The sequence below is a fragment of the Cygnus olor genome, chromosome 5 (genome assembly GCF_009769625.2).
Source record: "Cygnus olor isolate bCygOlo1 chromosome 5, bCygOlo1.pri.v2, whole genome shotgun sequence".
Taxonomy (NCBI): Eukaryota; Metazoa; Chordata; class Aves; order Anseriformes; family Anatidae; genus Cygnus; species Cygnus olor.
Genome location: NC_049173.1, coordinates 49,010,243 through 49,132,138, shown reverse-complemented (window position 1 = coordinate 49,132,138; position 121,896 = coordinate 49,010,243). Strand labels below are relative to the sequence as shown.

At 40.3% G+C, this 121,896-nt stretch overlaps 3 protein-coding genes across 6 annotated transcripts; 1 reads left to right on the top strand and 2 right to left on the bottom strand.

Annotated features, from left to right (window-relative positions):
- Nucleotides 1–1,448: 1,448 nt before the first annotated feature.
- Nucleotides 1,449–24,803, bottom strand: NAT10 (N-acetyltransferase 10). The gene is made up of 28 exons (XM_040560372.1): nucleotides 24,505–24,803; nucleotides 23,919–24,010; nucleotides 23,186–23,357; nucleotides 22,761–22,883; nucleotides 22,000–22,061; nucleotides 21,108–21,222; nucleotides 19,651–19,758; nucleotides 18,694–18,827; nucleotides 18,237–18,330; nucleotides 17,748–17,846; nucleotides 17,078–17,214; nucleotides 16,438–16,562; nucleotides 15,874–16,024; nucleotides 15,320–15,416; nucleotides 14,430–14,546; nucleotides 13,393–13,494; nucleotides 13,210–13,284; nucleotides 12,676–12,792; nucleotides 12,353–12,486; nucleotides 10,402–10,450; nucleotides 9,670–9,763; nucleotides 9,472–9,582; nucleotides 8,206–8,378; nucleotides 7,556–7,675; nucleotides 6,437–6,535; nucleotides 5,964–6,037; nucleotides 3,418–3,501; nucleotides 1,449–2,247 (listed from the first exon to the last, which is right to left on the bottom strand). Exons 1-28 carry the CDS (start codon nucleotides 24,610–24,612, stop codon nucleotides 2,154–2,156), a joined length of 3,060 nt encoding a protein of 1,019 aa, XP_040416306.1. The 5' UTR covers nucleotides 24,613–24,803; the 3' UTR covers nucleotides 1,449–2,153.
- Nucleotides 24,804–30,379: 5,576 nt separating this feature from the next.
- Nucleotides 30,380–64,724, bottom strand: CAPRIN1 (cell cycle associated protein 1). Of its 4 annotated transcripts, XM_040560516.1 has the most exons (19): nucleotides 64,449–64,724; nucleotides 63,970–64,166; nucleotides 54,424–54,486; nucleotides 52,265–52,351; nucleotides 49,599–49,837; nucleotides 49,407–49,489; nucleotides 47,325–47,462; nucleotides 45,948–46,000; nucleotides 45,775–45,861; nucleotides 41,423–41,578; nucleotides 40,385–40,493; nucleotides 39,861–39,922; nucleotides 38,083–38,193; nucleotides 37,419–37,568; nucleotides 37,066–37,216; nucleotides 34,944–35,138; nucleotides 33,626–33,726; nucleotides 32,678–32,741; nucleotides 30,380–31,623 (listed from the first exon to the last, which is right to left on the bottom strand). In XM_040560516.1, the coding sequence occupies exons 2-19, from the start codon at nucleotides 64,162–64,164 to the stop codon at nucleotides 31,559–31,561; spliced, it is 2,109 nt and encodes a 702-aa protein (XP_040416450.1). In that variant the 5' UTR covers nucleotides 64,165–64,166; nucleotides 64,449–64,724; the 3' UTR covers nucleotides 30,380–31,558. The 4 variants fall into 4 exon arrangements, with proteins under 4 accessions (XP_040416450.1, XP_040416453.1, XP_040416452.1 ...); XM_040560519.1 differs by lacking the exon at nucleotides 38,083–38,193 and having other exon boundaries at nucleotides 64,449–64,682; XM_040560518.1 differs by lacking the exon at nucleotides 45,775–45,861 and having other exon boundaries at nucleotides 64,449–64,669.
- Nucleotides 64,725–112,517: 47,793 nt separating this feature from the next.
- On the top strand, nucleotides 112,518–120,068 carry LMO2 (LIM domain only 2). The gene is made up of 4 exons (XM_040560515.1): nucleotides 112,518–112,730; nucleotides 112,837–113,005; nucleotides 116,348–116,563; nucleotides 119,047–120,068. Exons 1-4 carry the CDS (start codon nucleotides 112,724–112,726, stop codon nucleotides 119,264–119,266), a joined length of 612 nt encoding a protein of 203 aa, XP_040416449.1. The 5' UTR covers nucleotides 112,518–112,723; the 3' UTR covers nucleotides 119,267–120,068.
- The last annotated feature ends 1,828 nt before the right edge of the window (nucleotides 120,069–121,896 follow it).

The window sequence follows — 121,896 nt, the reverse complement described above, 5'->3', positions numbered from 1 at the left end:
CCTGAAAGAGCTAAAGGACATGACCAACTTGGGACAATCCTTAAAAAAAAAAAAAAATCTTTTATTACAATAATACCTCAGACAAATGTGAGCAACTCTGGAGGTTTCTTTATTGAGCTAAACAAGCCACTGGAAAACCACAGTCCTACAGGTAACCATAGGAAACATGTTTTTCTTACATGGGGCTTCCCCAGCCTCACTGAAGCAGCAGACCCCTGCTAGAAAAGAGCCTTCCAGCCAGCACCCCTCTGGGCTACCAGTGCTTGACAGAACTTCTTCCCTCTCAGCTGGCTGGGGAGTGTCCCCCAAAAGGACTCCAGCACTAGCTGCAGCCCCTCCTGCCCCAGCCCAGCCTAACAGCTTGCTTGTTTGTCTCTCCCAGGACCAAGTCAGGCAGACAGTAACTAGACAACAACATCCAGCAGACTCCCTAAAGCAAGGAGGCTCTTCACCCCTTACCAGTTGCCCCACTGTTAACAATAACAGCAAAAAGAGAGAATTCACACTCACCTTTTCTTCTTGATAACTTCCCAGGCAGCTGTGAAGAACCTCATACTTTGTGTCTTCCCTGTCTGCTCTTTTCACAACTTCTTTAGAGCCTGTTCAGTGCAGCTAGCCACCACATCATTGCTGCAGGGTGTCAGTGCCACTCTTTCAGCACAGCTGGGAGATAACGGGGCTCCTCATTAAGCCTTTACGAGCTGCAGCTGTAGATCTCAGGGCTCAACTGCCCCCAGCATGGGGGCCTGTATTGCTGCTGCTGACTCACAAAGTGGGCTGTTAACCAAAGGTATATATAAAGGCTGTGCTGTGCAAGGCCCATGTTTAACTTAGATGCTTCATAAAACAGCTTCCTAGAGAACAAATACTGTGTTTTAACTGAGAAGAAATTGGTTCTTCAAAGATTTACTGGAAATAGGAGCTCTGAAATCTACAAACAAATAGAAAGCAGCTATGTATCACTTGCAGGTAAGTCTTTCTTTTCCAAATCTTTATGCTGGAACATCAAGCTAATGCACCAGGGCAGTATGGTTTGGGGCAGGAATGGTTCCGTGTCAGAGTTTGCCATGGTTTTGACGCCTCTGGAGTCTGAGAGCCACCAAAACTAGAGCACTGCAGTCCCAGAAAGTCCTAACTCCAGACTCATACGTTTTTACTGCCAAGCAGGAACCATCAAAGAGCAGAGTTGAAGCTTACCTGCTTGACTGGCCCTAAGCTGGAAAAGCAGATCATTAGGACCAGGTGTAGTATGATAGTGCTGATTTCCTGGTGACCTTTACACAAAGCTTTCCAATAAAGTCAAGCAGTAGGTCTAGGTGAGCAGATAACAAGGGAGACACAACAGCCAGAGCCACTCTTCCAGCACCTGTTAATCATTCTATCCTGCTTGAGAACCAGGAAATGTAAATTATTGAGCTATGGAAATGCTGAGACCTTGTAAGCAAGTGTGAATGCAAAAGAGCCTTTTATTACAGCTGCTTGAGCAGCACAGTAAGTAGGAACTATACACCGCCTTCCAAAATAGAAGTGTTCATTGTATACCCTGAATTCTCGTGAGCAAGGACTGTATCATTGACAACATGGTTAGAGCTCGCTGGATAATCAGCTCCAAATGAAAAAAAGTGAGCTGTTGCCCACACTGAAAATCCCCTCGAGCTACAAAGGAATGGTAGTACTACTGAATCAGTAGCTGAATATATCAAGATGTACTGCAATGCTAAAATGTAGTCACATACCAAAGGCTAATGCATTTCTATCATTTGCCCACTCTTTTTTTAATAAAGACACCAACCGCTATGAAGCAAGGAAGTTTACAGACTGATCTCTCCTGTCTGAATGAAAACTTTGTAGTTGCTAAGGCACCCTCATAAGATCCCAGTGTGTTGCAGACTGCCTCACTCAAGCTCTGCAATCACACTTCATAAAAAATCTCCACAGACTGTCTCCTGGCAGTATCACTGCACTTCCCTTAATACAAACATTTTTAAAGTGCCTCTAAGGCTTTTCCTTTTCCCCAGCTCTCACCCCCTGTCCCATTCCCCACCCCCCCCCCCCCTCCCCCAAAAAAAAAGTCTTCTGATTTGAAAGGAGTATAGTACTTCTTGAGTACAGACCAGTCACTTGTTAATTCAAGTTCACTGATTGTCTTTAAGTCATTTCTTCCACTTCTGCTTTATATCTTTAGTCTTCTTAAATTTCTTCTGTTGCTTGGGTCCTCTTGCTGCTTCTAATTTTCTTTTCTTCTCACTGGGAAACAGGAACAAAATATCTGTTTAAAATACACTTGGAAGCCCATCCAGCTGCAAAATTCTTGCTGTAAAAAGCAGAAAGGGTCTATGTAGAAATGTTTGCTTCAAGGCCTCCCAGAGAAAGTGATTGAGAGAAAATATTTCCAATTTCTTGGGTCGTTTAGAATGCTAGAGAAAGCATGAATAAGAGTATGACCTAGATTTCCCACTGTCTTGAGATTCTTTAGCCTGATTTGAATCCTGTAAGAGATCTTGATTTTTAGCTACACTTTGTTGCTTTTCAAGACTGTAAGTAACGTTTCCTAAAGGCAATTCATATAAGGCATCTGGAAGTTAGAGTAACTAGAAAAAATATCACTGACAGTTGTAAATTTAAGTACACAATCTTTTTTCCTGCATTAGATTCTGACTACAGCAAACGTGACAAAGCTTCAATCTTTATAAGCACTGATGAAACTCTCTCATTTCTGTAAGGCTTCTAGAAACTCTCAGCTTCCAGCATTCATGAAAAGAACATGAATACACAAAAGCTAGAAAAGAGATGCAAAAAACATCACATAATTACTTCAGCTTTCAGACACCAAGGGAAGGAGCAAAAAGCAAGCAGGCCAAGTCCCAACTATAAATTCCCAAGGAAGAGGTGAGGAAACACTCCATGCTGGGCAAGGTAAAAGAAATAAGATGGATGAAAAGGAAGGAACTGCAGAAAGGCACACTCAACATTTTGCAGACTTAAACTCAAATTTGAAAGAATTCTCCTTAATTGAATTCCCATTTTCTCCAATGGGAATATCATAGGCTTCCATCCAGTGCTAGCCCCCAAGGCAACAGGACAGTAATGTGGAATGAGTTCGTTCTTTAAAAGTGACCCGAGGGAGAAATAGCACCAATTTGTGTGGCCAAGATCAAGACTTAACCGTGCCAATAGAAAGAGTTGCTATAAGCAATTGAGTTATAAGCAGACAGGACTCTAATCTAGAGCAACAACACACAAGCCACAGAAGCACTCTCCATGAGAGGAATGCTCACGCCCTGATTTCTCCAGGAAAATCGTGAATCTACCAAGGACATTATTCATTTTATCTTCGGCTTCACCCTTTTGGGGAAAAAATGCAGTAAAGCTAGCAGGACAAGAGAGACCACTGTAGAGTATTTCAACTTCCCTAACCTTTTCACACTGACGATAGAAGCGTTCTGTCCTGCTTTACTCAGCACCTCATTCCATTCTTCATCGTCCCCCCGGATAATATATCTAAGTGAAAAAGGTAAAGGAAAATTCAAGTAAAACTGCCAGCTCAAAGCAGGAAAAAAAAGTGATTATATTGTCAGATACACAGTACACTTCAAACAAAGCTACTGCATTAGCACCCAACAAAACCAGTAGTTGGAAATACATACAAAACTAGACTGGCAAAGAGATACAACAGTTCGTCACGACTTTATCAGCAGACTCAATCTGAACTAGGTCGATAGCAACCAACAATTGTCTTCATCCAAAGCTGGTCAATAGCAGATGAAGCTCTCTCAGGAGCCACTATTGTAAACATCACAAAACTGTTCTATGAAAGCCTCTCATCAGAAAAGCAGAATGCTTAACAGAGTATATCTTTTATAAATGCAAAAAATAAGCCACAAAGGTGTTAGTTTCCATAGCAGTGGTGTATACTTCTCTGCCCGCTAGATTTCTTAAAACATAAGCTTTCAAACATTACAGCTATAAGACCGACAAACACAATCAGAACTATATTCACTATATAGATTTTGTTTTTAAAAGGTTGTTTGCTTTCTTGTTTTCTTTCCTTCCTCCCCTACAAAGGAGAAGGATGATTGTGGTAGTAAAGGAAGAGGCTGCAAAAACCAATGGCTTATAACAGAAAGGTAAATTAGCAGCTGCTCTTAGCCAGCAGTAAGCTTGAATTGTAGTTTTTCTGCATCCATCCAGGAAAAACTGAAGACCTGCAGGTTTCTTTTGGAAAGAGAAACTAGAACAGCAATTGCTATTCAACTAAACTCATGTGCTGTGCTTCCTGTCATTATGTTCAAGTACCCTGAAAATAACACAAATTTAACTAGGCAAAGCAGTCATGTAGCAAAACTAAGTTGTTTTTCTCTATCTCAAGTTCTTAGAGATTCAGAATAGATTAGCCTTCCTTCATACAAGGCGAAACAACACTAGACAAAGACATATCAAACAGCTCTGTCTGTTCTGTTAGCTTTATATAACCTGTATTAAAAAGTGTTCAAAATAGATTTTTGGCCCTTTCCTTATAGAGAAGAACATGAATCTGTTTCTGGATGAAGGAGCATGGTCCAAAATGACAAACAAGTATGTTATACTATCAAATCTAGTAATTAGAATTAAAATTCTTTAAAAGTTCTAGTTATCTTGTTTTCCTAGTGTGATTGACTTACAAGTCACTTCAAATCACATCCATTTTTGTCCTACCCTCAAATGAGAGGACCAAAGATTCCTTTTCTCAGATCTAACAGATGAGAGAGAAAAGGAAGAGGATTAGAGTGGCATGTTTAACTCCTGTTGGCCCAGAAAGAGAGACATCTGCTGACATTTCAAGGAAGTTGCTGGTTTGGCAGTTCAGTATCCTACAAACTGTCCAGCCTATAACAGCTAAAAGCATCTGTGCATACTGCAGTTAGTAAAGGAAGCTCTCATTTGTTCTTTTATGTTGGTTTTGGGGGATTTTGTGTGTGTGGTTTCTTTTTCTTTCTTATTAAAGAAGAGAATACTAACATTAGCCAGGTACTAATTTTTAGTTGAGTTGAAGACATCTGAATACAGAAAAGCTGGACAGCAGACAACAGGACCCATGTATCCTGGTTTGAGGAAACTAATGACCATTCCTAGAAGCACAATAAACTGTCAAATTATAAACAGTCCAAAGCCAGGCAGCTTTTTTTCATTACTCCAAATTACAGAACTATAGAAGTTACACGTGTAACATACATACCATACACAGCCAGGATCAAGACTGCCCTATAGATACATAGCAAGAGTTCCTGCCACAGTAGGAGTAATTTACCATTTAAATAAAAGACAAAGGAAAACAGAAGTAAAATAAAGTGCTCAAGACCATGCCAGAGGTACTGAGAACTGAATTGGCATTTCCACATCTCCTGTGTGCAGTACCGTAATGATGAACCAGCCCCAACTTTAATAATTCAGTTCTACAGTTCCACAGACAGATCTCACTGTTGATCAGGTGTGGTCTGCTAATTCACAATCTTTTGCTTTTTGTTCAAAATACCAGTAGAAAAAGAGACATCGGTAACCTCATGCTTGGCAAAAAGTAAAATTCATGCCTGTGACACACTTTTCAGGAAAATAATTCATGTATTGAGTTAAGCAGGTAAATGACACTGAACAGATAAGTTCTGTTACTGAATTTAACTCCTCCTGGAAAGAATGGTGTGAGTATGAAACAAAGGAACTGCTAACAGAGCAGATCAAGACAATCACTGGCTATCAGGCACATAATATCTAAAGTTTCCATTAGAGTAGCAGTATATGCTTATCCCACATGGCCACCATTGAAGATACACACTGCTATTTCTCACTTATTGATGGTGTGACATCATCATATTGTGACTACAGCCTTGTGCACAAGGCTCAGCAAGATGTACTAGTGCTGGTGACCCAGCATTCAAATAGATACCAGAGGAAAATTGGATTTGAGACTCATACAGATGAATTCTTACTGTGTAAGGTCCATTTCTTTTAGCTTCCCCACTTCTTGCTTGTGTTTTTCTTGGAATTCCTTTGCGGCTTCTTCCTAAAAAAAAGGACAGCACAACAGATGCATAAAGTTCTGAGTGCAACAGTAATCATGTAATACAAGCAAAACTCATTTCCCCACTAAAGAGAAAAAACAAATACTAGATGATCCTACAAAGCTTTTATCTTTTCTATAACTGCATTTTTATGTAATCGGTATACATATAGTTGTAATGCATAACTCCAAAATCTTTGTGGGTTCTGTGAAAATCCGTATGGCAGATTAACAAAGCATGACTAAGAATGTAATGGCAAAAGCTGGTTTTATAACTATCACATAGCGACAGAGGTGACACAGACCTCTAATCCAAGAAAATTTAGATTACAAGGCTTCTACACTCAAGGGAGTTCCATGAAGAGTGCTTATATACGTATTAAGAAGAAAGTTCATAATTACCAAATCATCATTTAAAGATTTAATTGTTGGTTCCATTACAATATCCTTTGTTGCTACCATCTGTTCCTCCACAGCCTTTTCCTGGACAGTGTTGAACAACTGAAAATGAAATAAGCCAACACATGTAAGACTCAGTATTTCTTCTACGATTGTGCTTAAAAATAAGTAAAAAATGCTGGTTGTCCCCATGAAACTCTTGTAACCTTGCAAATATTTTCAGACAGTTTATTTCTGATGCATACATTCCATCATACTAAAATAAAAAGCTCAAAGCTTCTTCCTGAAGGCAGAATTACACATAGCTTTCATCAAAAGTATAAAAATAAGAACAGCACACAATGTCACTTGCATAAATGGAGAGAACTCACAATTAGCAACATTCTATATCAATACACTGATTTGATGAACGTTTGTAGCTAAAAGCTGCATATTATTTTCTTGTATATAACTGTCTGCAAGATAATTAGATGAGTGTTACGCAGAGCATAGCATCTCTCCAATGAACATCTTATGCCACACCACAGAAACTTCAGTAACATATTCTGTTCCTTGAGAACTAGAGGCACTAGGCTGCACAAGCAATTGCAAGCAGCTTGCAACTTTTATGTCTGCCTTTCTCCTTAAAAACTCATCACGCTACTCACTTTACTGCAGACACCAGGGGAAAAAATAGACCCAAAACTTTCCAGTAATTTCACTGGACTTACGTCCACCTCTAAATGACATCAGAGAAAGTTTTTTTGTTTGGTTGATTTAAAAAAAAAAAACAAGCAAACATAGGCTGAGATGCTACCAATACAGTGAACCATCATAAACAAATGTCTCAAGTTCAGCTGGCATCTCTGGCTGTATGTTCAGCATTTTGGTTTGGGACATTTCAACGTTTAGAAATGTAACATAAGCACTCGTATTTGGGAAAACACAATATAAATCAATGCCATAAATACCTGCTTTTTCCACTAGGATTTTCCCTTCTTACAAACTAAGTTTACAGTCAATTTTTGTGGACATGTTAAAGATACATAATTCCAATTCAGCTTTCTACTAGCACCAGGCTCAGTACTAGAATTACACTTTAGTCTGATACAACCAAGACAAAGCTTATCATGATGCAATTACCTGGACTACTTTGCGGATGATTCTGTTGAAGAGGCCCATCAACTGACTGCTGGGCAGTTCTACCTCCTTTTCCAGTTGATCCAGAGATTTATGTTGTAGACCAATCCCTAAAAGAAGGGCCTGCAGAAATGACATTTCAGTTAGAGAGGCTTTTAGAGCAAACACTTATATAAATAGTATCCTCTATGCCCCTGACATTTTACCAAGTCCTTGCTCTACTCAGCTAATACAAGGCTCCTCTGGTATGGGCTCAAGCTTTGCTCAGATGCACTGAACACCCCTAAGTTACTCTGTAGTCAGCTAGCAGCATTCCTTACTTAGTACAAATGAATACCTCTCTCCTGAGGTACAGCTGAAGAACCAAAGGATTTTGAGGTGTTTTTAAGCCATAGTTCACACAATATTATAAACACACAGAGTACTTCACTGAACATGCAACAGTATGATCTCTGCAGATTTTATTCAAAGCAAACACTAAAGTTAGAACACAAGCAGGAGAAATGATGAAGAGGACCACAGAGGAATAAATCATCTGAAGCAAAGGTTTCTTTTTAAAGATGACAAGAAATAGGAAACTAGTCCAAAATTAGGAGACAGTAGAAAAGTACAAAGAGAGATGAAGCATGGCTTGCTCTCACAGTGATACATACCGACTGTGCAGCTGAGAGAGAGAGATCACCCAACTGGTTGAGAAAAAACATCCTGGCAATGGTAGGTACCATATCCATGATGAGATGATAGTCCACCATGTTGCGAGAATACATCTCTAATCTCTTCAAGTCATATGGGATGAAAACAGATTCTAATTCAACACGGCTGATGGCTGAATGATAAAGAGACATCACTGTCAAGACTGTTCTTCACAGCTCTCCAGGATCTCATTATTTAACAAACTCCTTTTTCACATCATTGACTGAAGGCCAACTGCTATCCCTTAAGTTCACTTTCCAACACACTTCAGAATTCAACTCACTAAGTATAACACTGCTATTAGGGCTGGCTTGGTTATTCCAAGTCTTTTCAGACAGAAATATAACCATATGAAGAACATTGCAACTGTCAAAACAGATCGGCTTATCAACTCAAACATGCCAGAGAGACTAAAAACAGTGAGGGCTGAGAATCAGTTTGCTCAGACTTTCAATGTATTACACTGGTTTTGCTGATAAAAACTCTCTTTGTAGCACCAACCAAACCTCTTTCACCAAGACAGATACTAAAAACCCACAAAATGCAGGTTACCAAGTTCTCTCAAGAGGACTACCCTCTGTTAGGCTTACTGAGAAAACATAAATTTGCTTTTAAAGAGGACTTTTAAGCCACGAGGGACTGTTAGAGTTGCCTTATCTGGCCCTTTTTGTTATAGTACCTGTGTGTTCACCCTAGCAAATGCTGCACTAATCCCAAAGAACACACAGTTAACTAAAGCTTCTCTCTTATAAAGACATCTAATTCGAATTTCCAAATTTCTGATGACAACATTCTCCCTAAGATCCTAAATTAGCTGCTCTGCCTATTGACCTTTGATTCTCAAGGCTTCCCTTCTAACTCCATACTGGATTTAGTAGACTTCTTTATTCATTCACTGGATTTTGTTTTGTCATGCCTTTAGCTGCTACAGTCAGGAGCCCTCTAATTTTGGAGTACTTAAATCTCCGACTGAAATAAAAAAAGCACAGAAAAAAAAATCACCACCACCCCAAACCACTACCTGTTTTTAGTTGGCAGAAAATGTCCTGTTAGTTTTTACTCAAAAATACAAGCATTTTTTTTTGGATGATGGAAACAAAACACCAAGAACAATTCATGGCACCTCACAAGAGACATCATACCATGCATGTGCTTGAGAACTCTGATAAACCTACACAAAGACTTCAAATTGCATTCTAAATGAATATGTGAGCCAGGGTACTCACGGGGTTGTGACTGCTGTTTGATATTTTTGTTCTGTAGAATATTCAATGCCAACGAAGGAGAGAACGTGCTGAACTGGTAGGAAAGCAGAGAAAGGAAGCGCCTCCTAAAATCTACAGGACAAGATGAGAAAACAAATGACTCCTGTGGACCTCTAGAATAAATATTCCAGAATATTTTTCTAGTATTAGCTCAGTTACCTTTCCAGAAGGCTGTAAGCCAAGGCTCCTGTTCAGAGTCCTCTTCATTCAGCATCTTCAGCATGATGCATGAATGCTCACCAGTCAGGTCATTCTAATAACAAAGATACATTTCCCATCATCTCCATGAACTGTGTATACTCTATGCTAAACTGAATTAGGCAGGGGTCTTCTAAATCAACAACTCATGTATCAACTGCTACTGATCACCACCACCAAATATAAAGCTGATGAACTTCTATAATTTGGTAAATCCCAGTGGTGAGAGATTTTGGCTTCTTGAGATAACCACTATTCACCAGTGTCACAAATCACAGTTATAGCTCAAGAGCCAGAAAAACAAAAGGAAAGTGGGATGACAAGGGACAAATTATTCTCTCCAACAGTACTGTAACAGCTAGTGCTTTTTTTGGTAAACACCTAGGGAAAGCAATGGCAGTCAGTTCAAGGGCCAACTGCATATTTTACCAATAACCACAATAACAACATTGAACAGATTCACCTTTGTTATAATTTTTAAGTGCAAACTACTCAGAAGACTACATTCACAACCCTAAAACTTGAAACCCTTACTTAACTATTAGACCAACGAACAAAAATGAATACAAAACAAACCCCAAATGCAGTCTCAGAAAACTTTTTTGCCCAAATCACATCTCACAGAAGCTAATGGAAAGATCCCCAGTGATTTCAATAGGGCTAGATTTCATTCAGAAACAGTATGCTACTTACTGGTGTTTGCCTTAGATAAACTGGCACAAATCCAGCACGTTTCCAAAACCTAGGGAAAAGGATAAGAGAAAGTACACTGAGAATTATGGAGCTGTTGATTTTGTAGTAATACTTGTGGTTAAATAAAATCTATCTACTGTACCAGAACAACTGTTGAAAGGTAGACACTACCCCAGAAGCTAATAAAATTTAACACTGACAGAAAGTCCCAAGAGCAATCAACCTGGTTGAGATTCTACCTTTGAGGAGTGAAAAAATGACGACTGTGACAACAGAAAATGAATGAACTTTCAAAGACTAACTGATAAGACACAAGAACTCTTGAATTCAGCATGTTTCCAGGATCTTGTTTAAAAAAATGCAAACTGGTTTTGATCACAAATACCACAGACCCCTAAAGAATACCCTGGGGAAGGTCTGAAGGATTTACAGTTTACTTCAGACTTCAATGAATGCTGACTTTCCCTGGCAAATTCCAGGTTTCACACAATCACTGGTGGACCAGAGAGAATCCCAATCTGACCTGCAAAATCCTACTAACATCCCTTTCCATCCTCCTTTTCCTTCTTGCATCTTAGTTGTGAACTGATACTACAGTTCATTTTGCCCAGGAAAAGGAGGACTAGTAATAAAAAGACCTGCTGAGACAAAACATATGGCATCCCAGACAAAAGAAAGAAGCCAAGCCCCACAGCAACTGTCACTGGCAACCCACCTCTGCAGGCCACAGGATGACTACCCATCAGCTGTGCAGGATGATGCAGATTTTAGCAGGAAGCCCTATATGTGCATCCCAGCCTCTCCTTACCCCACTATTCTTCCTTATCTATCCCACCAAACCTAACAGTCAAATAATTTTAAAAATAGTACTCAAACACTTTATTCTCATCCTCTGCCCTGAGAGAGATTGTTCAATAAAGACATCTGAACCATTTGCTTTATAATTTGCAGAGATTAAGACTTTTTCCACAATTCACCATCACATTTTGGCATGAATTTTGCAGCATGCTTGCCATGGAATAAAACAGGCTGCAGTCTCTGTGTCTGAAATGCCAAATCACACACAGCTGTCTAACGTAGCTCTTATTGGGTAAGTCACAAACTGGCCTCCTTGGGTCTTACTTCTGCTGGACTCAATCTCATCTTTTGTGAGATGGTCCCCTGCAAACAAGGATAGGCCAGCAAGGAAGCAAAGTTTTAGGTGATAAACGACTGCTTTGCTGTTAGGCTAGCAACAGAAACAATTCTGCATTATTTTGAAACTGTCTCCCAAACTTACCACACTGAAAAAGTCTGAAAAACCTAGATATTTTACAGATTCTCATAATACTTAAAAACAGTTACCATTTATTATAAAATTGTAAGTTCTAATATAAAACTATAATTTGAAATGGAGAGAGAAGTGAAAAAAATTTAATAAATGATTTTTTGCTGCAGTAATTCACTTCCTCCTTGGTGGGAAAAAAATGAGAAGCAGATGCAGTTGCTACTGACAAGTGTTTACATCAGGCAGGAAACAAACAACTAACTTTGAAGTTAGGAGCAGCTCAAGTTTCTACAGGTCACAAGAAGGAGTATTTAACTTCTTCCATTAGAGATGTTCTTCTCTAGCCTAGAAAAACTTATCAATTAAAGCTAATTAACTCTTCGGAAGGGTCACAGAGACAATCAAGAAGGGAATGGGTTTTTCCTCAGAAGGAGTTTGAGGAAAATCTACCCTGAAGGATGCATTAAGTGCTTAGGTTCAGCTCTACTGCACAAGACAAGGTCTTGCAGGAGAAAAGGGCTTGGAGCTGCCCAGATTTAGAAACCAAGTGAAGCATGCAGAGAGGAGAAAGTCTATGGGGTAAAATATCTGCACCTGTATCTACATATCATTTACAAATTACAGATATTCTATTATTTGTATAGTTATATTTTTGCACTGGGTGTAAACAGAACAAGGTCTTACTTGAGTAATCTTGGTGTTAGGCCATAAGATACCCCTAGATAGTCTAGACTCTCAGCTTGTCTCTCACTTAGTTTGAGAAGTAAAGGTGGCAAGTCTTTCCGAGGCGTCACAACCTCTTCCAATAAACTAACGGTCTGAAAGAGAAAGTGGAAGTGGGTTAGTAACATTCCTCATGGCAATTTGCAAATTAAATTTCATATTTTGTACAAAGAATAAATACAAATATTTCCTCCTTACACAGAGAAATCAATATTGAGATTTACAGTGAGAAGGCAGACAGCTTAGCACAACAGGAAATACAAGAAATGTACTGAGTTCCATACCTCACTGCTTACAGTTGCAATTTCTTTTGGCTTCTGAATTGTTTTTTCTTCCAAACAAGGGAATCGGCCTTCATAGTACATCTGCAGTAAATTCAAAGCTCTGCTGCCATAGCCCATCTGTGAATTATGAACAATGCACTATAAGCAAAAAATTGTATCTATTTTTTAAAGCAGGACAATATTTTCTTCCCCTTAAAAATCCATTAACAATCATCAGTTTAGAAATTACTCAGCCACTGCAAAAATGCATTTTGTTTACTACACAGGAACTCCATGGGGAAGAAAACTACAGACCCTGCTGAGTGACCAAAAGCACAACAAGAGCTCTGTCAGTAGCTCAGGACAGTATAATAATTCTCATTGCTTATCTCTGGCACTCTGACAAAACCAAACACCAGTGTGAACATTTGGTAATCTCACAGTTAAGTGTCACTGGATCTTGATTGTACACGGGGCCAGGTAGAACTTTGCTCTGCCTGTACAGCCATTCTCGTGGTACCACTGACTACTTACAATAGGTTTCAAATACTTTACCCCCTGATAATCCGGATGAACTGCAATACGAACAACACGCCCACCAGAGAGGCCACCAAAGTCCGGGTCTTGGAACTGCGTAAGAGACAAGAGTCAATTTAAAAGTACACAGAAGGGTGCCCTGGAAATAAGCAGTAGTGTTGAAAGACATCTTGGGTGTGAGTACACAGCCAAATTATTCACCTGTTCTGAAATGGTCCAGGGAATAAGATCACCAGAAGCCTTCTTTCCCCTAGAAAGGCTGTTCATGATAGACTGGCGAGAAATCTCTCCTTCCATGCACACCTGCCAGAAAAGGCAGAAGACCGTGAATGGAGACAAAGTGCTTTATCCCACAGTCATTCCACTACAGCATAATTAAAATTTATCCTCAGTTGCTGAGATGACTATGCAGTATTGACATGTCACCTGACCCCTACTTTGCAACATGATAAACAAATGTGTATGTGCCAAACAACAGGCTCTATCCCTAAAAGCAGTCTCAAAAGGCACACCAGTGAGCCTGCCAGGTATATCTGGCACAGCAGGCATTACAGCATGGTGCAACAGAAGCCTGAAGAGATTAAAGCATACAATGTGCCCTATATGTTTTCTGTAGTCTGTCAGCAGCAAACATAAAACCTTGTTCCTCCCAGTATTTCTCTTTAAGAGTCAAATACTTACAGGTAAACGTAGCTTTTTTTTTTCATTTAAGAAATAGTCGACTTAACTAGTTGCACTGAACACAGATAATTAAGAATCTGTGTTCTTAAGGAAGGAAGCATATAGTCAGATATCTAACAGTCAAGGGCTGAAATATCTCTACACCTCTGAGGAATTTGTATTTTTGCAGTTCTGTTGCAAATAAAAGGAATTCTGGAGACACAGAATAAGCAGAATGAACAAGCGAATCAACTCTCCTTGGCAGGAAGTTGAAATGCGAGGAGAAAGTCATTTATTTAGCCAGTAAGTCAGCTCCTCAGAAGGCTTCTCGGCACAGACATATTTTAGAGATTGGAAGGTCTATACAAAGGGATTAGCTTCACAATATACTTATAGAGCAATTAGGTGGTGTTTTTTTTTTCCCACTTTCTTTCATTAAAACTGCCTTAATATGCTGCTGTGGCACATAAAAACACAGCCTGAAGATACCATCTAGTCATAGACAGTACAATGCCGTCTCACAGTGTACCACTGCTTCATTATTGAGTTCACTTCATAGATATATGATGCTCTCTCACCTGAACAACAGCGAGTACTTCTGGTAATGAGTTCTGGGTAGGTGGAACAGGAGGCAAAAGGCAAAAAAGGTGATGGGCAGGTGCATCAGATAGCATCTGGAGGTCATTGGGAGAGTTCTGGAGGGTAAATACACATCAGAAAGCTCAAGTATTATTCCATGAGAAGAGCTTCAAAGTCCTGTATAGTGTTAGTAGCTGACTTTTAAACATTCCTCCATTTTTCTCAATTTAGGGCTACTAAGGGACTTAGAACCAGTACAATACTGATGGATGAAGCTCCTCACTGGACAGCTCATGGCTGTTGTACTACCAGTCAATCTATTTTGTTCAAGTGAAATCTCTTGCTCTCCTATGTGTAGAACTGAAATTTCTATTTTTATATAGCTACCTATCTCTTAGACTACCAGATCTAAAATATTTTTTGAAGTGTCAGACTTTTAGTACTCATTACTTCACCATTTAATGACTTCACCAGCCAAACTTACTAGTCATCCATGGTCTTGAAACTCTGAGATGAATTATTACTTTTATCAATAATACAATGATACTACTCTTTTGGTTAATTTGAGGCTACTGAAATATTGTAAATAGGAGAACAGTAGAGGGTTCATCACTGATACCATTCCCAACAAACTTGCAGGCTCATCTAGAACGTAGTCTTCGGGATTTCCCAAGACAAAAATATTCTAGATATCTGTAAATGCAGTGTGCTCAGCTAAGGCTAAGGCAGAAATCTTCTCAGGAGAATACAGATCTGTATACAACAAAAAACACCTGAAGCTGTCTAGAAAATCTTAATTAGGCCAATTCAGTTAGACTGCCCTCAACAAGCAGTGCTCCCTCCACAAAATTCCAAGCTGGACTTTTGATAGAAGTAGCACGAGCTTTACCTTGTAGTGTGAAGCCACATAGAGGGCCATCAGTCTCTGTAGAAAAACTTCTGATGCTCTGTGGTAACAAAAAAGTGTGTCTCTATTTACATAATATCTAAACACAGGGTTAAGGAAACAACTTCCCTGGGGAAAAAAAAAAAAAAAAGAACTCCTTGTTGGTTTAGGGGTGTTACTTTCCATGCAGCCTTAGGCTACATGCTGGCTAAAGCTCTTATAGTCTACAGCTCTATCTACAAGTAAGAATGACTGCGTAGTGCTCATATCTTTCACATTTCATCTGTAAACCAAGATTTCCTTGCATTCAATCCATCTTTAGGATTGTCTCTGCAATAAAACGCATTGGTAATGTCATGGTAACACAAGCCACCAGTCTTACAGGCAGTGGTAAGAGCTCAGCTCCAGAAGTGTGTTCTTAATAAACTTTAGTCAAAAGATCATGCACTGTGGTAATCATGTTATAGCCTGAGAAGCCACTACTAATCAATTTGAAAAAGCATCCTTCACCTGAAAGCAATATATTTTATCAGAATACACCATTTGAGTAAGGATACAGGTCACAAGTCTCAGGCAGTGGGCAGCCAGAGATAATTCTGGTGATGTTGAGACAGTCCAAACACAGCAGATCATTTAGCCACTTTTCAACAGGGTCACCAGGGGCATATCTGATTGACTCATGGAGGGAGACTTCATGCAATGTACGAGCTGCAAACAGATTTCAGAGAACCTCTAATATCGGAAGTTACAGCTAGCAAAGAATCCAATAGGATCAGTGTCCTATGTACGGTTCCCAAGAGATTAGAAACACACCAAATCTGAACAGAACAGAAGACACTTGAGAAGTAACTGCTCTAACCAGAGACTTCACAGCCTTTTTCTTCATATAACATCAGGAGGAAGGTACAGCAATCATTACTTGCATAGCTGTTATCCTCTAAATGCTTTTACATCTGAAAATTATGAGGAAAAAACTTACAAGAGGAGTTCCTTCATTTTCCCATACCACTACATTCCTACAGCTGCAAAGCACATGGACACATGGGACATGCACAGGACTTGTCAGGCAGCAGCACCACGGATCAGGGTTGCACACTGCAGCCCCGAATGCAATCAAGTACCTGAGGTGAGTTTAGCTGTAGCTGTAGATTTGTTCTCTGCTGTCATGGAGACTTGGGCTTGTGCACTCTGCTGCCGGAGCTGCTGAATAAGCTTCAGAGACAGTGATCGACCAGTACCCTCATACCTGAAAAGCAGAAGACAAAAGTCTGAAGTAAATAACCAAAAGGCAATCCTGAGCCATGGGGAAGCTCCAACACAGAACTATGCTGCCATCCAGAGCTGTGTGCCACTCTGAGGCCTGTAATGGTCCCAGACATCTCTGAGAATTGCTGTCTCTTGATGTTCTTGCATGTGTAGGACAGAGCAGCCTCCTCTGACACTTTCTTACATTCACCATACTGGAAGTAAGATGGCACTCTTCCCTGTCTCCTAACAGACTACAGAATGTTTATCTGCATGCTCCCTGCAGCAGAACAGAAGAGGTGTGTATGCTCAATGAACCTGCAGTGGAACCAAAAGGAAAGCACCGACTGACTCTTACTCCTGGTTATTCTGAAGAGCAGTTCCATGTGATCAGGTTATAAGCATGACCTGATTACGATAGTGTGCAGTAAAAAGAGAAGCACCGTAGGTAAGAAGTAGTCCATGAGCACTCGCACAACTGCTTCTGCAGGTAGACAGCTGTTGCTCAAGCCTTACCCATTGATTGTAGAAGCCATGAAAACCAGGTAAGGGCCTAGCAGATTTTTCACCAGGGGGAGAGGAATGGCAGCAGCTTCATCAATCACAACAAGTTCAGCCTGACCCAGTTTCACAGAATCAGCAGGGTGTATGTACTGTAAGGAATGAGAGGATATCATCACTGTCAACAACAGCTCTGGGATGTAGGGAAAGGCCAGAACTGGCAGAGATGGAGCACTGAAAAGCTGTTTGTTTTCCCTGATCTTCATGAACAGAGAAGAGAACCCATGGCAGAGGGTTCATGTTCTCTAACAAGGGCTGGGTAACATATATTGTTTTAAACATTTCCACAGACACTTTTTTGGATAGACCACAAAAATATAGGAAACCTAATCACTGGAAACATATGCTCTTCCTTCACTGTTTCTTTCACCTTCCTTTTGTTTCAAGAAGGAACACACAATAACCATGGAGGCTTTGTAACCTACAAGTTATTCACAGAAAGAACTAAAATATTTTGTGAAACTCACAAGTCAAAAAGAGGGTCTGCCTTAAAGCAAAAGCAATCAGTATAGTTACATATTACATAAAATTAACATGTTTTAAATGCAAACAACTACAACAATCAATAATGTCAACAATTACAAACAAAAAGCAGAAAGGCAAGTGTGCAAACAAGGCTGGTTACCTGAATGGTCTGTCTGTGCTCCTTGAACACGTTCACTCTGATAACAGCCTTGTTAAACTCAGGATTTAAAGACTGAATAATCTCATAGTCTAGATGTTCCTGAAAGAAAACATTATTAAACAGTATGAACAGGCCAAGATGTAAGAAAAACATTGTTTACCATTATCATCAAAATAAATTCGCTACATGTGTCCTGATGTTTCAGATTATAGTTAAAAAATTGTGTAACAAAATCTTCGGAAGCAGAAGAACTGAGGAATTATTTATTCCTGTTAAAAACTATTTTCACATATAAAGAAACCAATTTTCCTGACTTATAAATACAGAAGTAAATATAAGTGTACTGTGAGCCACTTTCACAGGGCATTATTGAACAAACTAGTAGGGGAAAAAGTTGGTGGCTAATATATCTAAATCAGAGATGAGATTCAAAATCCCTCCTAAACAGGAACTCTGTGAAAGTATTGTAAAATGGTTTGCTCTCCTTACCTGATACTGCAGTGCATCAAAGCCTTTAAATATGAACTCAAAGAGAGTGTGAAGGTTATCAGGACTTGGAGATGTGACAAAGATATTGGAGTAACTGCATAAAAAAATAAAACGAGAGTTTAACTCTTTTTTTCTAAGAGATTTTTCATATACACGGAAAGGATATGCATATATTTTTAATATGTGAGGTTGATTTTACTTAATTACCAAAACACAGCAGGTTCCTTTAGACACTTGTTTCACTTTTGTATGAGTAATTGATTTTTAAAGACTGAGGAGTTCTGATTACTATAAAACAGAAAAACTTGAGTATCAGTTTATGTAGCAAGTGAAAGATATAAGAACAACAAAAGGGAAGGATGTAGGTCTGGAAATGATAAATATATTCAAATCTGGTCATCATTTTTTAAAAACTCATGGATGCAAATGAAACTTGGAGATGGGGGACATTACTCACCCAAAAGCTACTGCTCCAGCAATAGCCAGTCCCAAAGCAGCAGATTTACCACGTCCCCTGGCTGCTGTTAATGCCACAGTGCTCCTCAGAGTCTTCTCTGAAATGGCTTCAATAAATTTAAGAACTGCTTTTGCCTGATGATCAGAAAAATGTAGAAAACAAAAAGCAGCTGTGGTTAAACTGCTTTCAGCATTACTTAGACCTACCACTAATGCCAGGTGGTCTTTCCTTAGAACAGGAAGAAGGAGAAAAAGACAATGTGGGAAAGCTGAACATTAAATCCCAGATGAATAATGTGAAAGAAGTAGTTATCTTGACCCAGTGAGTTCTTGAAATTAGTAAGGTCAAAACACAGATCAACAATCAGTACAGCTCAGTTTCTGAACGCTCAATTACTATTTTCATGCCACTGACCCCAGAATATATTCAGCAAGACAGGAAGACGTACACACCTTGCGAGCTACCAGAGGAGGAGGACGAACATATCTGGGCCATGAGAAGGCCTACTATGAAAGGGTTTTAAAGCAGTGCACAGGTCTGGGAACCTCCACACCAACCTACAACTTCTCAGTGGATACTCTGAAGAAATTTCTATAGGGCCTTGATTTACACTAGTCAGTGATTCTCAAATGGCAGCAGGAAAAGTGTCAGAGACAGGAATGAGGGCACAACAAAACATAATATAGATTATGACGATCACAGACTAAATGTGGACTTCTCCAGATCAGCTTCCTGTCTCCATTCTAGTCCTTCCACTGTTCTCAACTTCATAAATGAAATCACTGATACTGTCTTTGTGCTACCCTGTCCAACCAATTTCAAGGAATCTTTCTCCCTAAAACAACTCCCATCCATGTTCATGCTCTCAGATTTGATTACGTGCAAAATGAGACAAACATCTGCACCCACATTGACTTGTCAAATGCACAGTATCTGCAGTTTAAGCAACACACCAACCTGATCCAAGGTTTTACAGCCATCCACCAAAACTCCTACAGGTTGTGTATCCTGCAAGCTCTCCTTCAGCTCTTTCAGCTCCAAGTCTTGTGGCCGGAGGCTATCTTCCTATAAACACAATATTTAAAAGATTAGTAAAGGACACCCCAGCACAATTATACCTTTGTGATGTCTTGTGATATCTTTTATCAGACAGGGAAAGATATTTGAAAGAAAAACTTACCACAAGTTGAATAAACACTCTAGAGACAGATAAGTTTAAATGGACAGACAGGCATTTAACACTGATTTTAATGCATTTTCAAGAGAAATACAGAAGAGGTATCCTGGCTTCCCCATGTTTGGAAGAAAAAAGGCAAGTATTTTTCTGTAGATGGTAACTGGATAATGGTAGTGCTAGGAAGAAGAGGCCATGGACAAGTTTTCTAAAGAATGTAATTAATTTTTCAGTCTTCAGGGTAAGCCAAAATGTTATGATCCTCGTTATTCCTGTTACATGGGGTGCATACTGTAATTTAGAGGGAAAAACTACTGTAGCAACAGATCAGTTTTCAAGCTAATGTCAGGATTTTGAAAGCCAATCAATGAACTTGGGCACAAAAGAATTCTATTTTAAGTAGAAATTGATTCTGAATTGCCCAGTTGTCACTGATTACCAAAAGCATCTGCCTATCCAACAGATGAACATTTGTGCTGCTGCCAATGTTGTTAGAACGTTAAGAGGTTGTTTTTTACATCAGTCTTCCGTTCAAATGTTTTTAACGTCTCTGACAGAATCAATGATGTTATTTCCTTGGATACACAAATCAGTTCAAAAGCTCAAATATTTCTGTCTAAATTGCATGCCACTTTACTTTCAGCTACAACTGAAAGTGATAAAGGGATGCATTTTAACAGTGCAAGCTGTACGTCCGGCCTGTATTCAGTGAATGCCTTCTTATATTTGACATGCATAACTCAGTCAGAAACTGAAGTAAGTACCACAGTTTTGAGGTACCAGGTGTCTCCTGAGCTTGTAAGGGGCTTTTTTCCCAGAGTGTTTTTCCACTCTCCAGTGGGAATGTGAAATGTGTTTTTATTTGTCTCCTCCCAGCTGTCCATCAGCTTATAATCTCTCTAAGCACTTCTGAAACAGCAACCACAGCAGTTAAGCTCCACCTCACTAGGCTAAACGGCAATGCAGCAAAATGAATAAATGCAGGCAAGTACAAAAAAAGGCTGAGAAAAAAAAAAGAGGAGGAAAGAAAAGACAACTTTCCATACTTCACCCATATGAGGTGTATTTTTTGCAAAACGTTCTTCATCTGCTCTGCAAGACCATTATTTGATATCAATCAGGGTGAAAAGAAAGGTTCCTCTTTTTAAGATCTTGTTCAACTCAACACTTGTTCAACTTCAACACTGTTCAACTCAGATCAGTTTCTACCACTGAAAATTAGCTGACATAGTCTACTGACCTGTGACCGTGGTGGAACGGGCGTGATATTTGCAACATGACTGGAGATGGGCAAGATATTCAGCTGATCATCAATCACAATGCAGTTCTTGCACGAGGCCAGAGACAGAATAAACCTGAGGAGTCAAGCAAGGGCAAATCAGTAAAAGCAGTACCAACACTGTTGCATTTTTGTAGTTAATTAACCCTAGTTTCTAACCCCAAACATGGTATTTAGAGCGACAGCTGCTTACAGCTGGGCTAAGACAAGTTCACACAACTGGCTGTGCCTCTTATCATAGAATCAGGATGACCTATGCAGAACAGACATCCACCTACGAGGATGCCTCCAATGAAGACCACTTATTTCAGACAATCTCCTAAGACAGCTAGAAAGTGACTCCCAGCATTTAAACGAGAGGTAGCTGTAAAAAAGCATAAGACTTGAATCCACAGCAATTGTGACAAATGCAGACCGCCAAAGATGTGGTCAGTTTAGGCTGCTTATCCATCCTTCTAGTTTCTAACACCACATGACCATCACCTGCATGCTAAAGAACAGATTTGGCATTTTTCCAATGGCTAGAGCTAGGTATAGCTCACTTAACAAGAGCTGCTTATTCAGTACAGCAAAAGGAGAGAAAAGGTCTTTACAAGAAATTTCTAAACCACAGAGAAGACCCCACAGTGAGCAGTTTTCTCTTTCATAATAACGTCATAGGTATCTGAATTTCTGGTCATGTGGAGCATACGTTGCTACAGAGCATTTCAAGAACAGGACTCAGAATACTTTACAAATTAAGGCCCCTTTGCACATCCCTTGTAACATCATGCCAAAATTTTGTATACAATTTCTCCAACAACAACTTATACTGGGCACACAGCCTACATGCTTTACACTCACAATACCATACCTTTCATTAAACCGTCCTACCACGTCCTGGTGCGCCTCTGTTCTGTATCGGGAGTGCACATCCTGAAACAAAATGAAAAAGTCAGTCTGGAGAAGGAACAGTGGTAACAGTGACATGTACAAGATTATTACTCATGGAACAATCCAACATCTTTTCCAATCTTGTGGACCACGCCCTCTCTCCCCGATTTTGTTTGCTGAGACATCTACTTTTTCCAAATACTGGTTTAAAATGTACCTTTCCCACCAATACTTTTCACAATGGTCTTACATGTTCTTCCAGACTTAAAGGTCAGTTCTGTCAGTTATAGTACACTTCAAACAACCTAGACATACTAACACAAAAGTCCATTACTTTAATTCCCCTGCTAGCATTGTTACTAACAGAAATTGTTCCTGCTTTAGTGGTACGTATACTCAGGGTGAACAGATCATATTTAGAAATACACAGGAACTGCGAAGCTGATCTTGCTTAGCACTCAGTCACAAAACAGCAAAACATGTTTGTCACTTAACTTTGTTGCACGGACCAACAGTATAAATACTTTTTCAAATTACTGCGAAACAAAAGAACAGTTACATTTGTTGGCAGAACATGGGTTGGCAGAACTGCCTGACCACAAGACTCCATCAACGATGAACGAATGAAAGCTGGAAAAATGACAGAAGGAAGACCACAGCCCATTAAGAAAGAAAAAAATAACCCCTTAAGTCACCAGCCGAACCTGCCTATGTAGAACAGACACATTACACTGAACATACCATGGTCATTGTATAGAGCTGCTTCAGCGAGTTCATAGTCCTGAGGAGAATTACCACAATTCCACCCCCTTCTACTGTTTCAACAGTTCTAGCTAGCAGGTTTGGAGTCAAGGCTTCAAAATCCTAGGAAATAAAAAAATAAAAACTCCAAAGTTGCCTAGAATTCACTAGTGCAACTAGCATCTGCTGAAAGGAATGGAAAATCTAAAAACATAATTTCCCAAAGTTTGATTCAAACTTAATATTTGCGTTAACCAATTTCCCATTAAAATTCTGCCAAACAAGGCTATCTCACCCTTGCAAAACTCGTAAAAGATACAAAAGAACATCATAAATTAAATAACAGGAGCAACAAACAGAATTCCTGCAGCTTTTAAACTGAAAGTAACTGATAATAGTGCTATGTCAAAAGTTTAATTCCTTACCTGAAGTACACACATGCCAAAAGTGTTACCAAGGATCTTATGAGTTTCATTGTAATAGCAGTAGCGAACATTTGTGGCTGCTATAAATAACTCAAAAGGATCATCATCTTTTATGTTCAAGGTTCCGCTTTTAATCCTCTTCTGTAGTTGTCTCATTCTCTTCTTACGGTGGCTGGAAAACAAAATTATACAGAAGTTTTCTTAGGAAGAGGTTTGCAAAGACTGCTCAAAATCCTTCTTCTAAGTCTAATTGGAATTCAGAGCTCAGCCTCCAAGGATCTTGGACCATACATGCTGCATTCATGACATGTTCCCATGTGCCTTTAGCCCAAAGCAGTGAAAATCACACAAGAACAGCTGTTTTTGCAAGAAACCATTTGGTTGTAATCACGTAGTTTCATATAACACTTCCCTTCTGACTTTGTGCCCAGACTGTAAGGATACATGCAAATCTAAGAATTAAAATCTTAAACCCTTTTTCAAATTAAAGTAATTCCAATGCCCAGTCTGTACCGACTCCTACATAGTACCTTATGCTGATGACAACTGTATTACTGAAGCCAAATTCTAATTCTGGAAAACTGAACTTCCTGTAGTTCCTTCAAGAATAGATCTTATTTCTCCTGACAACCGAATCGCTCAACCCACACTGAGCAGACCAGCCACAGAGCTTTTGCTTCAGACAGAGCACTTATAGCACTTACTGCAGCGTGAGATATGAGGGGCATCTTACCTGCTAAAGCCCAGCTCCTTTTTGTAACACCACAGGACAGAGGGTCTGGCCTTTACAGTTGCTTTAGACAACATATGGTGAAGTATAACGACCTGCCAAAGCACAAAAACACGGAGAGAACGGGGTTTAGTGGCGGACTGCTACCAGGTACCTCTAGTCCAAGCTGCGCTGCGGTGACATCTGCAAGATAACTCACTGGGTAAGGCACGGTTTGAGCGAGAACTGCGACAGGGCACCGCAAAACTGTACGGGTGAACATAGAAAGCTCCTGCTAGGCAGGCAATGAAACGTCTTTCTACTTCATTAAAAAATAAAAATAAATCCAATTTGTCTCTACTTGCTTTTATTTAACGTTCACAGGCTCCTCAGGCGGATGTTTAACAACCAATTCTCCTAAATAATTTCCAGCACTTTCGCGTTTCCGCAGCAGTCAGTAACCTAACGTACACCGCACCCTCACTCGCAACCCCGGTCCGCGTTATTCCCTGCGACTTGCAACGCCTGCCTTCCAGAGTAAGACGCGCCGCTGGGGCGAGCCCCGAACACGCGGCCCTGGCGGAGGGCTCCGGCACGGAGCGGGGCTCACCTGGTCTTTGCCGCGGTCGCCGACCACCACGAAGAGGGACCGCTGCCGCTCGGCCACGCCGTTCTCGATCAGCACCCGCAGGCGGTTGTCCACCTTGCGGCGCTGCATGGCGGCCCCTCACCGCCCCTCAGGCGGCCGCCAACGGCCCCTCAGGCCGCCGCTAACGGTCGCCCAACGGCCGCTCCCCAGGCACCAACGGCAGCCGCACGCGCCGCACCACGTGGGAGCCGCGCGGCCCAGGTCACGCGCGCCGCAGCGCGGCAAAGGACCCCGGGCGCCGGGGCTGCCTTGAGGAGCGCCTGCGCGCGCGACTCGGCCTCGCGCCTCCCTCAGCGCCTCAGCGGGAAGCGGCCCCGGCCTCAGGCCTCCAGCCCTCGCCCCTCCTTTGTCCGAAATAAAAACGCAACGCACGTGAAAATGGCAAAGCTTGAGGGCACAGTTGTCTATTTGTATTTATATGAATTGTGAAATCCCAATAAACCTGAAGGAGCTCGTAGCCTTAAAGCTCTGCTGTGCAGTAAAGCCACAGCTGGTTCAAGGTTTTCCATACAACATTGCAAGTTGCAACGTGAAAAAATATCAGTCTGACCTGTTTTCAATCCTTGTAAGATTGCAGAAACACTGTATTCATTCGCAAACTGACAGCACCACTATCCCTAACCTAAAAGCTGGAACATTAACCCTCCCATACCAAAGCTGAGCCAGGCTCTGGGCGTAGATACATTTATTCTTAACTTTTAGGACAGCCAGAAAAAAAAAGTTTTGATTAATGAAGTTTAATAATCAGGTAACATGATAGGAAAATGTGTTTAATACTAGGGGATGTATTTTGGGATATTTTAAGTTTTAAAGTATAGCAAAAGTATGATAAAACTATTGAATTAAAAATAATACAGGCTATGAAACAATTCCCAGTTACTGAGACAAAACCACCAGTGCAACAGAAGTGGAGCAAAACAAGTCCTTAAGGTATAGGTATGAAATATTTTCTTAAAAGGACATAAAACATTTAAATAATTTATTTTTCAAGTGTTTACATAAGCCATGGACCAATTTGTTTTAGATGGAGAGTTAAAGAACTGCAGACATATACAAGTATGTTTAAGGCCATCAGAAAATTTGAACCTGACAATTAACTAAAATGTAATTGTGAAAACTTACTTTATACGGTAGATGCATTACTAAAATTTATTCTAAAATTGAATAGCTTTAAAAATATATTTTTTTCATTTAATACACATGTAATGGATTATTAGTAAAATTTATCTCAATCCCCCAAAAAATCAGGTGTAATCTTGATCCATTATCAGGTATTCGAGCACATTTCATACAAAGGAGAAATAGGACACCATAGTTGGAACTGAACTAGTTACATCCATTTGATTATTTTTTGAACATTAAAAGAGTAGGTTTTATGAACATTAAAAGAGTAGGGGGGAAAGTAACCTAACTTCTAAAGTTAAAGGATGATAATTGCAGCAAGAGCTAACTGATAAACTTCACTCAGAACAAACTACTTACAATTGTTAAGTTAGACTTCAGTTTTGCTAACACAGTTCTCTTTAACACCACTCAAACTGGCTTTAGGATGTGAATTTTGGGAAAGAGTTTACTTTCCCTCCATTAAGGCTAGATCTACAGAGCCACAAATAACTTCAATTGCATTATATTCAAAAAGCCTAAGAAAATGTATAGAATAGCACCCCTTCCCTTAAATAAACCATTTAGAAAATTAGTTTATCATCAGAAATTCCTATTTATCAGAGGCTCTGTCAAACCACAGTAGAAATTCCATGTCCAGTTTCTGAAACTGTAGAAATAAGAGATAGAAACCCAAGATGCTGCTTTTAAGTTTTTGTAGAAGCACATGAGGGTCAGGGATTTCTTTCACACAGGAAAGGACATTAAGTTTAAAAGTCCACTAGAGCCTTCTCATCAGCTTAGATTTCTTCTTAAATGTTAGATCATTTAAATTCAGTATCAGTCCCTAAGCAGATGAGTGTAGTGCTTATAAAAAAGCATGAAATTCCTCGAAAAGGTACCGATTTGGAAGAAAACCCATCTGAATGCAAGAGAAAGCAGGAATTGCAAACTGGATATTTTGAAGAACCATCCCCCTTTCCCTCTGAAAGCACAAGTGTTTACCCTTCTTCACAAGTACAGGGTATGTCAACCTGACATTAAATAAACAAAGGAATTTTCCCAAAGTTAATGTCAAAGATCCTTATATTTGGTTTTGCCACTGAATATAAGAAACTCAAGACTAGTATGAGACTGATCACTCAGACGCTGATGTTGTGATGGCATAGTCAAAGAAGTTTTAACAAAGATATCGTAATCTACAAAAAGAACCACAAGGAAACCACACATTTTTGCAGTGCTCGAGTTTCCAGTAACGTTCTAGAGGACAATCATAACTGTATTTAAGCCCAGGGTTTAAAAAGAAAAAAATCACCTTTCCAATTTCAAGAGGAAAATTTTATTGTTTAGGATCATTTCCTGCTTGCTTTTCAGATGAAGCACTGATTTTTAGGTCAATCAGTGATGAAGAATAACTATCCGCCCCATCTGCAGAACTTCAATGGTGTTAGCTCAAATGATTGAAAACCTTTAAAATTCCATCCATGTTCAATGCAGATGCAGGGTACTGTATAAACAGGTGCACAGACCTGAAAGACTCAAGCAGACCTTCATATAGTTGCAAACCTCAACTCCATCTGTAAGCCTGTAACTTCATGTATCTGAGTTTGCGTTCAGTTCATTCAAGAACAGTTTTGCATGCATGACAGGAAGAATCTTTATTTTTCAAGATGCAACTCTCGCAGCCTCATTAATAGGGCTGGTTAATAAGCAACTTCCTCATGTCCCTTTCTGTCCACAGCAGACTTGGGATGGGAGAAATCTGAACAGCATAATTTTGTCCATCGACACTAAACACATGTATCTCAGATGAGCATTTATAATGGATAGTTCTTGCAAAGAAGTAAAAGTCAACTACTCAACTTAGCTAGTGCCACATCTTTCAAATAAAGAAAAGACTCCTATGATTAGTTACTTATGTACCTTATTCTACTGGATTGCAGAGTTTTTGCCCTATTTGCAGTAAATCACAGGAAGTAAAACCTAGAAAACAGTAATCCTATTTTCAACGTCTGTCTAGGGTTAAAGCCATTTAAACACTTTTCCCTCTCCAAAGAAATTTCTAAGTACCATTTGGTGAGAGAAGGAAGCTTGATCCATTCTACAAAGACAACATGTATGAAGGTAACCTGTAATCCAACCAAAAAATCTGCCTATCTAATAAAGTATGCAGAACATTTTGATATGACATACTTTAAAGGTCCTGAATTCTCTGAAAGTTAGAAAGTCCCAGGAGAATACATTACTAGCTATTAAAAGTCATCAACATTACTCTTGCAGCTACTCTGAATGATGCTTAGAGCCATCAGAACTCAATGCTTCAGAGATTGCTACACATGAAACAGTATCTTGGAAAGAAAATAGTGATTAAGTCTTGAACTAACTCTACAGCAAAATACAAAATTTATACTAGTGAACCCTTAAGAGAGCCCATACACACGGAGAACTCACACGGAGAACTAAGTAAAAAGTATGAAAAAAAGCGTCCTCGGGTATGAGAAGCAACTCATGACTTCTGAGTTAAAACTTATAGGATGTCTAGAAAGGATCCAAGATTGCCAGACACAGTAACATTAGGTAGAAACATCTGGAAACTCTGGAGCCATCTGTAAGTGATTTACTCAAGAATCCTTATATTACAGACACTGATGCTAGAAGTCAGCTCCCAAATGCATACCACTTCATATTATCACAACCTACCAATATTAAGGAAGCCCCAGCCAAAAATAAAAATCTGTATCTCTCTTCGCAGCTGCATGTAAGGCGGTCATTACTAGCCTGTTATGCTCTCAGGAGACTAATTCACAGAAGAATCAAGTAAAACCACAAAAAGAGGGCAATCCATGTGTTTACAGATTGGCTCAGAAGGAGTGTACTACACTCACTCAACTCTTTTCAACCACAGGCATCAAGGCCAGCTAAGCCTAAAGCAACCGCTCACTAAAATAAATGCCTTTTTCCCCCCTGGCATCCAGAAAGGACTCTGCAACACAACTGAGCCAGAACTGACCCCCTTTTGCCTCAGTATCATCACTTTTTATAATGGTCATTGTTCCAAAGATGATCTTTTTCAAATGAAAGTTATCTAGGAGTGCTTGTGATCTGAATGTGACTCAGATCTTGAACTAAGTTAGGTAGTGAAGATACCTAAAAGCTCTCTTAGTTCTCTAAATATAGTTCTTTAAAACGCATAGCGCCCTACTTGCACTGCAGTGGATCAAGCAGAGAAGAAAACAATCTGGACCCTTACAATCAACCATTAGGCTGACAAACAGAACCCCCTGAGCAGGCCAGAAAACCAGTTAGTGGATCTGTGCGCCATACTGTGACTCAAGGCAATTTTTCAGTATACTGTTTATTAGCTGCATGAATTGAGATTAAAGGAGTCAGTGCAAATTCCCAGATTAAACATGTATTAAGTACTTGTTTTGTAGTTATTACTAAAACACATCCCCATCTATCAGCATACAGCAGAGCAGCTATTCTAAAGACCATTATCATACATGGAAAAGCTTACAAGGTTGTGTACCTCAAATAAGAGGCCTCTCAGATACCCACATTTTATTAATAAATTTAAATTATGCTTAAAAAAAAAACTTAAGTGGAATGTTCTGATCCATTCAGTGGTCTTTAATTCAGTACGCTGCAAGTTTACTATCAAACTACAATTAGCTTTTGAATTCGCATTTGGTGTGCAATAGAAAAGGCTGAATAGCTTGTGTTCTACCAACCATTTAAAAGTAAGCTGATGCACAAAAGAAAAAAAAGAATTCACTATTTTCCTATGTCAGTTCAGCATTAAAAGGTTCACCTTTTATTTTTTTTTCCAGTTAAAAAAAAAACAGTTGGGACTATTATTTCAGTAATAGCTTCCTAAAAAAGACACAGAACAGCAATTTCTTACCGGACTGCAGGTTATATCGTTATACTGGTATGGAATGTTTCTAGGCCTTGACTAAAACTGCTGCGCTTCTAACCATCAGCATTGTTTCAAGATGTTTGCTGTGTAGTATTGTCTTCAAAAACTTTTCACTTCTCTCAGTAAAAACATTTCTCATTTGTGCTCTTCACACGCAACATGGAAAAGTGATGTTACCACCTATTTATATGGAGTTTCAGATTATTTCACAATGAAGTCAAAAAATCTGACTACAAGTTCAGAAAGTTCAGTTATGATACAAAGTAGAAATGACCCTCTGAGTGAACCTCTGAGCGAAAACAACCTTCAGTTTTGTATATAACAGTTATACAACAGGTAGCTGTTCCTTAATTTCACCTTTCCACACACACAAATTATTTGATGAGCACTACAGCACTTTTCTTCTTGCATGTGCTATAAATGCAACAGAACTACCAACACCTCTATGGAGGCAGCTATCAATATATTCTCCCCACTGCAGAGAGAGTGCATGTGCACAAAAGTTAGGCACAAGTGATTTTCCAAAGATTATACCACAAGTATGCAGTAAAACTTGAATAAGACTTGGTAATTTCCAGCTCCTAGTCTTATGCCATTTCTTCTATACATTGCTGCCTTGATGAAAAGGAAAGTCTCCATAAAAAGAAAAGTTTGCCAGAAGAAGTCACAAGAGATATTTGAATAAAATCAGAAAAACAGGAGGAGGGTTTACATCTATTCAGGAAAAAGAAAATCTCTTCAATGAAAAAACCTTATGAAATGTCAACCCATTACATTAAATTTGTTTCAGTCGCTGAAAACCAGTGTTCCAGGATACAATTTTTATAAACATGTTTTATTTGTCTTGCTTATACCATTAGAACTGTAACTGCTGGCTGTCATTTCCCTTAAAAGGGGAAATCAATTCAAACACATACTGGTGCTTTTCAAAAGATAGCAATTAAAAGGGCAGCAGCAGCGGGCATTTGAGATTTCTTAAAACCTTCAAGGCTGCAGGAAAGACAAAAAGGACATGTGACCAAAAGTGTTATGATTATCCATTAGAGATTTCCATCAGTACCGGCATCAGTTATTTAGGTGATAATACAGCAAGGTCAAGTATTAGTGACAGACAATGTGCAAGTTATAAGGAATGATAAAGAGTACCAATCCTTACAAAAGTCATTGCTATCAAAGAAACTTAAATGTGTTTCAAAGATATATCTAAATACTTCACATCAAATATACAGTGGCCATCCAGGTTATATCTCACATTTGTAGCAAAATTTTGTTGAAGTGCCAAATCAAAGCTTTTTTCCTTTTTTTAAAAAATTACACAATTACATTAGCAGTTATGCAAGCGATCTTAAATCCTTAGCCACAGTAAAAAGGGCCCTGGTGATGAGGAGTGCTGTAGCTAAGGGTGCTTCTTCTTTGTCAAAAACTGGCTATAAGCCTACTTAGGGAAATATGCATCACTACACGTCTTGAACTGTTCAGTGCTTCAATTTAATACGAAAAAGCTGAAATGCAGTTGCTCTATCAAGCCACACTTCACTTTTTCAATCCTTTCATGGGAACATTAGATTTTGTTAACTGCCACCATAGTAAATCTTTATGAATTTGCAGATTATATCCAAAATTTGTTGCATCACTTTAATGTCAGAAGTGAGTCTTTGCTTTTTCCTGCCACTTCAGTTAACCATGGAGACTGGATCACCCTGAAAATTGCCTTTTTTGCTTTACTCTTAGCAAGGGTGAGGAATCTGAATCTCATGTGCAAGGCTCAAGATGATGCTTAGGACAGAACATGCAGAGTAAACGTTGTTTCATTTCTTTCCATATCCAGGTAATATAAAGCTGGCAACTGTAGTCCTGTCATTATGGGTAATGAAAATAGTCCCTTTACAACAAACTTCCTGTAAGGGAGAACAAATAGATAATAACTCTTCTGGTAACATGTATAGTACACTGGCCAGTGTGGTTTTGGCGTTTCATGTAATCCTGTGAATTTGTTTAATTCACTTGCTGAGCATTCATTTGAGGCATCCCTCTGTTTGGTCTTGGGGGCCCTCCACGACCTAGAAAAAATACAAAAAAGCACTTGAATTATGCATGAAGTCAGGTTGTTAAAAAAAATCCTAAAAGCTCTGGTATAAACTGGGTAAGAATTCCCTGGTTTGTATCTAGGCTATACATGGTTCTAGAAGCTCCTTTAAATCAAGATTCAACATTATGTAACCTTTGTAGTTTGCAACTTTATCCTAATAACTTTTTTCCCAGAACCACAAAACTGTACTAACTTCAAAAAAAATGAAAAAAAATACGGCATGAAGATATGATAACTAAAACAAGAAACTTTGCCGTAATGTAAGGCAACAGTTGTATTTTTAGAGTTTGAATATAAATACTGCAAGCTAACTAATCACATTTTTACTTCCATTCATTCCGTCCCTCATTAAGAAAGGATTTGTTTGTAGCTTGCACTCTCAGTATATGAGAACTGTTTGTCACTTGGTGAACTCCTCTCATGTTTGCCTGCACATCTCTGACAAGGAACCTCATGACTTTTATTCATTTCTAGCTGTGCTTTCTGTAGTATGTTCTCAGCTTCACTACAGCCTGATACTAATGTTTAACTCCAGGCCACAGTTCCACGCTATGGGGCCCTCTGTACCAAGGGAGTCTAGAACAGAAATCTTCAAAATTCAACCTGAATTATCATAAAAATGTCTGCATGAGACAGAAGACAATCTTATCACCCAATATCTACTGAAAAAAATGTGGAAAACAGCATTGGAAAATAGAATGTATAAGTTCAATTACAGCCTTACGATATATGTTTTGTTTTCTCAGATGTACACATGGCAAACACTAACAAGAAGCTACAGGACAACACATTCCCATACCCCTACATAGTAAAACTCAAGTGAGAAAGGACCTCAGGATGTCCTCGTCAAGTACAAGCCCCTGTTCCAAAGCAGGGTCAACTACGAGGTCAGAGGAAAGCAGGCTTATCCTTCAATTGTGATCTGCTAAATAAGGATTGAGGTTGCTTTTTAAATACAGAAGTTCAGAATTTGGATCAAAAACTTCCATTTAGCCCAAATCAAGTATACACTACTCAGGAATTACCTCGAGGAGCTCCCCGAGGTCCACTTTGTCCAGAGCCACGTTTGAAATTCTGTTGATATCCATCCTGAAGTATAAAAATGGAAAAATATTATGACATAAAACAATTATTTCATTATGTTTCAGGATGTTATTAGTTATCAGTGAAATAAAGAGCTTTTAAAACAATCTGTACTGATGAAACACCTGTGACTTCAACATATAGCAATTTTACTAGCTTTAATTCATGTGAGAAAAATAAATTCTTACTCCTCCTAGTATCTAGCAACTGTAATAAAAATGTACAATGACAAATCCTCTCTCCAGTTACAGGATATTTTTTCAATGTAAGTAATAAATGCGAACAGGACTATTTAGTGTTTGATTTTTTCCAACTAAACACAAGTCGAACAGATGGGTTTCCTAAAGGACCATTCAAAAAATGAATTGACATTCTAATGGTAGGATCAAAATTAGTCTTCTCCTTTGTTGGTGAATATTTGTTTGGGGATATGCAGAGACAGACATTTTCCAGTCAAACTAAGCTTTGAGCAGACAGAGCATACTTCCTACAGAACAGTGGAATTTTATATCCATTTCAGAGTAACATATCAGTGTTGCAGAAGATAGACAGTCCCTTACATGTTTGAGAAGTTGACTTCAGTGGATTTAAGTTCTTCTTTAAGTATCATTCTTTCTCACAAAGCTGTGATAACTGTATTTAAAAGAGCTCTTTATAATTCACTCAACTTTGCTATAGCTACTTCAGAAATCACTCAACTTCCCAGTTATAACTAGCCATTTCAAATTCAGCTATTTCTAAATATCTGTTCAGTATCTAAAACTTTTGTCATCATTAGAAATAAAAAAGTCACAGGAAAATGTTTTCACTTATTGACTTGTATTAGTGCTTTTATTGATGCATACATTTTTCTTCTACTTCTAGACTGACATGACATACTGGTAGCTTACCCGCTGGTAGTTTGAATAATCTCGAGGAGCATTGAACTGGGGCTGCGTGTAACCGCTGTTTGGAGTGTTGGAAAATGAAGGACGGTAGCCATCATATCCTCCTACGGAAAAGGACACACATCCTTCACTTAGAAATGATAACCTATATTATGCTACCACAAAGAAAAACTTAAGAGCTTTCTACCTAATTCTAAGAGAAAAAAAAACACGCGTTGTTTAACCTGCAATTCAAGCAACTGTTTGCAGCATCAGTGCTAATACTATTACAAGAAACAAGAACAAAGAGCTAGTAAGAACGGGGAGGAGATAACCATTCAGTGTGTTTCTCCAGTAATTTGAGGGTTCATTTACATAACATTCAACCCACAGCTAAACATAATACTGTGATCGAAACATAACAGCTGTAACCTGCAAGGCCACAACAACCAACTCGAGCTCCTCCTGAGTGAAGGCTCTCCTGAAAGCCAGGAAGTATGGCCAAGGATGGCTTCAGTCCCAAGTCCTAAACTCAGAATTCCAGACCAATTTGAAGCATACAAATGGTGAACACTTACAACTACAATCAATTGCCTTTGTGTTATACAGGTTTCTTCTCTACTCTCCAACCACATGAGAGGACAAGACCAGAGCAAGAAAAACCAGCCGTCAGTGCTGTATTCACAAGTCTAATCCCAGAAAATCAAACAAGGAAACAATGCCTTCCTCATTCTAACATACACATCCCAGCCATCTCTGCAACACCAAAAGCCCCACAAAATAATCTCCAATTAAAGTGTTCTTATTTATCCAGAACTCCAGTATCATTCCTCCACTCCTATTAATTCCTTCAGAATAATGATTTTGGAGTTTTTTGTTCTTGTACTTCTGTATTATCAAGCCCATTTTCAATATGACGCAAGATGGAACTCTAAAGTATACTGCTTCTACCATAACTAGAAATAAAAAAACATTTTTGAAATACGAACTGGCATCTGAATTCATCACTTGATAGTTGTGAAACATTCTGTTGGATATTTCCATGTTTGTTTATACTTGCAACAGAACTTAAGATACACACATTATGCCTTTAGCACAGAACAGGGAAAAGGCTTCTTTATTTACATCTTAGTAGGAAGTCTAACCAAGCATCTAAAATTTGAGCTGCTTGAGTAAGCCAAAACTAACTGAATTTTTACTACAAGTTTAAATAGCTTACAGAGATACTATACTTAAAATAAACTGACCTACCATCATTTTTATAACACATGGTTTCTTGACGCAGTGTTTCCAGAAAGAAACAGGTAAAAGTCAGATGAGAGACTTTAATTAAACTGTTTACCTCTAAATCCATTTGCCGGTCCCCTGTAACCATTCATCAAGCCGCGAGTCCCACGTGATCCACCACGAGACACTCCCCGACTGTTATAATAAGGCTGGCTGTTCCGTGGAAATCCAGTATTCTGCTGGGGAGGTTGCTGGTGGTTACCTGCCACTTGATGGGTCTGGTCCGGGGAGCCATGGTAAGTGCCGACCACTATATATTTGAAGTGGGGAAAAAGTAGAGTATAAAGGCTGAGTATTTATGTTCCCACACATACCCCCTTCTAACTCAACATTCAAAGCTTTGAAGTACCATTGTACACATCAATAAATGCTTACCCATTTGAAGAAAAATAATCCGCAGAATTAAGCATCAAGCTTACTAGTCAGACATCCCACAATATTAAGATAACCCAGAAATGGAAGACAGCTGATTTAAGTCAATGTCAAACAGTCTCTAGAGTAAGCTCAGAAAAAAGTATTCCTAATGCAGGTAAAGTTTTCCTGTGCTATTTCAAACCCTTTAAAAAAAAATCAGCCACACACATACACTCTAAAAACCAATGTGAGTAAGTTAACCCACGTCTCTAACTTCCTCCCCTCTGAATTGGCAGAGGGCCACTAACAAATACTTGCAAACACTAAATAAATTCTGTTAGACACAGCTGTCCTGACTACAGGTGAGGTTGTGGGAACATTTTAACACAGAGGCCGCTTTGGCTGTATAGGCTGGGGGGATTCTTTCCTTCTACGTGATACATAAATCACAAGGCAAAAGCAGGATAGATAGCTTAAGACTGTCTGCTTCTTGGGAGTAATGTTTGTCACATCTCTGTATCACAGCAATCATCAGAAATGGATTAGGAATACAACCCAGAAAGTGGAATTCTGTATGTAAGAGTGAAGCAGCTGCAAAAGTTCAGCTTGACAACAAATATTAAAGCAAGATCTCAATTTTAAGCGATACGCCCCTCTCCCCCATTTCCTATACACGAAAAGAAGACTTCAACAGGGAGCATGACTGTAGTTCAACCTCACTCAGCCACAGGGTGCTATGAACTTCCCTTATCTCCCAACTTCCTTTCTGTTCTTGAGGAATGCATGAAGTGGTCATCCTTTTTAGAGGTTTTACAATGGGCAGGTTTTTGTTCAAAGGGCATTGGATTTCCTTCCTATGGACAGCTACACTTACTTAAATGTTACAGAATGTCAAGCACTTAATACTGCATGGCCCACTTTCAATACCATTCCCCAGACTCCATTTTTTTTTTTTTTAGGGCCATACAAAGTGCAAGGCAACAATGGAAATCTGGTTCTCCCTCTTCTCATCTATCCACCTCCCTATCCCAGCTTGCAAGGAAGACAAAATTCACAACCATAATCAGTTGTAGAGAATAAGGATCACATTTTTCCTTTACTCCACACCTCCAGTACCTGTTAGCACTTCACCATTGTCATCTCTTTCCAATGTCCTTCACTTGTAATCCCTCTCTGCATCTATACATTTTATCTGAGTGGAAAGCAAGAGGAAGGCTGGAAGAATAGTTTTGTACATAGACTTTGTATTACAGTTGTTTTTCTTAAGTTGCTAACTTGGAAACCATTTTGCCTGCTATATTCCAACTGTGTCTAACCTTTTTAACAAAAGGTTCTAGACCTTTGTGAACTTTCCACCATCTCTGAGAACCAGTCCATATTTGCTCACAATTTCATCTTACCATTTCTTTTTCAAAATTTGTCATCTGAATTAGTACAATCAACTTTTTTTTGGCACATTTAACTTTAATATCAGCAGAGCAAGGTCTCTGCTATACTGCTTTCACCTTTAGAATAATCATTAATTCTGCTTGTGATTTATAAATCCATTTATAACTTAACCAAGTGGCAAAATGATTTTGACAGTTGGAGAGAGAAATACTGAATTTCAACCCCTGCTGGATACTCAAACCAAGACAGAATACTGGGGTGCAAAATGAAGTAACAAAAAAAATCAGACATTGCCCAGTGGAGGGCAGCTTTGCAAGACCAGGTACATCTGAGAACATGTGGCACGCTTTGCTGTATCTCTAATGACTTCACAGCCTTGATTATCTGATCTACTGAAACTCTCAGCATTTTAATTTTCTCTAAAATAAGTTTACCTGTCTGGAGTTGTTCTTGCTGAAGATCTGATTGTTCTACTTGGTGTGGCTGATTGGAGAAACTCTGGTTGTAACTGGCCTGGTACTGATTTTGTTGCTTAAGGGTTTCTGGCTCATTAACAGGAGGAACAGGTGCATTCATGTTGAATACCTATAATATTAGAAAGATAGCTCTCTGGTCCAATCCATTTTTTTATAACCCCTCATTGGATCATGTAAAGAAATACGCAAGACTAAGAAATGTAAATAACCAAAGACCATTTTTGCAATTACATAACTGATTCCAATGTTGTAACAACAACAAAAGGAATGACTACCAAAATAAAGTCATTCAAAAATTATTTGCTACTTACTGTTTGCATGGATTGGAATGGAGCTGCGTTAACATTTATTCCGCTGCTATGCAAAGGTTTGCTAGATCCAGCCTGGAAAACCTGGGGCTGGGATGCAGTGGGAAGTGATGATGACGACGGGGTCTGGTCTGCGTTCAGTGACATTGAAGCCTAATAAATAGACAAACGACATTTTAGCAGTTTTTGAATAGTAGTGAAAACTTCACTAAAAAGAAGTGGAAAGGCAATGGATTCACTCCAGCAAACGAACATTTTCTACTTCAGCTGAACAGCTTCTTTCACAACGGCATAATGGGAGAGGGAAAACGTAACAGACTGCTTCCTCATTAACTTGAAACACAACTATAAAAAAACAAAGGGGGCAAAATGAACAAGTTTCTGGACTAACTAGCAGCCAATGTGAAAACTAAACTAATAACATGGATGCTCATATGCTAATGTTGGCACGTTACTTCTAACTAAACATACAATCTAGTAACTTAACAATCCTATAAAGGACTTTCTGGTCACAGACAGGCTCAAAATTTTGCACTTACATTGAACTGAAACAGCCCTATCAATAGATAACTGAAAATCACAAAGCTTTATTTTCAAAGAACCACAGATGAACATTTGATCACACCTGCAAGCATAGTCCTTCCCACCTCTGTGAAATCTGACTTGCCTGAATCTGGTCAATTGATTCTTTCTGTGGCCGTTGCTCTGTTGTATGAGAAGGCTGATACATGGGTTGGGAAGCTGTATATCCCTCACTTGTAGAAGAAACCAAGGGAACCTGACAAAATAAACCCCAAATGCCCCCAAGTCAGCTGATTCTCACACAGAGTTTTATAAAAAGTATCACAGAACTCTGGAATTAATGGTTTTCTCTAATAAAAATAATTATTCCAGCACAACTTCACAACCATTAAAAATGAAGTACTTTGTAACAAGCACAGGTTTAGCTACCTCATCTTGACATATTGTGACATGCCATGCCACCAATCCCGTGCCAAATTAGATTCTGTGAATATTTCTTAATCAGCTGGATATTTGCTTTAATTGAATAATTTCCTTACACAACCACAACTACCATTACAATAAACCTGGGAAATAAGAGAAGGAGAGAAAAATAAGAAAGTTTATATGAGAGAATGCCAAACTCATACAGAAACGGAAAAGGCACTGGTTATCCAATGGACTGAATTTGCTCTTTTTACAGCCTATGGTCCCCTACATAGGGTCAGTGAAACCTCTAACAAAGCAGGGAACTCTGCATTTAAGGCTACTGAGGACTTCAGGAGGCAACTGATTGATACTGAGTGACTGGTGTGTTCAGAACATCTTGTTGAACATTAAAAAGGAAATAATTGAATTTCGCTACCGCTTGCAAGACACCTGAGAGAATCATTGGCAGCACTTGTTGAAGCAAGGAAAATCAGAAAAAAAAATCCATGGGGATAAGTTACACAACACTTAACAACAACAAAAAAGCTAGTGCAGAGAGAACTGATGAAAAAAAGTTATTCTACATCTACAAACCAACAAAACTGCGCAAGTACTAGCATTTCAGCATTTTCATACAGAGGAAACTCAAGAAAAAAGAACAAAACATATTCCCGTTTTAAACAAACGGGTGACTTGAAAGCTGCAAAGCTAATCCGGAAAAGATAAAGCCAGCCATTTATACTGTCATTACTCTTAAGATACACATCTGTTTCTTTTCGTTTTCACACACCTACAGGGATCAGATTCATTACTTGAGATCAGCAGAATATTTCAGAGATGCCATACATGCTTGATACAAGGGCAGGAATTTCTGTAATCACCAGGCATCTCAGTAAGGAACTGCACATCTTAATGAAAGGCAAAATACATCACATACATTACTCAATCAAGTTTAATTAATCCTACTTTAAAAAAGAATTGCAGGAAAGCTCAACTGAAAACAGCATTCAAACTCATTCTGGCAGCTCTACAACTCCAGTATAAAATACTCCAAGCAAGCAACTGGGACTAATTCTTTACAGAGGAAGTCAAAAATAACAAGAACTATGTGATTAATCTGTAAAATCTGTTTTTGATCACTTAAACAGATATAGATGGCCCGTTAACCAAGTGATTCTAATTTTTGCATTTCTGCTGCAAATAAATGAATAAATAGTAACTTCCTTCTATCTAAATTAAAAATGCTACTCCACATAGCTAACATGGAAGAGAAAGCTACTAGGCAAAGACTGACATGTCAAATTATTAATCAGTCATGAACAGAAAGCAGAGAAACCTTCAACTACATATATTTAGACTGGGACTACACAAAGCAGCTTTCCAAACAGTTCTTCCACTAGATCTTAAAATAAAACCTTTGCACTTCACCTTTGAGTTTCTGCTGTAGTTTGGAATTATATCCTGTTATAACACTAATTAAGACTAAAATCGATTTTAAATTTACTAAAAATTTACCTGCGTAGCTTCTGGTTGCACAGGGACTTGGTTAGGCTGGGCAAGTCTTGATTCAGTATGAACTGAAATAAAATAATTTCCCTTATTATATATATAGTACAATCAAAGCTTTTTACAGAATAACATTGCAATCTTATCTAATTCAGTTATTTGAGACATCATCATTATAGATGATTATCCCTCTAGCACGGAAAAACTATATTCAAAATACCCATTTATTTTCCACACAAATGCTTTTTTCAGTTGTCTAAAATACTCCAGGTATTTCCAAAAGACTAAGCAAAAATCTATTTCGCCTATTTAAAAACATTTTAAATGTTCCAACTCAATACAAAAAGGAGGATCGGAAGTCTATAAATAGTATGCCTCAGAAATACAATCCAATTTCGTAGAAAACCACACCTAAACAGTACTGTAATATTAGTTGCGATGATCCCTTCGCTATGTAGCAGTAATTGAAGCATTTCTGACAGATGACTTGCAGGCTTCCCCAGTATTTATGCTTAGGATTTACCATTACAAACCTGGAGGGCAGACCATTTGTGGCATGTCCAAGTTCTGTGCTGGATTCATGGGCTGTGCAGATACAATGGCAGGGTCAAGTGTTTGGTTCTCAAACTCCAGCATAGAGTCCTGGGAAAAAATAAAGATAATAGAATAATCAAATTTAGTTTATTGGATTTTTAAAATATAAAGTGTTCAGGTGTACAAACGAGCAGGTCACAATAAAAGAAGCCTAGTCCATAGTTAATCAATAGCTAGTTTTACCATATAATTTATATCAATTAAGATACTAAGAACTCCAAAAGATATTTATCACAATGAATATTCAGTCCAAGTACATAAGTTAGAGCTTATTTATAAATTGAGACAAATTTTAATAGCCAGGTAGAATAGGAAGTGATGTGGTTCTTTATTCTTTACCCTAAAGTAGCATTTTCCTTTGTAGGGAAAAAAAAAACACACACAGAAAAATCAAATAGAAAACACACCAAAACCACGAGTTTAAGTATATGCTTCATTTATTATCAAGTTTAGTTTTTATTTAGGGAGTAAGAAGAAAAACTTCTTCCTGATGCATTTACGTACTTCCCAATGCATTTCTAGATGTTCCAATTTTAGAAGTTAAAAGACACTAGAAATTTCAGAAAACCTTTTTGTTTCAGAAACTTTTAAGAAGCCACCCAAAAATAATGCCCTTTGGGTGTTGCAGATTTTTTTCATAACACAGTTTAAAATGAGCTTGAAAAAAGGGTATTTTATAGCAAGTCTCTCTTAGGCACCATACGTTACTTAATTCAGTGGTCCACAACTTTCCACATCCTCTGCAGATTTAGTACAAACATGACTGAAAAGCTTAATAGCACTTTAATTGTACTTCCATAGCAATACACGTTTGCTGGCTTTGGATGAAATACCGTCATACAGCATTATAAGGTTTGCAAGACCATCATATTCTTCAAATACACAACAGCAGGCTCTTTAAATGATGAAAAGCCAGCAAGTGCTCTCTTGGGTTTTTTTGGCTCCCGTTTCACAGTACTGCAGTGGGTTCATCATACCTGCATGAAGTTATATGGGCCCTGCATCTGCGCCATGAGGTCCTGTACTCTCTGCCTTCTAACAAGAGGATCTGCTTGAGCAACAGTAGTGAGCGTGTGAGGTTCAGGAACTGGAGGAGATGTAGCTTGTGTCTGTTGCTGCAGTGAATTTACAACCTAGTAAGAAACAAGCATCTAACTGAAATTTCAGCTTAAGATAACAATGCACAGAAAAAAGTGAGACAATAGCCATAAATTACAAGAACCACTGCATGCATTATGGACATAATTACTAGTGTTCTTGAAGAAAAGTACTATATCCTCCTACAGACATGATCTAAGCAATTCACAGGATTAGAAAGATTAGACTGCATTTAATTTGCTTTCCATCTGCTCTATTTCCCATTTTAAAAAGTGCTAACAAAAATTTGTTCCATGTTACTTTTTTGTTGTTTGTTCTTTTTAAGCACTGGTTTTGCGACAATTTATCTTGTATTTATCAACATTTAGCAATTCAAATAAAGTCAGGGAAAAGCGAGTTTTGGAAATACTTACACATGGAAAATAATTCTTTTCTTCTACCTTTTTTTGTGTGAATATAAACAGTTTGAACTTGCGGGTCTTTCTTAAGACTACAGAATTTTAAGTTTTCATGGCCATGTCTTTTGCAAGCGTTATTCTAGCTAAACTAATTTATGGTCTGAGAACAGCAGGTAGCATTGTCTGGTGGAAAGACTGCAAGACAAGCCCAGAAGTAGTACAACTCATAGCAGGCAAGAAAGCTGAGACTGAAAGATGGTAAGAGCTTCATCAGACATAGCACAGCAGACAGGATTTACTAGACGTATTCCAGCACATCACGTGCAAACAACAGGAAGACGAACAGATGTTTTCAAATACCACCTTACTGAAGGCAACAAAGCAACCAGAGAAGCTGAACGTGAGCATCTAAATCTAAGCACAGCCATCATCAAGTAGTTCAAAAGCCGATAGTTACAAGGATGGCTGAGGTGCACAAGAAGTAGCATTTCTGCAATTTGAACCGATTTTGCTTTTCAGGTAACTCCCCTAATACAGAAATGCCATTTCCAATTTGCATTTACATCAACAACAAAGTTATCTTTAAGAAGATAACTGTCAAAAAAATTGCCCATTGTTTTTCTAATCCCATGATCCCAAGAGTTTAATTAATAATCATCCTCCAGACAAGCAAGCAAGGCTTAAACTTACAGTGGAACAGGATATAAGTTAGCATACATGCATCTAAGTCTGAAATAATTAAATTTATGTAAAACGTCTGGTTTAATAGAACTGTGGAAGACAAATTTTGTACAGCAGTCATGACAAATGATGAAGCCTTTACTTTAGTCCAGTTCTATAATCACAGATCTAGACTTCAGACTTAAACTCTCTCAATCCACCCTCAAAGCCTGTATTTACTTTTCTTTTTAACTTCTCAAAGAAACAAGCATCTTTCAACATGCCTACTTCTCGATCATATACACACTGCTCATATGCGACATTTTACACGGGTAAGTGCCTGACAAACTCCAGTAGCTCTTTCCTTTACCAAATTCCTAGCCATTTGTGATAAAAATGAAGAAAAATCTATGAACAAAAGTGAAAGCCAACCACTACCCACATTCATCTTCAAGACTCCCTTCATATCCAAATCTCTACTATTAGCCTTACAAAGTGAATCTCTTGAGAATTCCCATGGAAGCATGCCCTAAGGCTGTTAACAAGCACAACAGCTCTGGTAGCTCTGAAGTTAACTGCTTTCTAACACGGCCTGCTGCGTGAGAAAGGTACAGAGACTATTTAAAAATAAGCATCATTATTTAAAAAGCACCCAGCGAATTATTACACTACCACATATCTCGCTTCATCCTAGTGGGGCAGCACCAAGAAGAAACTTTTCTTTTAAGAGAGCTGAACCTCCCTCTGCAGTGCAGTAGACTCTAACTGTATGCCCAGCTGCTCACTAGGCAGAGCTAACCAAGAAGGCCAGTGGGCAACCAACAACAGAAGGAGACAGAAGAACAAACTTTTTTGAGACCACAAAATCAACCAGAATGAACACCTGCTCTTAGCAATCATAGGACAGTTTCCAGTTTTACACAAAATACACACACATTCATCCAACCTTCTGTAATCTATACCCCAAAGAACTTTGTATATAAGCAGACACAGATTCGGGTACTTGGTACAAAGGGAGAAGGGAAAAAAGAAAAAACACTATTACCATTAAAGGACACCTTCACCAAAATTAAAACACCATATAATTCAAAAAGAAGCACACTTCGAGAATTCACAAGCAAATTCTTTAGTTTAAAACTTATGGAAGGCTCGTGTCATGCCAGATACTGTCACTTCTCAAACTACAAACATACCACAGAAAACTTGAATGTATCATGTCTATTTGAAAGTTACTGAAAAAAGTGAGTTTGTGATAGCCTTCTTCCTCTTCACCACAACTACTGTAAGCTGACGCACAGAAAAACTATACAGTATATACGATGATCTTTCCTAAGGACAGTTCATTTTCTCCCCATGAGGAGTGGGATTTTGACACCAGCAAGTACAGTCAGAGTCATTTCAAAGGCAGTTATTCTCAATAACCCCTTTTTCAGTTAAATGTGGGAAAATAAAGTTCTTAATTATGAAGTAGTCTTCAACTCCAGATTCTTCTACATTTCTCATTTAAACATAGTCCAAGAAATTAGGACAAAAAGGAGAGCTAAATATCTTACTGCTTTGTATTGTTCTACAGAAACAAAACTGATATAACAGATTTAGCTGACTAAAAAGGCATTGAAAATTATGAGTTTCTGAACGCAGTCTCATACAGAACTACAAACAATTTTACCATACTAATATGATTGCTGCGTATTATCATTCCCAGGAGGCAGAGTTTTCACCTGTACAATACATAGTCTTACACCTGAAGAGCAGAGGGAAGCACACCAGGCTTCAATCATAACAACACTTCCTATACTCTCATGTTTTCATCCATACTACTTACCTCAGGAACTACAGAGAACTGAACCTCTGAGCTACTCTGGACACTTGGTACAAACGTACCAACGTAATTTGGGTAGAGAGACTGAAGCCAAGCAAGCCTCAACATTAAACTGTTGTGTCTAGTACAAATACCTCAAATATGCATCCCTCTTATGTGTGCTATTTGGAGTGTTTCTTTATTTTTCAAGAGGTTTCTTGAAACACATTCAATAGCAATGATACCTTACAGCATGTTTATGTGAGGGAATGGAATACTGTGAGAAAGTACTACTAAAATCTTTCACATATGTGGCAATCTTAGTGTCTCGTTAGCAATAGAAGCCTCACACCCGTCCTAAGCATTATTAAATCTCTTAGTGGTCTCCAACACCCTAATATATGAATTTCGGCCAAACAAACTAAAACCAGGCAGAACAGATACTCATGTCAAAATGGCCCCTTTTTTACACCACTTAAGGAGATGATGAATTCTCATTCCACTCCAACACTTTAAAAGCCTGAAGAAAGCAAAGAAAGGCGTCTAAAAAAGTGATCATCTGGAATTTGCTGCTGCAAAAAGCTAAGGTGAACCAAAAACTAAATCTCCAGCTTTTGAAAGATGTTGCTTACAACTGGCTCTAATAGACACAAACCGAAGTCCAATATACCAACGATTTGAATGACTCCATGCGACTTTTCCTTTCCAGTGCACAAAGAACACAAATTCTAGTATAACAGAATGACCGACTTGAGCACATAGCTGTGTCTGAATTACTTAACTGGGAATAGATCCCAGTAGCAATGTACCACAAACATCACGAGTAACAATCACTCAACTGCAAGGTAGCAACGAGTTAAACATGTCAAGGACTGTATTTCTTGAAAGCAGAGATGTATATATAAGCATATTTTAATGCTGTATTATGTGTATATGCAATCTGGAACAGGTATTAAAATTCAGCTTGCTCTCCATGGAACTGCACAAGGAAACACACAACTATGCCATGCTGCCAGCAGCTATGCAGGTAAACCTAGCTTCTACGTTTGCAACAAAGGTCTCTTAGAAAAAAATAAAAAAGCCTTCAAATCTCAAGTCTTTTTAAGTCTAAGACTTAAGTCCCATTTTCCCACACAAGCTACTACTGAATAAAGCAAGATCTCCACAAACTTAGCCAGGCTGCATAGTTTTTATTTTAGGTACTCCTGAACTAAATACACAATTGAAGAATGAGTAGCCATCTCAAGCCTATTTAAATATATGTACTTTTATACATGTTGGGGGAGAGAGGGTGAAGTACTAAAACCTATCATGAATTGTGATTCAGTGGAAACAGGGATTGCAATTTTACCTGCAGTACACAAGATCTTACCTCAACCGTTTCAACTGTCCACTCATCTACCTGTTCCTTCTCACTACTGCTGAACTGAGTCTCTGCCATGAATTGTCTGTTTACATACTAAAATAAAAATAAGAAAGGGTATGAAAGTAAAAGTAAGTGGCATTACAGCTATATAAAATGACAGTCTTTCCAATGAGTAATACCTCAGTCGATTCAACTTCAGTTGGTTCAGTGAATTCCTCTGCTGGATCAGGTTCTGAAAAAAAAAAACACACCCACCATTTATGTGACAGCAACAAAACATTACAGATTAGATTTTCTTTACCCAAAAAAATTTACTTTAAAGAAGTCCTACAAATGACTAGTTCACAGGAAGTACAGCTAGGTGTAAGAATGAAGACACATTTACACCTGATTCATATTAATACCTAACATTAAAAGCCTACTATACAAAAGGGCATGGGACTCTATTAGATCTAAAATCAGTCTCAATATCACTGCCTTGTTCAGTTAAGTATCTGCTGGGCTCTGAAACAAACCTGATGCTATAAAGAAACCTGTGTCTCAGAATGAAGAAAATAAAAGTATCAGAATATTAACAGAGAATTAAGCAATAAAAAAGATACTGAAAGTTTTGAAAATAAGGTAAAAAATGCATTCTTACTACAATGAATTACATTCAGTTACCCCAAATTTCAAGTTTTCTCCACAACATATTCAAAAGGGCAAAAAAGGATAGAAAAATTTCCTTCATATTTGGAACTGTAAGTATGTAAACATACTCTTGGCTTCAAAAGCTCTTGCCTTCTAAAAAAGGACTAACTGGTGGAAGAACCACTGCAAAGCAGAAACGCCTCTGGCAATCAGAACTTAAATCTTTGATAATTTTAATGCTACAAACAAAATTTTGTTTGTAAGTGTTCATAAATGAAGTTCTATAGGAAAAAAAATAGGAAAGATGTTGGAAATAATTTTCATTACTCATAATGAAATTTCATAATAAAATGAAATTTTATTAGTAAAATTATGAAATTAATTTCATAATTTTAACACTGTTTCCAAATAATTTCATTTTAGTTCAGGTTCTTCAACAAATGATACACTGGACAAATGCTGAAGGATGTGTTCAGAAGCAAGTCCCACCGACTGACTTTGTTCCTTCACTCAGGTGATGCTCCACAGTTAGAATTGTAAGCCTTTCCCTGTGGATGACTAAGAAATTTTACAATGCGATCATCAGAAAGGACTGTAGTGATCTACGGTCTTTCCAAAAAAGTAGCTGGCGTGAGTCACCCTTACAGAAATCTGAAACACAGCTCTGCTCTTCTTCCCTCAGGGCTCAGAGCAGGGCCAAATGAATGGCTAACTGTTCCTATATATGTTGCCCAGCTGTTTGTGTATCTGATTATCAAGTGATTACATTTCTATTCAAAACACTAGTATGCATGAAGACTTTCAAAGAAAATGAAGTGCTTTTTGCACTTAAAATTACATTTTCAATTTAATCATTCTAATGAATCCAAAGAAACAAGATGCTACAAGACAAACACGCTAGTCACAATGGATCTTCATACTCTTACCAGCTTCTGCTACAGTGTCTTCTACTGCAGGTGTGGGTGCTGCCTCTTCTTCCTCACATAACCCATTCTGATGGTTATGGGTGCTATCAAAGTAACTAGTTTGAAGAATACGTTCAACAATCTCCTTTAGGGCTTTATCTGGGAAAAGGGAAAATTTTTAAGTTAAAAATTAACAGGCACTCAATTCTAATGCTCATCCTTTCACTAACCCTTTTCCTTTCTTCCCAAAGATACCAAGTACATTTTATTGCCCTTTTGCTGTGAAGACGCTGCTGTGCCCATCTAGTCCACAGACTACTGCTACAGAACTACTGTCTGCATTACTAGATCATATTAAAATTAATAAGTAATCTACCTTAGTAAGTATTCTACCTTAGTTCAGAAAAATCTGAAGGGCAGGAAGAATCTTAGAAGTATACAATACTCCTCAGAAAATTTGTGAAACGCTTTGAAGTGAGTGTAGAGTTTATATATTTGATTACACTTCTATTACTTCTGTATCTCTGGTCACTTACTTTTGACTTTGGAAAGTTTCAACTTGATTTCTTTGCAATTTCCTAACTAAGAAACCTTACTGTAAGTCAATTTCTTACAAAAACAAGTATCACTACAAACGAATTATTTGGTATCACCCTCAGAAAGATTTTTCCCTTGAGGTAAGTGGCTCAGAACAGGCTTTTTAAGAGAAACAAGCACAAGCTTACACTCAGTGCTTCATACAAACGGCATCTCAGTCCAGAACAAATCAGTATAACCCCACTGGAAAGTCAGTAATACTGTCTGTCTAGTCCAACAAAAAATAGACTCAAACCAGAAGATTCACAATGCATGTTTCACAAGTGATGATGGTCACTATATGAATCAATACATACACACAGGAGAGCACAGAAATGTAGTAACATTGCCGATGACAGGACTAAAAGCTCATCCTGAGGTTCAGACATAATGCCAAGCCCAGCATCATCCGGTAAGAAAATGACTAGGCCTCCAAGGATTATACATAGTCTCTCTCCTAGAACTACTCCCCGTACCTTCTTCTTTGTCTCTCTCCAAAAAAAATACACACTACACATCTACTAGCACTCATAACGATCCAACATCACTTGTTCTGCAAGAACAAGTTCTGCAAGTCTCAAATGGTTGTATTAATCAAAAAACCAATAACCTGGTATGTCTTCACAAAGTTTCATTTTAGCAATATAAATGGTTTGAGGTTTTGTATTCTGCCACTAACAAGCAAAGTCTTATACTCATTAAAGACACGGTATTTTACAATCTTCTGCGTATCATTCCTCAGTAAAGTGGGCTAGATAACAATTGCAATGCTATTATTTCATTTTCTACAAAAAGAACAAACTCTTTCAACAGCTCTGTATTATTGTAACACAATAAGGAATACTGGAAATTTAAAAAGCAAGTAAGAAAAGTTGCTTGCCTTTTTACCTACAAAAAAGGATAATCTTCCCTAAAACTTTCATACTTCTTTCCAGCTAAAAACTTCAGAAATTCCCCACAATACAAGAAAAAAACAACTGTCTATCAGAGCCATTTTCTTAAGGTCTAATGTTAGAAGCTACATATCTGTGGAAATTTGACTGTTTTCTTGCGGAAATGTAACGTGAATGATTGTGCCCCCATTTGCAGCGTTAATGAAACTAGGACAGAAATAAAATGCTTCTGTAGGAGGGGACAGCAGAGAGCTGAACGTCACCCTAAATAAGGCCAGGACGGTTTTATATACTAGGTCGTATTATTGACTAAGCTCCTGGTCCACACACACGTTTCCAGAAAACAAAGAATTGCTACCAAGCATCAATGGCAGCAGAATACTGCTAAAACAGCAAGAACAGACTAAGCTTAAATACTGAATAATGCTGTGAAAAAAAAATAAAGATACACTACATGGTAAGTTCACTCTTCAGTTATTGTTACAGTACAGGCAATGTTCAGGAAAAAGTAGCTACTCTAAAAAGCTGGAAAGATATTTAACTGCTGAAGTTCTTTTATATCAGGCTATTTTAGTTCAAACACAAATTCGGTGCACTGCCTCTTTAATTCTCTTTAAACAGAGAACATACTTACAGGTTGTTCCACAAACAGGTTTTTCCTTCCCTTCCAGTAAGTCCCACAGGTGAACAGATGCTTGCTCATACTGCTCATTCAACCTTGAAAAACAGTAACAGAATTTCTTATTGAGCGTTTAAATTATCACAGTATAAATATATCATTAACTGACTGACAATTACAAAAGGAAGTACTTTATTTTAAGTTTACCTCATGCTCATGTCTCGTTCAGGGTAAACTAACTTGTAAAATTCATCCAACATTGTCAGTTCCTCCTCTGTCAGCACCGGTACTCCATTTGATCCTTGCTTCAAGTCATTGCGCACTTCATCATCACCCAATTTGTCCAAAATAAACTGCAGCTCTAGTACAGTCTTTAAACGCTTCTGCTCAGCTTCTTCTCGCATCAGTTGCTCCCTACGAGCTGTCTTTTTTATTGTTTTCTGGATCTGTTCAAGAAGAAAAAGGAATTTAGCATGTTTCAACATAAATGTAGTGAATTCAAGGGAAAAAGTAGACTTGAAATGTCTTTCATTGATAAGTAAAGATGGATGTTGGTACTGAACTGCCACTTATTGATCCAACATTACAGCAGAATAATCTGTGAAGCACAAGAAATACCTCTTAAGCAAAATCAAAAGCCCAAAAATTAAGGCAAACTTTACAAACAATGCCACAAACCTTGGATTGTATTGGGTCTTTGTCTTATTCTTACTTGAAATCTGTATTTCTGTGTGATTATAACTAGTTTAGTTGAGCAACTGCAGTTACGGTGTCTAAAGCTTCAGACATTAAGGTGTTATATGAAACAAGCCCAGCTTATCGTTATTTGCTTCCTTTATGAATTATTCTATAAACACAAAATGATTTTGATATAGATGAAAGTGGCAAGAATGTACAAATGTACCCTTTAAAGGAACATTATGGCTATTTACAGCTTCTGACTTCCATAACTCAGGGAGGAAATACAACAAGTAGAAAAGGTACAAGAGAAAGGCAACTCAATTAATGCAATAGAGCAGCTGCTTTATGAGCAGAGACCAAGTTTCAGGCTCTACTATTTGGAGAAGTAAGGGCAATCCACATTATTTTATTTTGCTTTCTTTTATAAAGGCCACAAAGGCCAGCAGATAACATGGACAGAGTAGTTATTCACCATATCCCATCACAGTAGGAGGCACTCATTGAAACTACTAGGAGATCAACTTAAAACAGATAAACAAAAGTACTCTTGTTTCTTACACCCCACGGGAGTGTGTAACTCATGGAATGTTTTTCCATGAAATGCTGGGGAGAGGCAGTTATCGGCAAGTTTAGAAAAAGGATTTAAACAAAACCTTGGACAAGTGGTCCACAGAAACTAAAGGGAACAGGAAGGGATATACTCTCTAACATTCTCAGTTTGATGATGATGGATGCTGGGAGGGAGTGGATGACAGATAATAATCAGCCAGGTACTACTTTACATCATACCTTCTACAACCACTGTCACAGTACCAGTCAAAATGCATTGCTGTTCTGAACCCACAGGATATTTCTTCTATTCTTAATTCTAGCATCCAAAACTCAGCTTGGTCACTTTGCAAGCATACAATACTTTAATATTCTTTTCCAAAGAAATGTAATCTGTGACAGTAACTTTTGCATTTCGAAGCATCTACCTTTCTTTTTTTTAAGCCAAAAACTTAATCTGATAGTCAACTGCATAAGAGCTAACTCCAATCTGAAAAAAAAATGCAAGCAAACTTTAAAGTAGAATATCAGTTTGTTACTCCTGAATTCACTCATTTCTTTTAGCAGTCAGCTGACCAGGAAAATATTTCAGGACAGACTTGTCAGAGGAAGAAAGTTCTTCACTACTAACGTTCCATAAACATACATGGAAACCTAATGCAAGGAAAGCAAAGAAATGGCTTGGCTTAGATGCCTACAAATTTACAACCAAATCTAACACAAAAAACAGCCTATAATGCAAGGATGCTAATGCCCTTAAAATTATCGTATAGCTTGTTCATGAATTAAATACACTTGTTAGACCAGTGTTGCTGCTCTTTCCGTAACTCATCAACTCTAACTACATTTAGAATCCTCCACGTGTGTAGGACGGATTAAGCTTTCAGCTTGCTCAGAATTAATTCTGCCTTGCAACAATATTGCAGAGGTCTAAAGTTTTTGTTTGAAGCATGTCACAAGGAAAATAACAAAGCTGTTCATGTAACTGAATTGTCTACTGAGTTTTATAACCTAATCACACTATCACTTTATAACCTTGACGAAACACCAGCTGCAGTCTACCTGTTTTACTACTAGTATTCGGTTAACTTATCTTTTATGAAAATAATTTTAGTCTTGAAACTTGGCATATGCTATAGTTTCAGATTATATTTGCCATTAATAAGACTGCATGAATCTTGAAAAAGAAACTACAATGCTTTTCATTTGATGAGACTTGATATCATATATGGTAATATAAAAAAATAAGAACGCTCAGCCACTTGCCAAAGAGAAAAGCAGGCCTCCGAAATCACTCTTTTAAAAGAAACTGTTACTATTGGCAGTAAACAGCAGTCTACAATGTTGTATGGCAGGCCTGTTCTGTGATCACACTGTTTTCAACAGTTAGCTTTTGTCAGAAAATTACCACGTTATTTTTGTTATCATATCTTTATGTAGTCCTTCAGAAGAAAATATTTTAGGAGTAGTCTTCAGGAAACCTGATACAAGCTAGTACACAGTAAGAGAAAACAGCCAAACATACAGATATCAAGCATTTCGTCTTCCATAACAAGAGCTTAATGCATCTAGTATTAGCGAAAGACAATTTAAAGCACATTTCACACTGCATCTTATAGCCCACATCGGACCACTTTACTTACGTCTTGGCTCAGAGCCATAAAACTCCTCTGCAGTTCTTTAGCAAATTCCAGATTATTTGTCACTTCCTGGTATTTTGACACTGCATCCTTAAAGAAAAAAAACAACCCATCAGAAATAGAACAAAATATAACTTCCAAACTACTTCCTGCTTTTTAATTTCTAAGTGAGACAGCTTTAAAGGTAACCATCTCTGAATGGAACTGCATCAAACTTAAAGTATTGACCTTCACCATCCAAAATATGGAAGAGACTTGTGTACATCTTCAGCGCTTGTTGGGTAAGTAAACTGAAATGTATGCATATTATATGCTCACAAGCATGATATATATAATTTAATATTTGACTTTAGCCAGTTTCTGAGAAAAACCAACAGGCAGGCCTGGTGGATGGGAGAAGACCAATCTGTCAATTACAAACTGCTCAAGATAAAGGTTTGAGAATTAATGCATTGCTACCTCGAGTCAGAGCCAGAATCAAAATGCTATACACAGAACAACGTTCCTTTCTCCACACATCTTTATTTTTTGTAATTTTCTTGTATCATATATTCAGTTTTGCATTTGGTCTTCAACCACCAAAGTAATCCATGCTCCTTAACCCACTTTGCAGTTCTGAGAAATTAAGAGTCAAATTAGGGAAAAAACAGCCTGAGACATTTACACTCCTGCTGTGACAAAGTTAGTAATGGATATGTTCTTGGTAAGAACAATTGAGCCAGAGAAAAAGGTGCTACTTTCTTTGAAAAGCAAAGAACATGAACTGTGTTTGTCTTTTTTTAAAAAAAACTTAAGTATTTCTGTCTGTAACCATATAATCACAGAATGGTTTGAAGTGGAAGGGGCCTTGAAGATCATCTAATTCCAACAACCCCTACCATGGGCAGGGACTCCTTCCACTACACCAGGTTGATCAAAGCCCCATCCAACCTGGCCTTAAACACTTCCAGGGATGGGGCATCCATAAGAAGTAAGCTTCTTAGCTGTGTTATGTTTCTTCTAAGTATTAAGCTTTGTTATCAATCTACAACATTCTTCATCCTTAGATTATTTGTAGAAGCAAGAAACTTTCAGCATTTCTCCATCCAAACAAGATTTTATCTCTATGAAGTCTGGTAGTCAGACTGTGCTCTTCATAAAATTTAATTTAGGAGTTTCTCTTCTCAAGGTGAAATTTCAGTTATCTTCCCTGCCCATCAAACAGAAAACTTCTCATGGTTTATAAATTCATTAACACCATTAAAAAATAAAAATATATAAATTGGTGATATTTCAGTTGTCAGTTGGAACAGACAAAAAATCATTCGTGAAGCCTAGACAGATAAAAAGATCACATGGACCAAAGGAAGCAGCTAATTCTTGCAGCGTGAGCAGCTGCAATTGCTGAAGGGTACATTTTTTTCTTAGTCCTTTTCAACGCTGAAAATCATCAACAAAATATTGTTGATTACCAAGCATCTGGTAATCTCTTTAGTATCAGTATGCATGTTTGCATAATACAACCAAATTTAATTTGATACTTGCTTCGTATTTATTACAACTGGAAAATAGCTGTTGAGTTGAGCTCTGCAATAACCTACTTTAAGAAACAGCCTCATTAAGAAACAGCCTCAACAAGGAGAAAAAACACACATGTACAGTAAGCCCAGCTTACCTAGAGTGTTACATCTGTTGCACTGATAACTGTGATACACACGGACATAGCTTATTTTGAGAGCTCTGCAGAACTCAGTCTATGCTGCCCTTGTAACTAGACTGCATGGTATTTGCCAGTTACCACCAATTGACTAAGCTCCTGAAGTTCTCCCTGGGCACATTTTCTGGGAAGAAAAGGATGATGTCCAGAGAACCTCAAAGGTATCATTTAGCTCTTTCAACAGTACTAGGTTATAACATAGGCCAATTTTCACCACAGTTTACTTACAACCTAACCTCAACAAGTATAACCAAGCATTACAACACTTTCCTCTACCGATTCCTTCAGTTTCGTATTAACAGAAAAACTGAGATGTTGTAAGCACTAAGAAACTGAATCCCAGTTGAACTCATAAAAATCCAGACTTTAACAAGGGGAAACAGAAAGTGAAATTCATCCTTTCCCTCCCCACCACCATCACTGAACACTTTAAAAGAGATCTGGTTAATATTTTTTTTTCTTTTACCAGTTGATCTTGATTTAGACGTTCTCCCTTGTTCATTCGTTCCTGATAATCATCAAGTTTACTCTGAAAAGGAAGAAGAATGCTATTACAAAGAGGCAAAATCAGGTTACTGCTTTTTCTACTTCTGTTAAGAAAATCAGGTACTGTATTATTACAGTAAATACTGACTGTAACTTATTACACAAAACATGCAACTGTCATGTAGAAATAGTACCTGAGAAAACTTGCCTACTCGGTTAAAAATGTAAATACTTTCCCAAGAGACAAATATTTTAATCTTGTTTGCTTGGACCATCACTATACGTCTTTGTGAAGAGCCTTAGGTTCTAAGGAAAGACATTTCTCCTAATGGAGAGAATGCTCTCAATGCACATTTCCTTTAGTCCTAATGATAGAGAGCTGAACAGAGTTCTAAGCCTGAGCTTATTATCACTCTATCACTACAATACCAAAAACATGACTGCAAAAAAATTAAAAAGCCACTGCTAATAAGATTCAAAACTCTAATTCTTTGTACTGGCATCTGTTAAGATAGTCTCAGAGAATTTAATATAGTTTCCAATCCTTTGTGCAAGAATGCCCACCAACACAACTCTTATTAATAGCTCTGGAATATTTTTGCTTAAAAGCATCAGGACTTTCTTTTTCAGGAGAAAAAAAAAAAAGAAAGGGAATCATTAGGTTAATTTTCAACAGGAGCAATTCTATGATCTACTTAAACACAAAACTATGCAAAACACTGACAAGTAGCCAAAAGCAGGTAAAACTTATGCATGCCCAAAATGACAAAGGATCTACAGGGTAGGTTTTAAGGGTCTTAGAACGGAAGCAAAGTCTTTAAGGATAACATTGCCACTAATCTCTAAGTTTTCACCATTTCTACATCAGAACTGGTTTTATTTTTATGAAGCTTGCCCTGATCTTATTAAAAGCATTAACATGAATCCTTAATAATTATCTTTCCAATCTAGTATAACAACAACATAACAAAGAGAAACACTTCCTCCTGAATGTAAAAGAATTAAAACCCTAATGCAACCATTGTTTTAGAGTTTATACTTGCCGCTGAATGACAGATTTTTTTTTTTTTTGGTGGTGGTGGTAGTGGCTTGGTTTTGGTTGGTTGGTTGATTGGTTTTGCTTTTTTTTTCTTTTCTTCTAACTACTTTTGCTCCATGACATTTCAGTTAAAATATTTCATTGATATTTTTCTAGCTAATTCACCTTCTGTGCTCACGATCAGACCTTTGGGAACGGCTAAAGTCTGTGAAACAGTTTAACAACAAAGCTTATCTTACTTGATGCCCAGCATCACTTAGTCAAACACAGAACCACATTATGCAACTTGGTCCTCTGATCATTACCTACAGACAAAGCAATTTATTTCTTTGAAAATTCTACACATTTAACACTTTAACTACTTTGTCTTTGACTGCATTAGAGTCAGTAATGGCCTAAGCAAAGTCAAAGAAGAACTTCCTGAACTCCAGAAACACATTACTTGGAATTTCACGCTGGAGACAGACACTAGCACAGCAATAGTTGTTAAATGCAGCAGCCACAGTTGGAAATAAATTAAAAACTTAGTCTGAAAAGCATTTGGCATACTGGATATCTACCACAACACGAAATAAGGGCATTTGACTCTTCCACATACTGCCTTATTTTAAAACAGATGACGATGTTGTTGCATGATAAAAGTAGTAGTTTTCATGATTTTAGAGATCCTAGCTGAGCTGCAAAGAGTCAAGAAGGCAGGATAAAGAGCTCACACATGCTGATGCCCCAGTGCAACACCAGTCAGGTTAACTGAAGCTCTCTTCTTACGGTGGCTTAAGCCCTATGCTAAACTGGCATCACAGACACATTTCAAGAAGTTTTTATTTGCTTAAGCCACTTACTCCCATGCTGCAGTTTTACCATTCCCTCAGTCACACTGATGCAATTGTTTGTGAGGCTTTAGAGTAAATTTAACTGCTAATATCAGCCTGTTCAAAAAGAGTCTACAAAAAAGCATTAAAAGACACAATTTCAGCGATCTAATTTCCAACACAAACCCATAAAATATCGAAACAGTAAAACCAACAGGATGGAACACCAAAATGTAGAAGAACGCTACTTAGGTCAGCTTTGTTGAAGAAAACATATTGCAAAATAATGCTGCATTAACACTCACATAATCCATTTTGCTGGCTAGGGACACAGGGGAGGGATGAGATGAAAATAGCCTTGACTACTACAATTGTTTCAGCATAGTTTTTCCACACAGCCTTACTTCAGCATTGTTGGTATCTTCAGATTAAGCACATTGCGATAACCTATTCAAATAGTATACAAGCTTTTCTTAAATGGTTGAATATTTTGAAGTCTAATGTAAACGCTTTATTCATTTGGTTTTCATTCTGCGGTTTTATCAACTAAAAGGCAAAGGATAATATGCCTATTTCTAGCCTTTAGGAACTGAAGAGCAGCTAATTCTCTTCACTTTTTCTTCCCTGAAAACATCCGTATCAGAAAAGTAAAAGCAAAAGAAGGAAATCCCTTTCAGCTGCAATGCAGAGGACAAAGTCAATGTGCTGTTCATTACACATTATCAGAAAGATCTCAAGTGCCAAGGTAAGCATTTTTCTATCATCCCAAAGAAACAGTAAGATCAAAATGTTGCATACACTGAAGTATTAAGGAAGCACAAAGCTTTCTTTTTAATCTCCACTGTCAACTAACACCAGTGTAACAGCAGCATTAGTGCTGTGAAATAACTGCAGTAAAATTCCCACTTAGCAACCTACTGCAGCGTCTGCAAGATTTTTATAATTTTACCCCTTCCACAACTTCACCCTCACTCATGATGAAGCATAAAAGCTAATCCAGCACAAAAAACATCAGGTGGCAAAGTGAATTTATAAATTGTCTATTAAACAGCTCACAAGTCAGCAGACCCCAGTTATGCAGACAAAACCAACATGCTACAGCTCTTTTTCCACTGAGATTCTTGAACTATTTTGGAGTTCCCTAGGAGAAAAGCACTACATACAGGCTACATGCTTGGACAGGGGGAGGGCAGGGAGATGGTGGTGTTGGCCGTTTAACTATAAACCCTGTATCTTATTTTAATAGGAATCCAAAATTGAGTTACTGCTTTATGGTAACAGCCACCTTCCCCTCAGATTCAGGTTCTCATTACCTGAATTGCCTCCAAAATGTCAGCCTGAAGTGAAAGAAGTGCAGTTACATGACACTAGTTTCAAAAACAGTACTGGTTTCAAAATGCCTGACCACTCAGCTGTGCTGTTACAGTTGTTTTCAGTGCTATGCTATAAACCGGATCACTGGAATGATCTGATTAAAAATAACCCTTAAAAAAAAAAAAAGGGGGGGTGGGGGTGGGGGTGCAGGGAGCAGGAAGAGACACTATATTTAACCAGATAATTTCAATGATATGGTTTATACCAGTTCCATCAGCACAACTGTACGTGACAAGCTGCAGTGTGGAAGGGAAGAGGGTAAACTCTTCAACCCACTGAGGCAAACACTGCAATGCACACTTCCCTACAAGCCAAGAAAAGATGGAGAGGGACAACTACTTCAAGTCTGTTTTCAGAGATCTCAAAAATTGCATGTAGTTTTTTAAATCACCATTAAGCAATTAAGAAAATCCAAAACCTAACACAGCTCTTAGCCCTCTCCCACTCAACCAAAAAAAGCCAAGCTATGAAATTCAATTTTATTAACCTTTTACATTTGCACATTATATTTCCCCCACTATCATTCTCCAGTCACGTAACAGCTTAGCTTCCAAGCAAAGCCTGTTCAGAAATGGTCAAAAAAATCAGTCTTCCTATTTCCTCAGGAAAATAGGGAGGAAAAAAAAAGGAAAAATGTGAAATAATTAAATGAATAATGAATGAAAAATAGAAGTTCAAAATCTCTCAAAAACCATCCCACAATTCTCACATTCACTTTATTACATATTTTATATATATATATATACTTTAAATGATACATACACACCTAACAGAAGTCCCAAGAAGCTGTTTCAGTCTTGATTTATAACCAAAGAGAGGTAATGAAGTACTCCAGTATTCCAAAATAGGCATGCTTAGAGCTCTTCACTTTAAAACAAATAATTTTTGAAGTAACAGTTTTAAGCATTTTTACGATTCTTTTTGCCCAAAACTAAGTCTGACAGTTTAGAAAAAGCATCTCCATGACATACTAGACAAGTTTGAAGTGAACGATACATGCCCATTCCAGGACTGGAGTCTCACGGTCAGCTTACCCCAGCCGAGACTGATCACAAGAGGGGTATTCTCCTTCTCTGGGTGCCACACTGTTAGCCCTGCCTACACACCAACATGGCCAGACTGACAGCTGGGTCAGGAACCTGATCCAGCCAAGCATGTATAGTGAGAGAGAGATAAGAACAGCAAGGAGCGGGATCCACTCCATCCCAAAGCAATGCAGAACTGTGCATTCTTTGAAAACTTTTAAATGCAAACGAGTTGACAAAGAGAGAACCTGCTTCTTAGTTACCTGGAATAAGTTAAGTCACAAATTAGTGAAACTCCTAAAAGTTCTGTCAACTGCGTATGTATGTTCTCCTTCCAAATTACCCGTTTCCTATGTAAACACTACAAATTAATAAATAAGCTGTCTATATTGCAAGAGACCTAGATTTTGTTCCACGCAACATTTCTGTTCCAAATGAGCTGCTTTTACAACAGCAAGGGAACTCTACAACACAGGCTTTTATTTGTGAATAAAGCTATAGAAGTTCCTACTTTCGACTCATCTTCTACATTATCAATACACCCTATTTGCATATTTGCTTTATAATATTTGACTTTTTCACCCCCACTGCAGTGTGAAAACACCACCACTGGTACAACCTTCTCCCAGTACATTCTGTTTATCTTTTCCTTGTGAAAGAAGAGGAAAAGCAAAGCATCAAGTCAACAGCAGCAGGACTTAAATAACTGGAAGACCTTCCACAGCTTATAAGGGTCAACATAAACCTAGTTAACAGAACTTGCTAACAGAAATAATCCCTATTATTATAAGAATAATTATTATAAGAAACAGAAGTTGAAACCAAAAACTACCAAACACCAAATAATTTCACTGATAAACCTGCTTGGTTTTTAAGAGATGAAGCTTGGTTATCCAAAACTGGTAAGGAAAGAGGTATCAGAGAAAGTTTCAGATTTTCAATATAGTTTCAAATAGTTTTACAGTTCCTTGCTTTCAAAATTATGTTTCCTCTCTGAATAGAGATTTGAATTAGCCCGGTACTTCATCTAACATAGACTGTAACCGGACCTTTCTGAAGCAGTACTTGTTTTGAAGGAAATTCTAGATCAGCATTCCAGAAGAACCAACTTATGTGTGTGGGGGAAGGAGGGGGAAGAAGAGGAGGTGATAAAAGAATTCCTTCTTTAAAGAACAGCATGTAACAGTGATAGACCACAGTAACTGCTGTGATCAGCAATATACCCTGCATCCCTCAAGTGTTATTAAGATTGCAGAGAGAAGACTGTGGTGCCATGCCAGTAATAGGGAGGTGACTGCTTCCATCTTAACAGGACAGGACCTACACACACTGCAAACGTAGGCTACCCCTAGGGCTGATCTGATGCTGTAAAACCCAACAGCCCACTCAGACGGCAAACTATTGACAGAACCAAGCTTCTCGAGAGTTCTGGAGAGACACTCACAAGCCCTGAACATGCGAGAGGCCCACGGAATGGGGCAAAAGCACTTCGGCGTGCTGACAAGTAACTTGGAACACGGCACCTTCCTGCTATCACTAGCTGCACCTACAGGAATAGAAAACCGATCTCAGCTTTCGCTATAGGTTGCTAGCTGTTAATCCAACGCTTCATTGAATGGGGAGACAGCTGCCTCTTAAGTCAGATCAACCTGAAATACCCAACTACTGCTCCAATGCAAGTTCATGCGTAATAATGGCAGAGGCAATTTTAAATATTAGTTTTTCAACCCGGTCTCGATTGTACTTATTCAGGAATTCAGAGACAAGCTGATAAAACACCTGCATCTTAAGTTACTATCTACAGCTAAAACGCCCCATCTTCACAACTGTAACCTGAATACACCAAGCCCAAGTCATGTTAGGTAGCTCAAGCTAACATACTTCATACGTGCAGTCACTCAAGAATAACCTTTGTGATCACTGGCCCATACCTTAAAACATGTTAGCAAATGAGGCATTTTGTCCATCTTACAGAACACTTGGTTTTAAAAACTGTTCTCATGTAGCTCATGCTATATTATTTGAGCTGAAAGCAAAAAGCTCTTTGTTTTTTCATTCCCCATTGCACAAAGACATGAGTTTGATCTACATTCAGTCAGCTTCATTTGGAAAGGATCTAGTCATCTAAGAACAGAGGGAAAAAAAACAGGGTATCATTCCTATCAGTTCCAAATATAAAGAGAGCACAGACATTTTCAGGCCATGTTCCTACATACGTTTAGGAACAGTAATTCAATTTATCCTAATCCCTTTTAATACAAGCCAGACTAATTATTTCAAATAATAAGGTCTCTTTTACAAGAAGAAAAAAGCATAACTAAGAATTTAGTATTTTTAATTTATGAACACTCAAAAACAGCACAGAACTCAGGAGTATTATGATTTTGAATTCTGTATTTTGCCCTTCATATCATTTTATCCTCAGAGCTTAAAAGGGAACATGACAACAATTTACTTCAACCTTCCTGATTTTTTTCATAAAGAATGACCTTTATTTAACCAAAAGCTGCACATATCATTTAAGAGCTAAGATGATACTTTTTACAGAGTATTTTTCATGCACTAGAAGCATGTTTTAGTGTCGAATATATTTTTATATTTGTTCTCAAAAATAAAGCCCTCAAAATCATCTCTACTGGCCTTTGTTATCAGCTGCCGACAAAGAATTAAATGTTCAGCTAAGCAGGAGTTTTCTGTGAGCTGGACTTCTTTCAGTAAGAAAGATTTCTTCCTGAATTTTTCATCTCCCCCAGAAAAGACATTCTCATCAAAAGACTGAAAATAAAGGAAAATGAATTTGTGTACTTAGGCAAATTTATCAAGTAACAATAAAATTAATGAAGTCCATGTGTACAGCAAGTTTTATTTAAAGCATTTGATGTTCTCTTTAATAAGGAATGATGATTTGGTAAAGAACTGTTGTTTCCCCCACTAAAGGACAGGCTCAAGTCCACAAATTTGTAATTTTGCTTTAATACATCAAGATGAACTTATCTCATGACTGTGACAGTGTTTACAATAGAATCCTACTCCAGGAAGTTTCAGGATGTTTTCAGCCAACAAAACTTACAGAAATCTTTGAATTTTCATTCATCTGTGTAAGAGAATACCTAGCACTTTTTTTTTCTAAGAAAGACCTAGCTTTTTGTTTGTTTGTTTTTAGGGTCACACTTCTTAATACCAACTCTCCCTACAGAGAGGCTCTAAGTAATTTTAATAGAAGATCTTCCTTCAAGCCATTTCCAGAAGTAAAGGCACTTCCCCTGCATATACCTGCAATGACACCATAGTTACAAAAACACAGTGACAATAGCCACAGATACACAAAAAATAACAAGAAACTAGGGCTTTAATGAGACCAGTAATTTTCACTCCATTCTCTCTGGAGTAATGGCCTTCCACACATCCTTCTAACTTAAGGTACTATAGAAGCCATCCAAAAGGTCCATTCAAATAGAAGGGAATGGCTACACCAAATATAAATTAGGTGTAAATTATTTATTTTAAAAGGTGAATAAAAACACTACTAGAAAGGAAAGCTGACTTGCACACCAATAAGAGTATGCTTATCCTCTTTATTTCTTCCAAGCACAAAATAGATCAAAAGACCTTTTAATTTTAAAAATACAGATTTTCAACATCACAGAAAGCTATTTTCTGATTATTTTTTTTTTTGTATGTGGAACACAATTATTCTAAACCATTTTATTTTAACCAAACCATTTGGGACTGAAAGATTTGCATTCTTTCTCAAGTTGAGGACCAGAATTATTCTGTGTGCACACATTTGTATGCATTAACTTAAGAAAAATATTTTGTCCTCTATATACACAACAGTATTCAGACAAAGCTCAGGAAGAGATCTTCCAATTCTAGAACTTATCTAAAAGCTCCTGGCTTGCTTTTTTTGTTGCTTTGTTTGCTGAAGGAAAGGAAAATCCAATTTATTTACTTTAAGTGAGAAACCACACACCACACAGATTTACAGCTACGAAGTAAAGCATGGATTGTTTCATTTTTAACTCACCTGTACCGGCTAATGGTTTTGTTTTCTATAAATATACAATACTAGTCTAGACTACTAGAACCTGAAGTGCTAGCTAAAAAAATCAATTGAGTAACTGTGTCTATTCACTCTTAATGGAAACAGAAAGATTTAGACCCTCAGCGCAGGCCTAAAATTTTATTTTAGTGCTCCCAAATTTTAGCTCAATAACGCAGCGCTTTCAAGCAAGTCCGTAGGCTATGCGTCTGCTAGTATTTTACTGCTGGACACCTCATGCTCTGTAGGTTAGGAACTCCTCCGAGGCTCATTTCACCTGACAACACCAAGCATAGAGCGGGTGCCCATATAAATCGCGAGCAGCTCCAGCACCCTCTTTCTCCTCTGTCACAACCTCGAACCCTCCGAGGCCCGCCGGTTTAGCAGCGGCTATTTCTATAAATAACCGCTCGAAGGCTGCTTGCAGCTGACCTCAACCTCCCAAAGGGGTGAGCTGGGAGCAGCGGGAGCCGCGAGCGGCCGGGCGGGGCGGCCGGCAGCCCCCGGCTTTGTGCGGGCTGCTGGCACAATGCAGTTCCGTCGGGGAGGCTGAGGCTGGGGCCGCCGCCGCCATGTTAGCTGCCGCTTCCATGTGCGCGGCCCCGGGGGCGGCAGCGCCGCCCGCGCGCCCCAAGGCCGGCCTCGGCCGGGAGGGGACGGGGATGGGGATGGGAAGGGGAGCGGGGCCGGGGGAAGGCGGCAGCGAGAGCGGGGCCCGGGTAGGGGGAGGGAGCCGCCGGACAAGGCCCCGCCGCGGCGAACAAAAGGCGGAAGGGGGGGGGGAGGGACCGCGTCGCACGGGGGTCTCGCCGGCAGCCTGCGGGGCCCTCCCGCCGCCGCCCCCCCTCGCCCCCCGGCCGCTGCGGTGCGGGAAGGGGGGGGAGCGCCCGGCTGGCTGCCCGGGGGGCGGCGGGGCCCAGCCGGGGGGAGACCCAGGAAAAGGGGCCCGGGGACCCCCGAAAGAGGAAGGGGGAAGGCCGGGAGAGAGCAGCTCGCCCTTCTGGAACCTTCCAGCGGGCGGCCCCTGGGGGCGACGCCGGGAACAACCCTCTGCCTGCCTCCACCGGAGCCGGGAGCAGGAGTGCACGGCTCGGAGAGGGGGACCCGCGTGCCCTCAGCCGGGGCCCGCAGCGCCGGAACGCGGCGGCTCGGGGGGGGGGGAGCCCCGGGGGCCCGAACCCCTCGCGAGGGCCGAGATTCGGGCGGTCAGCGCGGGGGGACCCCGGGCGGGCACCTTTTTCTTCTCCAGGTTGCGCAGCTTCTTGTCGATCACTCCCAGGATCTGCTTCATGGCCTCGGTCTGCACCGAGGTGATGCTGCCGCCCGACGCCTGAGGGGCCGCTGCCGCCGCCGCCGGGGCGGGCTCGGTGGCCGGGCCGGCCTTGCCGCTGCTGCTGCTCGCCGTGGTGCTGTTGGTAGCCGAGGGCATCTCTGTGCGGGAGGGAAGGAGGCAGAGAGCGAGCGCGCGTTACGGGCGAACGGGCCGCCGGAGGGGACACGCGGGAGGGCGGGCGCGCACTCGCCGCCGCTTCCCCACGCCCAGTGCGCGCGCACGAGGCCGAGCCCGAACCGCACCTGCCGCCGCCGCGCGCGCGCTCCCTCCTCCCCCCCCGCCGCGAACGGACTCGGGCGCGCGCGGGCGCGGTCACGTGACGGGCGGCCTCTCGCCCAGCCAACGGTCACCGCCCGGCCTCCCCCCCCTCCCCGCCTCACCGTGTGCGTGAGTGGCCCGCGGGAGGGGACTGGGTGCGCCGCGCTGTCTCTCAGGGGATGGCCGCCTCAGCCGACTCCGGCCCCGCCGCCCGCGCTGCTCCTGCCGCCGCCGCCGCGCCGCCGGGGGAGAGAGGCAGAGACAGAGAGAGGGCGGGAGCGCGCACGCGAGCGCGTAAGGCGGGCGGCCCCGGGAGCGAGCGGCGCCAGGTCCTCGCCGCCCCCGGCTGCCCGCGGAGAACGCCTGAGCCCGCCGGCGCCGCGCTGCCTGCCCTTCGGCTCGCCTGACGCGGGGCTTTCAGGCGCGGGTTAGGGCGCCCGAGCGCCGGACACAATAGCGGGGCGGGGCGCGGCGAGGACCCCGGGAGCCATCAGCGGCCCCGCGGCCAGGCAGGGCACGGCGCCCAGCCCCTCCTCCCCCGCCCCTGAGGGGGGGCCGCGCCCCGCTCCCGCCCTCAGGGCACGGCCCCGGCCGCCGGCGCTAACTGGGCATTAACGGCCGCGGGTCGGTCATTAGTCTCAGACTGGGATTAGCGTTAAATGTCACTGCGTTCCCCAAGCACACCCCCTGAACACAACATACTTAAATATTGTTGCATATTAAACTTCCGTGACCCAAAGCTGCGCGCTGTCCAGCCAACAATTCTTGGCTGAACCTTAGCCTCTACGCCAAGAACTGATAATCACCTCAGCGTCTGAAGAAACCACAGTGAAAGGGTGTGGGTTTTTTTTTTTTTTTTTTTGAGAAGTAAAAGAAAACTTGGAAAGATAGCCAAGCTTTCTTACTGAGGCAATTTGAAAATGAAACACTGCTGCCCGCAGCAGGCCGGGGACTAAACAACATTGGACAAAGTTTAGTACGCGTTCTATTGTCATTTCAGAACTAATGGATACAAGATGTTAGGAACTTAAAGCCCTAAAATTCACTCCCCCAAAATAGCAAATTTGGGATGAAATTTTCTGTTGTAATTCCAGGTTGGGATCTTATTTCTACTTTAAGCCAGTATTGGTTGATTCATTTAATCCTGGATCCATAGTTGAGTACATCAACACAAATGTGAGCTGTTTCTTGAACAGCTCGGCCAACCTCATGGTTCTCCACCACTAGGAGGGAGATACCTCATCCTTCCTGCCCTCACCCAGTCCCTGGGCACAGCCACACAGTCCTTGCCCCTGTTCCATTCTGATTTTTGCTTCCTATGAGTAAATTCAAGCTGGTAATCTAGCAGGAAACTCTTATTTGACCTCATGCTTCAGTAGCTAATGCTTGAATGGTCAGATTTTTCTTCATGGCATCTGTAAATATTGCTTTGTACACTTTTCATGTATGCCTGCATAGCAGCTCAGTGCTTTGTCATTTTATATTCGATTATTTGCTTTCCAATTCACTTTTTTGTATAACATGTTATAGGACAAGTGTAACAAATCAGTCAAACCTATGTATTTCAGTTGAATAAAGTATAAAAGAAATGTCTGCAGATATTAAAAGTCAATTTATTTTCACTATTCACCAGGAAGTTCTAGTTCATACCATAATAAGATTTAATTTTTATGTAGTAATTTATTTCTGCAATCCCCTTACACAGGGGCTGAAATAACCTGTTTTCCCCAAGTCAGATGCAGTTTCTTCATGAACATTTGAAGCACACTGAGGCTTTATGACCATGAAATATAATACCTGAAAATACGGAATTGTTTCACCCACTGGTATTAATTTCTCCTTTCTATTACATTGCCATTGCAATTCTGTATAAGCTCTGGGAACACAAAAGCTTAGGAAAATTTTGCAGCCAAGTCACAGAAGCCTAAAGTAGTTTGTACTCAAAGCCTGTCTTTCTTAACACAAAAATCTGCGAGAAGAAAAAAAAAAGAGCTGATGGAAGAACTGGTGACAATAAATCAGAAGTACATGCTGGACCTGAAAAAAGCCTTGATCTTGCTTATCCACCAACATAAGATATTTTTTCTTGGGGGAGGGGGTAACAAAATAGCAAGTATTAAGTCTCAAAAAAAAGGCTAAAAATACTGCTCCTGAGAGCAGTTATTACATGAGATTACACAAGCAATAATTACATGACAATTACTGTGTCAAAGCTCTTCATAATTTCACTGGATGCCTTTTTGTTAGCCAAAGACGGAACTGAGACTGTTGCTAAGCTTACATACTAAAGCAAAAATATAAACAAAACATAAAGTACGTATCTTACATAGAAACTTCAAAAGTCTTCAGAAAGAAGGACTTTCATATTATGCTAAAAAAATACACTTGCAAATTTAGCATGGGTCAAGTCTTCCTAACTTCATTTAACAAATTCTTACCACAACATAACTTTATACTGAAGACATTTGTCATTGCTGTATTACAGCATGATTCACTGTCAGTACTATGGTATAATTGCTCTGGGCAGACTCAATAACAGATCTCCAGAACCTTCAGCAGTTTCTTGGAGCAGCCTGGCAACACCTGAAGAGTGCATGGTTCCCTAGTCCATGCCAACTTTAGAGTCAATTTTGGAAGTATGGAAGTTTTAAAGTAACTTTCACACAAACTGTACTGCATAGTCAATCTCATCTTTAAAAATCTCTAATAGTTAATGTGCTTAGTAATTGCACGTTAATGTGCTTAATAATTTTAGGTGAGTCATGCTGTCATATATTCATCTACCTCTTCCATACCATTCCTCTAAACAGTGCCTACAAATACATCCACACTTCTGTGCCAACAATATTGATAAGCAACACCTGATAGAAAAGCCTATGTAAGAATTCCTCACCTTGAAATACGAGTTCCTTCTTACTTCAAGGAAATGTGAACAACTTGCATAGAGGCAATCCTGTGAAAAAGTATTCCTGCTAACTTCTAGCATGACAAACTTGTCATTAGAACATGTCTCAACCTTTACATTTCTTAGTGATAAGTAGCCCCTTGCTTACCACGTGGTACGATCTCCCTCTAGAATAGGATTCTGCTCTCTTTGCCCTTGAACTGTTGTCAGATGGCTGGCTAAAATCACTCTTTTGCATAATTAAGGTAAAGATCAAATTTATTTGAAGGGCACTGGCTTTACATTCCATGTTCATGAACTGTGTAAATGAAAGTCAAATCTGGAGCTGCTGATTTTGAAGTCACATTTGTTTAGTTGCTCCAAAAACTGAAAGGAAAGAAAGTCCCTTTAACAAGCGAAAGCATATGCAGCACTTGCACAAACATGAACCTTTAGACCACAACATTGCTTAAGATGAGTGAATGCCTTGAGTGTAGAGATCCAGATTGAGGAGACATTTAGCTTTGCTCTCCACATTCCAAGGAGGCTTCTCCCATGCTGGATCTCTCTAGGTTTTCATTTATTATTATGTCATCTGTTATTAGGGAGCTTGAGTATAACTTCTCTGTTTCTCAGTTTCCAGCTCTCAGGAAAGGCAAATGGGCAAAAAAACAGACACAGGTGTATTTAAAAAAACTTAACCAACCAGTTACACACATACAAAAAAAACAAAAAAGGAGAGAGGAAAGAAAGCCTGTAAGCTTGCTGGTGTACCTGTAATCAAGGTTCAAGTGTTGTATAAATACTCTGTGGGAACGTAGAGCCTTGTCACTGCAGTGATGTCTCAGGCAAAGTTTTTCTGATCTGCCTGTACATCTCTTCTGTTACTTCTGACACACCTTCTCAGCCCTTCCCATTTCAGCTTACCCTCATGTGGCCAGTTGCCTGGTGACTTTCCAGCAAGACAAGTCTTGGCCTTCCCTCTAGGAAAATCATGCAGGGAGTAACTACCAGTTGCTTGCCCTGTTGTTTTATTTTACCTGGAGGAAAAAAAATAAGGGAGACCTCCTTCCCCAGCATTGTACAGTCTATGTCCAAGTAGGAGTCAGGTCTCATATCAGTTCCTTGCAAACTCCTGGTATGAGCTGTGTCTCCCCACAGTTCTGTTTCATTCTGACCACAGATAACCAAAGCACCCAAATGGAGACATGCTCCTGACTCCGCAAACCTGGTACCCCAAACCTGTGTCCTTCCATCTTGTTACTCACCTCTCCAAGACAGCAATCAATCTTTTATCTCTCCAGCTTTTCTACTCTGCTTCCTCAAACCAGGAGCCCTAACCCAGTGCATTCTGTTCTCTGCTTCTTAATTTGCAGGTCTGCTTCCTAATCACACTCAGAATTATTCTGAATAATGAAATAAGACAATGAACAACTTCTGTTTATTCTGCTATTTTCCCCCAGTAGGGTGCATGAGGCTAAAATGAAAGTCTTCTTGCACATTACCACAGACCTGTTTGTCAGTTAGTACCTTAATGGACCTATTGAATGTTACATCCCTTCAGGAATGCTACTGAGAACATGACCATAAGAACAGAGGAAGATATAATCATGGCTTAATTTGAAAAGCAGATCCTATTCCACTAGTGATGCACAGAAAAGAAGAAATACCAACCTTTATTTCCAGTTCCTAGATTCAGTATACAGGGCTTGTGGTTAGCCAAAGAAACACAGTATTTTAACTTGTGAAATAACAACATTTAAGCTAGAGTAATGAACCTGGAGTCAACAAAGTTCAGTTGCCTTTGAGGTTACAGAATTGCTTTTGAGGTTAGAGCTGTATCTACAGCAACACTAACCCAAAGAATAAATTTTAGTTAGAAATGGAATCATATGAGAACCTGAATCACTCAGTTTTTTTGCTGTCTTAAAACAGGCCCAATCTGCATATTTCAAAAGTTGTAGTCTGTACTACTTATCAGGCAGGTTTAGAAAGTTACCACTTTGTCCTTATTTAGGTTTCTTTTTTATAAGGAATTTGCTCAGGCAAGAGAAATTCCCATTCTATCTAACCCTATAGGGTGACTAACTTTCATAATAAAATTGAACTCAGACAAAATAAAACTCTTTGAATAAAGATTAAAAGCTCAAATAGTTGTTTATCTGACTAAGATTAAATTACAAATATCGTATAACAGTTGTCAAACATTGACTTTAGCAGCCATATCAATGAAAAATTCAGAAGATATTTGGGTTCAAAAGAGATTAAATGACGTATAATGGCACACAACCTGAGCCATTTTATGATTTAGTCAAAACAAGTGTAACTCCAATCCAGTACTTCAGAAAATGATTAAATACAGCTAGATGATAGAATTCCCTATAAGCCATCAGTGGGAAATTGTACTGATATCACACAATTCATTGGCCTTTTTTTTTTTTTCCCTTTAAAAGGATTTTCTTAAGCCTTTAATTTTCAGAAGTAAATAACCAGGATGGGATAGTACTTTGCTGCATAAACTACATGCAAAATAATTCCACAGTTAATTTTAACATACAGAGTCCCCACATAGGAAGGGAGCAGGTTGGTTATACATACCAAAGAAAACATCTCTCCACTGAACAGCAACTCAGAATTGCTTAGGGCTTTGTATTTACTTAACTCATTTGAGCAGACCAAGTTTACCACGAGCTAGATTATTTTATGCCTGTCCTCCCTCTAATTTATTTTTTTCTTTTTTTTTTTATATTTATGAGTTACTCAAACCAAAACACCTCACTGAACAGCAGTTTTCTCTTCACGTTTTTTAAATGCACCTGTCAGCCACTTCCTACATAACTTACAGTGCCAGTTAAAGTCAGACTATCATACAGCTGAAGTCAAATTCAGATTTATTATATCCAAGTATAAACTTCTACTTCTAAACACCTGGAATCTTTAACATCAAAAACTTGGAAAAGCAGCATAGAGTCCTAGACATTAAAGAAATCCTCTAAAAAAATTTTGTTTCTAAGTCAACCAAGACATAAGCCTCCACTACCAAAGCCCATGAGCAGGCACAAACCTAGGCCCAGGCCTGAACTTAAAAGGAGTTCTTGGGCCCATGGCCAGAGGGAGATCCCAAGTGGGGCTGCTTAAGGCAATTAAGGCTTATTAGTGCACTCTGAGCCTTCACAGCTGTGCAGGTTGTAACAGAGAGAAACACATTTTAGCAATGAGAAAGATTAACAGCTGCAGCAAATAATCATGTAATACGTTCTCCATCTTCTGATGACTCCAGCTTAGGACTGAATACCTTTCTAAACCTTACATTTTAGCAAGCAGAAATGATTGTTGTGTAGATGGAGTGGCAACGTGGGGCTTGGGCTGTGTCTAACAACTTATTTTTGTTTTAATTTCTATGTATGTATGAATGGAGAATTCCAAATATTTCTTCACGCTCAAAGGGACAGATCCAGCTATTGCCTTCCGACTTAGCCCTCAGTTAACTTTTGCCTAAGCTTTTCATCTAATTCGGTCATGTACATTCACTAGAAATAATTTTTCTCTTTCTCTCTGAAGCCATCTTTCTACAATATGATAGCACAATTCTTCACAGTGTTCTCTGCAAGGTCAAGCAACCCCAGTTCTTTCAACTTTTTCATACAGGTGATGTTCATTTCACCTGAGACATCTTGACTTTTTCCTTAATGCTCTATCCAGTTGGTCCATAGGTACTTTGAAATGTAGTGCTTAAAAATGGATCCAGTACTTCAGCTGAGTCATTATTACTGATGAAAGCATGGTACAGTTACATTATGTGTCTTACAGAATACATTATTGTTCAAGCAACTTTATATGATATTTGCTTTTTCTGAAAAAAAAAATCCCACTGTACACTGAAGTTGAGCTTGTAATTCTTTTTCACCTCCAGATCTGCAGAAATACTGATTAGCCTGTTGACCTAAGTGGATTTATCCATGCTGAGTTAAATCTTTTTTGTCCACTTCACATTTTGTCTCCAAATTATTTGACATTTTTTTCTAGCTTTCATACCCTCATCTGGGTCATAATGAAAATAGTTAATAGCATGGAAAAAACAAACAAATTCCAGTGATACCTTGCTTGATTCCCCCTTTCATTTTGACAGAGAATCATTGATGATTATTCTTTAAGTAAACCAGCTTTGCAACCTCTTTGCAGTAGCTTCGTTTAGGTCATATTTTCTTAGCTTGCTTGTGAGTTGCGTAATAAAGTATTGGAAGCCTTATTGAAGTCAAAGTATGTCATCTGCTTCTCCTCTTTCCACGTGATATTCTTCATGGAAATAAATTAAGTATCTTGACACAGTTTGGTTTTGACAAATCTATGTTGGCTGTTACTCATCTCCTCTATTCCCACTCACTTTGAATGTTTCATGAATAAAGGTAGAGCATCTCTAACTTAATTTAGAAAAATCTAGTATATAACTCTATGTGCAAGTGGCTAGATCAAGTTGTTGCTTTTATTTTGTTTCTCATATGAAAAAAAAATATATTAAAAGCTTTCAAAGGGCAAAGTTCTGCCATTGTCAAAATAGAAAATAATTAATGCTGACCTGTAAATCCCTGTGTGTTGAGATGAGAACATACCCCTCTGAAGTCTTGTGTACTTGTTTTTACAGATCTGCTTATCTAAGGCTTTATCATTTGCAGTTATCATCCTAATGTCTGTTTTCCACTATAACATAGTCAGAAAGGAACAGGAAATGCCTACAACCTCTTACACAAAATATTCCTATGTGGAAAATTAAACTATGCTTAGTAAGCATGGCTGAAAGACCTAGAAGGTGTTACAAACAACAATATATGAAGCCTCTACAGTTAACAAAGGACAGATAATGGTTGTACATTACAATTCCACTGTACAATATTTAAATCATAGCAATGTAACTATAAAATAAAATAAAACCACTGGAAGTTTTCTTATTCTTTTTAGATCATATTTAAGCACAAATGTCCTAACTTTCAAAGACTATGAGGAACTGCAATTCTCACAAAAGTCAGGTATATTTTAAAGTGCTCAGAATATTGGCCATGTTTAAATGTTTTCTGTGTTTAAATGTTTTCTGTCTATCTATCTATGTATGGATCTATCTGCTATTGTAGTGTCTGCCTATCTATTTGCTTAGAAGATAAAGTGGTAATACAGATAACATTTCCTCACAGTGGATAGAATTGGATGTCACAATGAATACTTGCAAGAAAAGAATGTAGAAAGCCTGTCTCCATGTAGATATAAAATGTCTCCAGTCCAGATGAGAAAAAGGATGGGCTGATAATTCACACACTACTGTCAGTCCGTGAGGCTCAGTTGAGCTGTTTTGGGGAAGACTAATCACAGACCTTACGCTAAAGTACAGGTACTCTGAAGAAAAACTGATGATTACATTAAACAAGTCTTTCCAAGTACACCAGTGTTACAGCTAGCTTTCAAAGGCAAGCTGTCTTTAGCAGTACCCACTGGCATTGTAGGCCCTTTTCTTCCTGACTGCTTAATACTCTAGGAGTCATACATAAATATGTTCCTCAAAGCCATATACATCCCAGGTAAGCTGAATAGTTCCTCCACTAAAGAATTCCACATGCTTCTGCTCAAAACAAACAAACAACAAACAAAAAACAACCAACCAAACAAACAAAAAACCCAAGCTGTAAAAATCATGCTAAAGCAGGTGAAGAGATCACCTACATAAATTCAGATTTATTGGTAATTATTGTCTGTCCTTCAATATTTGTTTATTTTGGGGACGTTGAGATTAAACTGTGTTGAAGAAGGCCTGTGCTCAGTCATCTCCTCCTGACCATGACCAGCTTGCTTGGATAGACCCTGACTTTGTCATCTCACCACGTCTGATGGCTTCTCAATGGAACCTGTTACTGTGACCAGCCTGGCCCCATGCGGGTACTGCAGGGTTTTACTCTGGTCAGTAGGGTCACTGCCCCGTGCCTGCCCTTGGCTCCTGGCTCTCCTTCCTTCATGGAGCAGTCCCTGGGAGCCCATACACAACTACACTCCATTGCTTTTGGAGTGATGTCCTCTGCAGTCATGAAGTAAAGTCCAAACTCCGAAACTCCAAACCCTTCAAGTCCACTGAACCCAGTGAATCATGGGTTATAAACAACTTTGAAGAACAGTGGAGCTATTCTTCAGGCAGCATCATAAACACATAGGGTAGGACCCTAGTGAAGCTGAAGAAATAAGAAATTTGGGAACAGCTTTCCTAAGGAGGCTGTAGCACACTCCTAGAATATCTGAGGACTAACACAACATTTAAAGTTTAATAAAAGAAAATGATTCATTGACCTTAGTAGCTAGCATATTGCAATAATGACATGTTATACTCTAAGAATTGCAATGACAGAACAATTATCTAATTAGAAAATTAATTACATCATGTTTTAATTGCTTAATAACAGAAATTGTCATCAGGATGAAGGCTGAGAAATGCTATGAAAAATCATCAGGGAGTACAATTTGGCCAGTAAGCAGAAAATTTTCCTTACCAACAAGAAATTTGGAGGCATGGTTGCAACAACTCCTCGAGGCCCACCAAGTTTCATGGCACATCACCACTTCTGTAACAGACGCCATGTGGGGATGGGAGGCCTTGCAAGACCTGAAGATGTCATGACAAGAGCCAAGACGTACATTTGGCAGCAGTAAAAAACACGGCTGCTAGAGAGGGATAAAGCCTGAGTCCAGCAGCAAGCTAGAGGAAGTGTTTCAGTGGTGAAACAATTCAGTTTGCCTTTTCCCTTTGCGAATGTGCTGAATGTCAAAAATCGTAGCAACATGCAGCACTGCAGCTCAGAGGAGCCAGACCAGACCTTGTCTCCTGCTATGGGGCAGCGTGGCTGCCAGGGCAGTGGCCCCTTCTGCAGAAGGATTTACTACCAGGGAAGCACATCTTTGAAGAAGATGGAATGGAAGATGAGACAGGAGAAAGGGGAGCACTGAATAATTTAAGGACAACAACTTGCTGCCAGAAAGTCAGAAAAAGCTGTTGTAATTTGGAGAAATGCTGGATGTGGTTAGTACCACGTCAGAAGCTCAGCAGGTCCAAAACTCAGAGCACGTAGAAATGCCATTATTTCGCAGATTATTACTTAGAGTTCTTATATTAAGGAAGATACATATTTACATCAATTGCAATGAACGAATACTGCATCAAAATATACATCTGCAAGACGTGTGGTTTGGAATGAAGCACTGGGGATACAATACTCACACACGGCTTTATATGACCCAGTGTTTTTGTGTAGGGTTGTTATTGGAGCAACATTCCAGGTTCCTTCAGACTACTTGAAAAGCAGTCTGATGGTTAAAGTGATGAACATGATGATGTTTAGGGTAGTAACTGACAAGGAAGCCAGACAAATAAGAAGACACAATTTTAAAATAAACAGAGTGTAGGCAAAAAAAAAAAGAAAACATTCAAATAGCATGTCTGTGAACCAGTATGTTTGTTTTCGCAAGGCAGGTTGCAATTAACATTTGAAAAGGTTTGTAAATAAAGTTTCATGCAAATATTCACTTGGACACAGGTTTGTGATCTATTAATTATTCAAAAACCACACAAGCATTTTGTCATTACTGTCTGCTGCATGTTTCTTACTTTAATCTGTACTTTGGACTTGGAGCTGCCAGATTTCCATAACTGGGTCACCCAGTTCTTTCTCAACTTTGCTTTCTGCTGTGAAATGAGAATTAGCATTTTCTGTGACATACATTCAGGGCTTCTATGAGAAGTTTGAATGGCTATTATAGTAAGTGGTTTAGTATGGAAACCTAAAATATGTGGTAAAATATGCAGTAAGGAATGAGTTCATATCTGTGGGTAATGTGAATTTTTAGTGACCACAGATCTTTGCAAACACAGTCTAGGATGAAAACTGCAGTTTGTTAGTTGGCCAAAGAAAAAGAAAAGCATTACTTGATATACAGCCGTGATACTAGATTCCTGGAATCATAGAATCAAAGAATGGTTTGGGTTGGAAGAGACCTTTAAAGATCATCTAATCCAACATCAATTCACTTTTGGGTCTTTGTGTAGTGAAAAACACTGTTCTAGTGCCCATTAGTAAATTATAATTAATGTTATAATTATAAAAATAATTATAACCATAATTTTAAATCATTCTTTTAGCTTGGAGATACATGAATCATTATGAGAAATTTATTAATTAAAATAAGGTTGAAAAGGCGATAGGTGACATTAAAAGCATTTGGTATTTTAACCACTAGAGGGCGCTGAAAAGCTGTTTTAAAAATCTGTTTTTGAAAACTCTGAGAGAGGACTGCTCTGCGCTGCCTGGGCTTCTCGCCTGAAGGGCCAAGAGGGAGAAGTCTCAGAGGGGGACGGAGCTGGGAAGAGTCACCCATTCTATAAGGGGAGCATGAAACGACTTTCTTCTGGCCTACACAGGCAGTACAGGATATAAAGAGGGAATGGAGGTGATTCTCGACTTTTCAACGTCCTTTCACAACATTTTCAGCAGCTGATATGCCATAAAACTTGCACACCAACTGGTATGTCTGGGGAATAAATGGGGATGTGGCTGAAGCCAGCAAGTGAGCTCCTTGAAGAAAAAGGGAAAGCTAAGAGAAGCAAGATGGAAGGGAATGGGACAAACATCTTGGAAAACAGCTCTGCGACTCCACTTCTCACTGGTGCCAGAGATTTGTATTTTTATACCAAATTTGTGTTCCATACCAGTTGCCGTAGACTCTCTTTTTATGGTTCTGTCCTTTTAAAATGTTTGTTATATATCTGACCTTTCTCAGTTTTTATGGGCTACTAGAATGATTTGTAAGTAATTTTTTGCAGAAGGAAAGAAGGCAGAAAATTAAGCTTGGACTGTCACTGGAGCTTTAACGGATTTAAGAAGGGGTAAAAGGAGAGATTTGGGCACAGACCTGGAATGGCTGACCCCAAGACAAGGCTGGCTTCCACCACAGTCTCCTATAGGCAAACTGAAATGGCAGAGTAAGGATTTGAGCCAAAGGGCCAAACTTTGGTGCCATTTAAAGTAATGTCAAATGTCAGTGATTGCAAGGGAGACATGCTTCCTCCTGAGGCCTTTGAAAACTCATCCCCTTGACTACCTGACTTAGAGTCAAAGAGTCATAGAACTTCCTGAGTTGGAAGGGACCCACAAGGATCATCAAGTCCAACTCACAACTCTACACAGGACCACCCCAAACTCAGACCATGTGTCCAAGAGTGTTACCTGAACGCTTCTTTAACACCACCAGGCTCAGTGCCATGACTGCTGCCCTGGGGAGCCTGTCCCAGTGCCCGACCACCCTCTTGGTGAAGAACCTTTTCCTAACATTCAGCCTGACCCTCCCCTGTCCCAGCTCCACGCCATTCCCTCAGGTCCTGTCGCTGTCCCCAGAGAGCAGAGCTCAGCGCCTGCCCCTCCGCTCCCCTCATGAGGGAGCTGCAGGCCACCATGAGGCCTCCCCTCAGCCTGCTCTGCTCTGGGCTGAACAAACCAAGGAACCTCAGCCACTCTTCATACATCTTGCCCTCTACACCCTTCACCATCTTTGTTGCCCTCCTTTAGACACAGTGGACACATTTCATTGAGTGAAAAGAAAAAGAAATCTTGAATATACTGTATTGGACAGCTCTTCATTGTCCATACCATACCCTACTCACTTCATAGGTTACAACAACAAAATGAAGTCCTTTCTGCCCAGACCAGATGTTCCCTGCTATTCCTTTTCTGCTGCTGAGTCTGCCCAATTGCTAAATAAATACATGTCTAAGGAGTCGACAGATAAGAATCAGAAGTGGCTCTCATCTAGCAGAACATCTCAAAACCCTTTGACTGTAGATAATTTTTATACACTGGGAACCCTGAAACCAGAGAATCAGAGAATAGTTCAGGTTGGAAGGGATCTCAGAAGATCTCTAGTCCAATCTCCCAAACATCCAAGGCTGGACACTGCACAACCTCTCCAGGCAAGCAGCGCCCCTGTGAATATAGCCCATGATCGGTATTCTTTGCTGCCAGGCCCACATTCAGCTTACTGTCCACCACGTCGCTCAGGTCCTTTTCAGCAGAGCTACTCTCCAGCCAGTTGGTGCTAGCTTGTATGGTTGTCAGGGGCTCTTCCTTCCCAAAAACAGAAGAAACATCTACTTGGAAGGTGGTTTCACCGATTTTTTATTCTCCTACATGAGAAAGACAGTATCTGTATCAGAAAAAGCTTAACAAAAGCCTTCTGTTTGAAAATAATTCCACCAAATTTTAACTTGCTTTTCTCTTGCTCCTCTCATCCAGAAATCATTGGACTCATTTGTAATTTCTAGTATGCAGAAATATATAGATCTGGGGACACGTTCATCAAGCTTAGAGGAGTCTTTACATTTGCACTCATTGATTTTGAGGCTAATCTATCATTAGTCTAATTTGCAGATTTACAGAACATCAGCGTAAGCTGCAGATACTGAACTTGTTTGGAAGCCAAACTGAGCACTGATTGCTTACTTAAAGAAAAATTGTGTGGCAATCTGCATTTCCTATGCACTACTTCTAATGTTAGTTTGAAAACCACCTTCTTGCAAGGCCTCCTGGCAGGAAAGACATTTTTTTCTGTTCTTTGTATTAGTGGCAAAGTTATTTGTAATATGGCCAGGAGTGTATGTAGAAAGACCTGTCTGTAGTAATCAAAATCAGTTCTGTACTGAACATTTCAGTATTGTAGACCTTCCACATAGCGTTGGGTCCATTTTAAAAGAGAGGAATTTGGTAATCAATGGAAATATCCTAATTAGCTTCAGTGCCAAATGGAATAAAGGTGAGAAGTGAATGCAACAGTCATTGCTATGAGTAAAAAAATACCAGATTTTTGCTTGAGTTTGATTTTCAGGGCTTGTTAATAGTTATGCTGTGGAATCCAAAACCACTTCTCTTTTCAGTTGTTTCTCTCTTCCTTTTCTGTTGCAATTCTCTCCTGTATTTTATCCACTAGAAGGCAGATGCGAGGTTTTATGAGCACCTTCACCAACACATTGCACAGTAGGAAGATTTATAGCTTAGTGACTACTGCTATTTTTCTGTGGCTTCATCATATTCGGTCTGCCAACACTTCCCATTTTCAAGGTTCCCAAGGCCTTCACAAACTTGACCTGACATAAGAATTGCACACAGAAATCATGCTTTATATGAAGGGTAGCTCTGCAGTGGGCTGCAACACTTCTCAGCCTCATAGGACATGCAAGGAATAACATCGCCTAGCTGAAACTTCAGGGGGAATTTTAAAAAGCAGTTTGTAATTAATTGAGTTGGAATTTGGCCAAGGCAGAAATTTCAATATGTCTTCTTTCCTGGCTTATTTGTGCGAACTCAGGAGTAGTATAACATCCTTGTCCAGTGGTTATGCATCTGCCAAATCCAGTTCAGTCACATTCCTGTAAGAAATGTCCAGCCACTTAGTTGGAGGCCAGTTTCTGCACAGCACAGCTGTTGGTGTTGTGTGTGTGTGTGAACATCTTTGGTGTTCTCTCATCTGAGCCCCTTTTCCAGGATCCCTCCCCATTGCCACATTTTTCCACTGTAGCTAGTCTCAAACCTTGGCTTGACATCCTTGCCTGCTCCCAGTTTCTGTCATTCTTAGTCTGTCCATTCTTAGCCTGTTACCTTTGGAAGTCCTACATCAGCAATATTCAGATATCTGTTACTTAATGCCACCATGTCTGGCCTATAGAGTATTGATGTTCTCTTTCATACGTGCTTTCATACTTTAAGCTTTTGGGCTTTCCAAGAGGGAAATACTTTTTCTTATTGATAGATTTTAAACCCAAGTTGACTGCAGCGACTTTGTCAATTAGCAAAGAGAATCATCTTTACTTCATTTATCTGACAATTACGCAGTATCATTTGCATAATGTGAAATTTAGATCTTCCATTGTCACATGCTTCAACTCATTTACTAACTTAATGTCCATTTGAAGTATATGATGAATTCGTAGTCCTTTGTTTCATACCAGGCTTGGTTTGAACCAGTTGTTTAATTTTCTGCCAATTCCATAGCACTGCAGGAGTTCCCAGCATTTATACTACCAACAAGCTTATCTGAATATTTTATTATTTCTTCAGTGTTCTATAATGGCTCCTTCCAAACCAAATCAAATGCCTTCATAGCATCAAGGAAAATAACAAACACTTTAAAACCTCATTCTTTCTTTCTTTTTTTTTTTTCATCAGCTGTAAAAATCTGAATATCTGATTAATGCAACTTCATCCTGGTCTGCAGCCACACTTTTTGTCTCACTACTCCTTCTAAAACTAGCTTTGATCTGTTGACTATTGCTTTCATCAGAATTTTTCTCAGTACTGACAATAAGCTTACACCTCCATAATTATTTTGATCAGCAGGATCTTCTTTTGCCAGGATCTCCTTCTAGAGTTATTGCCTTCAGCTAGTCACCTGGTAGTCTCTCTCACTCCCACAGCTGTTTGTATTTTTGCACATGCTCTGCTACCTTTCTCATTTTTTAACTGATTCACTGCTCTGTTTGTTCTTCTTATCCTGGCTAGGTACTGATTCAGCACTGCCTTACAAGTTAACATGTCTGTTCTTGCAAAGTGTCTTTAAATCATTCATATACAAAGATGTTCATGATGCCAACGCTGTGTTTTATCACTAAAGCTTAATATATAACTGATTTCTACTAACTCAAAGTAACAAACACCATTAACATGTCATTTGAAAGTACTTGAGGGCCTTGGAGGTACTGATCTTCTTTAACATATCAGATATAACAAGATTGCTGTACAAGAAAGTTTTTTTTAATTCTTTAAGTTATGGCTATTACGGCCACTTTTTTTTAAATGTTTTTATCATGCGATGTTAGCCTTTCAGATTTCATGCCCATGTCCCCGTTCCCTGAAGTCAATGAATGATGAGAGTCTGGGTGGAAAGAGTACTTAACAAGCCATCCTGCTGCAGATGATGAAAGAATTCTTAGGCTGGATCAGCAACCCTTCTTCTTCCATTACAGGACTTCAGCAGCAGTCAGAGATGAAATTTAATAGGGAACTATGATGAAAAAAAACACACCGCTAGGACAAAATTTACTTCTAGTGTTTGTTGGTTAGTAGTGAAACAGTTAAAAAAACAAGAGGTTTTTGTTTGTTCTGTTTGTTTGTTTGTTTGTGTTTTTTGTTTGTTTTGTTTTTGTTTTTCCTCTTCACCTGATGTGTTTGGGAATGCTTTCATTATTTGTAAAATTGTTGTCAGATCCAGCCTGGAGTCTTGGTATATGTTAGGCTTTAAACATCATGGCGATGAGTTGTATGGATTAACTGTTCATTGGGTAAAAAATAAAATCATTGTCCATTAAAAAAAAATTATTGCCTTTCAATGCCATGAAATGTCTCCTTGTTTCTGTACTACGGAGAAAGCAAACTTGACTGTGACTTTGACTTTACTGTGCCTTTTTCTTTTATTCATTGTTATTCACATCTCTGTTATGGGCAAAAAAAAAAATTAGCATTAAGTATTTATGATTTGAGCTTTAAAGTCCTTCTGTGCGTTGTTCCTATAAACATGGGTCATTATATAAATGGATGCACTCAAATGCTTCCATGACAGTAAACCATGTGTTTTCTTGTCACTGTGTTCCAACTACATTTTTGGCCTTAATTATGTACAGCATCCCATTCCCTGACTTTCCTCTCTATCCACCTTGCTAGCTGCCTTCACCTCTTTTCATTTTTGTTTTCCCCTCCTTTCTCTCCCTCTTTTCCCCTACCCAGAACATTTTTCTCCAAGAATCAATTCCCTCCTGCGAACCCCTCTCATTTGGGCCTACTTTATTATATTCACTTATGCCTTCAGTGAAGTTGCTGAGCCCCTCCATCTCCCACTGCAGCAGAGGTGAAGAAGTTCAGCCACTTGCAGAACAATTATTTGGATCATTTTGGATCACTGAGTCCTCTGCAGCCAGTGGTGTCGGACCAGTGATGAATTTGGCCCACTGTGTCTTTCAGGATGTGTAAAAATTAAACTTACATACAGCTTTCCACAAATAAGAACTAGCTTGAAGATTAAAACCCAACAAACACATGATTAAGTGCCTTTTCACTGACGAGTTACTCACCCTGCAACCCACTGACCCATCCTCCCACACAAGTTTCCCAGTGCTTAGTACGTTTTGTACATTTCCTTTTTGCACTGTGCCCTGGCACACACTGTGACATTTGACAAAGGGTTCACTGGCGGCATTTCCCAAAAGTTAGAGAAAGTAATCCTCGGAGGTGACTTGCTTAACACGGTTGTTTCATCACGCAGGACTATGGGCTGCAGATTCGGTCTTCAGGAAGGGTTTGGAAAAAAAAAAGAGAGAGAAAGCAGAAAAAAAAAAGTTTTTGTTTTTTATTCTTTTTACAGGACATTTCTCAGTTGGTTCCGTTGCTATCACTTTGAAGACTATTTTACACACCCTTGTGAAAGGAGTGTTTGCCTCTCTGTGACAGCCGATAAGGATGCGTGCGAGGTGGTGGTCTCACCCCACCCACTGACCACACAGCCTTTCCCTTTCCTCTGTCTTGGCTTGCTCTTTCTGAGACACCAGGACATACGGGGGGAGGGATAGCTGTCTCCTCATTATCATCATGTTGCAGAGAAAGCACTCGGCAACATGTGCCTGAGCTTCTCTGGCCGTGTTTATACCTTGTGTTTCTTGCTCTATTGTTAAGCAACATTATCAGCTCCTTCAGCTGCATTTCAGCAAGACACGGCCTGTCCACTCAGAGAACAATTTTGCAGCGTGTTTGGGAAGCTCAGACCAACGGCCCTATGCCTGCAAAATTTAAGGAAAAGATTACCTCGGGTGAGGATGAACGGTTAAGTTTGGGCCAACAGTACAGAGCATTTCTAGTGACTGCATTTTCGGGAGAACAGGTTGCCTCCTAGCAGTTTTCTTCATCAGCCAGGAATGAACCAGAAATACCTTGTCTTTTAATCCTCTCACCTTCCCTCTTCAAAAGCTTTTACCTTTAAGGAAGTATCTCAAGGGAATACCATTCTTAGAGTCGACTTCTCAGCTCTCCGCAGCTAGCATCTGGTGGGAATAGCAGCCAGCTCCCTCTGGGGAGCTCACCCTCACGGGTACCCACAGCCTTTTAGGAGAGCCATCTGAAGGGCCGATAGGCAGGCAGGTGACTTGTGGCTGCTCTGATATTCCCAGTAACCTGGCTCCTGCTCCCTCTGTGCCTGGTCAGAAATTGCAAGAAGTTCCTTCTCTTCCCATAATATTTTTGTTCTGGTAGCAGGGTGACACATTTGTAATCCTCCATTCCAAGTATTTCTCGCACCATGCACTTTTATTGGGTAGGTGATTTTATTTCAATTGTAAATATCCTACATTTCTTACATGATTCTGTATACATTCCACCCTGTTAAACTGTAGTTTTGGTTAAAGGATATTAGGGAGAAAACTGATGTTCTGCGTGTTGGTATCAATACCATGTCTGCTCCTGCTCTGGAACCACTCAGGTACATAACTAACCATGAGATTTTGTGCAGCCCTATTGAGTTCTACCAGAATATTTGTGTGTTATGAGGATCTCTGTGAGACTAGGCTTTCATCTGCAAATATTCCAGGCCAGAAAGTGCTTTTCATGGCATGCCTAGAGTAATAGGGGCACATGACAATATATAAGAAGCTCAGGGAACAAGGGAGAAACAGAAATGTGGCCAGAGGGACATGAACGTTTCCTCACACAAGCAAAGCTCTCCCCTTTTGCTTACAATAGACATTGCTGTACTCTTGAGGAATCTCTCTTAGATTAACAGTGACTGCATAATTTAGGTGTAGACAAATTCATGTGAGTGTGTTTCCTGCAGTCTTATATGACCATCAGAAGGGGATCTATTTACTGTATGTCTATACACATATCAGACTGCACAAGAAAAGCTTATATTTTATTCTGAGTTTTAGCACTGAGCAGTCTTTCAAGTATTTCTACAATTGGGTAGATGTTTAATAGCCAGGGGCAAATCTAGCATTGAAGAAAAGATATTTTCAAAGTAATTTTGGAGAACTTGACAAGAATCTGTTGCTACTGGGTACTAACTCTGTTTTCTTCCTCTTTTGATAGATCTGGTTGTGTCAAGAAAAGTCTCCATGGACTTGGTTTAACAAAGGCATGATGGATCTGACCCTTTGTATTCTTTGCCATTAAAGTTAGATAAATGTCATCTTTTTACTCTGTTGTTATCTTGCCCAGCATACTGTTACTCCCAGGAAAGGCCAACTTGGTATCATGTTGGGTTGAATGGTTACCCACCTGGGCTTGTATCTTTTATCCAGGTATGCCAACTTTTTTTTCCCCTTTTTATTGCCAAAGACTTTGACTTATTGTGATTCTGCTTTTTCTGAATTAATGTTTTTATCTTGAAAGAAGATTTTCCTGATCAGTTGCCATAATAAACAAAGGTTTAATTTGCAAATATGCCTTGGGTTATTATAGACATTAAACACATTCAGGTCTCTATTACTTATGATTTATTCTGAACAAGAATGTATCTAGGGGATGCATAGCTCGCAAATTTAGAGGAAAACAGATCTATCCAAATTAGATTGGTGAAGCTAAGTAAAATGGAATAGCGACAGATACAGAAATGCAAATGTTATTTCTGATATTCTAATGAAGAAGGAGAATCTCTTCAAATAGCTCCCCAGAAGTTTCACTGTTTATTTAAAATGTGCCTACTTGTTAGAAACAGCCTCCCTGTCTTGCCAGTACAGCTATTCTTAAATACTGACTCATCTCACAGAAAGTTTTTTGAAGAAGGTTAAGGATTTTGATTGTTTGGGTAACATGTGACAGCAATAACAAATGGGAAATATTACTGGATCCTGTTATTCAATCAAGCCTGGCAAATGCCAAATATAATGCTGCTGACAAGAAGGAGCATTGCTCCTACCGAACTTGAAGGATGGAGGGAGGTACCAGACAGTCATCCTTTGGATACCTCAGTGGAAAGGAGAAGTCACAGCCACTGCCTTTTTATTCTAAACAAGGAGGACTTGTTTTGTGCTGTGGTCTGGGCTGCTTACCGCCACTCCAGTGTTGGTATGAAATAGCTCAATGGAGCTTTACTTTGTTTTTTTCCAACTTTGAGACAGTTCATACAGGGACAATATGTGGGATATTTGAGTCTAGCGAGGCTCAAAATCACCCCCACCCTCCTTTCACCTTCCTAAAACCCTGAGCTAGCTCCAAGAGATGGTGACTACAGTCTAGGCCAGAGAAAGCTCAAGTCGGATAGCTGGTGGATTTATTATTTTATATCTACCTATTTTTTTTGAATGACTAAGATCCATGATTGGTGTATGGCAAAAGAATGGGACATATCTAAGATTTTCTGTGCAGTTTTGTTTGCACAATTTCCATATAAATACCACAACAAATTCTGGAAAGCCCTGCTGATATTCTTGATACTCTTGTTTCTTTGTTGTTTCATTGAGCATTTAATGAATTTTCTCTTTGATTAAACCTTAGCCCTGTTTTTTCTTTGAGCTGCAGCCATAAACTTTTTTTTTTTTTTTCAGTTTTGGAAGTGTTGTTCCATATTTACAGCAGTGTATTCAGAATAATCTAGTCTTGTATCTTCAGAAGCTAAAAGTTCAAAATTGCTAACCCTCTGGTGGATATCTCTAACAATGAAATTTTAAGAAAGAGTACATTAAATTGTCTTCTGTGTATGTCTCTTGTTTTTCAATTTCAGCAAAAAATATGAGAACAAGCTGCCTCAAGGATTTTTTTAATGTTTTGCTAGTTCAACTGCTTATTTTTTTTAAATAATGTTTAGTAATTAATGTTGTTCCCACCAAACTGCTTTTTCCATTAACTCCCATGTCCTTCTACATAATTTTACCTCAGCTGGGATTCCGCTGTACAAACTCCAGTATGCGATGGATCCTACCCAAACAATTTCCAAGGACAAGCCAGACAATGGCAGTAGAAAGGAAGCAGGATCATTTGACTACACAAATGGAAAGCTTCCACAGGCAGATGAGGCAGTCTTCCCAAGATCACCCTGGGAACCTGTGGCACAGCCAAGAGCCGAATTAACATCTCCTGAGTCCTTCAAAGACCATCCTTCCTCACCCCATCAGTTTATTTTCTAATACGAATCTTGTGGAAAGAACTCTTCGGTTTTAGTGGTTTTCAAACAGAGTCCGAAATGAAAAAAAAAATTCATTATTTTCTCAAGCAAAGTAAAAATAAGATTATCCAATGCAGAGAAGTTTTTTAACCACTTTTTTTTTCAAGTTACAACTTGAAGTTCAGTTAAGCAGGTCAGCAGGAACTCTGTACCCTTGCTGGCAGTCAATGTACTATGGAAAAGATTTATTTTTGTCACTTCTCATTATTAGCCATGCCTCATATTCATTTCATTGGTGCCATCACTGGCTCTTTTTGAGCTTTGCCATTTGAGGTCAGATGCAGTTTTGTTGTTCAGATGACATCTTGTTTGTATACAGAGTACTTAAAGGAGAGTCTTTTTTGAAAAGTTCCGTGACACTATTCTTGCAAATTCAATATAAAGACTTGTGCATCAGATATACAACTTCACTGTTACTACACTTATCCTTTCTGTATTATTATACAGTGGAAAGTTTTCAGGCATTTATTTTGGAGTTGAAACAAGACATCACAGCTGTCATAGTACCATCAATACCATTCAGCTTCATCATATATAAAAAAGCCTAAGCATATGGTGAGAATCTGCAATGTAACTCTACTGACTTGAGTGAAATTACATCAGCCATAAATTTAGGCCATTTGTTTCATCTCTTGTGATGAGAAGACCCTAATGTACTGATTTTGCATTTTTATCATTCCCATTGAGGCAGTAGCCAGAAACGAGCTGAGGTAGACACTCAAGTTTGCAGTCTGTATTTCCAAGAAAATTAAAGGCACATGTTCTCTTTCACTGTTCTGTTCCTGATCTAATCCTTGTGCATTTGAAACATCTAATTCCTACATTTGGGGAAAAAAAGAAAATAACTGGACTCAAACCCAAACCCCAAGGTTGGTTCCATGTTTTGTTCTGAAACCTCCCTGTCAAAGCTCTGCCCTGGCAGTCAGACTTCCGTAAGCCTATGCAGCCTGCACAGAAAGACTTCAAAGCAAATGTTTACAAAGCATATTGAAATGCCCATGCTAAGTCTGTTTGGTTATCAGCTAATTTATTCTCAGGAGCAAACCCCAGACTGGTGAAGTCATCCTGAGTAGCTGGGGATCCTGAACATCTCTCTGGACATATAATTATCTGACTGAAATATTTAAAGTTCTTTTTTGATATATCCAAAATCCATTTTTAGTATGTGGGGAAAAAAAAAAAAGCTGGCAATTTTTACTAGGCAAGATTTTCACATCTTTTTTGAGATTCCTTTGCATATTTGAAAATTTCCACATCAAAATTAACATATGTAATAATGATTTTCATCTACTGTGTGTTTGGTATGCTTGTTACTTTAATCTAGCTCTCCACTGTTATTTAGCATTTACCCAGCCTTGCTTTCTATTTTCACCTGTTTCATACTATCTGATACTGTTATGAAAGCTCACCAAATCCAAGTCTGTCTGCTCACCTCATGGATAAGAGGGTCAGCTGCACTGGAGTTGAGGTTCCTACATGAGACATGCTTCCGCAATTACACATGCAGCAGCAATAGTCTTGACCATAGGAAGAGAAATTTCTGTCCCATCCATGGTATGATTTTTACTGCCAGACACATACAGAAGTCAGCCTGCAAAACCCTCCATGCTCAGCCTTGGAGATGGCTGATTGACAGACATAAAAGGGAAATGGTGAGGGGAGAGCAAGTTACAAATGGCATTTTCTTGTCACATCATGAGATTCTCTTCTATCAAATCAAAGAAGAACAAATGGTCCATTTGTTGCTGAGATGCTGCACATCTGTGGCTGTGTCTAATCAGAGTTAATTATGAAGAGCTGAGTCGCTGTAATACTCCTGGTCCCCAAGCTCTGAAGGACCCATTGCTTTATTCTGTAGCTTCCACTGCCAATTTCTGTAGCTGCCTATTATCAAGCACCAAAAGGTAGAGATTGTACAGGATCTCTGGCAAGCAACACAAAGTATCCCAGCTTAATTCTAAAGCAATGACTAATCAGGGTATCCCAGGAGGAAGCTTTGCTATAGCTCTTGCAAGGGTAATGAGGACAATTTTCATAGCTATGACATTTTAAGCCAAGCAAAATGCAAGCAATCTTGCTTATTCTTTCCTGGTGAAAAAAAGACTATGGAAGAGCAAGTAAGACATCTCCAAACTGAAAAGGACTCTTGCTGGGAGAAGGATTGCACCAAGATGGGCGGCAGGATTAACAGCCATGTTTGTTGTTTTATCATAGCAGGACTAATAGCTAAATTCTATTAATTGCTGAGTGCTGTTTTGTTTGGCAAATACAGGAAGCAGTTTACATGGCTACGCAGTGCTCTGGTTCACAGTCCTTCTGAAATAGTATTATTGTAGTGGGATAATACTGATTAAGGATAGTTCCCTGAGGAAGGAGGGCCTTTTGATGATTGAGTCATTTCCTTTCTCTGCTCTACTTCACTGAGATACGGCTTCTCTCACCACAGACACACACCCTTTGTATCCAGAGAGTTCTCCAGCAAGGAGGTCGGAAGCACACGCCTCAGCCTCAGATGGAAATGCCTGGGTGCGTGAGTTCTACAGAAAGCACTGAATCACCAGAAAAATTCCAGGAGTCCAAGCAAACTGTGTCACACTTCTGGCTTCACTTAAACACCAAAACATGTCAATGAGGGGTTTATATCATATTATTTCTTAGAGTCACTCTGTGGATCAGTAGCAGAGATAGGAACAGAACTAGGGAGGAAATCTTGACTACAATGAAGTCAACTGACCTCAATGTGTCCTGTATAAATTTGGATGTACAGTGAGACTATTTTTCCTCAGATGTTCTGTTTGTCAGTCTGCTTTCAAAACTACAGATTAGTACTGTCTTTGGTTATAACACTCTGTTGGAATAATCTTTCAAGTGGGTAAGATGCAAAGAATGTCCCTCTTAAAAACAGACAAAATTATTAAGTAAATCAGTTCTGTCATTGAGATAATGTTGGGCCAGATGGCATGACATTCAATATAATAAGACCAGTTTAAAAAATTAAGCTCAAACTGCAGAAACCCCACCAGCTTCTGGTTTTCAGAAGTTTCAGAACGACCCAGCCACCAGTACATTAACTTCAAACACTGGCACATTGTCTCACCCATTGTTTCAAGGCCACTGTTGTGTACAGCAAAATACGACTTCATAATCTAGAGAGGTCACAAGAGCTTTGCACAGACTAAGAGAACTCATATTCAATTGTTTCCGATAATTTCTAAAGAGTTAGTGTGATGTGCTGGACTCAGAAGTGAAATTACTACCTCACAAGAAGGAGCATATAACAGACTAAAGCAGTGTAATCTCATTCTGTTTTATTAGCAAGCTACCACAGCCTCACCTTAGTAAGGCTGCCTGGTCTGAAAAGGCCATGCATTCCTAGCCCTTTAACCTTTGATTTTGTTCTGACACTGGTTTAGCTAATTCATTTGAAAATAAGAATGAGTTTACCAGCTGGGCAAAGGCAGCTCTTATAACATCTCTGCAAGCCACTGAAGTATAGCCTACTCCTTTTGGACGCAGTCACCTTCCATCAGTGAGGAACTTGCCAAGGTCACTAGCTCAGTTAACATGGCTTGTTGAAAAGAAATCAGTAATAGCAAGTGCTGTTCACCACTAAACTAGACCAAATTCAGATTAGGGAAGTGGAAGGAAAAGATTCCACATTCCCTTACAACAATGGGCATGAACAAGATCCCAGATCCCAAACCATGCAAGCAGCAGGGAATCCTGATCATACAGAAACATGGCAGATAAGAACAACCCCCAACCTCTCCTCTCTTTTTGATTTTTGTCACATGTTGCCATGGGAGGTGCTTGCATGAGCTCAAGTCTTACTACAAATTTGCAAGAAAATGTTCCTGTTATCACTTCTGAGCTAAAACTGGGTTCTTCTAAATGTTTTCCCTTTTGAGGTGCAGTAATTGCTCTACGATTAGGCAGGAAACTGTACCAGCATTATTGCTCTAAAGGAGCCAGTGTTATCAAAAAACAACACATCAGGGCCTGTCCTCACAGGAAGGGAATCATAAGTAATCAGCAGTGCTATAATCCAATTGGCTGCTGGTCCCTTTGCACGGACAGGACAGAGTGCAGAAAAAATGCTTTAGGACTTTTGTTTGTGGCAAAAGGATTTTTGAAGAGCCCTGGCTCCTCTTAGCCTCCCTCTTTGTTTTTTCCAAATATTTCAGTATTTCTTTAACAGAACATTAAAAAACCCTCAACATGCATGCAGGGCCCTTCCACACAAAAAGTATTTTGTGAACTGGTGCCATTACTTCCCTGAGGGCTCCACCAGTTCACATTGGTAAAGCCACCCTCATACTGCAATGGTAGTCAACGAGGTGAACTTCCCTAGCATAGTAAGATCATGAATATCCTTGGGGGACACAGTTCCTATACTTTCTTTTCAGGTTACTTCCCTTGGAAGCTCTTTGTAAAAGATACGTATACCATGGCTTGTGTCAATATGGTACAGGAATAGTGGTGTGTGTAGAGTTGGTTCTCTTATAAAATCTTGAGGTACTTCAGTATTACTTGACTGGAAAATTATTATTAGCAGTAATTATTAATATTATTCACCAGGACCTCCATACCCATTTACCCATACATAAATACACCCACCCACCCCCATGTATATACTGACATCCAATGAGAACCAAGTATTTACACCTGGAGTATGTAGTGAGAGCCAGCCTGTTCTCAATGTGTTCTACAAAAAGAAACAGAAGCACTGATTTAGTTAATAATTCCAGAATCTGACTGGAAAATTCATCTTTTAAGCTAAATTCTACCAAAGCACTGATTTCTTCTGCTTTTGCTGGCTGAGTATTTTGGTATTTGTAATGATTTGTAGAGATGAGATCTCCTGTTTATCTGTCCAAGTTGCTCTGTGTCTTCAGATAATTTGATTTAAAAATAATAATAATATGCACTAAAGTAGCAGTGAGAATAAAAGATATCAGGAGTCCTGAAAAGCTGCTGACTCTGTAGAAGTTTGTTTTGACGGCAGTTGCAGCATGTGTTCCCACCATGACTCAGGTGAAGAGGGATAGTCACTCATCATTCATTACAGTATCACAGTGACACTGAGGCACCTATGAAAGGAGTTCTTCATGACAGTGCACTGAAGCATCAGCCTTACAACTGTCAGGAATAGAAAGCTTTAAGGAATTGTAAAATAAATAAATAAATAAATAAATGGTAGTAATAAAAAAACAGTCCTCAGAGTCAACTGTGGAAAAAAAAATAAAAGTTAGGATTTTAAATGAAGTAGACAGAACAATAAATAAAACCCATTGCAATAAAATGCAGCACCAGCACCCTAAAAGTATCTGTTTGATAAAAGACCCCAAGTAACAGTTTGAAACCCACTGAGGGCTTCAATGTCTGCTGAAAGTGAAATTGAAGATCTTGCCAAAGAAGAGATTCCTAGATGCTTTAGCAGTTTTTGACTACCATGATTAACATCAGTGAGTAAGCTTCAAATTGTTTGTTCTCCTGGCAGATTAGGTCCTCAACACTGGAGTACTACCTCAACCTCTTGGACCTGCAAAATCCTACTGGCAGGATTCCCCAAATTCTCAGCTCTGCATGCAGAACTTTGCTGCTGTCCATCACAAGTATGCTGGTCCACAGACACCAGTTACTTCTGTAGACGTGGCCAGGGAGTATAGGACAAGGTCAAGGGCAGGCAGTTTAGAAAGGGTTTCCCCTCTTCCCAGAACAGAGGTGGGGACTTCTAGGTCCCAACCTGATCAGGTGGGTCCAGGGGACATGGGGCTGGTGGTGAAGGAGAAGCTGCCTGTGAAAACAAAAGCAGGAGAGTCTCCTGGAGGAGTGGTTTAGTAGTTGTTTCTACACAACTGAGTCTGTCCTGAGCACAGACCTTCTGATAGTGATGGATCAGAAAAGGAAGTAATAAAAGCAAAATAATAATAATAATTAAAAAAAATAATAAGGGAGCTGTTTTGGAAAGTTCCAGTATTTTACTGCTTGATGAGTTCCACTAACAAAAGGAAAATATGAGAGCCTTGAACTGTGAGAGAAGAAGCTGGAAAATCAGATAGCACTGGGGAGAAAGCACACAGCTTTTTATGCTTATCATCAGGCCACGGAAATAGAAATATTTGTCTTTCTATCTCTGTTTTTCTTGTCTATTTTTCCCCTGTATTTTGCATGGAAGTGCCCTGTGCTTAACTGAGCCCTACACTAGCAATGTGGCAGTATGCAAAGGGATGCAATCACATCCCACCATCTTGCATCCCTCTGCTTCCTCTTAGCCTCTATCTCAGGAGCCTCGATTGCTAAGAGTTCACAGATATAAGCTCCGAAGAGCCAAATTAAGAACACCTCATCACCAGGGAGTCATGATTTCCCCATTTGGTCTGATTTGGGGGTCACTGTCCTTCAAACCTCAGTGGAAGACTTTTACCTCAAGGGGCATTGTGAATATTGAGTTGCTTTTACATCTCAACTGCTCTCCCTGAGATGATTTTTGTCAGTTTGGTTGTTTGGTTTAGTGGTGATGTTTTTAAATTGAAGCCTCTGTGCCCAGAAGGCACATAAAACAAGAGGCTTTTAAAAGCCAGAGGATAAATAAAACACAACCTTGAATAAACAACAGGCTTTTGTCCTTATTTCCTTCCATTCCTTAATGGATGCTGATAAACTATCTGAAATTCTCAGTGTATTAATGCCACAATGACAGTAATAGGAAACCCACAACCTCACAATAGCAATGATTTGACCAAATCATTAGCTTTTAGACAAGCAATTTTTTCATTCAAGATGTTTTGTAGGCTATCGTGGTCTTTCCAGGCTGCCCATTTCTCTGCCCCATCACAGACTGTTTCAGTGGCATACATTTATCAAATAAAACTGTTAGACCCCCTCTGAGCTAACACATTTTGTAGAAAAAAAATATCTTGTTTGATCAGGTAAGCACTTGTACATCGTGCTTCATTACCGATTTTATACTAACAACACAGTAAATAATAGAATCACAGAATCACAGAATCGTCTAGGTTGGAAGAGACCTCCAAGACATCTAGTCCAACCTCTGTCCTAACACTAGCAAGACCTCCACTAAACCATATCACTAAGGACTACATCTAAACGTCTTTTAAAGACCTCCAGGGATGGCGACTCAACCACTTCCCTGGGCAGCCCATTCCAATGCCTAACAACCCTTTCCGTAAAGAAGTTCTTCCTAATATCCAACCTAAACCTCCCCTGGCGCAACTTGAGCCCATTCCCCCTCGTCCTGTCACCAGGCACGTGGGAGAATAGACCAACCCCCACCTCTCTACAGCCTCCTTTAAGGTGCCTATAGAGAGCGATGAGGTCTCCCCTGAGCCTCCTCTTCTCCAGGCTAAACAACCCCAGCTCCCTCAGCTGCTCCTTGTAAGACTTGTTCTCCAGAGCCCACACCAGCCTTGTCGCCCTTCTCTGGACTCTCTCGAGCACCTCCATGTCCTTCTTGTAGCGAGGGGCCCAAAACTGAACACAGTACTCGAGGTGCGGCCTCACCAGAGCCGAGTACAGGGGGACAATCACCTCCCTAGACCTGCTGGCCACGCTGCTTCTTATACAAGCCAGGATGCTGTTGGCCTTCTTGGCCACCTGAGCACACTGCTGGCTCATATTCAGCTGCCTATCAACCAGTATTCCCAGGTCCTTCTCGGCCAGGCAGCTTTCCAACCACTCATCTCCCAGCCTGTAGCGCTGCTTGGGGTTGTTGCACCCCAGGTGAAATACCGCTTGTTGTCTGGATCCAAACATTTCTTGCTATATATGACTGGTTAGCAGAAGTGCTAATAGTTATGTTGCATTTTTTTTTGCTATACAGTGCACCAACAAAGCAAAGACATACTGTTTTCAGTACCCAGGAGCATACTTCTGTGAAAAGAAGAGAACTGGAGGAGCATGCCCAGGAGACTTCATCCATGCTTAACACAGAACACCATGTCACGCATAGGCTGTGCCATTGCTCCTGTCAGCAAGCACTTCAGGTCTGACTACTCCGGAGGAACTGACTGTTCCCTGCGTTGCTGACTGAGGTGGGACCAGGAGCTCTCAGCACGGGCTGAGCTGAGACCCTCACCCAGCAGCAGAGATGATGACAATCATATGAGCCACAGCAATGCCATCAAGATCCATATTTCCCTAGAGCCACTCTGTGATTGTCCCAGCACATCCCAAACACTGGCAAATATCCCTATTGCAGTATGACTGCCCGCTATGACTGTTTCATTCTACCTGTCCTGCACTGGTATCTGTAAACATCACGACAGCTCCACTTCTGTCTGTTCTCCTCTACAGTTACTTTCACTGTGATGAGCTTTTTTTTTTTTTTTTTTTTTTTTAGTTATTATTTCTGGTTATTGAATGCTTACATTGGCCCATCTTGTAAGATAATGTTTAATTCCTCCCTTCACCCAGCTTTGTTTATTTATATATTTATATTTGTTATTCATGGCAGAAGCCTGGGAATTGCTTCATGAAGGAGATGCGAATCTCTTATCTGCATTTCTGTCCCTCTCTTTTTGATTATAACTCAATCTGGATGAGGATAGAAACTTCCCGTTGTCTGAGAACAGGTACAGACCTGTGCAGAATCAACCATGGTGCTTTCAGTTTCTGTGTCCCAGGTGCAAGGCCTGTTGTGCCAGCAGAGCATGGCTCCAGACCAATACATAAGCTGCTAATGCTAAATAAATGCCAAAACCTGCACTTTAACTCCAGAAGAAGAGAACAAGAGCCATTCCAACAGAAGCTTCTTCCAGTATCTCATTGGCACTGTAACCAGCAAGGTGTCATTTTCCATACCTGCCTTTTGTGCCTTCCATGCTGCAGCTGCCACTGTCATACCGAGTCCCTCCTTTGGCAGCGTAGGGATTTTGATGTCAGTGAAAATCATGCACATCCATTAGGACCCTAAAACTCAAATGCAGCAGGGACATTCCCTGGGAGATGTTCAGACAACTCCCTTTTCTTTCTGCTCATTTTTTCCTGACACTTCAATTCTGTGGGGACTGGAGCCTGTGTCCAGGATTTCTGCTTCCCTCAGCTATGATCCGTGAGTCCATTTTCCCCATTTGTGCTCTAGACTGCATATCAAGGGCAAGTCAAAACAGACTGAACACCCACCCAAACTTTTGTTTTGAGAACATTCCCAGGGCAAGTCACACCCAAATCATTTTTCTTTCTGAAAGTCTCTAAACAAAACAGGCTATGCTTGATAACATAAACACACACACATAGACACAGCACTGAACATGGCCTGAAATAGGCAGCAAGCAAAAGACATTTACAGAAAAATACAGCTTTGGACAAGTCTAGACACAGACTGCATTTATTTTGCATGTCTATGCACTTAATGTTTATTGCTTGGCAATGGGCTACGTAACAGAAAAATTCTTTATCCTCTGTATTGATCCATTCACTTTTGCTTATTTCAGGACATGTACAACTTTCACCAAAGGGAAGTGATAATTTTCACAGTCTGATTTACCTTTGTTTTAGAAATATCCAAAACATTAAAAGAGGCCAATTCACACACACACCAAAAACAAATCAAAACAAAACAATAAAAAAAAAGAAGACATTTCACACAAAATGACTACACATACATCCAGGAATGGAAGTTGAGAATTCAGAGACAAACAAAAGTCATAATAATAACTTGTTACGAGAGCAACAGATGAGTATCGTACTAAATAGCAGTAGTATTTGTTCACTTATTGGCATTTTCTGAAAAATTCTTCTCTCATATGGCAAGAAAGTCAACACTGGACCTTACATAATCAGAAACTCTGTCTCTGAGCACCCATATGAGAATCAGGCAGGATATGGATTCAAGTATCAAAAGGAAGATCGTGCGGGTTTATTGAAGATTTTCCAAAATAAAAAGGAAAAGATCTCAGCTTCTGTATATGTAAGAGGCTGAAACAAAGATAACTGAAATCTAAAATAAATGTATATTTCAGTCATGAAAGCAAATTAAAGTTGGATAAAGATTAAACAGTTGAAATGCTGAGAATGACACCTCAAGCATCAGAAATCTTCCACCATCTGTTGCTTTCTGAATCTCCCCCAGCTCTCCCTAGAAAAGGAGCAGTAGGCTTAGAAAAGGGGTCATTCTTGTGTGCTGGGGACACACTCAGAATCAAAAGTCATGAGTCAGGCCCTTCCCCTAGTCCCATATCTTTTCTCTTTGCTCCCTGCAAGTGTCCTGGACGCTGAAGTGTGCCCTCAGTTCATCCCTGGGAGCTGATGGCCCACAGCATGGCACGGGATGAGGTTGTTGACAAGCAAGTCTGGCTGCGTTTTGATAAATTCTCTCAGTTATAATGATTTGGAGAAAAATACTGTTTGTGGGTTACATAAACAATTTTAATTGGCTCAGGAGCCCAAAATGTGCTTTTTTTGTTTGGCTGCCAAGCTTGCTTTCTCGCTTGCTAATTATGTTTCGCTTTAGCTTTCAGCAAAAACAGGAAATAAAGCATCCATTACTCAAATGACAACTTTTCAACAAGCCGACATTTCAACATCCATTGTGTAATTTCCGATCTAGAGCCAGCTAGGAACTAAGTGCCTTTAGAAATGTATATCCTCTCTTACAAGGGCCTTATTGGCCTCATGTGCTACTAAATAGTAGGGCATGATATTTTTGCTTCTGAAACACAGTCCAAAGACCTACCCTAAGAGGCCACCGCAGTGTATGTCTAATGATTTCTTCTGCTTTGAAGGTCTTGCCTGGCTCCTTCTGCTGCCATGGCCTCTACAGGACCCTCAGTCTGGATTATCCAAGTCATGCTCGTTGTCACAAGCTTCTGAAGACAAGCTGCTGCCCACCACCTAAAGAACCCCTTTTGTAGCTGAGTGCACCTGCAGCAGCATCCATATCTCCCCAACTTTGTCCTCCCCTCAAAAAAACCCATCAGCCATCCATTTGTCAGTCGACTATGACACTCAGTTGGCCTCACTGAGGCAAAATGGTGGTGGAGGCAGGGAAACAAGCTCAAATTTATCCCCATGTTTGACAGGGAAGCAATGCAATTTTTTCCTGGAACAGAAGTGCAGCTGGAATTCAAGTGCAGCCACTCCTCTGGAGCAGGCCTTTGGTGAGGGAGAACTAGGCCTCAGCAATGGAGATGCAGGCCCCTGGCAATGAAACGGCTAATGCAAACCTTGCTCACGTAGTGTGGCAACTCCCTAGATTTATATACCAAGCCCACAATTTTCTGAAGACCCCTTTTCTATACTTTCACTTAGGTTACTGAAACTACCAACCTCTGTAACACAAGATTTCATGAACTCTGCAGGACATCTTGGGAGCCTTTTGCTTTTCCTCACAGGCTGTCTGGTAGCTGCCTCTGACTGACTATTGTATTCATGGCACCTCTTTTCCTCTCTCCCATATGCAGTAGCAGGTTTCTTCTTACAATAAAGACAGCTGGTAGCTCAAATCTGTAAAAGCAGTAGGTGTATACCCCACATAAAGTTCATCTACTGCTAGTGCAGAAGCTAAAATGGAGGGAGCCAAGAACGTTGAGCCGTGTGTCAGACAGCCATTAGCTTTCTTCAGTTATCAAACCAGTTCATTGTCTTCATAGTTGTATTCAGCTCTTCATGTTCTCAAGGGAAGTTTAATAAAAATGTGTTTGCAACTTGAAGGAGAAGATCATCATCCAGGCCAGTGGACATGTACACCTGGTACAAAGTGTCTTCAAAATTGTGTTTACAGATGCAGTTTTTCTTCTGCAAACTCTCTGACATAAACATTGTGGATATACCTAAGATGTCTGAAAATCACACTGGCAAGGTTCCAGAAACAAGAAAATACAATCTTTCTTCTATTATATGAAAATATGATGGTCCCAAACTACAGAAGCAGCAGAACTGGGTTGAGCTGAGGACTGTATGTATTTTCTTTTTACATCTATGTTTCTTTAGTCCTGATATTGATTTTAAGCTCTGATGTTTTTTGTTGTTTTTTTGTTTGTTTGTTTGTTTGTTTGGTTTGGCTTGTGTTTTTAACAAGTCTTTGTTAGATTGTTTTCTTCCCTGAAGTGCCCTGCCTTTTGTGGTTTCAAAACACACTATCATAACCACCTAGAGTAGCTGCTATGTACCATTTTCCAGTTTGGGTGTGGAGAAAAAGCTCTTATTCCTCTTGTTCAGCCAGCTGAGCTGTAGTTGGCAAAGCAAGCAATAGGTATATGCCACATTGGAGGGGTGAATGAGGATGCCCTTTAAATTACCTATAAAACCCTTTGATTCAAACTGCTGATGTTGCCATAGGCAATTTGCTAAGCGTATTGATCATCTTCTGTTTAAATTAAAGTTTGATGTCCTGGAACAGGCTATTCAGCACAGAGAGCTAATAGGATGGGATGAGATACAGGGAGTGAGAAACACATGCACACAGGGGAAATGGATTGTGGTCAAAGGGAAAAGGAAAAAAAAAAAAGAGAAAGGTTATATACTGAATAGGTTCTACGGGTCAGTTAGCAATAAATATTGTGGTGATAAAAGAGTCCAGCATGGATATTGAAGGAAGGCTTTTTTTTTTTTTTCCCTGTGTAATTAAAATAAAATGTGCACTTGTTAGAAACCTAAAATTTCAGAGAAAGAAGATGAAAAAGAAATTGTTAAGAAATATTATAAATGTATGCGTACAAGCTTAATGATTTCTGCCAGAAATTCAAGTTCCACCCAACACTGGGCAAGCTGGGTTGTATGTGAGACATATCATCCCTAAGCCAACACAAGCAGAAGCTGATAGACTTCAGTTAAATGTTGGCCAAGAGAGGGATAAACTTAGAAGAGGTTGTCCCTAATAGCACTGTTCTGGCCATGTGTATGTCTACCCATCTGTAATGCTATAGCATTATGGGTTTTGCCCAACTCAGCATCAGGTTAGCTATGGAAGCAAACAGAAACTGGGTAGACAGAAGTCTAATATAGCAGATTGAACTAGAAAAGATCTTCAGAAAATGATGAGAAGAGACTTCTCCTTAGTGATTAATTAGCTCAGGGTTTCTGGGGCTTGTTCTTAGAGTATGAATGCAAATCACCTTGCAGAGGAGTAGCAAGAAGCTCTTACAAAACTCATGGATCCATTTGTCTCCGAGTTTTGGATGAGATATTTGAGATTTAAGAGGATTCTGGATCATGGGGCTACGGTGTGGACCATCTTCAAGCAATAGCAAGTTCATGTCAAAAAGGTTAACAGTATCTACTGATACTGCTCTCTTCTTTGGGGGCAATGAGGAACAGCTACACCAGTGGGACTTCATAGTCTCAGACTCATGATCTTCTTTGAGTTAATGGCAGGTGTCTGTGGCTCTATAAACATGGCTCCAGGCTCAGAAACAGGGAATCCAAAACATCGTTAAAGAGACAGAAAACCACCACTGCAATATTGGCCACAGGCTCTAGTTTTCACCAGTGATCTTTGGGAAGCAGAAACTAGAAAGAAAAATAGCAAAACTAGACAGTATCTACACTGTCTACAAGAACAAATCCAGAGGCCTCTATAATTAAATGGCAGCAGTGCTAAGATGACCAGAAGTAGAAAGCTTTCTTTTTTTCAAGTCACCTTTTATACCCAGGTATATAGAGAGAATACCACATTTTTGTTTGTATGTTTGTTTGTTTACCCAATCAGACCCCTGGGAAACAGTTTTTAAGCTGTGTGCATGTTTAATGGAACACTGCCTGTTGCGTTATCTAAGTTCCTAAAATATGCAGGACTGAGATGGAAAGATGAAAATGAAGTCAATGGGTAGAAAACAGATTTCCAGTCCATGCTGGTGGCTTTTCTAATTTATAGTCAGGCCTTCATAAGTACTCAAGTGCATAAGAATATGAAAGGCATAATGGGTGCTCAAATTCTCCGTCTATTCATATATGAATATAGAAATTAGGTAATTCAAAACTGGGGCAATTATGCCTGGTATATGCAAATAAGTAGGGCCAGGATTCTGTGCATTCACTGCTAGGAAGGTCACAGTTCTGCTGCAAGAATAAATGGTGAGCCAGTAGCTTTTGTAAACCTCTTATTTCACTGTAATGATATGAGAATAACTGTGCTGCAATGAATATGTTTCCATTTGCAGAGAGGAAAAAGTGCTTACCTGAAAAAAATCTTTCCAAATGTATGACAAGTCATCAAAATTAAAATTTAGAGTCATACAGGGCCAGTTTATAGGAATTTATTAAGCAAAACCAGTACTAAAATTACCCGAGTACCTAATTTCAATATTTCCTCAACAGAAATTAATTCATAGCAAAAAGAGTTTAAAAGCTATGATTAAAACTAGATGTCTCAATTTTATTTAAATTGTTTCAATATGTCCCAACAATTTTCTTTAAAAGCTTTTTGAGATCTACACTTTTGTTCCAATTCAAGCTGAGAAAACAGTTCAAACTTTCTAATAATTTTATTGCACAAGACAACAGTTGCCCTTATATTAATGAAACATGTGCACTTGCGTAAGGAATGCCAGGGTGAATTACATATTTGAGTTACCCAGGGTGCAACTGAGAGAACGATTAAACTCACTTTAAACTCAGAAAATGTGAAATCAGCCTTTGCATAGACAGCAAAACGCTGTCACTCATGTCCACAGACCAGTTAAGCAGGGACCACTGGCCGAAGAGCTGTTTGGGAAGTCTTTCTAAACCAGGATTTCTCTCTAAGCCAAAGCAGAAGCACACTGGTACGGTAGGGAATGTACAATGTGTTTCTGTGGATTGAGGGGTTTTATTACTTACCCAAGAGGCGCGACAGCAGCTACTCCTAAGCTTATGAGTATAAGCCAGGACTGTATGAAGATAGAGTGAATTTTGCCCAAGCTGACTAGGAAGTAATTTGATAACCCCCAAAGCTTATTAAAGCTGAAATAGTCTTGGTAAATGGTGGTTCTGTGACATGTGTACTAGCACAATCTCCTCAAGATAAACTGACTGCCAGTGTTGATTTTGGTAGGAAATTGTCAGACGCTCTCCCTTTTCTCCAATTTTGCAGTAATAAGTAAATATGTGAGCCAATGATTCCTTTAAAAAGGAAGGACTTGCAAGATACAGACCTAGCTCAGAGCCATCAAAGAATTCAGGCAGTTTTTGTTAGTGGATGAGCCCACCCACTTGGCATCAATTACAGCACACCTCCACAGCTTTAGCTTGCTGTTGGGGTGAGAATCTTGTTCCTCTGTGCTAAAAGCCACTGAGGGGACCTGTAGACTTGGACTTGCCTCGTGCATGCACTGGAAATGAAGCCCTCAAGCTACACATCTACACTCAGCTCCAAAGCTTCCCCCAGGAAAATAAAAAATAAAGGTAATTACTGCTTCTGCAGAGAGCTGAGTAATAAGGCTGGCTTTGGAACCCAGCTGCATATTCATGTCTCAAAAGAATATTTAAGAATTTCTGGATAACTTTCAACTGGAGAGGAATTAGTCCTGACAAGGCAGTCAAGACACTGTATTTGGTGGTATTTATTTGCAGAGATAATCCTATTTCCCCCCAACTATTGGCAGGGCCTGATGTTTTGAATACAAGTGGAAAGAATTGTGATTCAGTTTCATCAGTGCAGAGCTTTTGCTGGGCTTCTCTACTCCTGTTTTTGTCTGGGGGAGGTCATCTTTACTGAAGTCATTCCACTTCAGGATCAGACTGTGATCTAAACCCTCTACATCCTTCTGGGCTGAGGAAGGAAGAAACCCTTGGGAGAAAAGATGCAAGACTTGCAACAACAGCAACATGCTCTTACATACTTAAAATGGTGAAGCTAAGAGGCAGGGGGTTACCAGAGCATAAAAGGAAAGCACAGTGGAAATAAGCAGCCCGAGCTGCTGGCTACCACACCGCATGAAGTAGCGCAATGCCGGTACCCAGCAAGCCGTGGTGCCCAGGAAGAGCTATCGCAGGAAGCCATCTGTACCGGGCAGCCGACGGAGGCACCCCATGCCGCAGGGGGGCTGCAGGAAGGCAGCTCCGCAGGAAGTCAGGCCAGGCCAGCTGCTTCTGCAAACATTTGTTTCTCTCCCTGACAGCTTTCTCCTTGATGCTCTCCATAAATGACACCAGGAAGGAAGCAAGTTGTCAATTGAAAATCGTCACCTATTATTAGTCGTGGAATGCAAACTGCTTAGTTCAGAAACTGATGCGTAACAGATTTGCATTTATTTCCTGTAGGCGTAGTTAACAGGAAATCTATTTGAAATAGAAATAATTAGAAAAACACAGTGTGCCCCTTTCTTGAGAAGAGTCATTTTTGCCTGCCCAGAAATTTGTGCTTGGTGTTTTGGTGTATTCTTTAAACACAAGAGGGTTAAGAGGAAGGATGAAGAGAATAGGTAAAAAAAATACAGTTAGTGGACAAAGTCTGCTAAAAACTTAAAATAAGTCACAAAAAATCAATGCTGTAGAGTGCACCTGTAGAATCTCAGTAAGCAGCCTCCTAAGAAAGCAAAGCCAACTCCTCCTCCCAAATTAAGATTATGTGCTTTTATAATGGCTAAATAATGAATGATGTCTGCTAATTCTACAAGAACCACAGGACAGTGGAAGAAGATGCAGAGAATTATGTTGAGATTGCAAACTATCATACTGTTCATAATTGTCATTGAGATACTAGCGGATCTATCCCGTTTTGGAAATATTCTTCCTCTCCTCAGGCCACTGGGTATGCAAGTATTATATTTTCTATGAAGTAAAATAAGCATAAGACCTTTAGAATATTCCCTGTGTTGACATTACACACTTCGGCTGGCTCAGCCACATCAGGCAGAGGTGTAAGGAGACATGCTTCCTGATCAACACAGCAGTGCTGGCAAAAAGCTCCTAGCACAGAATAATTTATACCAGCAAAACTGCATTTTTGCCAACATAGTGTGTTTCATCCGAGTAAGGCTGGAATAAACTCTTCCAGCAGAAGCTTAAGGTTTAAACTACAGCTACAAAATCACGCATTTTGCTGCTATGGTATAATAGCATAGGCAAACTATTCCCCATTTAGGTCTGTCCCAAGTTTCCTACTCAGCAGGGAGTAAAGAAAACAGGAAACCAGACATCAGGAAGGCAGTGAAGAAACCTCTGAGTCTAAAGGGGAATCTTCAGAAGCAGTGATCCCCCCAGCAAACAGGAACAGTCGGTGTCTTCCTGCCAAGCTGCTGCCCTGCAACAGCACTGACGGCCCATGCAGGCTGCAGGATAACCCAGCTGCAGAAGAGGGAGAAATTGTGAAATAAGCTCAATCGGCGCCGAAATGAGGAAGGAAACGCTAAATGCTAAATGATTTAATTTTCTAAGTTCACTTTGTTCCTTACAGATAGACCTAGAATCGGAGCTGATTACAGTGCCTTGTTTTGATTAACAGAGAGAGGGGGAGAGAGATCTAAGGCAGAGACATATCTGTCAGTTTCAAAGAGTTTCTACATTGTATTTCATTTTCATAGTGGGGTCAGGAATTCAAAAGACATTTATCTTTCATGCTTTATAGCTAAAAAATGATTCTCAATTATGCTAGTTTAAATCTAGCCAACTCTACTGACCTTACATTTCATATACTTCAGTGGAATTACTCCAGATTTACACCAGTGTAAGTAGGTACACTTTATTTGATGCTAAATGAATAAACAAGCTTTAAGGAGTCTGTACATGCTAGTTCGACATCTTTGGAAGTAGGACAGGATTTATAGGTAATAAATGATTTCAGATGTGTTTTAGCTCTACATACTCCATCAGCCAAGATTACCGTGTAATGCAGCCAGAATTCGGAAGTTAATGGGCCAAATGCAGTCCTAGATGCACCCTGGGATGCTGTTGAGATCTGGATCCCCCAGACCATCACTCCTTCTGCAGTGCCTGACAAATGTGAGCACCTCTGTAGTGCTGCCGGAGATTAAAGCAACATTTCTTTTGTACTACCCAGTAATCTTTATGCCCGGTGGTAAAGTTAATGTACGGGATTGTCATTCAACTCATTTCACAGAGGCTGCCAAAGAGCCTTCAGAGCACAATGACGTCCTGTTACTACCAGCCTAGAGCAGATCTGAGCCAGCGATCTGGAGGTACAAGAATTACACACCCATTTGCTTCTCAGCTTCAGAGAAGCTGCAGTGTAGAAAGCAATTGCTGAAGAGCAAATGCAATCACTCTCACTTCCAAATGAATCATTAAAAAGCATCTACAATTCCTGATGCCCAGTTCTGTCATAACTACTAGAAAGCACCTCCATGCCCTGATGTCTCTAATTCTCAGGAACTGCAACTCTCTTGAGGCTTAGTAAAAAGGGAAACGGGAGAAATGTGTATTAGACAGTTCTGTCCTTAGTGAGTGTGTTCGTTTTAATAAGGAATGGAGACAGGCTTACAGAGCCTATTAGTTGTTCCACATACACATTCATTGGGAAGGGGAATTAGTTTCTGGCTAGCACACAGCCACTGGGTGATACAAAGGAAAGACTCCTTTAATCTTCTGCGGCAGTATAGCTGTGTCCAGGCTTGTCAGAAGCTGCAGGAGGAGTGATGGCCCTGTCGCTGACAGCCTTCTAATTGGGTAGCAGAGGGGGCCAGGGGAAAGCAGCTATAAAGGATGTGTTTGTGCCAACAAGTGTGGCTGACATAAAGAGAGATCTGTTGAGGAATGGAGAGGGAGAGTGTGGTGGTACTGCAGTGCTGGACGCTGTCCTAGCCTAGCAGGGCTCGTGCTTCACAGCCAGCAGTTTGATAGCACTGAGGTTACCAGCAGCTGGTGGATAGAAGAAGAAGTTTGGCAGGAGTCAGAAGCAATCAGATCTGGATGGCCCGGCTGCTCTGCAATAAAGGGGTCTCTGCGTCCTGGCAGCAGGACTTGTGTTCACAAATTGGCTAGAAGATGGGAGACACAGGAGCTGCAAAGACTGGAAAGCATATACACACCATGGCTTTGTGCACCGGTGGTCCAGTTCTCTCACAGCAACCAGAAACCTACGGCCGCCAGGACCGCATGCTTTGGCTGCTGCTTCTCCAAAGGCACTGTGAAGCAGAGGCAGAACTGTTAGAAACTTCACACTGGAAAACACAGGCAGCTTTCTAACACCGCTTTAACTTAAATATTGACAGGAGATGCCAAATAATTCCACTTCAAAACTTTAATGAAACTTGTCTGAGCTAACAAGTCATTCGAGGCTGGCTGACACGCATGCGATGCACACACCGTAACCACACGTATGTGTAACTGCTCAGCGAGCTCTAGAACTGAATAAATGGGAATGGGGAATTGAAACCACAGTTTAATCTGAAAATGCTCAGACCCTATGGTTGTGGAATTAAATGCCTGATCTAAATATAAATAAAGGCTGAAGAACTCACTGCCCAAAATACTTAGAGGCAGAACTGTAGAATGGGAAGGGTAAGACGGGCACCCTGTCCCAGCTGGAGTATCTGGACGGAGGACAAAATGCAGACAAGCATGCCCAGGCTCTGCCATTTTCCCTGCAGACCAGGAAGAGAAGCTTTGTGGGGATAATTTGTGTAGGTGACATCAGCGAAGTAGTCCAAAGGTCCCAAATGGGGTTAAGAAAGTAGAAGGGAAAGCTCTGGGGAAGAGTGCACTCAAGAGCAAAATGTTTATTGTTCTTCTTCTGGGCTTATTTCCAAACCGAGAGCGGCCTTCACTGTGTTTCCTGCATCTCCCAGCCAGCCAGCAGGAGGTCCACATGGAGCTGCTGCCGGTGGCATAACGAGGCAGGTATCAGCACCTGATGGTGGTGACCAGGACAGGTGGGAAAAAACGGGTTACTCTGCCAGCAAGCCTCTCAGCATCCCAGCTCTCCTCCTTCAGCGTGCACCTGACTTCTCCACACCCTGCCAGAGCAGGGAGGTGGCACTGCTGGCAGCCATGGAGGTGGCCTAGAGATCAGCCAGGTATTTCGGGCCCAGGTCAGTGCAGGCAGCAGAAGGAGGGCAACAGGGGCCTTCCTGCAGCACACCCCCCCTTGGCTGCACACTGCGAGGCTGAAGGGTTGCACAAGGATAATTTCAACCTCTGTGGACAAGGTCACCAGGGCTGAAAGGGCTATGTTTTTTAAAGAATGTGTCAAGATGGATGAATCCTCTGCCAAACAGAGGGGTTTGATGGAGCCACTGTAAACAGGAGATCAGTGGCCAGTTGTGCTGCAACCAACACTCTTTTCTCATTTAAATGATACTCACCCGCAGACGTGTGTGCATGGAGAGGAAGCCAGACAATTCATACCCAGAGCACTTAGAGGCAGTGAATAATTTGGTCAACGCTGGAGTGCAGCATGTCTGACTAGCATCTGTGGTAACTGGAAATTTACCCATCCAATTTTCTCCTCTACCCCAGCCACAAAGGGAGATCACTCCAATTATTTTTCAGACAGAATTAAGGCTGATGTTTACCATTATCTCCCTGGTAACCCTCTTCTCATGCCTACATTATGCAACATAATTGCAAGGCCGCCTCAACTCACTGGGGCTATTATTAAAAGAACTCTGCTTCTTTTTCCCAAGGTCAAGGTTAGTAATTAGGAGGCTGGTATGCCCGCAACAGAGCCTTGTTATGGAGAAAAAAAGAAACAACTCAAAGGATGCATCAGACGTTCCCAAGTGAGGGATGTCTGCTGAGTGTTGGAAGATCTGCTGAAGATGGCCCAGTGAAGTAGGGTGAGTTAGTGAATATAAAGTATTCCAGCACACTGGTCCATGGGTAAAGCTTGGACGGGCCCACGGTATCAAGCATGCAAGATGAATTTCTATACAGAACATGAAAAAGTGCGTGATGAGATGTGAAGGTGGTATCCAACTTCTGAAATGAAGAGATGAATGCAGCTCCTCTACGGTGCAATTTTTATTTGAGCTGGTGTAACAAGAATGAATTGAGCAGTTTTCTTCTGGACTTTCTCTTTCTCTTTTCTTTTCTCTTCTCTTCTCTTCTCTTCTCTTCTCTTCTCTTCTCTTCTCTTCTCTTCTCTTCTCTTCTCTTCTCTTCTCTTCTCTTCTCTTCTCTTCTCTTCTCTTCTCTTCTCTTCTCTTCTCTTCTCTTCTCTTCTTTTCTTTTCTTTTCTTTTCTTTTCTTTTCTTTTCTTTTCTTTTCTTTTCTTTTCTTTCCGAAGGTCCATGGTACTTGCACACAAAGTGTAAGAACATGATGCAGTTCCTGGGCCATGTATTTTGGGGCTATCCATGTGCTACACGTGTTCATTGTGATGGCTGAGCAATGCAGCAGTAGGTCTCACCATCAATGGTATATCCAGAAATGCCGGACAAACACAGCAACTTGCCTGGCTGAAGTTCTGAGGCTGGAAAAGGACATGTCCAGGAAAAAAAGAGGTGAAAGCTGCGAACCTGGAACAGCAGAAGCCAGGCATCCCCCCGCTCCTGAGCTACTCTGTTCCTATATTACAGACAGAGAAGCTGAGGCACAACATCTGTACTCCATGGCAGAGTGGGAAGCAAGATTCATTTCTCATCTCTGCTGCCTGCTGCCCCCAAGAGCACATTGCCTCCTTGGTGACACCAGGATGGCCATGTGAACTAGGGGACAGCAGGCTTGCTCATTAGAACTACCTGCTATTACATTTAGTTTGGGAAGATTGTTCTATCACACCTTGAAGCCCCAGAAATAATTGAAAACAGAAATAACAGCGTTACGTAGGGGAACAGCAAGACCGGTGTATTCCTGCAATGATGTCAGACTTCCTGGTATACTGCCAGCTGATGTCATGTTACTGCATCTACCTGGCGACTCTCGGATAATAGGAATTAGTGCGTTAGCTAGACCAGTGGTAATCTTGAAAAGCTACCTTTTGTTTGGGAAACAGCTTGGAAAGCTGCAAAATATGAAACTGTGTAACTTACAAGTCTGTATGTGTCTCTGTGTGTTTACAACTACATGCATGCATACACAAATGTATAATTATATACACATTACACATATACATATACAAATATATAAAGATGTATAAACATATAAATATGTGTATACATATATGTGCATATATATATATGTAAACAGGGGAGCCTAAGCTACAGTTTCTGGTTCGTCTGTGACTCCCTCTGAAATTTTCTCTGAGGGTGTTTCTTTGCCAGTCACTGGTTATTTTCTGAAATAAAAGTATTTGTGGGTCAGACTCAAAGCCCGTGCAGGTTAATATGTGTCTTTCCTCTGACACAGATGGGCTTTGGATGAGATGTTTAATACTGAAATAAAAGCTATCCATAATGCCCTACTGGGATGACTCACATGCATAAGCACAGGGGAGAGTACTTAACCACAGAAAAGACTGAAAAGGTGCAAATTACTTGTAAGAACTGTACTGTAGAGCAGTAGCCTTATGGAAAAAAAATAAAAAATGACACGGTAATTGGGTCTGGCTGGTGTGCCAGGCAGCGAGGTCTTGATGGGAGCAAGAGAAATCAATAAAAGAAGAGCGAGGAAATGGGGAGGGGGAACCTTTCACATTTCAGCAGTGAAACATTCCTTCATCTGACTGCCTCGAAGTTACCTTTCATCACCTGTGGTGTGACCTGCAGTGGAAGATTTCTCTCAGCTATAAACACAGGTTGGTTTTTTTTCATCTTTGTTGCTTGTAGAAGAAAATAAGGCACAGGAAAACAAAAACTTATTACGGCTCAAACTTCTTTATGCACCAGACTTCTTATCTGAAAGTCTGGACCTCACAATCCCAGGGCAAACCTCACCCTCAGTGTGGTTTTTATTGTTCTGGTTTGTTTTCTTCCAGTTCAAAGGGAAGGTTAACCCCCGAAAAGAGAAGTGTGTCCTTAGCCAGGAGTCTTTAGATCCTCTGAATCACACTTTGCAAAGAGCTTCCAAAGACTTTAACATTTGTGACTGTGGTCATCACTCAAGGAGAACTTATCCCTGCTATCACCACTTCCATTCCCAAGAAAGTGAGAAAATACACTAGCTGGAAGAGTGATGTGCAGTCCTCGACATGGAAAACAAAAAAAAAAAAAACAAAGCAAACCAACAAACAAACAAAAAAACTAGAATTTGTGGTGACAGCATATATAACAGAAATTATTGTCTGAAAAAGAGAATTCCAGGTCCATGAAAAGGAAAAAAAATAAAAATCTTTGAATTATGTGTTGTCTTTCATGCCTATAATATTACACAGTGGTGATGTTACACTATTGATATGGCCCTGATTCTCCAGTGATGTAGTCAAATGTTGTCAGCAGAAACTGATTTCTACTGAAGCATTTTATATTCTTCAGAGAGACCAGAAACAGACAAATGGAATTGCTCCCAAGCCTCCTACCTTGTTCTGCAGTGTGAAAGTCGTGTCAAAAAAAAAAAAAAAAAAAAAAAAAAAAAAAAAAAAAGAAGCAACAACAGTCTGTTTCTTTAGGGTGTCACCCAAAGATCTGGCATGTCAAAGCTTCAGTTCACCATGTGCTGGGAAGGAGGATTCTTTTATTTGGCAAATAGGTGACCCCTCAAATGCAGCAGTGATTTTTCTAACACCATACATTGGGTCAGTGGCAGACCATATCCCAAATTACAGAAATCCATATTCCTTTTCTCTGCTGCCTTTCATATTAATCCTTGAATGTCAGCCACGGTCTTGACTTTCCCATCCCATAGAAACTGCTAGCAGAAAGTCTAGGCCACAGTCACTGAGATCTAATTTTTGTATCCATGCAGAGAGTTATATCTTCATAAACTACGTTTTAGGCAACCAATGTTGCAGACTATTGAGGGCAGCAAAGTTAATCTCTCTATACACAGGCTTCTCTAAATGAAGGAGATCTGAAATTGTTCAGTATTATCCATAAGCTCTAGGGGGAATAAAGCTAGGATATACTGAAGAGATAAAAGTAGGAGCAACCTGAGACCGAGTGGTCCTGACACTCTCCCAAATGAGCAGAGTTCCAAAATACAGATGAAAATGTTCATTCGAAGAGGGGATGTTTCTTCAGAAACAGACACATTCAGCTATTTCTTTAGATGACACCACTCATAGAAACCATGCAGTTTTACATTAAATGTTCTTACAGAGAAATATAGAGAAAAGTCCAGCCAATTTATGCCAGGCACTGAATGTCAAACATGAATAATAACACTTGTTTTGATCTCAGCTGTGCTCCAAGAATTAGTCTATAGTAGGATCTATATGAATAAAAGCTAATTGAAACCAAGAGTCATCCCTCATGATCTTTAATCCATCAGTGAACACAAAAAGCTGCACAAAAAACAAAACAAACAAAAAAAAAACACTGGAAAATACGGCCTCACAGAGAAAGGGACAATGGAAAGAAAAGCCTTCACTAAAAATAGTACTAGTCTTTTTGTTCCTGTGCAGGAAATGTAGGCACCACAAATTCTAGCACTGAATAACGCTTTGTCTTTGTGAACATTATTCAGCAGGAGGCAAAAGTAAATCAACAAGCAATTCTGCTGAGGGAAGTAAATATTTACAGATGGGAAAACTGAGGCACAGAGGTATTAAGGGACCTGCCAGAGATGGAAAAAAGAAGCCACTCTTCATTACTGGCCAGCTGTTCTGTTGGGATACAGGACTCCTCAGGTGGGCATACAAAGTTTCACTGTCCAGAGTGAGAGCCTATTATGTATAAACCCAATATAGGAAAATTGAATTGTCCCCCCAGAACGTGTACAGTTTTGATCCCCAAAGGCATTAGAAGACACAGCTCCTGCTTAGAAGGCCAAAGACCTTCCTGATGGGCTTTTACTGTGAATCCAGTGGGAACTTTCAGTAAAGACCAACCCAGAAAGCTGAAGAAAAAGTGCTTACAGAAATTACATTTGGGCAAAAGCCAACAGCAGTTTGGTACTCACCCGTAGGGCAGGACACTGCCCCTGGCAGCTTCTGTTTATCTTCTGCCACACTGGTGCTTGCAAAACAATGTTTGGCTTAGTCCGAACCCCTCCTGATGTATGGGGCCAAGCGATGTCTGGTGTCTTTGCTGTGCAGTTTGTTCAAGACATGACGACAACTTTAATCCTCACGCAGCATTTCCTGATTGCTCTTTTTTTAAGCAGATTGACCTCAAGCACTGTCCCACTCAACATGGTGGAGCAAACCATTTGTTTTGCTATGAACCAGCAGATCAACTGCTTTTATTCGCTTTTCTTAAATCTACCCACACTACTTTGCCTAGCATCTCTCTTTCATAGGAGAGAGAGAAAACAAGAAATAACCTTGCAGTCATTATTACATTTTTATTTTTTTTTTACACTAGGAGGCAGATGGTGTCTGGAGCAACATGCAGTGATACCAGCACCATCACAAGTACTGCACTTAAACAATTGGCTTTTCTAGGAAGTTTGTACTAGATCTGAAACATGCCAATGTCTATGTTTTTGTCCCTCACCAAAGCAGTTGAACCAGCCAGTCTCTTTCACATAGACAGAAGGACAGATGTCTTAAGTTATTAATTTTGTGTAGATTTTGGAAAAGTGAATAGAAGAGAGGCAGCACGCCAATATGGCTGTAGAGTATGCACAACTGCATCATCTGAACCAGAAAATTTACCTGGCATTATAGAATTGTTCACATTATTCCATCAGGAACTATTCAGAGTATGAATGCCCCAATCATCGGGGGAATTTTGACTCAGTTATACTTTATTAAACCTTGAAACATGGAGCCAGGAGAAATCAAGCTCACAGAAATGACTTTTTTTTTCTTTCTTCAAACATGTTTGAAGTTCTTATGCCTGGTTTTGATCCACCTTTAAGTCCAATTTCTGATTTTTTAAACCAACCTAATAATTTTCCTATCAGTTAATTTTTTTTGTGTACCTTGCAATAGTTTAATTCTTCTGTCTTCCTGAAGGGTTTATATCTGACTTTTCTGATGGCAGTGTAAATATGTAAGAAATGAAATATTCATCATCCTGTCTGGAACCTAACAAAGGAGGCTGTTCCTTTAACAGAAATGTTCGGTTATGAGAGTGGCTGTCGTCCTGTAATAATTTGAAATACGTTGGAGATAATTTTTTTTTAGAATAAGAAAGATGTGTTCTAATGACCAGTGATGGCTCTAAAGTGTTGCGAGAGCTTGGTTCAAAGCCCCTTGAAATGAATAACAGTCCTTCTGCTGACATTACTAATCTTCGAATCGGGCTCATTAATGTATTTCAGATATTATAACCCTAGCTGCCAAAAAGCTGGAAAAAAAATAGAAAGCAGTCATAAAAATAGACATCAAACATTTCTGCTCTGGGAATTAATACAGAAGCTAAGTATTTTTGCCGGAGCGTTATTGCAGATCTTTTCTTTCTGTTTTTAAAGGAATTAGCAGGGCAAGCAGCTCGTCTCAGCCAGGCTTCTGCCCCCCAGTAGTCGCCAGTACCTAATGCCACAGAGGCTGGAAAATGCTCCAGTTGCGGTAACAGTTCTCACCCGGTCCTTTCCGGGATGTGCTGCGCTAATGGAGAGGAGGGGGAGGAAGGATGGGAGGGGAAATAGAGATACCGAGGCGAGAGTTTCCCATCTTTAGCTCCTCTGCGACTCCCTACAGATCAATACCTGGTACTCTAGAGCTTTTTTAGCTCACTGACATCAGGCGGCGTCAAGACCTAAAAGCGTTGTATCGCTGCCCAAGAACTCGGGGACGCCTAGGAGCGGGCAGCCGTGGATGCTCACTATGGGATAGCAGCGAGACACAATTTAGTTGGCCAGTTTGCATCCTAGGTAGAAGAAGGACGGCACCTAGGTTCTCCCCTAGCGTTTTCCCCTGCAGATTTCACAGCCCCGTGCAAAGCCCTGCCTGTGCGTGCGGCATGTGCGTGTGCAAGGGATGGACCGGGTGAGGGGGGGCAGCAGCCGAAAACCTGAAGCGGGGGCTTCTTGTTCGCAGCCTTTCGGGTGAGCCTCGGCTGGCAGCCGGCGGAGCGTTGTGAAATTATGTCGCGATAGGGAACCGCAGCGCCCCGGGTGTCCCTTTAAGCAGCCGAGCGAGTGGCGCTGCTGCTGTTCGCATTGCCAAACCCCCGGGAGTCCAGTTAAGAAACGGGCAGCTGTCTCTTTAAGTGTGATTTCCTTCTATTGTATTTGAATCGTGATCAGGAAAAAGGAAATGAAACCGGAGCCCCGGGGCCGAGCCAGAGGAGCCGTAATAATGATGCCGAGCCGCACCTCGGCGGCACACGCGCCTCTCCCGGGGGCGTGCTGAGAGCTGCCGGGGGCTGCGCGGTGCGGTGCGGAGCGGTGCGGAGCGGTGCGGGGCAGGCAGCGGTGGCCGCGGCCGCAGCCCCCCCCCGGCCCCGCCGCCCGGCGCGCAGGAGGAGCGCGGCGAGGATGGGAGGTGAGAGCCTGCGGGCCGGCCTGCGGACACCCGGCCCCGGGCGGCGGCGGCCCCAGCCCCCGTTCCTCCTCTCTCTCTCTCTCTCTCTCTCTCTTTGGTGTTGCAGGAGGAAATCCTGTGAATGTCATTGGGGGGCGGAGGGGGAACTCGGCTGGCGAGAAGGCGTCGAGAGCAGACAGCCTCTGCGGGGGCAGAGCCCACCACCGGCACACTACAAAGGAGCAATCCCTGCCAATGTCATCGGCCATCGAGAGGAAGAGCCTCGATCCTTCCGAGTAAGTGGCCTCCTCCCTCCCGCACCTCCCCTGCCGTGCCGCCGGGCTGCCGCGGGGACACCCCCGGGGGGCTGCCGCCGGCCTCGACCCCCGCCGCGGGCGCCCTCGGCCGGTCCCCGCCGGGCTCGGATGCGCGGAGCGGGCGGCGGAGCCCGGGGAAGCCGCGGAGGGGGAGCGGGCGGCCGTGAGGGGCATCCGCGGGCGCGGAGGAGCCGGGAGCCGCTCCGAGAGGCGGCGGGAGCGGTGCTCTCCCGGGCTGGAGCCGCCGGCCCCTCGGAGGGGCTCTGCGCCCCGTGTCCGAGCCGCCCGGCTCGCCGCCGCCGATCAGAGCGAAAGGTCACGGCTGTCCTGTGCGGGTGCCCCACTTCCACATTTTCAGCATGCGAGGCACTTCGCAACTTTCAAGGGCTCGGATAAACCGCTGGGGGTGGCAGTGCTGCAAAGGGCATGCGGGGAAACGTGATGGACGGGGTGCGGGGGACGAGAATTGCTCTCCCCGTTTTCCACCCAGGGCCGGACCCTGGTGCTGTGCAGGGTCCCCAGGCGGTGCTGTGCAGGAAGGTGCCAGGATGGGTGCCAGGATGGGTGCCAGCCCCTCCGCACCTGCTGCCCCCGGCCCCGGGCTCGGCAGGGCAGCACAGCACCGCGCCGCCCCATAGCCGCAGCTACGCTCGTCGGCAATCACGATAAGAAAGAGAGAGAAAAAAAAATAAAATCTCCGTTTTCAGATAACGCTTAAAACATTGCTCTTAGGAAAGTTCAGCCATTCGTGGTTTGTTTCCTGTGAGATATTAACGATGCCATCTCTCGAAGCGCCAAGTGAACACATGGGAACCATTTCTTTGGTGGATTAAATCAATTCATGCCATGTCGCTTTTCACTTTTTATATGCTACATTTTTTCTTATTTTATACCATCTTTTCAGAATGATAATCTAAGCTCCTAGGTATAAGACGCCTGGGTTTGAACTGTACCGTTTTAGTAGTATTTATTTATTTACCTCCTGTGTGTTCTAGTGACTTAGGCGCTGGCTTAGAAGTCTATGGACATCAAAAAGCTAATGCAGAAAACAGAAATTCTGTTCTGCGTAAACATCCGCCAGGCTGTTCCGGAGTTTAGGGCTTTCAGAGAACTGGCTTGTGATTCCCAAGCACCCATAAGACAAAATATTTGGGGGGCACGTCTGAAGTTTCAAATAATGGACAATAAAGGATAATAGCGTGCATTTCCTTATACTTGCATGCTCTGCTGAGAGGCTCACAGAACTTGTTGGAGAGGAGCCCATGCCTCATGAAAGGAAGGATGGGGCTCGAAAGAAAAAACTTGGAAAAAGTGGGGCCTGATCATAGGATTTTAATGGAATTTGCAGAGCAGAGAGCTAGAAGGAGTGGGGTGTTATGACAGCACTTTCAGGGCACAGCAGTTTAAACACAGAGGAGCGAAAAGCAGACTAGCGTATAATCAGATCATATCTGAGGGCTCAGCTTGTCTAAGTAAGAGCTGCAGGATCAGTTTCACAGCACAGAAGTTCTTGGCCACCCATCATTTCTCCACACTGAAGAAAGTAATTTTTTCCTAGAAAACTGCTGACCCAGTAACTATGCTTTACAGAAAGCTACCTGAGGCAGCAGCAACATAATTTTTCCTGTTGGAAACTCGGAGCAGCCTGGCTCTCCTCTCTCAGTGTGGTTCTCCTCTGCCCATGCCAGCCTGACGGAGGACAGACCAGCGATGGAGGCAAAGCGCCGGCAGACTCTATTAGGGCAGTGCGCCGAATGATTTGGGGCTCTGCTCTGCCTCATGTTGAGCACCTCAGTCATGATCCAGCAAAGCAGATAAGCATAAATGTGCAAACATATGACTTCCTCGCTGCCAGCCACAGGTTTAAAACTCAGCAAGTGCTTAAAGGATTGATCCCCTAGTCTTATGATTAACTTCCCTGGGTTCCGGATGAGGCCCTCAGTGGCAGTGCCAGGTCACTGCAAGACTTGCAGAAATGAGCTCACATGCCTTCCTTTTCATTTTTGCTGATTTTTTTTTTTTTGGCAGATCTACACAAAAAGGCAAATAAGAGTATTCCTTAAGAAAGTAGTTTTAAAGAAAATTACTGCTTTAACCCCAGGTGTTGCCAGAACCAACCCAGACTTCAGAGCTTTTTAAAAATGAAAAAAAAATATCTTACATGAATAGTCAGTGCTAGTATCACACTAATGATTTGTGCTTCTTTCCACTCAGGGATGTGTAAATCTGCAATAATTGTTTGACATCATTTGAGCTATGCTGTTGTAGACCCATCTCAGGGGATTCATGTCCTTAGCTGAAGGAAAAAACAGCAGTAACATCAGGTAACATGCTGGCTTTATTAAAAACAGCAGCAAAACATAAACAAGCTGGGCAACAGCCACATCTGTTGTATTTATTTAATGCTGTTCAGTGAAATATCATCCCTTAGTCCCCAAATCTGCAATTCCCAAAGGAAAATTGACTGCATGTAAAATCCCTCAGGTATCTTTTCTAGTCCTGTAAGCCCTTGGTGAGGCAGAATTCCCTTGCTTCCAGCAGCACTACTGTCAAAGCTTGAAGGATCAGGTCTACAAGATAGGCTCATGTATTTTGGGGTTCATGCACAGATGCTTTGTGGTAATGCTGGGGTTCTTCCATAAGTTATAGGTAATTCCAGAGGTTATCTGGGTTGATTAGGTTACTTACAGATGTTTATAGGTACATTTAAAAAATCTTGTTGAAAAAAGGCACATTTTTTTATGGCAAAGAAAGCCTTGCTGCGTTTTGTAGGCAAAACAGAATTACTTGAAAATAGGAAGAAAATGGTAAGAGCTTCTAGGACTTTGTGGTTGTTGGCATTTGTCAGTCTATACAGACATAACCAGCATTTCTATGAAATGATGAATCCAGGCATCTTTTTGAAAAGATCTTTAATCATGTGCAAATCACATTATTTGATTTTATTTTTTTTTAGTCATCTTAACATAGTAGATGTATTTACAGTAATGAACACACACAGGTGATACAGAGACTTTTGTGTTTATGCATTACCCTTTGAAGAAAAGTATAAAACTAGTTCGCAGATGTTTGGATACTCTTGCTAACTTCGTATATCTTAAGCTGTCCCTTTCTTTTTAAAGCACAAGAAGAGTGAAGTCCTTCTCCCTCTTGTGCCAGAAGGGGATAAATCATTTACTCTGCTGGGAGAAGAAATAAGGATGTATTCTGTTCTAACTTAACCAATCTTTCATTTTGTTTAGTTTTGTTTTCCCTTCTGCATCTTCTTACGTGGATGGTTGCAGAGTACATTCTCCTCCAACAATGCTTTCATTCATGCAGGGAGCCAGTGGATGAAGTGCTCCAGATCCCCCCCTCACTGCTGACATGTGGTGGCTGCCAGCAGAACATTGGGGACCGATATTTCCTGAAGGCCATCGATCAGTACTGGCACGAAGATTGCCTCAGCTGCGACCTGTGTGGGTGCAGGCTTGGAGAAGTGGGGAGACGGTTGTATTACAAACTGGGCAGGAAGCTCTGCAGAAGGGACTATCTCAGGTATACAGCCTCCCCAGCGCACTTCTTCTACCCTAGCTCCCCTTCTTTCTACCATTTCAGCTTTGCTTATTAATTTAAGGTATAGCAGTGAACAAAGGTCCATAATTAATTCAGTTTGATTCATCTCAAACATAGAGTTTAACATGGTTTGCTAAGTGCTGCTGCTCCCCCCAGTAGCTCCAGGCTGACTGAGCTGTGTCAGCATGGGATGCTCTCAAGTAGAAACTGGGGAGCAGTGAAGAATTTCAGCAAGAAGGGCTTCCTGCACCTGAGCTGACCATGAGCCAGTTCCCCGGAATGGCTTTAAGTAGTTCTGTGCTTCTCCAAGCATTGCTGTGGAGCTGAGTTATATAAAAACAGGTGCCAAGATCAGCTACTGATGAAAGATCATTTAGTTCTCTCATTTAAGAACACAGTATCCAAGGTAACTGAATTTAATTCATTTTCCTGATGCAGCAATATCAACTGTATAAGAGATGCTTGACTCCACCAACCAGCAGGGCTGCTGTACTCATTTGGTTTCTGCAGTGACTGCCTTTTATACATGGATTGATTCATGTCTTTTTCTGCATCACTGGTGAACTTATCTGGAACACTTCAAGCAGAAAGAGACAATGTGTTGTATGCTTATTACAAAGCTGCAGCCAGTACAGGAAAGTTTGATCCTGCTAATGTGCACCCAGTGGATTTTTGACATTCTTAAGCCTGGTCCTGAGCAGACATGAACTTAAGACATTTGGCTGAATCAGATCCCACAAACACACTCGTTAAGGGTGTTTTCATTAATATCTCTGTCTATCTGATTTGCCATAATTTGTAAGTAGAAGGATTAAACTGAGATTAATATATTTCAAGAAAATTGATAATAAAAGATCTCTGGATTCTCCATTACAAGAAAAGTGTTTTGATCTTTGCTGTGCTGGTTGTATAGCATTTCTTCTAATGGATCCTTAATGTTGCAGGAAGTCTGTGGAACAGAATAAAGATACTTTATATTTTTTTCAGTTACCTTACAAAAGTCTACAAAAAATAAAATAACAGAGGAGCTCCTAATTATTGTATCCTGGAGCTTGCTGATGGGAATTTTGCTTAGCAGAAATTAAGAACCAAGTTATGCAAATGGGACCTCCTATAAACACTTGGCATGTGCCGTATTCCAGCAATCAACCAGTGTTAGCTACACTTTCCAAATACTTTTCACCTTAAAATAGAAGCAACAGAAAATATGGCAATGCAATTAATGTATTTTCTTGCAGTGAATTCAAATGTTTTTATTTACTTAGTAATGTAACATATAATATCTTCCATTATTAACGAGAAATTTTGCAACCTTTTTGTAACCCTGTTATTACTTTTGTTGAGCAGAAGTAGACACTGACATCTCCTGGTAGATGAAAGAAACGATGTCTTTTCCCCTTAAAGTGCTCTCTTTAGTGGGTGTTCCATTTCCAGTTCAGGTTATATGAAGCAGGCAAAGTATATGAAAGTGAAGTGTAGGGGGTGGACAAAGTCTTTCTGGAATTAGTATCAAAATGTAGAAGTCAAATTCAATAGGTGTAAACTTTAAACAAGTAATAGAAATTCTTCCCCCTTCTAAGAATATACATATATTATATATCTTCTATACGTAATATATATGTATATATATAAATAGATATCTCCCTGCTTATTTATTAATGATTTGACTTGCAAACTCTGTAACCAGCAGTCTGTGTAAGTGCTGGCATTCGTTTTGTCATCACACGTGGCTGAGTATGTTGCGCTGCTCCAGCAGAGAGTGGTGGTGCATGTTGTGATGGGGATACCTATGTGGTGCATTCATTAGAGTCTTCTTTTAAAAGAAAATACCATAATAATCTCAGCAGGGGGTCTAAATGTGGATAAAAGATCAGTCCAGATCATAAAATTGTTTGGGCTAGCATAGTACCTGGAAGGTCTTAGCATGTGTCCATCTGAAACCCAGCAGGAGTGATTTCATGGGTACAGAAAGGTTTGAGTTTGAAAGAATTTCAAATGTGGAGGCAACAAAAAGAGACAGTAGTATGTTAAATCATAGCTTGTGTCAAGCTTCCTTCTTATAAACTTCAAATACAACAGCTTAAGATAGGCAAAATTTATCAGCTGAAACTAATTTCTATTGATCATATATGTGCAAGGATTTGCATCACACAACTTTATGCTATGATCCGACAGTCCTTTACTCCCCCTGAAGCTGCTCAACATTTCAGGATAAGGTCACTGATCACAGAAATCAATCACGTTGAAAATAGGTGAGGACCTTGGACTTTCTACTTCAATTTTTGGTATTGCAAAGTTTAGAGTTTTGTTCAGCAGCTTTCCATGTGACCTCTATGTATCTTTGACAATAGTATGACTAATGGGGCAAGGCACTGATGTTTTGGTGTGTTTCTGTTTTGATTTGTGTTCTTCCCCATCTCTCCAGCAACGTAACTCTGCTTACTTCTCTGCTGTTGTTGTTTTAGGCTTTTTGGCCAAGATGGCCTCTGTGCCTCTTGTGACAAACGAATCCGGGCTTATGAGATGACCATGCGGGTGAAGGACAAAGTGTATCACCTTGAATGCTTCAAATGTGCTGCCTGCCAGAAACACTTCTGTGTTGGGGACAGATACCTCCTCATCAACTCGGACATAGTATGTGAACAGGACATCTACGAGTGGACTAAGTTAAACGGGATGATATAGCAAAGACATGGCTCATGGTCTATAAAAGACATCTCACGGGTGACACAGACGCATAGCTGCAGTGAGGAGATAACCACCTGAGCTATGTGCTTTGTCTAAAATGGGGGGAAAATACCACAGAGTAGGCCCTTTTCAGGCAGTGCTACGTAGAATCTAAACTACATATAAGTGAAGAAGGGAGACTGAAGCAATAGTAGATAGACTGACTTCTGTTAACAAAGGCGTATTGACAATAACTGACATCAGCCAGATAGGCAAGAGTTGGGGAACAACCATAATGTGGTAATGAATGCTCATAACTGGAAAAACAGTAGTGACTTATGTAAAGAGATGTTATGACTTTGTCACCTGCAGACTAGGATTGTGCAATTGATTTTTCTTTTCATCTTGTTTTAGTTACTCAGTTTAGACAACAGCTCCTAATGTAGACATGAAGAAGAATACTGGAAGAAAATGGCCAGTCCCTTATGTGGTCATTCAATAAGGCCTTACATTTCGGGTAGGACAGAAAGTGGGAAGAGGGTGGGGGTTATTTTTGCATGGATTTTTTTTTTTCCTGTGAGAATGAAGAGTGCATCCTCTAGTCCCAAATTGTTCTTCAAAATAAATAAATAAATAAATAAAATCCTGCTGAATAGCTGTTTTGGGGCACTGCTGTTTCAAAATGAGATGTTCCACAGATCATTTCTATACAAATATAAATCTAAAGAGTTGTTCAACTATTTTAATAACTTAGATTATATCGATAAAATATTTGTTGTGTGTAGTAAGACTCTGCAGCTTTAATAAAAATAACAGAAGATTTGAGTGTTGCTATTTCTTTCTTGGGAGCCAGGCTGGATATTTTGTTTGCATTAAATATTTTATTTTTTGGTGGAGGGGTTTCTACACTTGGTCTACAACTGATTCCTGCTGTATCCACTTAAGGTTGTGTTTCAAAGCAGTAATATGAGAACACCAGCTTTGTAGAGTTCTTCACACTGAGGGGAAATCAGATAGCGTTGTGTGACACTGAGGCTCTTTGGTGCTTATGAGAATGTTTCAAGGCTGGGTGCCGACAGTGAAATACATTTGGGTGTTACTTTGCGACAAAAACAGGGGCTATCTGATCTCAGAGGAGGCTGTGTAGGATTAGGGTCTCCTAGAAAGATAGCTGGTCCTGATTTTGCTCTGGGTTATTGAATCCAGCATAATACAACTTAGAGCCGATCAATACTTGCTTGTGTTTAGAAGGAGTTAAGTTCAAGGCCTCTCCTTCAAAGACTGTTGCCACTTGCATCTTAAGCAGAAGGAAGTTTCTTAGTGTTATAGTAATAATAACATGAGACATATGCCTGGTCAGGCAAGAGTGGACATTGAGTATCTTACTCCAACACTGACAGGTAGTAGCAGTTAGGGAAGCCTAGAGCAAAGCAAGCATGGAGTGACCTTCTCATTAAGCCTTCCCAGCTTGCAGAAAGATCCACAGAGATCTTTGAACTTGTCCTCAGACCCCTCTGCTCAACACTCAGACCCATCCTCCATGAGTTTGCCCTGCCCCTTTTTCGACATTTACACTTTTGGCCTCCATAACGTCCCAAAGCAATGATTTTCAGTTTGATTCTATGCTGTGTTTATTTCAAAATGTCCTGGTTTCAGGTAGGACAGAGTTAATTTTCCTCCTAGTAGCTGGCAGGGTGCTATGTTTTGGATTAGAATGAGAAGAGCGCTGATAACATGCTGATGTTTTAATTGTTGTAGAGCAGTGCTTACACCAAGCCAAGGACTTTTCAGCTTCTCGCTCTGTCCTGCTAGCGAGCAGGCTAGGGATGCAGCAGGAGCTGGGAGGGGACAGACCCAGGACAGCTGACCCAAACTGGCCAAAGGGGTATTCCATACCATCTGACGTCATGCTGAACAATATATAGGGGTGGCTAGCCGGGGTGGAGGGGGGGGCCGGCTGCTCGGGGACAGGCTGGGCATCGGTCAACGGGTGGTGAGCAATTGCATTGTGCATCACTTATTTCGTACACATTATTACTATTAATACTATTATTATTATTATTATTGTTATTATTGTTATTATTGTTATTATTGTTATTATTGTTATTCTTTTCCCTGTCTTAATAAACTGTCTTTATCTCAACTCACAGACTTCACTTTCCCGTTTCTCTCCCCCATCCCAGAGAGGGAGGGGGGAGGGTGAGCGAACGGCTGTGTGGTGTTTGGCTGCCAGCCGGGCTAAACCACAACACAAAACCTGTTTCCTGACCTCTTCATTGGGTGTCCACTATATTGGGAGAGAGAATGAATGGTCATCTCCTGTCAGGTTTTTTGCACTATTCCTGACTTTAAAGGCCTATAACTTATCCCCTCCAACTTGTCTCTTTCTGAGATGAATAGTCCAAGTTCCTCCTTGCATGAAAGCTGTTTCACACCTCTGGTCCTCTTCACATCTCTGTTCCTCATCTCTGTATATTTTCTGGTTCTTCTGAGAGTGTCAAAAGAACTGGATATTCTGCTCAAATGTTTTAAAAATAGAGCTGATAGCACAGTGGAACAAATCTGATAATCTGCTCAGAAGACAGTTGTTACGTTCATTCACCCCATCAGTACTAATATATGAGTAATAGCACCTAAGCATATGGATA

What these genes read in the sequence shown, in the direction of transcription:
- NAT10 (XM_040560372.1), bottom strand. Translation starts at nt 24,612, where the DNA reads ATGCAGCGCCGCAAGGTGGACAACCGCCTGCGGGTGCTGATCGAGAAC. An exon ending in GCTGTAAAACCTTGGATCAG is followed by an intron (nt 18,828 to 19,650) that starts GTTGGTGTGTTG and finishes TCTGATCATCAG; the next exon opens with GCAAAAGCAGTTCTTAAATT. An exon ending in CAAACAGCAGTCACAACCCC is followed by an intron (nt 8,379 to 9,471) that starts GTGAGTACCCTG and finishes TTTATCATTCAG; the next exon opens with CCATCAGCCGTGTTGAATTA.
- CAPRIN1 (XM_040560516.1), bottom strand. Translation starts at nt 64,164, where the DNA reads ATGCCCTCGGCTACCAACAGCACCACGGCGAGCAGCAGCAGCGGCAAG. An exon ending in TTATGGCTCTGAGCCAAGAC is followed by an intron (nt 49,838 to 52,264) that starts GTAAGTAAAGTG and finishes CTTCTTGAACAG; the next exon opens with ATCCAGAAAACAATAAAAAA. An exon ending in GGACAGTTGAAACGGTTGAG is followed by an intron (nt 41,579 to 45,774) that starts GTAAGATCTTGT and finishes GTTTCTTACTAG; the next exon opens with GTTGTAAATTCACTGCAGCA.
- LMO2 (XM_040560515.1), top strand. An exon ending in AAGAGCCTCGATCCTTCCGA is followed by an intron (nt 113,006 to 116,347) that starts GTAAGTGGCCTC and finishes TCATTCATGCAG; the next exon opens with GGAGCCAGTGGATGAAGTGC. An exon ending in TGCAGAAGGGACTATCTCAG is followed by an intron (nt 116,564 to 119,046) that starts GTATACAGCCTC and finishes TTGTTGTTTTAG; the next exon opens with GCTTTTTGGCCAAGATGGCC.